Genomic DNA, 121,896 nt, shown 5'->3' on the forward strand with positions numbered 1-121,896 from the left:
GAGGAAGCAATAGAAAGGGTAGACAAGGGTAATGTAGTAGTTGTAATATATTTGGATTTTCAAAAGGCCTTCAATAAGGTACCACATTGCAGACTCATGGCTAGGGTCAGAGCATGTGAAGTCAGGGGACAAGTAGCAGAATGGATACCAAGCTGGCTACAAAACAGAAAGGTAGGAAGTGGTGTTCCACAAGGATCAGTGCTGGGATCACTGTTCACCATTTACATAAATGATTTGAACTCGGGAAATGATGTACAATTTCAAAATTTGCAGACGACACCAAATTGGGGCGTATAGTTAATACTGAGGAGGACTGCGACAAAATACAGAAAGACATTAATAAACTTGCAGAATGGGGGTGTAATTGCCAAATGAATTTCAATATAGATAAGTGTGAGGTGGTACATTTTGGTAGGAAGAATAAGGAGGCCACCTGCTCCTTGGAAAATAAGAGTCTAAATGGGGTAGGGGAGCAGAGGGATCTGGGGGTACAAGATACACAAATCACTAAAAGTAGTGATGCAGGTTAATAAGGCCATAATAAAAGCAAATCAAGCACTGGGGTTCATTTCTGGAGGGATAGAATTGAAAAGCGGGGCAGTTATGTTAATCTTGTATAGAACCTTGGTTAGACCATACTTGGAGTACTGTGAACAGTTCTGGTCTCCATATTATAAAAAGGATATAGAGGCACTGAAGAAGGTGCAAAGAAGATTTTCTAGGATGATACCAGAACTGAGAGGTGCAGGCTCCCTGTACACTCTCAGGGGTTGGACGAGGGAGTGGAGTAGCAGCAAGTTCGTAGCAGTCTCTAGCACCGTGCCTCCTTCCTCTGCTCCTCCTCCAGATGGTCCATGATAACCTATCAGGAAAGATTGAAGAGGCTGGGGCTCTTTTCTCTAGAAAGGAGAAAGCTGAGGGGTGATCTGCTAAGCGATCTTTAAAATTATGAAAGGGTTTGATAGAGTAGATATAGAGAAGATGTTTCCACATGCAGGGAGACCAGAATTAGGGGCCACAAATATAAGATCGTCACTAATAAATTCAAAAGGGAATTCAGAAGAAACTTCTTTACCCAGAGAGTGATCAGAATATGGAGCTCGCTACCACAATGAATAGTTGAGGCGACTAGCATAGATGCATTTAAGGAGAAGCTAGACAAACATGAGGGAGAAAGGAAAACAAGGATATGTTGATGGGGTTCGATGAAGACGGTTGGAGGAGGTTCGTGTGGAGCATAAACACCAGCATGGACCTGTTGGGCTGAATAGTCTGTTTCTGTGCTATACATTCTATGCAATTCTATGTTATGTAATTTCAGTCTAAAATTGTTGTAAAATGCTGTAAAAAAATAATTTCCAGTGTCTGCACATCCCCTTTTCCACAGAAGTGTTACAAGCGGTAGCAGAAAAAAGACGCAGAATTGTGGGTCCTCCTCGATGAGATGAAGCTGAGGTGAGACCGGCTACCGAGGACACTAAGTTGATCCAAGTGGGGTTGAGGGAGGTGGTCGGGACCCCAAGTGTCACATCAGTCAACCAGAAAAGTACAATGACCTGACCAGGGCAAGCAAGGTAAACATTCTTTGAGTTATCATCATTTTCAGAGCTCAGCGTTAAAAATAATAGAGAAGATAAGCAAAAATTGTCTGTTTCCATAACAGTTTTTTTAAAAGAAGAATCAACTCACCTAACCTTTGTTCTGTGTTCTCACCGAAGGACAAATTGGCGCATAACACACGAAAACGTACTAGGTCCAGTGTGAGAGCCCCATAACTGAAGAAGGTGAAAGAGGAGAGGGTCCTGCAACTGCAGGGATTACAGGGTGCTGTGCCTATGGCGCAAGCTGAGGTCAGACGATCTTTAGAGCCTCTTGCTTTGCTTTTTGTCAGAAATCCACTCCAGGATAAGACAAAGAGGAGGCCTGATAGAGGTTCGATGGGCTCAAGCACCATGCCTCCTCCCTCTGCTCCTCCTCCGGGTGGTCCATGATAACCAATAACTGAAAGCATTGCCTCCAGACACTAACAGATGGCCATTGATGTGCCATTACTATGGTTCCAGCAAATTCTGTCCCATTTAGGGAGAAATTGCTCCCTTTATGGGGCTCCTTAAGTGGCAGAGCCAATGGTGGTAGTTGGGGGGGGGGGGGGTTGTCAGGTGGTCATAATTCTCCCCCAATCACTTTGAAGTCAGCCAATTTAGTATTTCAGGACTTGGCCAAAATTGACTACAAATAAATTCCTCACTTAAATTCCCAATTGCGATCACGTTGCTGATTTGAGTCTGATGCAAATGGCAACGTGGCATTGGAGAACATCGCCGTGGCTGTGTTGTGCCCAGTTGACCAATCTGGACTTTGACCGCCCCCAAACATTCAACCTTAGCTCTGCCCCTGATTTTCAAGAGACCTTCCAGATGTATATCCAAATGGCAGTGGGGGACGAAGTCAATGCCAGGCACACAGCATCATGAACATGGATGCAGTGCAGGAAGAAGTTCAATGCTTTAACATGAGTGGTCAAGGTGAGTGAGGTCAACTGTCAAGTGGTGTCTCCTACAAACTGCACCACGCACTACACCCCCATGACCCACATACCAACAAACTCTTTCCATCAGTACTCAACTCTTCCAACCAGATGCTTCCTCTCACCCTTACACAGTACCACTGTTGCAAGCCGCCCACTCACAACTCTCAGACCACACACACCGGCAGCTATTCAACCATGACAGGCACATCACCCAGACACACATCCCGCTTTCTTGCAGGAGAAGGTGGCGCATATCAGGAGGCAGCAAGTGGCAGTGCCATTTAGCCCCTCGAGCCTGTTCCGCCATTCAGTGAGATCATGGTGGACCTGTGACCTAACTCCATATACCAGCCTTAGCCCCATATCCCTTAATACCCTTGGTACACAGAAATCTATCAATCTCAGATTTAGAATTCACAATTGAGTCAGCATCAACTGCCACTTGCAGAAGTGTTCCAAACATCTCCCACCCTTTGCGTGTAGAAGCATTTCCTAACTTCACTCCTGCACATCCTGGCTCTAAATGTTAGGCTTTGTCCCCTAGTCCTAGTATTCAAGTATAGGAGACCTCCAAATGTCTCAGCCGCCAGATGCAATAATCTAGCCACTAACCTGTAAATCCTGCATGATCCCTTTAAATAGCACTGATGGGGGTTGTCCAGACATGTTCAGATGGTCGGGGTTAAGACCGTGCGTTGAGTTATGCGTTATGTCACAAAATGATGTCTATCACTTTAAATCAGCGTTGCGCAGATTGTTTCCATTTTCTCCCTACCTTACATGCTTCTAGCATTCGTTATCTGCGCCTGCGCTAACTCCTATACCAAGATGGCATCTGGCGCAAGTCACACTGGATGCGTACGCAGCCAAAACGCCATCTTGAATGTCGGAGAGGCCGTGTAGTGCCGAAACAACGGGCCATACACGGGCCAATTTAGCACCCATAACATTTACACATGGCTTTTGTGCAATCCCAGAAACAGTTGTAAAATAGCGTATTTCACAGGTTTCAGCTGTGGTTCATACTCATGCCATTGTTTAATTGCTTCATGTCAGCATCTTGCTCATAACAAGCAATTCCAGTTGTTCCATTATTAGTGTGAAAGATTGTCATAGGATGTGGACTTTTGGCACTCCTGATAAAAACACTGTCCTTGAAAGAGATATCCATTGTTTAGCCTGCACTGATAGTTCTGTTTTATAGCTAATGATTAAAGGAGGATATTTCCAAAGAAAATGAAAAAGGTTGAGTTTATTCTTTGCAAAAATGTAGGTATGTGGGAATAGTATATTAATATGTAAAGCTTCCTAGAATCCTGCTCCTGAAGAACTACTGTTCAGGGCTCAGTAAATATTATATATTTCTCAGAAGGAGATTTTAACTCCCAGCAGATTTCCACTGGGAAACAGCAGGCATAAGTTCATTCCCCTTCCACCCACGGCAGAATGAGGCCACAATTATAACGGCCGGAACTCATTAACATGCTGCCAGCCGATTTCCTGCCCGAAATGGGTGTAAAGCGGCTGCCTTCCTGAGGAAAAGCATGTGGCCCTTGGCCACCCGCCTACACTCAGGTAAGTGTAGTTCTGGTGATTCATAGGGCTCGATTTTAGGGTCGGGTTTCCGGCGGGTTTCCAGCGGGGGGGCCCCGAAAATCCCGATCTCCGATCACGTGACCGGATTCGGACGAAATCCCGGCCACTTCCGGGTACCGCGCTGACGTGCGGGGCTGCGCGCGCAAGCCCCGCTGGTGGGAATCCCGCAGGCAATTAAAGCCAGCGGGGTTCCACTTGAGAGCACTTAACTTGCTCGTTGTGGTCAGTTAATGAGCTGAAGCAGCTGTCAAAAGAGGAAGTGTGGGATTTTACGGTCAAAGCAGTCAGTTTCCCACACTGGGGGAAACAGGACCCTTCAAACCAGGCGTGTTGCAGCCAGCAGCCTGTGCCAGGTGCCAAGGTGCGCTCCACGGGGGAGCGCCCTCACCCACGCAGGAGGCCACCGCGTCACATAGGGCAACCCCTGCCCTCCACCAACCCCCGCCAAGCCAGAGGACAGACCGACACGAAACCGCAGCCCCAGTCCGAGGACCCACCCACCTACCCTGCACAACCCCTCACACCAACACCTGCCAGATGGGTGGTGCGTTGACATCGTCGGAGGACGAACAGGATGACCAGCCCCAGCAGCCTCACAGTCCACGCCGTCCGCCTCGGAGAGGTGGGGCCCCCCAACACGGTGCTGCGGCACACCCACCTGCACAGCAGGAGGGAGGGCAACCGCAGAGAGAGATGCGTCGCAGGAGGCACTACCCTCCGCACAGGGTGTACAGAGCGAGGCTCAGCTTCATGGACCTCTCCGAGGAGCAGTGCATACGGAGGCTCAGAGTCTATCGCCAGGTAGTCGCCGACATCTGCAGCCTCCTTAACGACGAGCTGCTCCCTGATGGACCAAGCAGCATCTTCTTACCTGTCGCCGTCAAAGTCACCACTGCCCTCAACTTCTTCGCATCTGGTTCCTTCCAGGGTGCCACCGGGGACATCACCGGGGTCTGTCAGTCCTCTGCACACAAGTGCATAAGGCAGGTCACCGATGGGTTGTTCCGCAGGGCCTCCCACTACATCAACTTCGCCATGGACGAGCGCAGCCAGATGGAGAGGGCGGTTGGATTCCATGCCATGGCCGGCTTCCCACGGGTGCAGGGTGTAATCGACTGCACCCACATCGCAATACGGGCACCTCCGCATGAGCCAGGGCTGTTCATCAACAGGAAGGGGTATCACTCCATGAACGCCCAGCTCATCTGTGACCACCGCCAGAGATTCCTACACGTGTGCGCCAGATACCCCGGCAGCTGCCACGATGCCTTCGTCCTCAGGGAGTCCGCCGTCCCGCCCATCCTGCAGGCACCCAACGCCGGCAACGGCTGGCTCCTCGGCGACAAGGGGTATCCCCTCCACACGTGGCTCATGACACCTCTGAGGAACCCCATCACCGAGCCGGAGCGTCGGTACAATGACAGCCACACTGCTACCAGGTCTACAATTGAGCAGACCATAGGGCTTCTCAAGATGCGCTTCAGGTGCCTTGATCGTTCTGGGGGAGCGCTCCAATACACACCATTCAGAGTGGGACGAATCATAGTTGTCTGCTGTGCCCTGCACAACATGGCCCAACAGAGAGGGGTGCCGCTGGAGGAGGCCCCATCCACACCCGCCACCCACATTGAGGAAGGCGAGGGCGAGGAGGAGGAGGAGGAGGAGGAGGAGGAGGAGGAGGCGGAGGAGGAGGAGGAGGACGCGCCCGAGGATGTTGGACGACCCATGCGCCGAGCCGCGACTCACCGGGATGGTCGCCGGGCCAGGGACGCACTCATACGTCAACGGTTCTCCGAGAGTCAGACACTGCGAGGCGCTCGCATCTCCTCACCTGCACATGCGAGCGGCCATACCAGCCCCCTCCACTGAAGAGTGCTGCCAGTAATCCTGCACCCACAGCAGTGTGCCCAATGGGTGGCAGCAGGTGTTCGCCGTCATGATGGCCTCCACGGAACGCAACTACTGCACAAGCCGCGGAAGAATGGACGAGAGGTGGCAGGAGTGGTGAGAATAGACTATTTAATATGTGGAATGTGACATCATTTAAGAAACAAAGTACAAAATAATAAACACCCTGGTGTATTCCCTTTGTGATTATAAGGCCTTTGGAATTCTTCTCCGGGAACCCCTACGTGGTGCTACCCCTGTGGCTCCAGCAGAGGTAGTGGCAGGTTGCTCGTCTTCTTGCCTTGACCGGGTAGATGCTTTTGGCGGACGGCCCCTGGGTTTCGGTGCCCGTGAGGGCACCTCCACAGACTGCTCCTCCTGCACCGGGGCAGGGGCAGACTCGGCCACCTGGAGAGGAGGCACCATTGCGGGTGCTGGTTGAGAGGTGGGCGACGGGTGGGACGTGGGGACGCCTTGAGAGGCGTCCCCGCTTCCATGTCCCCGGTCACCATCATCCCTCTCTTGGCCTCGGCCCACATCACCCCTTCCACCCTGCTGGACGGCAGTTTGGATGGCATGTGTGAGGCCTTGCAAGGCCACCCCTAGTGTATCCCTCAGCCTGTTGGTGGCGTCGGAATGTTGCTCACCCTGAATCCGTACAGACGTTGTGAGGGCCTGCAAGGACTCGAAGTGGAGCTGTGCGTGACGCTCGAGGGAGGCCAGCCTGTCCTCCACCGCAGACAGTCCCGCACCTACCCGCGACACTGTGTCGCCGGTACCCTCCTGTGCCTGCGCCACCAATGCCCACATGCAGGAGGTGGACTCCTCCATCGCCTGCGCTATTGTGGACAATGCGCGCGGCACCTCTGCCAGCACCTCAGCAATTAGCTGGTGGCCCTCGACGACTCTCCTTTTCTCTGGTGGCCCCCTGGGTTCAGCATCTGGGTCCGGCTGAGCAGAGCCTGGAGATGAGTGCTCCCTCCGTCGCGGACCCTCCGCGGCTGCCCCTGCCACCAGGGTCTGCTCATGCTCACTCGTGCGCAGTGACTCACCAAGTGCTACCCCAACTAGTTGGCGAGGGGGACCCACCGAGGTGCGTGTCTCTGCGCTGGTGGATGGTTGGCTCTGATGTGACGATGCACCCTCAGAGACCGCCATGTCCTCTGAGGAATCGCCCTCCATGCTCGCTTGATCCAAAGACGCACCTGCAAGAGAACAGAGGGCACTTTGAGGCATGTGGACCAACTTGACAGTGCGCCTGATGGCAGGTGATGATACGGTCACTCGCGATCATGGGTGTTGAGTGTCAGCTTTCCCTTACCGCCCATTTCGGCAGCGACACACTCGCCATCGGCCACCGACAGGCAATGTCGCGTGCGGGCGAGGTCGAGCGCCTCCACCTCTGCGTCGGTGAGCTCCACCACTTGCGGCGGCCCACCTCCGGTGCGTGCCCTTTCGCGGTTGTTCTTGCTCCTCTTCTCCTGTGAAGGCAAAACACAGATGTGTGAGTGGGTGCGTCTTGCATCGTGAGACGCATCGAGCATCGGTGTGGTTGGGTTGAGCGTGGCGCGGAACGGATGGGAGGAAGTGTGGGCCACGTGCCCATCCCATTGCATGGGGATTGGGGTGTGTGGTAGTGTTCGGGTGGGGTCAGGGACGGTGGGTACTTGCGTGCACGGCGAGGATGGTGAATGAGTGGCTGTGAGGATTGCTGATGGAGCGCAGTGGTGGCTGTGCAGGAGGGGGTTGTGATCTGCTTGGCGTGATGGTGGGGACGGGATGTGGGAGGGTGCGTTGGTGTACTCACCTTGCCAGACCTAGTCAGGTCATTGAAGCGCTTGCGGCACTGCTCCCAAGTCCTTGGGGTGTTGCCCCTGCTGCTCACCTCCGCCGCCACCTCTGCCCATGCCTTCCTGGTTGCGGCGGCAGGGAACTTGCGCCCATCCTCAGGGAAGAGTGTTTCCCTCCTCCTCCTCACGCCCTCCAGCATCAGCTGCAGTGCCAGATCTGAAAAACGGGGCGCAGCCTTTCCCCTTGGTTGAGCCATTCTCCCAGACCTCTTGCTTGCAGCAGGAGGGGCTTTGGGAGACTGCCCCTTTAACTGGAGCTCCTACATCGCGTCGACGGTACTGCGCATGCGCAGCCGGCCGGCACGCAGCTGGGGAGCGCAGAACCCGGAAGCAGGCCTTAATGGGTCCAATTATCCCGCGATCGCGTGGGGGACGCGAACAATTACCCGTCCGCGTTTTCGACGCTCCCGGAGGACCACCCGCTGGGAACCCGCAGGCCTGCTAAATTCGAGCCCATAGTGTCATAGGATCATAGTAAGTACAGCACAGGAGGAGGCCTTTCAGCCCATCATGCCTGTGCTCGCTCGGTGAAAGGACTATCCAATAAGTACCAATCCCCTGCTCTTTCCCAATAGCCCTGTATTTTTTTCCCTTCAAGTATTTATCCAATTCCCTTTTGAAAGTTACTATTGAAGTTGCTTCCACCACCCTTTCGGGCAGTTCATTCCAAATTATTACAACTCGCTGCATAAAAAAATGTTTCCTCATGTCGCCTCTGGTTCTTTTGCAGATCACCTTAAATCTGTGTCCTCTGGTTACCAACCATTCTCCCACTGGAAACAGTTTATCCTTATTCACTCTATCAAAACCGTTCATGATTTTGAACACCTCTATCAAATCTCCTCTTAACCTTTTTTGTTCTAAGGAGAACAACTCCAGCTTCTCCAGTCTCTCTAAATAACTGAAGTCCCTCATCCCTGGTATCATTCTAGAAAATCTCTTCTGCACCTTCTCTAAGGCCTCGACATCCTTCCTAAAGTGTGGTGCCCAGAATTGAACAAAATACTTTAGCTGAGGCCTAACCAGTGTTTTATAAACATTTAGCATAACTTCCTTGCTTTTGTACTCTATGCCTCTATTAATAAAGCTCAGGATCCCACCTTCAAAGATTTGTGTACAGATACCCCCAAGACTCTCTGTTCCTGCACTCTCTTTGAAATTGTACCATTTAATTTATATTGACTCTCCTCATTCTTCCTACCAAAATGTATCACTTCACACTTCTCTACATTAAATTTCATCTGCCATGTGTCTGCCCATTTCACCAGTTTATCTATGTCCTCCTGAAGTCTGTTACTATCCTCCACATTGTTTAATACCTTTGAGTTTCGTGTCATCTGCAAACTTTGAAATTATACCCTCTATACCCAAGTCCAGGTCATTAATATATATCAAAAAGTGCAGTGGGTCCTAATACTGACACCTGGAGATCACCACTGTGTGCTTCCCTCCAGTCTGAAAAACAACCGTTCACCACTACACTCTGCTTTCTGTCCCTTAGCCAATTTTGTATCCACGTTACCACTGTGCCTTTAATCCTATGGGCTTTAATTTTGCTAACAAGTCTATTATGTGGTACTTTATCAAATGCCTTTTGAAAGTTCATATACACAACATAGGAACAGGAGTAGGCCATTCAGCCCCTCGTGCCGCACTACCCTCATCAACCCTCTCCGTTACTTTATCATCAAGTTAGTCAAACACGATTTTCGTTCAACAAATCCGTGCTTTCATTTATTAGCCCATACTTTTCCAAGTGCCAATTAATTTTGTCCCGGATTATTGTCTCTAAAAGTTTCCCTACCACCGATGCTAGGCTGACTGGCGTGTAATTGCCGGGTTTATCCCTCTCCCCTGGTTTGAATAGGGGTGTAACATTTGCTATCCTCCAGTCCTCTGGCACCACTCCCATATCTAAGGAGGTTTGGGAGATTGTGGCCAAAGCCTCCGCAATTTCCACCCTTACTTCCCTTAGTAACCAGGATGCATCCCATCTGGACCAGGTGACTTTTCTACTTTGAGTACTACCAATTTTTTAAGTACCTCCTCTTTATCTATTTTTTTCCTATGCAATATCGCTGCTACATCCTTTTCTCTAGTGAAGACCGATGAGAAGTATTCATTTAGTACTTCAGCTATGCCCTTTGCCTCCACAAGATCTCCTTTTTTGTCCCTAATCGGTCCCTCCCTTCCTTTGACCATCCGTTTACTATTTATATGTTTATAAAAGACTTTTCAATTCCCTTTTATGTTAGCCACTAATCTATTCTCCTATTCTATCTTTGCCCCTCTGATTCCCTTTTCTAGATCTCCTCTGCTCTTTCTGTATTCTGCCTGTATTATGAACTTATATTTGTCATAAGCTTCCTTTCTCGGTTTCATTTTAATCTCTATGGGGGTGAAATTGGTCTGTGTAGAGCCTGTTTTGTAGGCACTACATGGACATCCAAGACCCGAAAATCGCGTCTGAGATACACGCGCACATTTCCGATGTCAGGTGCGCAGGACTCCATCTTGGTAAAGCAGTTTGCGCGCATGCACCTAACGACCGCCAACAGCATGTCGTGTAGGGAGATTATGACTTGAATCTGTGTGCAACGCTGATTTAAAGGGACCGCTGCTACTTTTGAACTCCCCACTCCAGCCAACACACTGTCTTAACCTCGCACAGCTGAACAGGTCTTAAATGGCATGTAAGACACCCCCCCCACCAGTGCTATTTAAAGGGATCATGCAGGAGTAACAGGTTAGTTCCTGGATCATTTTTCTGGCTGCTGATGCATTTGTACGTGTTTTGGGAGTTTTCCCATTCTTGGATCAAGTTTCAATACTCTACAGAGAGTGGACTGACTAAATGACAGGCAACAGCAAGGGCACAGGCAGAGTGGTAGGGGTGGGAGCAGGAATATTGTTATCCTGAGAGAGAACAGCAGGTTCATGTTCCATGGAGCCACTGTCACTTGCTGCCTCCTGTTATGCGTCACCTTCCCCTGCAAGCAAGAAGGTAGTGTGTTAGTGAGTGTCCTGCAAGATGTTTGGGTGATGTGACTGCCATGATTGAATAGCTGCCAGTGTGTGTGACCTGTGAGTTGTACATGTGTGGCTTACAACAGTGGTAATGTGTGAGGGCAAGAGGAAGCATCTGATTGGAAGAGTTTGTTGGTAGGTGGGTGAGGGGAGTATAGTGCGTGGAGCAGTGGTTGAAGTTAGTGGTGCAGTCAGTACGATAAGCCACTTGACAATTGAACGCACTCACCTTGACCACTCATGTCAAACAACTGAACTTCTTCCTGCACTGCATCCATATTCTTGGCTCTACGAGCCTAGCATTGACCTCCGCCACTACTTCCTCCCACTGCCTCTTGAGCATATGTCTAGAGGGCCTCTTGCACCCCCCCATCTATACAGGATGCCGCTCCTTCTGTCCATCTCTTCCACCAAGGCCTCTAGTGCATCAACCGAGAACCTTGATGCACGCTCTCTCGCAGGCCAAGCCATTCTTCAATATATTGCAGCACAGATTCACTTCACAATTGACTTTCACAACTTCCTGCAGCCACGGTGCAACTCCCCTTTAAGAGGTGCAGTTTGCCTTTAAGCAGTGCTAGCCACTCCCGATATCGGGGCCTTCAGCTGATGTGTGCAGCCAGTCAGTGAAAGCAAACATGCAGGTGCAGCAAGCAGTTAGGAAGGCAAATGGTATGTTGGACTTCATTGCAAGAGGAATTTGAGTATAGGAGGAAGGATGTCTTACTGCAGTTAGACAGGGCCTTGGTGATTTTTTTTTATTATTCGTTCACGGGATGTGGGCGTCGCTGGCGAGGCCAGCATTTATTGCCCATCCCTAATTGCCCTCGAGAAGGTGGTGGTGAGCCGCCTTCTTGAACCGCTGCAGTCCATGTGAGACCACACCTGGAGTATTGTGTGCAGTTTTGGTCTCCTTACCGAAGAAAGGATATACTTGCCAAAGAGGGAGTGCAGCGAAGGTTCACCAGACTGATCCTTGGGATAGGCAGGACTGTCATATGAGGGGAGATTGGGTCGACTCGGCCCGTATTCACTCGAGGTTAGAATGAGAGGGGATGTCATTTTAACATATAAAATTCTGACAGGGCTAGACAGACTGGATGCAGGGAGGATATTTCCCCTGGCTGGGACGTCCAAAACGAGGGGTCACGTCTCGGGATACGGGGTAGGACATTTAGAACTAAGATGAGGAGAAATTTCTTCACTCAGAGGGTGGTGAACCTGTGGAATTCTCTACCACAGAAGGCTGTGGAGGCCAAGTCACTGAATATATTTAAGAAGGGGCTAGATAGATTTCTAGACACAAAAGGCATCCAGGGGTATGAGGAGAGAGCGGGAATATGGTATTGAGATAGAGGATCAGCCACGATCATATTGAATAGCGGAGCAGGCTCGAAAGGCCGAATGGCCTACTCTTGCTCCTATTTTTTATGTTTCTATCTTGAGCAGCCCTACAGCATGCTCAATTGTAGCCCTGGTGGCGAAGTGGCTGTCGTTATATCGATGCTGTTGCTCGGTGAGGGGTTCCTCAGAGGTGTCATGAGCCACGTGTGCAGGAGGTATCCCTTGTCCCCTTATCCCTTTCAGTAAGATATCCTTGCTCCTATAGTCAAATCCTCTTGCAATGAAGGCCAACATACCATTTGCCTTCCTAACTGCTTGCTACACCTGAATGTTTGCTTTCAGTGACTGGTGTACAAGGACACCCAGGTCCCAGATGCGATTTAGGTGCCTTGATCATTCTGGGGGAGCGCTTCAATATGCACTAGACAGAGTGGGACACATTATAGTCGTGTGTTGTGCCCTGCACAACATGGCACAACAGAGAGGGATGCCGCTTGAGGAGGCCGCATCCACATCTGCTACCCACATTGATATGTGAACAGTTCTTCTAACATCAGAAAGTATGAAGAGTCTAGTCCTCACACTGCCTGGATAGAGCAGTGCCCACACCAGCCCCCATACCCCTCCCTGCACAAAACAGTCCTGCAACTACACATACACCCACTGTAGAGTAACCCAGTGAGTGGCATCAAGTGTCGTTGTTCATAATGGACCTCATGAAAGGGCCCTATTACAGAAGCCAGTCAAGAATGGCCAAGGCGTGGCAGTAGTGGTGACAATAATAATATTTAATGTAAGTTTAACATAAAGCTAATATAAATAAAAAACATGACCAACCATCAAACACCCTTATGCATCCCCTTTGTACTTACAAAACCTTTGCCTTTCTCTTCCAACTACTTCTAGGTGGTGCATCCCTTGTGGCTGCAGCAGAGGTAGTGGCAGGTTGCTCTTGTTTATGCCCTGACTGATTAGATGCTTTGGGCCTACGCCCTCTGGGTTTTGGTGCCTGTGAGGGCCCATCCAAAGAGTGCTCCACCCGCACCTGTGCAGGGGTAGACTCCTGGAGAGGAGGCAGCATTGTGGGTACTGGTTGAGGGTGGGGGGGGGGGGGAGGGGGGTGCAACAGGTGAGACGTGGGAGCGCTTTTAATGGCATCCCCACTTCCATGTCACCATCATCCCTCCCCTGGGCCATCATCTTCACTCCTATCACTTTGCTGGACAACAGTTTGGAGGACACGTGTGAAGCCTTGTAAGGCCAGTGCTAGTGTGTCTGCCTGCCTGCTTAAGGCGGCAGAACGTTGTTCACTGAGTCCGAATGGCCGTTGTCAGGGCCTGAATGGACTCATTTGTGAGCCGTGCTTGAAACTCAATGGAGGCATTCCCGCACTTACCCGTGACACTATCTCAGAGTTGCTCACGTCCCTGTGACAGTATCTCAGAGATTCCCTCCCGTACCTGTGCCACCACTCCATTCATGCAGGAGTTGGACTCCACCATCCTCTGCGCTATTGTAGAGAGCGCGTGTAGCACCTGTTCCAGCACCTCGTGAACGTGCTGCTATCCCTCCATCATTCTCCTTTTAAAGGATGGCCCCCGGAGTCCAGCATCTGCGTCCAGCTGAGCAAAGTCTGGAGAGGAGTGCTCCCACAGATGCGGACTCTCCGAAGCTGCCCCTGCCACCAGTGTCTGCTCGTGTTCACGTGTGTGGTAACTCACCAGGTGCCAACCCAACTGAGGACTAGGACCCACCAAGGTGTGAGTATCTGCACTGGCGGATGGCTCACTCAGATGTGACGGTACACCCTCAGAGGCCGGCAGGTCCTCTGAGGAATCGCCCTCTGCCATCACAGCGGTCGACGAAGGCCCTGTAAGAGAACAGAAGGTAACATTAAGCACGATCACAGATGTGTCATGTTGCGATGAGCATACTGAGGTGCAGAAGATGGCAAGGCATGTTAACATCAATGTTAAAGCTGAATGTTAAAGTTGTCACCAGACATTTGTCGGGTGCCAGTCTCGGCGTCCCCGATGGACAGGCACTCAAGGGTTCGGCTGAGCTCCAGCACCGCGTCTGCGAGGACGACAATTTGTTGCGGCCCCCCTCTGGTCCTCGCCCTATCCCGTGCATTCTGGGCTCTCTTCTCCTATAAGGGCAGAAAGTACAGACGCGTGAGTGAGTGACTGTGATGTGGCCAACCGATGAATGCATTGGTTTGGGTCCAGCTGACCGTGAAAGAGATGCATCAGAAGATGAGTATGAAACAGAGCCATGACATTGTATGAGGATTGGATTGAGTGGTAGGGTGACTAATGGGGAGATGAGGAAGTGCAGGTAAGTTGAGAATGAGCCTTAAGTGGGTGTGGGGAGCAATGTGATAGAGTAGTTTTGGCAGTGCAGAATGAGTTGGTGGGGGGGAGGGGGCGGTGATGTAGAAGATGGAATGTAGGAGAATCAGTAAGTGTACTCACTTTGGCTGACCTAGTTAGGTCATTGAAGCACTTCCTGCACTGGACCTAGGTGCGGGAGATGTTGCTGCTGTTGGTGACCTCCTCTGCCACCTCGAGCCAGGCCTTCTTGGTGGCAGAGGCGGGCCACTTCCTCCCGTCCGCTGGGTAGAACACTTCCCTCCTCTTCCTCCTCATCCCATCCAGTAGCACCTGGAGTAAGGCATCGCTGAATCTTGGAGCAGCCGCTCCTGTGCTGCTCCATTGTGCTGTGTGGGTGTTTGCTCCAGAAGCAGCCATTGAAGGACTGCTCCTTTAAATAGAGCTCCTCCAGCTGACAGCCTGTGATGCGGGTGTGCAGTCCGCCCACTGTGCAGCTTTCGGATGGCATACCCGGAAGCCACGTTAAGTGGCTCCAATTAACTCGCAATCGCGTGCAAGACTGACATTTTTTATTGGGCTGGTTACCCATGCGCCCAATCACCCCCCTGCTACCATCCCACCTCCACGCTAATATCGGGGTCATTGTCTCTGTAACCTGCAGCAGGGTGGTGGGATGTGAGAGACTGGCTGAGATGCCCAAGTTTCTCCAGTCTTGTCTCATATCCATGACACTGAGGATCAGCTTGGTGGCTCTTCTCTGCACTACCTCCAGCACTTGAATGTCTATTTCTTAACAACCAGAACTGGATGTAGTATTCAAGTTTTGGTTTTACAAGAACAGTATAAAGTTTGCTCGTTACTTCCTCTAACTCATATTCTACAATTTTGGCTATATAGTTCAACATCCTGTTAGCTTTGTTGATTGCTGCTCTGCATTGGTTGGACATGTTTAGCGTTGAATCTATTAAGACTCCTCTTCTCTTTCAGCTTCATCCTTAGCAATTCTAACACCACTCATGCGCGTTGTTAGCGATGTGCACGTGTGCATGGTTGGAAACACGCTTGCGTGCTTTTGAAAACCGGCACTGTCAATCCCAACACTGTCTCCGAACCAGTTGTAGCAATTTTGTATATATCGTATGGAATTCTATGATATGGCTCCTACAGAATTGTTTACAAGAAATTGCTAAACTAATTACTTGGTCAGCAAATTAATTTCTTAGTCAGCTACCTCCTCTCACATCCCTGACAACAGTGTCTGAAGACTTCATGCCTCTTTCTACCAGGGGCTGGGAGGAAATTTCTTGTATCATTACATATACATAAAAAGTAGCCATGTAGTGGTCAAACAGATAAACGTATCTATCCGAAGGCTAGAATGGCACAAGGACTCATAATGCCTCCTAAGTAACAACAGTCTGTGGCAGCTCAGTCATGGGGCTTGGCATTTCAGGCTGTCATGTTGACATTTTCCAGAGATTGCTTGTTTTTGCAAATCTCTTGAGAAACTGTCGTAGACCACATAATGAGGATGAGGTACCCAGTACAAAATTAATTCAAATACAACTTCACATGGTGCAGTTTCTGCATCTAGTGAGCTGGGCTCAACAAATCTATGCAGGCCGCTTTGCCCATCACTAAAACAAACTGAGAGAAATTAAATATTTAACTCACCATTCCATATGACACGTTTGCTTCCTTTTCCCAATGCTTGGGTCTGTTTGATGTGTGGCCCATGTCCAGGAGTGCTTCTGGCAAAGCCTTCTGACAGTTATGGCACAGGTTTACTGGCCTTTGCTGTGGCATGCAGGACAGGTCGAAGTCCAGTTTAGAGACAAAGGCCTTGATTTTAACCCACGCCCCCGGTGACGGACGGGAAAGGGTCGGGCCGGGTGTGAAAATGTAGAATTTGAAAAATCCACCCTATGCTCCATCTAGGGGTTAATATCATGGCCAAAAATAATGGAGTGGGGGATGGAATGGGATGGGGCCGCTCACTGGGGAAGAAAAATACATGATCTTATGTGAATGGCAATCCCCACCACATTTTATTATCAAGATAAAATTGTTTTATTTTCTTTCACAACACAGATGAGTTTAAATTCAACATTTCTTTGAACTGAGAATGAAGGCACCTCAGCTATATTTTCCATGTATGGCATGACGGAGGCAATGGGTGTGGCGCAAGGCACATTTGCATCATTGGTCATGATGAGCAGCACTCACACAGAAATGTGTGGGGGATCCACTCCAGGTGGGAAGCAGCAAAGGTGAAAATACCAAGACCATCCACACTCTACCCATGAAATCATCGGCTCTGTGCTTCGATGGCCGGTGGGTCGTTCGTGTGGCACAAGTCGCAGAGTGCGTCATTTTTTCTCCTCGCTGTTTTTTCTTACTGAATGTTCTCCAGGCCTTCGAGATAATAGGAGGGAGTCCCGTGGTGGGATAAAGTTGGCTGTTCCTTCGGATGTTTTATCTCGTTGCTGTCTTCATGTTTAAGGATCGCGCCAAAACAATAGACATCTGCGCATGTGATGGTCACTTTGCAGAAGTGCGCATGTGCAAATTTGTGGCGAACATGGCGCATGCGCAATGGTGCGTCGGACGACTGCTTGTAGCGGGTCGTTGCCGAATTACGCATGCGCGAGCTCGATACTCCGCGGAGCTGCGTGTGCGTGACGCTGTTGCCGGCGCGACGCATGCGCAAGGCCGCGCTGTATTGTCTGTCGTCACTCCGTATTTTTAAAAGGGTTTGACAACCTTTATAATACAAACGGGTTGTATTGCTAATGCTTACAGAATATCAGATGGATAATGTTTTTCCCGTCAGCTGTCACATTGGAATAGCGTTTTTTTCAAGAGCTGCCTTTATTTTAAAATTCAGTAAATCTTTGGATCTCATCCAGTAAGATGACATAAAAGAGGGCGGCGCCTGTACAAGAACTACAAACAAACACTAAACTAATTGTTAGAGGAGCCAGATGCCTTGAACTTCAGGGAAATGCAGCCAACAACATTCTTTATGTCTCACTTACTGAATTCAAAGGCAGATATTTATTATTTTAATGTTTCAGAAAATACTAAACTATAAATAGTCATCTGGACCGGCATATAAGTTTGTGATTAAATATAGAATTTTAACCAAAGGCAATGACTCTGGTCTTCCAATTCTGATCTGCTATACATTCCTCCCTCTGTCTCATTCTACGATCAGTGACTGAACCTTCAACCATCTTGCCCCCACATTTTGGAATTCTGTCTCTAAACCCCTCTGCTTTCCTATATCTCTCCCCATCTTAAAGAATCTCCTTAAAACTTACCTCTTTGGCCACTTCTAACTTCCCTCCTACTCTTGATTGAGTCTGGCACCCAATTGTGAAACACATGCATCTCACTATTGTTAACTCTGGCTAAGCATCTTTGTAATTATAGCTAGGGACATTATGGTAATTAGAATTCAGTCCATGGTCCACATCCTAGAATATAAGGAAAGCCCTTCCTGTGAGAAGGTGTTAGTGGGACAGAAGGAGTACCTATGTAGGATATGGAAGAGCCATATTAGAGAAAGACACTATTAAAAAGTTAATGGGACTAAAGGTAGGAAATGTATAACTCTATGACTCTATATGGGATTAGATTAGACAGGGCTTGATGGCCGGCGCGGACACGATGGGCCGAAGGGCCTCGATCCGTGCTGTATAACTCTATGACTCTATGAAAGTCACTGGTTCCAAAATACTGAAGGAGGTTGGGGAAGAGATAGGTCCCACCAACAGCAAGGATCCACAAACAACAATGAGATAAATGGTGTTGTTGGTTGAGGCATAAATGTTGGCCAGGACACTGAGAGAACTCCCTGCTTTTCTTCAAATAATGCGATGGGATTATTTACGTCCACTTGAACCGGTAAATAGGACCTTGATTTAACATCTCATCAGAAAGACGAAATGTCAACCTAGATTTTGTGCTCAAGTACCTCGAGTGGAGCTTGAACTTATGACAGTCTGACTCAGAAGTGAGAGTGCTACCACTGTGCCAAGCTTTTTGATGATGTGTTACGTAAGTGACTTGTTGCGAAAATGAAGGCATACAGTATTGAAGTGAATGTAGTCATATGGATAGAGAGATGGTTAGGGGGCAGAAAGCAAAGAGTAGAGTAAATAGATGTTTTTGGGATTGGTGGGATGTGTACTCCAGGGATCTGTGCTGGGACCTGTTGTATTTTCTATTTATATATACATGATTTGGATACAGATATAAGAATGATATCAAAGTTTGCTGATGATACCAAGTTAGGGGGTATGGCAAACTGTGGAACAATGCAAGAGATTGCAGGAGAACATAGACAAGTTAGCAGAGCAGGCAGATAGAATCATAGAATGATACAGCACAGAAGGAGGCCATTAGGCCTATCGTGCTCGTGCCGGCTCTTTGAAAGAGCTATCCAATTAGTCCCATTTTCCTGCCCTTTCCCCATAGCCCTGCAAATTTTTACACTTCAAATATTTATCCAATTCCCTTTTGAAAGTTATTATTGAATCTGCTTCCACCACCCTTTCAGGCAGTGCATAACAACTTGCTGTGTAAAAAAAATTCTCCTCATCTCACCTATAGAAATCATAGAAAATTTACGGCACAGAAGAAGGCCATTTGGCCCATTGTGTCCGTGCTGGCTGCGAAATGAACCTCCCAGCCGAATCCCACTTTCCCACATTTGGTCCGTAGCCCTGCTGGTCACGGCTCTTCAGGTGCACATCCAGGTATTTTTAAATGAGTTTAGGGTTTCTGCCTCTACCACCCTCTCAGGCAGTGAGTTCCAGACCCCCACCACCCTCTGGGTAAAATTTTTTTTCTCATTTCCACTCTCATCCTTCTACCAATCACTTTAAATCTATGCCCCCTGGTTATTGACTCCTCCGCTAAGGGAAATAGGTCCTTCCTATTCACTCTATCGAGGCCCCTCATAATTTTGTACACCTCAATCAAATCACCCCTCAGCTTCCTCTGTTCCAAGGAAAACAACCCCAGCCTATCCAATCTGTCATCATAGCTAAAATTCTACAGTCCTGGCAACATCCTTGTAAATCTCCTCTGCACCCTCTCTAGTGCAATTACATCTTGTAATGTGGTGACCAGAACTGTGAGCAGTACTCAAACTGTGGCCTAACTAGTGTTTTATACATTCCCAGCACAACCTCCCTGCTTTTATATTCTATGCCTCTGCTAATAAAGGAAAGCATTCCATATGGCTTCTTAACCACCTTATCTACATGTCCTGCTACCTTCAGGGATCTGTGGTCATGTACTCCAAGGTCCCTCACTTCCTCTACACCTCTCAGTTTTCTTCCATTTATTGTGTACCCCCTTACCTTGTTTTCTCTCCCCAAATGCATTACCTCACACTTCTCCGGATTGAACTCCATTTGCCACTTTTCTGCCCATCTGGCCAGTCTATTGATATCTTCCTGCAGTCTACAGCTTTTCTCCTCACTATCAACCACACGGCCTATCTTTGTGTCACCCGCAAATTTCTTAATCATGCCCCCTACATTTAAGTCCAAATCGTTAATGTATACCATAAAAAGCAAAAGACCTAGTACCGAGCCCTGCGGCAACCCACTGGAAACAGCCTTCCAGTCGCAAAAACACCTGCCACTGAGCCAATTTTGGATCCAATTTGCCACATTACCTTGGATCCGATGGGCCTTTACTTTATTGACCAATCTGTCATGTGGGACCTTGTCAAAAGCCTTGCTAAAATCCATGTAGACGACATCAATTTCTCTACTACCTCCTCCTTTACTGTGACATTGGCAACATCCTCTTCCTTAGTGAAGACAGATGCAAAGTACTCATTTAGTACCTCAGCCATGCCCTCTGCATCCACAAGAAGATCACCTTTTTGGTCCTTAATCAGCCCCACCATTCCTTTCACTATTTATAAATTTATAAAAGACTTTTGGGTTCCCTTTTATGTTACCCGCTAATCTATTCTCATATACTCTTTTTGCCCTTCTTATTTCCTTTTACAGTTCTCCTCTGTACTTTTTGTATTCAACTTGGTTCTCTACTGTATTACAAGCCTGGCATTTATCATAAGCCTCCTTTTTCTGTTTCATTTTAATCTCTATATCTGTAGTCACCCATTGTGCTGTAGCTTTGGATGCCCTTCCTTTCCCCCATGTAGGAATGTGTCTGGCCTGTACCTGAACTATCTCTTCTTTGAAGGCCTCCCATTGCTCATTTACTATTTTACCAATCTTTGATTCCAGTCCCCCTGGCCAGATCTCCTTTCAAGTCACTGAAATTAACCCTCCTCAAGTTGAGTATTTTCATGTTTGGTTGTTCCTTGTCCTTTTCCTCATAACTACTCTAGGCCTAATGATATTATGGTCATTGTTTCCCAAATGCTCCCCCACTGAAACATGCTCCACTTGCCCCACTTCATTCCCCAGAACCAGATCCAGCACTGCTTCCTTACTCATTGGGCTGGAAACATACTGATCGAGAAAGTTCCCTTGTACACATTTCAGGGATTCCCCTCCCCTCCCCACTTTGCCCTTTACTCTGTTATTTTTCCAGTCTATATTAGGATAGTTGAAATCTCCCATTATCACTACTCTATAGTTCTTGCATCTTTCTGAAATTTGCATACAAATTTGCTCCTCGATCTCCTTCCCACTATTTGGTGGCCTGTAGTATACACCCAGCAGCATAATAGTTCCTCTATTATTCCTTAATTCTAATCAATAGGTGGCAGATTCAATGCACAGAAATGTGAAGTGGTAATTTTGGAGGGGTGGGGGGTGGGAAGTGATAGGTAATTTGGAGGGACTGAAAGATTCAGGAATGCAGATATGTAGGTCTTTGAAGGTGGAAGTGCAGATAGAAAAGGTCATAAAAAGGGAATTGGAGTTCTGCTTGTTATATATTCAATATAAGAGTAAGGAAGAGATCTTGAATTTTATAAGACATTGGTTTGGCTGTACTTGAAGCCATGGAACTGATGCAGTAAAGATTTAATACCAGGAATTAGTGGTTATAAGTTATGATGAAAGGCTCAAAACATTGGGGCTTTTTCATTGGAACAAAAAGGTTAAGGAGGATCCAGTAGGAGTTTTCCAAGTTATCAAAGGTTTGAAAGGATAATAGTGAAAGACTGTTTCTACTGGATGGTGAATCAGTAACAAGAGGCCATAGACTCAGGGTGATCATGAGAAGATTATGAAGGAGACATTTTCAAAACAGTGAGTTATTAGAACATGGAATGATTTATCACAAGTGGCTATTAAGGTAGAGACTATAACATCATTTAATAGGGATTGAATGACTACCAGAAAATGAAGAATATAAAAGGGCAGAAAAGGGCAGGGAAATGGGATTAGAATAGACAGCTCTAGTTGAAGACTTAGCACGAGCAGAGACATGATGAGCCAAATAGCCTCCTTCTGTACTGTAGTTTCTAATTTTTTGAAAAAAGGTCAAAGTCACCAGTTAATTAACTGCTAAGCCATTTTTCTCAGTAAGTTTAGGATAGGCTGCGATCTGCCCACCTAAGAATATTGAAACCTCCATTATATTGGCAACATCAGTACAGTACCCAATTTTCTATGGAGGGAGGGTGGAGTTTATGTGACACAGCTGCATCCATGTATGCTCAAAAATATGGATAGACTGTAATTCACGGCTCTCCTGTGCTCCTCTCCAACTGATTGAAAAAAGCAAACTAATGCAGTTTTATGCTTCACTTCTGAACCAGCACAATGGAAATGACAGCCTGGCATTGACCTCAAAAGAATAGGAGAACAAAAATGTTAGCGACTCCCGATTTTAAGGATAATTCTTCGGCCTCTACTGTTTACACCCTTACCATGTTTGACCTTTCTGTTCCTAACCAGGGAGCAAAAAAATCAGCGTGCGTTTCTATTCCATTGACATCCAGTAATCCCTGCTGAAAAGTACATGTGTGCATTCATCAGGTGAAGACAGGATCAGGCCAGGCTGTGAATATTCCATGATCAAAAGGCTCGGCAATACTCGCTGTCTGGGTTCACACATACGAACATACGAACAATAAGGGACAGGAAAAGGCCTTGCCATCCAGTCTGTCCCACACAATTGTGATACCAGTATCACAATATATACACTCCCCACCCCACCCAAAACCACGTGATCTCCTGGGAGAGGCGAAAAAACAGATTTAAAAACCCAGGCCAAGTTGGGGGAAAAAATCTGAGAAACTCCTCTCCGACCCCCTAGACAATCAAAACTAGTCCAGGAGATCACTCTGACCCTGATAATTGTACACAGTACCCACCTTTTGTAAGAGGTGATCTTCGCTCCAGCCAGAAACACTTTCAGCTCTCCCTTGAAGGAATTCAGTGATTCGGCGTCCACCGCACGAGCCGGCAGCCTGTTCCAGAGGTCCACTATTCTCTGGGAAAAGAACCACCTCCTGACATCCAACCTAGATCTGGCCTTATACAACTTAAAACTGTGACCCCTGGTCCTCCCTAATTTATTTAATTGGAACAAACTGTCAAGTGGAACACAATCTATTGCCCTCATCAAGAATGCTCACTCTGGTGAGGCACCAGAGAGTGACTAGTGCCCATAGCACTGCATTCTAGCATAAGTCAGCACCTTAAATAGAGGAGGAGAGAAAATTGGATGGAAAATATTATTTTTAAAAATCCTCATTAAGATTTTGTTAAATTACCTAAAGATAAGGCTTAAGGGTTATTTGGAAAGTTGGTGAGTGCTTATTCCATCTTTATTAGTATACTAGTCAATCTTCCATGGTATTGCATGCAGGGAGTCAAGACCAAGTGTCGTCTTCAGATGAAGAGGGATTAGAGACAGGGGATAATTAGATCATAATTCAGTCCCCATTTTAATGTCAGACATTCTGTCCTTATTTTTATATTTCCACTATAAACATCTGTGAGAACATTTATAATAGAAACTGTCTATGTAAACTTGTCACACAGTAATTATATCTTCCTGCCAGTGGTGGTGTTAAAGTGTCTCTACTGGGGGAGGATGTAATTACAGCATTACATGTTTACATAGGCAGTTGCTATTATGAATGTGAACATAGGAATTTATAATGGAAAAGGTTGAAAGTGTCCGCAGATGTACGATTTTTAATATATTATTGATAGTAGTGGGGATTTTTCACCTGTTACTTTGGTATTGGTGTTGACTAGCTGAATGCCAAGTTAACTGACTTCCTACAGTTATATTGCTGGAAAATGGAAATGAGTGATTGGGGATAATTTTCAGCTAACCGCTGGAGCATTATATAAATGGAAAGGAAAATCAGATGGTTTCTATATGGTTGCCCAACCCGCAACGTTGGTTTTATTCTCCAGTGGTAAGTTGAAAATGACCCCTAATGTGTTTAACTGAATTGTCTGAGATTTGCTGTCTCAGTCATTTCTTGTGCTGTAGGGTTGGCCATCTTTCCGATGTACTCAAGAAGCAAATAAGTTACCAGTGATATTGCCCAACTTTGTTTTTGGAATCGCTGCTATCTGTTATGTGTTGGGGTTTATAATGCTAGTTATTTCCTTGTGCTCACTGGTTGCATCCATAAGCTGACCTCATGTCCCCTATGAGTCAGAATGTGCCTATATCTGCCCGATATCTTAGGTAAATGTAGTGAGATTCAGAAGGTCGAACAGTGAACTTTTGTCACTATAGTCCAGCTATTGGAATATATCTCGTGTTACCATGTGTCCTGCTTGCCTTAGCTAGGCAGAAGAATGTACACACTATCAGACCATGATTCAGGCTATAAGCCACAAAACAAAATTACTAAATATAAAACAGGTAAAAGATCAGTACTTGGTACAAACAGCATGTTTACAGTAATTTCAAACTTCTACTAATTTCAAAATGTCAACAACAAAAACAAGTGAAGAAGGTTATCTAGGATTGCAACGGGATCTTGATAAATTGGGCCAGTGGGCCGATGAATGGCAGATGGAGTTTAATTTAGATAAATGTGAGTTGATGCATTTTGGTAGATCGAATCGGGCCAGGACCTACTCCGTTAATGGTAGGGCGTTGGGGAGAGTTATAGAACAAAGAGATCTAGGAGTACAGGTTCATAGCTCCTTGAAAGTGGAGTCACAGGTGGATAGGGCGGTGAAGAAGGCATTCAGCATGCTTGGTTTCATTGGTCAGAACATTGAATACAGGAGTTGGGATGTCTTGTTGAAGTTGTACAAGACATTAGTAAGGCCACACTTGGAATACTGTGTACAGTTCTGGTCACCCTATTATAGAAAGGATATTATTAAACTAGAAAGAGTGCAGAAAAGATTTACTAGGATGCGACCGGGACTTGATGGTTTGACTTATAGGGAGAGGTTGGATAGACTGAGACTTTTTTCCCTGGAGAGTAGGAGGTTGAGAGGTGATCTTATAGAAGTCTATAAAATAATGAGGGGCATAGATAAGGTAGATAGTCAAAATCTTTTCCCAAAGGTAGGGGAGTCTATAACGAGGGGGCATAGATTTAAGGTGAGAGGGGAGAGATACAAAAGGGTCCAGAGGGGCAATTTTTTCACTCAAACGGTGGTGAGTGTCTGGAACGAGCTGCCAGAGGCAGTAGTAGAGGCGGGTACAATTTTGTCTTTTAAAAAGCATTTGGACAGTTACATGGGTAAGATGGGTATAGAGGGATATGGGCCAAGTGCAGGCAATTGGGACTAGCTTAGTGGTATAAACTGGGTGACATGGACATGTTGGGCCGAAGGGCCTGTTTCCATGTTGTAAACTTCTATGATTCTATGATTCTATGATCTCCTGCACTAAACCCCAACATAAAACAGGTATGAAATACAGTCATTTATTTATTACGTGAATACTTGCTAGTCGGAGTCCTCTGATTGGACTCAAGTCTCTGATGGCTTCAGATTAACTGATCTCTGACTACAACTTAGCCAAAATATACCCCAAATTCCTTTGAAGATGAATCAAAAGAAAGAACATTAAAACTGTATTTCTCATAACTACGTGTTGATACTCAGACATTCACAGGATTCAAAACAGGGTTCTGCTGCCAAAAAAGCATTAACTTAAAAAAAAACCACAGGTCTTTGAATTGAGTGGCTTTACCCTGTGAATAAAGTATCCTGTCCCACCCAAAAGCTGCTGTAAAAATCCAATTAATACCTATAAGCAGCTACTTTGAACACAGTGGACCAGGCAATCAGGATAGGAATTCCAGTTTACAAATGTATGTCTGATATAGATATCAGGAAGACAATCATCTGGCTTTATCAATAAGCCTGTGTTATTTTTCTTTGATTGAACCTTAGTTTTGAGCCTGTGTGTAATTTGGCCAACATGATAGAATCCAATATATAATCCACCATAAACAAAAATGCTTCATTTTTGTTATATATCCAAACATAGTTTTGTGATGAAGGATCCCAGGCAAAATATTAGCCTATCTTTCCCTTTCAGATGCTGACTGATATGCTGTTTATTTCTATCACTTCTCCTTCTTTATTACAAATATACATTCTCAGACTATGTTCCACTTGGTCATTCCACTATTTTTTTTGTAGAAAATGCTCTAAAATCTATAGAGAAAAGTATTAAAAAAGGTAATAGAAGTTAGATCACTGAATCAGACTAGAAAGGAGCGTCCATGGAATCCAAAACCTTCCTCTCTGCATTTTAATCACATTACCTATTTCTCCTTGAATAGTCATCGAATCATAGAATAATAGAATGGTTACAGCACAGAAGGTGGCCCTTCAGCCCATCGAGCCCGTGCTGGCTGTTTGTAGGAGCAATCCAATTAGTCCCATTCCCCCGCTCTTTCCCCGTAGCCCTGCAAATTTTTTCCCTTCAAGTATTTATCCAATTCCTTTTTGAAAGCCATGATTTCTGCTTCCACCACCCTTTCAGGCAGCACATTCCAGATCATAACTACCTGCTGCGTAAAAAAAATTTCCTCATGTCGCCTTTGGTTCTTTTGCCAATCACCTTAAATCTGTGTCCTCTGGTTCTGGACTCTTGCAGCAGTGGAATCAGTTTCTCTTTATTTACTTTATCTAAACTCTTCATGATTTTGAACACTTCTTTCAAATCTCTTCTTAACCTTCCCTGCCCTAAGGAGAACAAACCCAGCATCTCCAGTCTATCCACGTAACTGAAGTCCCTCATCCCTGGAACCATTCTAATAAATCTTTTCTGCAACCTCTCTAAGGCCTTCACATTCTTCCTAAAGTGCGGTGCCCAGAATTGGACGCAATACTCCAGCTGTGGCTGAACCAGTAAAGGTTCATCATGATTTCCTCGCTTTTGTACAGTATGCCTCTATTTATAATGCCCAGAATCCCATATGCTTTTTTAACCGCTTTCTCAACCTGTCCGCCACCTTCAAAGATTTGTTCACATATACCCCCAGGTCTCTCTGTTCCTGCACCCGCTTTAGAATTCTACCATTTCGTTTATATTGCCTCTCCTCATCCTTCCTGCCAAAATGTGTCACTTAGCACTTCCCTGCATTAAATTTCATCTGCCATATGTCTGGCCATTCCACCAGCCTGTCTATGTCCTCTTGAAATCTATTACTAACCTCCTCACTGTTTACTGCACTTCCAAGTTTTGTGTCATCCGCAAATTTTGAAAATTTGTCCTGTACACCCAAGTCCAAGTCATTAATTTATATCAAAAAAAGCAATGGTCTTAGTACCAATCCCTGGGGGACACCACTGTATACCTGCCTCCAGTCTGAAAGACAACCGTTCACCACTACTCTCTGTTTCCTGTCACTTAGCCAATTTTGTATCCATGCTGCTACTGTCCCTTTTATTCCATGGGCTTCAATTTTGCTGACAAGCTTATTATCAAACGCCTTTTGAAAGTCCATATACACAACATCAACCGCATTGCCCTCATCAACCCTCTCTGTTACCTCATCAAAAAACTCAATCAAGTTAGTTAAACACGATTTGCCTTTAACAAATCCATGCTGGTTTTCCTTTATTAATTCACACTTGTCCAAGTGACTATTAATTTTGTCCTGGATTATCGTTTCTAAAAGCTTTCCCACCACCGAGGTTAAACTGATTAGTCACCCCATTGTAATGGGAAAGAATACACACAAGCACGCACGCACACATACACTTCTCAAGAGAGTTGAGAACCTTAATCTATACACACACAAACAATGCTCTCAGGATTTGAGACCCAAGTATTATTGGGCAGCTTGGTGAGTTTCTTTTTAAGACTCGATCAAGAAAAATACTTTTCACCATCCCTTGTAAACTCCTTAAATAAGCAAAAATTCTGATTTCTTATATTAAAAAAATACAGGGCAGATCTAACGCAGAGAGAATAAAAAATCTTCCATAGTTGCATGAATACGGCTACTCAGAAATATCAGCCAACAAAGAAGAAACCTTAATTTTTGACTGCAAGTGAATCCATCTCTTCAAGGAACACAAATCTCTCTATTTACCACAAAAAAGCTTTAAAGGTTCACTGTCTTCATGAAAACAAGCTTTATCTGTTTGGAAAAAGAGGGAACTCAAAAGAGAAATGTATCATTTTTGTAATGACATCGAATACAAGTACCCAATGTAATGAAATGAGAAAAAGTCTGCCAAATATTTCTTTCTACAAAGATAGTGCCATTTTAAAGAGCAATTTCTTTTTGAATTTTTGTTTTCCTTTTTCAGAATGTTACATTGGGTTACATATTAGTGCAGGTTTTGTGTATTTTACTTACGTGGTATTTGAAAGAGCATAAACTGATAAATGAACCTGGTGATACAGTTGTGTATCATAGTGGTACACACTTCAAGATTAGAGTGCTTTATTATCAGTGCCAATGGGAGAGGACGGTGGCTGGTCATAATGTATAGCAGCTCGATTACCTTTCCATTTCAAAAGAAATTGGCAATTTCCACAGATCGATGTAAATATCCAGTTTACAGCCTATGGTATCTACCGAGGCTCCAGGAGAGTAAGGTCAGTGAGTTCACACAGTCAAAGTCTCATACAAATCACTTTATTGCACATTTACTTTTTAAATTCATGCTTTGTCCCCATCTGCTTTGGTGCAATATAGATTCAAAATTGATAAGTTTACATATTGCTTTAGATTAGTTTCATCCTGTTATGATGATGTAATTTTGTTAGTTTATTTAGTCTTCCAGCTTATAAATAGTGAGCTTTACATTATATAGTTTGGTTTTTATTACTGTTGTGCTGAACTGAATGAACTTCCACAGACCACATGCGTTTCTAGAACATTGACTGAAGCCCCAGATAAGGCACTTCTGGTTTATGACATTCGTATTTGTAAGGGAATAATTATTCAGAATCTACATTTGATTCCTATAGGTCCCACACAACTCAGACATGCTAAGTTTATACATGTATCCACTTTATTAAAGCATGTAGGATAATATCCAATGACAGCTACACAATACATTTAATACTTTTATGTGCGATAGATGTTGTTTTTCTGCACAAAGTCACTCTGAAGACTGCTGTGGTATTTATGCAGGAAACAAGTTTTTGCTTTTTTCTTGCTCCGAAGAATATTAGAAAGAAGGAAGGAAGGAAGGAAAGAAAGAAAGAGAGAAAGAAAGAACATTAATAGTCATTTTCGCATCCTCAGAAATGTTTTAAAAGTCTTCAATTTATCTCTAAATATACTTTATAAATGTACTAAGTTATTGCATTAGTCTCTTGGCATTTCCACGGCTTCAATACAATGGCTTAGCATGACATTTAATTATTTAACACAGTGAAGCTTATTATTAGCATGACATTTAAATATTTAACATGGTAAAACTCACTATCTAATGCCTGAAAGACTGTGTTGTGGCACCACCACTGTACTGTGAGAGAGACTAAGGTCGGATTTAGCAGCCCAAAACTAGGCATCCATGAGATGCTGTGGGCCAACAACAGCACTAGCATTCTATATCACCATAATCTGTAACATCAGGGCCTGGCGTATCTCTCACTCCTCCATTTCCATCAAGCAGGAGACCAATACTGATTAAATAGGGCACATAGAAGGGCAATCCAGGAACTGCACTGAGTGTGAAGACATGAAAATAGCAACCAATACATGTAGCCCTACCACACCCAGTTGGGAATGGTGGTGGACAATGAGTCAGCTAACAGGTGAAGGAGGCTCCATGAACAACTTATCCTCAACCATGGTGGAGTCCAGCACGGGTACAAAAGACAAGGCTGAAGTGTTTGCAAACACATTAGTCAAAAGTGCCAAATGGACGGTCCTACTCAACCTTCTCCTGAGGTCCCCATTATGATAAATGCCAATATCCAGCAATTTTAGTTTACTCCACGTGACATTAAGAAGTAGCTGAGATATACTGGCTATCGACCCTGACAACATCCCGCTGTAATGCTAAAGAGCTGTGCTCCAGAACTAACTGCTCCTAGCCAAGTATTCCAATGCAGCTATGACACTGGCATCTACCTGACAACATATTCACAAAAAGCAGGACAAATCTAACCTGACCAATTACCACCCTCTCAACCTCCTCTAATCATCAGTAAAATGATGGAAGAAGTTATCAATAATGCCACCAAGCAACATCTACTTACCAATAACCTGAATGCTGACACTCAATTTGGGTTACACCAGAACCACACAGTTCCAGACCTTATCACAGCCTTGATCCAGACAGGGACATAAGATCTAAATGCAATAGGAGAGATGAGGAGAACTGCCCTCAACATCAAGGCAGGATTCAATCAAGTATGGCATCAAGACCCCTAGCAAAACTGAGGTCAGAGGTGAATCAAGGGCGAAATCCCTCTAGTGGCTAGAGTCATAACTAACAAACAGGAAGATGGTTGTGTTTGTCAGAGGCCAATCATTACAGTCCCAGGACATCACTGCAGGAGTTCCTCTGGGCTGAGTCCTCGTCCCAACCATCTTCAGTTGCTTCATCAATGACCTTCCTTTGACATAAGACCAGGATTGGGCTGATCATTCTACAGTGTTCACCCAGTCACAGCTCCTCCAATAATCAAACAGCCCATGCCAGCCTACAGCAAGACCAGGACATCATTGAGGTTTGGGTTGACAACTGGCAAATAACATCCGTGCCACATAAGTGCCCAGGCAATGACCATCTCCAATGAGAAAAGGCCCAGCCACCTCACCCTGACCTTCTACAGCGCTATAATCACTGAGTTCCTAACCATCAACATCTTGGGGTGTCACCATTGAACAGAACTTAACTGGACCATGCATATCAACACCATTGCTACAATAGCAGGACAGAGGCTGGATACTCAATGACGAGTGCCCAGACTAAGCTCCTCCACTCTCTACCCCCTCCTCCTCCTTTAAGACCCCCCTTAAAACCCATATTTTGACCAAGTTACCTCTCCTAATATCTCCTTCCTTGGCTAGATGTCCATTTATTTCTGAATATGCCTCTGTGAAGCACCTAGGGACGCTTTTCTATGTTAAAGGCACTATATAAATGCAAGTTGTTGTTATTATTGTTGTTATGAATGGCTCATATCTGACCCTTCCCCAAGCCTCCCCACCATCTATAAGGCTCAAGACAGAAGTGGAATATCTTCACTCACCTGAATGGGAGCAGTCACAACAAAACTTAAGAAGGTTGACATGATCCATAACAGAGCAGTCCACTTGATTGATACCCTGCCATTGAACGCAATATTCACTACGTCCATCACTGCTGTACTGTGGCTGCAGTATGTACAGGAGGTACTGCAGCAACTCATCAACCTTTTTTTGTCAGCACCTCTTGGGCCCACGATCACTACCACTGCGAAGGACAAGAGAAGCATGATCATGGGAACACCATCACCTCCAAGTTCTCCTTCATATTACACTTCATCTTAACTTGGACACATACCACCGATTCTTCATTGTCACTGGATCAAAAGCCTGGAATTGTCTCCCTAACACCACTGTGGGAGCAGCATCAGCACAAGGACTGCAGCAATTCAAGAAGAAGCTCAACCACAACCTTCTCAGGGCAACTAGGGATGTGCAATAAATACAGCCTTGCCAATTTGGACCACACCCTGAGAAAAAAAAATACAGTTATCAAACTTCTTGAAAACTGAAATGTAATAAGCACTTATTTCTTTGAACCTAATTAGTCTGATTTACTGCTTTCTGACCTCATTTATTCATCTGTTTGATGCCCCACCATACAATTTTTCCATTGTAATTTCTGCATCTATTATTTTCTTCTAATTATATTAGAAAAAAGCATGTAGCCAGAAGCAACTGTAATAAGGACAGATATGTCATGAATTGGGTTTTAGAGACTGCTGGGAGCACAGAAATGCTTGAAGAAATTGCACTGGGCAACTAATGACACAAAAAATTGGACAGACATATAACTGGCTAGATCTTTCAATAAATGAATTCACTTTCCTTATAAGAAAAGGATTCCATTCAATGAGAAAGCAGATGTGATGACTAGTTTTATATAATTTCTCTTCACAGCAGATTTTAGCCAAACAAGAGTTTACCTGTGAAACCAGAGCAATGTCCAAGTCCAGGCCTTTTTGTGTAGCAAAATTGTGCAGGGCAGAGCAGGCTACAGCTATGCGCCACACATGATCTGAACCATACTGCAAAGCCCCTCTGGACATACCTAGGTAGTTCAATTGTAAACAATTTTACAACACCAAGTTATAGTCCAGCAATTTTATTTGAAATTCACAAGCTTTCAGAGGTTTCCTCCTTCCTCAGGTGAATGCTGTGGAAATGAAATCCTCGAACCTCTCGCATTTATAAATCACAGAACAATACCTGGTGATTACAGACATTCTTTCCAACTGCCCGTTGCCAAGGCAACCAGTGTGCAGACAGACAGGTGTTACCTACAAGGTCTCCGAGTATACAAACCACCAAAAAAAACACAGAGATAGAGAGGCAGAAACATGGAAAAGACAGCAAATGACCCGTTATATTAAAGACAGATGCCATTTGTTCGCTGGTGGGGTAATGTGTAGCGTGACATGAACCCAAGATCCCGGTTGAGGCCGTCCTCATGGGTGCGGAACTTGGCTATTAATTTCTGCTCGACGATTTTGCGTTGTCGTGGGTCTCGAAGGCCGCCTTGGAGTACGCTTACCCGAAGGTCGGTGGCTGAATGTCCTTGACTGCAGAAGTGTTCCCCGACTGGGAGGGAACCCTCCTGCCTGGCGATTGTTGCGCGGTGTCCGTTCATCCGTTGTCGCAGCGTCTGCATGGTCTCGCCAATGTACCATGCTCTGGGGCATCCTTTCCTGCAACGTATGAGGTAGACAACGTTGGCCGAGTCACAGGAGTATGAACCATGCACCTGGTGGGTGGTGTCCTCTCGTGTGATGGTGGTATCTGTGTCGATGATCTGGCATGTCTTGCAGAGGTTACCGTGGCAGGGTTGTGTGGTGTCGTGGACGCTGTTCTCCTGAAAGCTGGGTAATTTGCTGCGAACGATGGTCTGTTTGAGGTTGGGTGGCTGTTTGAAGGTGAGTAGTGGAGGTGTGGGGATGGCCATAGCGAGGTGTTCGTCGTCATTGATGACATGTTGAAGGCTGCGGAGAACATGGCGTATTTTCTCCGCTCCGGGAAAGTACTGGACGACAAAGGGTACTCTGTTGGTTGCGTCCCGTGTTAGTCTCCTGAGGAGGTCTATACATAAGTCCAGATAATTTATAATTTATATATATTGAGAAGAACAATAATCCTAACATTGACCACTGGGAACATCACTGTTTATAGCCATCAAATCTGCAAAACATCCATTAACCACTATTCTGTTTTCTGTTCTTTAATCAATTTCCTACCCATGCTGCGATGCTACTTTTAATATTGCCGCTTGTGCGAGGTACCAGGACCTTTGGGTCCATAACCCCAGAGCATGTCAGGGCTTTCATGAGAGGAAAGGAAAAAAGACTGTGGGTGACCTATAGCAAGTGATGTGATGCATTCTATAGCAGAAATAGTAGCTCACAGTTTGACCTGTAGGATCCTCTACAAATACCATTTTCCAAGGGAGGGGTTCATTTTCCATCTAATACTATGGGGCAAATTTTAACCCCCAAGAACGGAGCCCGGCTCCAACCCGGCGACTTCTGGGTTTGACCCAGACGCATTTGGACGCGCGCGCGCTTCTGAAGTCCCGCCGACATTTAAAGCCAGTGGGACGATATTTAAAGGGCCAATTGAGTTACTTAAGGTAGTTAAGGAGGATAAATTTTTGTGTATTGACCGACACAAGCCATTTTAACTGTGTCTTCCGTGGCCTCTGAAACACACCATGGAAACAACAGACATCACCACCAGGTCTGTCACTGAACAAGCCATTGGACTGCCCAAGATGCACTTCAAATGCCTGGATTGATCTGGGGGATCCCATCAGTATTCATCAGCGAGGGTGTGCAGAATAATAGTCATGTGTTGCATTCTGCACAACATCGCTCAACAGACAGGATTGCAGGTGGAGAAGCTCCAATGTGCTCATGAAGCATCCTCATCTGCCGGCAACATTGAAGAAGACGAGGAGGAGGAGGAGGAGGAGGATGGAGATGGGCAAGCCATTGGCAGAGCAGTGACACACCTGGCTGCTCATGAAGCCAGGGAGTCACTCATATCTGATAGATTCTTATAAGGAGATCTACAAACTGAAGATAGTGAAGTACTCAGACCACCTGGAACAAACACCACCACCAAAACCAGCCCCCCTCCCCCACCCACCCCCCGACAGGTTGCACAAAACAGTCCTTCAATCACACATACACCCATTGTAAACGAGCCCAATGGGTGGCATCAAGTCTTGCCATTCATGATGAAGCACACGTAAGGGCGTTTTCACAAAAGGGACTCAAGAATGGACAAGACGTGGCAGTGATGGTAAGAATCATAACATTTAATGTGAATGTAACAAAAAGCAAATAGAAATGAAAAACATGGCATTTAGTCAGACAACCTTGTGCATTCCCTTGGTGATCACAAAATCTTCGCCTTCCTCTTCCTACTACTTCTATGGGCTACATCCTTTGTGGCTTCAGCAGTGGTAGTGGCAGGTTGCTTAGATCCCTGCCCTGACTGCTGAGATGCTCTCAGCCTACACACTCAGGGTTTTGGAGCCCGTGAGAGCCCCGCCCAAAGACTGCTCTACCTGCACCTGTGCAGGTGCAGATTCAGCCATCGGGGGAAGAGGCAGCATTGCGGATACTGGTTGAGCGGGGGGCAACTGGTGAGACATGGGAGCACTTTGAGTGGAGTCCCCACTTCATGTTCCCTTTCATCATCATCCCTCTCCACGGCAACGGCCACATCATTCATACCACTCTGCTGGACAACAGCTTGGAGGACATCTGTGACGTGTTGTAAGGCCATTGCTAAAGTATCTGTCTGCCTGTTTAAGGTAGTAGAATAGTTGGCATCCTGAGTCCGCATGGCCATTGTCAGGGCCTGAATGGACTCATTTGTGAGCCAGGCTTGAAGCTCAATGGAAGCTGCCATTCTATCCATCGCAGGCATTCCCGCACTTACCTGCATCACCAATCCACTAATGCTTGAATTGGACTCCTCCATCCTCTCCGCTATTGTGGAGAGTGTGCATGGCACATCTTCCAGTACCTAAAATCGTAGAAAGATTACAGCACGGAAGGAGGCCATCCGGCCCATCGAGTCCGCGCTGGCTCTATGCAAGAGCAATCCAGCTAGTCCCACTCCCCCGCCCTATCACCGTAGCCATGCAAATTTTTTCCTTTCAAGTACTTATCCAGTTCCCTTTTGAAGGCCATGATTGAATCTGCTTCCACCACCCCCTTGGGCAGTGCATTCCAGATCCTAACCACTCGCTGTGTAAAAATGTTTTTCCTCGTATCACCTTTGGTTCTTTTGCCAATCACCTTAAATCTATGTCCTCTGGTTCTTGACCCTTCGGCCAATGGGAACAATTTCTCTCTATCTACTCTGTCTAGACCCGTCATGATTTTGAATACCTCTATCAAATCTCCTCTCAACCTTCTCTGTTCCAGGGAGAACAACCCCAGCTTCTCCAGTCTATCCATGTAACTAAAGTTCCTCATCCCTGGAATCATTTTAGTAAATCTCTTCTGCACCCTCTCTAAGGCCTTCATATCTTTCCTAAAGTGCGGTGCCCAGAACTGGACACAATATTCCAGTTGTGGCCGGACTAGTGTTTTATAAAGGTTCATCGTGACTTCCATACTTTTGCACTCTATGCCTCTATTTATATAGCCCAGGATTCCGTATGCTTTTTTAACCACTTTCTCAACCTGCCCTGCCACCTTCAACGATTTGTGCACATATACCCCCAGATCTCTCTGTTCCTGTACCCCTTTTAGAGTTGTGCCCTCTAGTTTATATTGCCTCTCCTCGTTCTTCCTACCGAAATGTATCACTTCGCATTTTTCTGTGTTAAATTGCATCTGCCACGTGTCCGCTCATGCCACCAGCCTGTCTATATCCTCTTGAAGTCTATCACTATCCTCCTCACTGTTTAAAGCCCTTCCAAGTTTTGTGTCATCTGTAAATTTTGAAATTGTGCCCTGTACACCCAAGTCCAAGTCATTAATATATATCAAGAAAAGCAGTGGTCCCAGCACTGACCCCTGGGGAACACCACTGTACACCGCCCTCCAGTCCGAAAAACAACCGTTCACCGCTACTCTCTGTTTCCTGTCCCTTAGCCAATTCTGTATCCATGTTGTTACTGCCCCCTTTATTCCATGGGCCACAATCTTGATGATAAGCCTACCGTGCGGCACCAAATCAAATGCCTTTTGAAAGTCCATATTCACCACATCAACTGCATTGCCCTCATCTATCCTCTCTGATGTCTCTATCAGGTTAGTTAAACACAATTTGCCTTTAACAAATCCGTGCTGGCTTTCCCTAATCAATCCACACTCGTCCATGTGACTGTTAATTCTGTCTCGGATTATCGTTTCTAAAAGTTTCCCCACCACTGAAGTTAAACTGACTGGCCTATAATTGCTGGGTTTATTCTTGCACCCTTTTTGAACAAGGGTAACATTTGCAATTCTCCAGTCCTCTGGCACAACCCCTGTTTCTACGGAAGTTTGAAAGATTACGGCCAGTACCTCCACAATTTCCACCCTTACTTCCCTCACTAACCTAGGATGCATCTCATCCGGACCGGGTGACTTATCTACTTTAGAACAGCTAGCCTTTCAAATACCTCTTCTTTATCAATTTTTAGCCAATTCAGTATCTCAACTATATCTTCCTTTATTGAGACTCTGGCAGCATCTTCTTCCTTGGTAAAGGCAGATGCAAAGTACTCATTTAATACCTCGGCCATCTCCTCTGCCTCCATGAGTAGGTCTCCATTATGGTCCCTAATCAGCCCCAGCCTTCCTCTTATTACCCGTTTATTATTCACACGCCTGTAGAAGACTTCTGGATTCCCTTTTACGTTGGCCACCAATCTATTCTCATACTCTCTCTTTGCCCCTCTTGTTTCCTATTTCACTTCCCCTCTGAACTGTCTATATTCTGCCTGGTTCTCACTTGTGTTATCAACCTGCCATCTGTCATACACCACTTTTTTCTGTTTCATCTTACTCTCTATCTTTTTTGTCATCCAGGGAGTTCTGGCTTTAGTTGCCCTACCTTTCTGCCTCATGGGTATGTGTCCAGACTGTATCCGAACCATCTCCTCTTTAAAGACTACCTACCCACCGTTCAATTACAGTTTTGCCTGCCAGTCTTTGATCCCAATTTACCCGGGCAGATCTGTTCTCATCCCATTGAAACTGGCCCTCCTCCAATTGAGTATTTTTACTTTAGAGTGTCCGTGTCCTTTTCCACAGCTATTCTAAACATTATGATACTATGATCACTGCTCCCTAAATGCTCCCCCACTGACACTTGCTCCAATTGGCCCATCTCATTCCCTAGAACCAGGTCCAGCAATGCCTCCTTCCTCATTGGGTCAGAAACGTACTGGTTCAGAAAGTTATCCTGAACACATTTCAAAAATTCCTCCCCCTCTTTGCCCCTTATATTATTATTATCCCAATCTATATTAGGATAGTTGAAGTCCCCAGTTATCACTACTCTATAACTTTTGCATCTCTCTGTAATTTCCCTGCAAATTTGCACCTCTATATCCTTCCCACTATTTGGTGGCCTATAGAATACACCAGTAGTGTAATGGCACCTCTTTCATTTCTTAACTCTAACCAAATAGATTCTGTCCTTGACCTCTCCAGGACATCCTCTCTCTCCAGTACTGCAATATTCTCTTTAATCAATACTGCCACTCCCCCCCACTTTCTTTCCCTCACAAAGGTGCATCTGTGCCTCTATCATTCTCCTTCCCAAGGTTGGTCCCGGGGGTTCAATGTCTGCGTCCAGCTGAGCAGAGCTTGGCGAGGCGTGTGCCTCTGGACGTGGAATCTCCACCACTACCCCTGCCACCAGTGTCTGCTCATGTACACTTGTGAGTGGTGAATCATCAGGTGACAACCCAACGATCTGTCTAACAAGACTCATCAAGGTGTGAGTATCTGTGCTGGTGCATGGCTGGATATGATGTGACGGTGCACCTTCAGAAGCATGGAGCTCCTCTGAGGAATTGCCCTCGTCCAAGTCGTGTGCCTCTTCAGTTATTCTTGAAGGCCCTGGAGGAGAACATAAAGCAATATTAAGAATCATTGCAGACGTTATGTTGCGATAAGTAAACTGAGATGTGCAACAGGTCAATCATTGACAACATCAATTCATGATGTGTGTGAGGGATGTTAAAGTTCTGTCACCAGACATTTGCAGGGTGCCCGTCTCAGCATCTCCGACTGCCCGGCATTCGACTGTTCAGCTCAGTTCCAAGGCCTCCTTCTCCGCCTCCATCAGGGCCACTATTTGTGGTAGCCCTCCTCCAGTCCAACTCCTCTCACTTGCATTTTGTGCTCTCTTCTCCTACAAAGGGAGAAAGAACAGATGTGTGAGTGAGTGAAGGTGACACGGTCACCTGATGGATGCATTGCTTTGGGTGGGGCTGCCAATGAAAGAGATGCATCAGAGGGTGAGTATCAGAGAGATTCATCACATTGCATCAGGGTTTAGTTAAGTGGGCGTGGTGGGTTCACAAATGGGGAGGTGGGGAATGCGCAGATAGTGAAGGTAAGTTGATAATGAGCCTTAAGTGGGTGTGAGGAGTGATGTGATGGAGTAGGCTTGGCAGGACAGAGTGAGCGTGGGGTAATGTACACCACAGGATGCAGGTGAATCAGTAACTGTACTCACTTTTCCTGACCTGGTTAGGTCATTAGAGCGCTTCCTGCATTGCACCCATGCCCTTGAGACGATGGTCATGCTGGTCACCTCCTCTGCCACCTCGAACCAGGCTGGCTTGGTGGCAGAGGTAGTGTGCTTCCTCCTATCAGCTGGGTACAGTGTGTCCCTCTTGCTCCTCACACCGGCTAGTAGCAACTCCAGAGAAGAGTCACTGAACCGGGGTGCTGGCCTTGTCCTTTGTTGCTCCATTTGGTTCAATTACTCCTTTCTCCCTCAATGGCCATGGTTGCAATGGCCCTTTAAATACTCCAGCACGCCATTCGGGTGCGCAGTGCACCCGCTGTGCAACTTGGAGATGCCAAACCCGGAAGTCACGTTAAGTGCCTTCAATTGAGTCTCGATCACTCGAGAAAAGGCACAAAAAGTTTTGCCAGGTTTCCCATGCAAGTATTGAACCCCCCACCCCCACCCCCGCCCCCGCCCCTGCTGAGTTCCCACCGGTATGTTAAAATTTACCCATATGTCTCAAAATCATGAAGAAGGATTTCTATGTTTACAATGGTGTGGTTTGCTATGTGAAATGCAAGGTTTTCATCAGGATTATAAAGTGACTTTGCATAGTTCGTGTGTTCCATTGCCAAAGGCTGTTTAAGGTTGTTATTTCGAGTTGATTATCGAGTTTTGGGTTGCTACTAAAGACAGGTGATGAGAAGACATTGTAAGCCTGCACAATCCAACCTCCCCTCAGGTAATGACAGATGTGACATCTGTAGACTACATTCCTGCTATTCATCACAGTGAAGTTAAGAAGCAGGTGGATATAGATAACTTAAAGATAACTGAGCTAAACTGGCTAGAGAGTATGTGAAGTTGGTGTGGGCTCTTGCACTTTGTGCACCCTATTTAGACATGTGGGGTAGAAATTAGTTTGGACCCGTTTTTGGGCCTTTACTCGACACTTTGTGACCAGCGTGCCTACGAAACAAGAGGCCCAAAAATCAATAGTAATTGATCCTTGGGCCTCATCGGTTTACTCGGCGCAAACTACTGGCGTCTCCACAGGCACCGAGCGAAGACTTCAATTTCGGCCTGCCTGCCTCGCTGGCGGTGGCCCTCAGGCAATCCCGGGAGAGGGTGGTTGATTGCTGCTCCTGTGGAATCAGAGGAACATTTCTGCTCCACAGGAACACTTAAAAAAATTTAAAAGCCTACCTTTGGTTGGTGGTTGCTGGGGCCGCTGAAGATTCCTGAGCAGAGCCTAATGCCTACCCCACTCATCAGAGACAAATTTCTAAAAGGGGTCCGCAACCCAAACCCACGACCTCTACCACCTAGAAGGACAAGAGCAGCAGGTACATGGGAACAACACCACCTGCACGTTCCCCTCCAAGTCACACACCATCCCAACTTGGAAATATATCGCCGTTCCTTCATCATCGCTGGGTCAAAATCCTGGAACTCCCTTCCTAACACTGTGGGAGAACCTTCACCACACGGACTGCAGCGGTTCAAGAAGGCGGCTCAGCACCACCTTCTCAAGGGCAATTAGGGATGGGCAATAAATGCTGGCCTCGCCAGCGATGCCCACATCCCATGATCGAATTTTAAAAACTGGCATCATTTACATATTCAAGGAGCCTAATGCCTGTTTTAGGCGTCCACCCGAGACACCTAAAAAACTGGCCCCACAAATTTAGCAGTGGGATCAACACCTATGCAGATTGGGCGCAGGACATCCCACTGCTAAATTGGTATGCTCTGCGCCCTTTTTAAGCCCAAAAAGCAGGCACAATGCATACCAATTTCTACCCCGTGGACTGGAGTGCATAATCTTTTCCAATGAGTGCATAATCTTTATGCCAGAGTGCATAATCTTTTCCAATGGAATGGCATTAATGACATTTTGTCTTTCTTTCTATGACCTCAAAAGTACTCTTACCTTGTGAAACATGTGCTTACACTTTTACTAAATAAAATTGCTGTTTGAAATTGCACCTTCTCCCTATTTTGTTTGTGACACTTCCATGGTGATCCATTCCATTACTGGTCATGATTATTTCTGGAACTAATGTGAATGTGGCTGTAATGAGCCCTTTAACTGTTAAAACCAATTATCAGGTACTTAACCAGTGCTTAAGGGCTGAAATGGTTTCAATGGTTGAGAAGTGAGCAATACCTGTCAGCAAAGCAGCTGCTAGACAACAATGCAAAGTGTGGTTCATGGATTATACTTTGTGGGCACTGAAATCCTCAGTAATGCACCACAAAACAGATATTTTCCAATGATCGGCCAAATGACTAGACCACAGTGTAGATATCAAGGCCATCAGTGACAGTGTGTATGCTGTTGGTGCACGTAAATTGCGGCATGGGAGGGGTCCAAAACCTTGGGACAGAGTGGGAGCTCCAAAATTGCAGCAAGAGTATGCTACCCAATATTCTCTAACCAGACAGCGCTGGAGTACATAAGCTTCATTAAAGGTCACAAAAATATATAAATTAAGGTGGTGCTTCTCTCCCCCACCCAAATATTTTCTGGTGTTTTCACCTGAAACACAATATTGGGGTGGAAATTACCTTGAAAATAACAGTGATCCCAACAGCGCTCATCATTATTAGTGGCAAAATCGAAGAGCAAGTTCCAGCGACCTCACATGCGCAAACGCGGAAATCTGGAACTTGCTCTTCCTGGTTCGTCGGCAGTGTGTCAGCTTCACTTTAAAGGGACATCACAGGCTGCAATCAATGGAATCAATGGACCAGCGCCAATTTGCTCTCCTGCTCATCTGGAAACTAACTAATAACGACACAAAACAGGTACACTCAATTTTTTAAGTCTAAACTAAGTTTTAACAGTGTGGTAAATCTTAATGACTGCCAAACAACCTCTCTGGCAATAAAAATTAACTTTTAAAAATGTGGAGTCTCATTGTTCCTGATTTTAATAGTTTTTGGACATTTAAAAAAAATAAATTAAAAAATGTTACATTTTTATTTTTTCCTTTTGTCTCTTTTGTCTTAGTCTTTTAATCTCATCCTCTCTTTATTTTGCTTTCTCTATATCATTTTATAATACCTTATTGGGCACATCGGGTTTTTAGTCTGCGCTGTTTGTCTATGAACTGCACTTTCTGGTTCTCACAGCGTGGCTTGCTTCAAACTGATTGGCTGAGGGGCTTAGAGATCCTTTCTCCACTCATACAGCCCAGGAAAGAACGCTGATGTTATTTGAACTCGCAATTCAAGGACGTTGCGGCCAAAAAGAACGCGGTAACTTAGTGGGTGAATTTAAATCTAATGAGCGGCGACCACTGCTGGTTCACCACTCGGGGCAATTTACAGGCCAATATTGCTGTGTGTCAGCATTAAATGGACACGCTTGCAATCTGATTTCCTGGGCTTGGGTTCTTAAAGGTGTATGTTCCCTGGTTATGCAATTGCCAGTAAATTTGCAGGTGGGTTGCACAGACCTGTCATGCCTAAGTATGCTGGTCCACACACCCCATTAGAGCTGCTTGTCAGAGGAAATGCGCTTTTTCCACCTATGCTTCAAAAGGCAAACCTTTCTGTAAGTCACGTGTGCCTTGATGTGCCGTCTTGTTGTACAAGTGGTCTGGAGATACTGGAGGCACATGCACAAAGAAAAACACTTTCACAATCTGCACACAAACCTAGGTATGAGTAAGTGACTGTGAATCATGTAGCTAGGTTATTTAACAATGACTTGACTATGGCAATGTTATCAAATGAACGTTTCATCTGAAAAGTGTGTCCTATTGAATTATAGATATTCATGAAAGAGCTGGAAGTTTGTTCCAGGGCTTGGAATGGGCGAGCAGTAATTGTGAAACATGTGGGTAGGCAACACTTCGTGTCATGCAATCTTAGGCCATGTGTCCGATGTATGATACTGTAGGGTGGTCTTATCTTGCCAGATACTTTAAAGTATATCTGTTCCCAGATCCTGCAAGTAATGTACACAGCTTTGAATTAGAATTGTAAAGTTAGATAATAGTGAGATGGTAGGGTTGTTATTTTCCACAGAATTTAGCATCTTTCCACTCCTTTGGAATTAGAAAAAGCCAATTGCTAACTGTTGATCTGGATTTTGGTTCTTAGTAGAATTTTTGAATGGGGTATAATTTCTGCATGGTTTCCCAGTTATCTGGCTGTAACTTCAGTGGAAGATCGTCAGAAACCCCGGACAAACAGCATAAACAGTCGTTTACACCATTTCTCCAGGGCTTCCACTGATCTTCGGCCAAAGTTACACCCAGTTACTGGGAACCCCCGCAGGAATTACAGGCGTGTATCTTTTAGTTTCAAAGCAGAAGCTGTGATGTAGAAAAATACTTGGATTAACTTTGTGGAAACCTGGGGAACTTTCTTGGGTATAAAGAACTTGTATAGGAAGGATGGCCTGCAAACATAACCAAACAGTTATGCATACATTTCCCTACATCACAATAGTGACCATGCTTCAAAAGTAGGTAATTGGCTGTAAAGTGCTTTGGGACGTCCTGAGGTCGTGAAAGGCATTATATAAATACAAGTTCTTTCTTTCTTACAGGGTATTAAACTGTTGACTCAAAACACAAAAATGAGAACTGGGAGTGAATTAAACTAGATTTGGAGCAGCAGGGGCAAATAATAAGCATATTGTTATCACAGGCCAAGGGCCAGGAGGAAATAATGTTGTTCAGGGTTAAAAAAGCATATGAGAGGGCAGTGAAGGATAAGTGTAAATATTTTTACAGTAACCTATGAAGTAAAGGAAGAAGCGTTTGGAATTAGAGTTAGCTGTAGTTGGTGAATGTATTAATGTTAACAAGTATCAAGAAAGTAAATTGATTCGTTTACCATCAACTATGGGAAGAAAATTTTAAGTCCTTCACGGTGCATTCACACGCTAACAAACAAACTCAGATCACACCCCCATCTTCATATCCTATTCATCACCAAGACTCCTTTACCTAAAAATTTGATCATGCTGCACCTATTTTACAGGTGTAAAACAGGCACCTGAAGGTCCAATATCGCGCTAACAGGACTCTGCAGGAGCACTATTTAAAGGGTTCATTCACTCCATACAGGTTAATTGTTGTTTTATCCTCTTAGGCTGCTGGTTAATTTTAGTCCTTTACTGGACTATTTTCTGCTTTCCACGAGTGAATTCTGACTTCTGGGAACAACTTTGTGCCGGTGCTGCACTGCTTTTGCCTGCTTTGAAATGAGTTTTATTCCAGTCATGGGTGGTCTGCCTTTGGGGCTGGAGGACGAGGGAGAGCAGCGAAAAGGACAGGAGAGAGCAGGAGCAGCTGAGACAAGATGGAGGAGGAGACCATATCCACAGCAAGTCTTCAGGGAGTACTTCTCATTCCTCAAACTTCACTGAGGAGCAATGTGTGAGGCTCCTGCACTTCACCAAGGAGACTGTAACTGAGCTCTGTCACCTGCTGCAGCCACAACTGGAGCCTCAAACAAGGGCATGGACAGCACTGCCTATGGCTGTGAAGGTTGTGGTGGCCCTTAACTTTTATACCATGAGATTGTTCCAGGTTGCGTCAGGTGACATCAGCGACATCTCCCAGTGTGCTGTGCACCGCTCTATCAGAGAGGTCACCGAGGATCTCTATGCCAGGATGAACAGCTACATCTCTTTCCAAGTGGACAGAGTGAAGCAGGACAAGCGAGCACTAGGCTTTGCCCACATTGCAGGATTCCCTAGGGTCCAATGTGCAACATTACCATGCGTGCTCCCCATCACCAGCCTGGCATCTTTCTCAATAGAAAGTGATACCACTCCGTGAATGTCCAGCTTGTTCACGATCATAGGCAGCGCATTATGCAGGTCTATGCCCAGTTTCCTGGCAGCAGTCATGATTTGTTCATCCTGCGGCAGTCCTCTATGCTGACTACTTGGTGACAAGGGATAATCCCTCCAGACACGGCTCATGAATCTTGCCAGGAATCCAGGCACAGACACACATCTGGCCTACGAGAGTCATGCAGCCACCAGAAATCTGATCCATAACCTTGCTATACTGAGGGACCAGCCCTCACCACCACCTGGGAAACAAGAAGTAGAGGAGGAAGAGCAGGAGGAGGAGGAAATGCAGACTACAGCATCTCAGTGTGGACCTGGGAAATCTGGCCCAGCTGGCTGTGTGGCACTAACAGGGCACTGGTGGAGTTGTGTGGCAGCGGTGCAGGCATACTGATGTTCTGAGAGAGGACAGTAAGTGTGTCTCCCATGGAACCAAGGCCACTCTCCTGGGACTGCACCTCAGCACTCCTACTGCTGTACGCGAGAACAGAGTATAGGAATGATGTGACACTTTGGAAACCCCTGTCAATGCTAGCCCCCGGAGCCAAGATGGCAGCCATCTGAGCTGCCATGGAAGCTGTGATAGTTGTCAAGAGAGGCTCCAGCATGATGGACATCACTGTCATGTTCATGGAGCTGATAACTCGCTCCATGTTGGACAGAATGGTCACCATGCTCTGCGCCAAGCCATGACACAGGTTGAAGCTGGACTCCTCCATGCTCTGAGCCATGGTGCACAAGCTCGCCAGCAGGCTGCCCAGTGCTCCTAGCATTTCCTTGTATATGCCCATCAGCCTTCTTCGGTAGTCTGAGCCCTCAAAGTCTGCATTTAAGTCCTCTGCAGCAGAGCTAGTATATAATCTCACCCTCCGGCCAGTTGGCATCTGTGGCATCCTATTCCCCTGTCCTAGCTCCTGCACACTTGTGCCTGGTGATTCATCACATGAAAATCCCTCCTCTAACCTACCTTCTAAAGTATGCGTGGTGCCACTCTCTGAGTTGGTGCTTGCTATGGTTGGATCAAGTGACACTGCATCTTCAGGAAGGCTGGCCTCCTCTTCCTGAAGTGGTACAAGGACCTCAACATTTTCAGCACCTGAAATGAAAAAGGGGGACAAGGGTTAGCTTTTAGTGCAAAGTGCATTTTGACCTGCCTACTCCGTCTAGCTGGCTATTTCTGCCTGTTTTGGGTGGGTAACTGGCTAGCAGAGTGTAATTGAGGCAGGATAGTTAAAATAGTCCAGGCCTCAAACTGTTGCTGTCCAGTGGGTTTGACACCCACTCTACCTGAAATCTGCTCCCAGTTAAAATTCCTCCCTTCATTTCTTAGCAGCAGTTTGAAACATGTCTGGGGACATCCCTGGGCTACTCAAGGAATCCCACCAGATATTCTGCTGATCAGCCAAGCGGAACCTACGTCTGTGAGGAGCAGGTGTAGGTTCCGCTTTGGCCCAAAAGTTAAAAAAGTAAACAGCAATTGATCCCAGAAAACAGGGGCCTTATGTCACAACAAAGCACTTCTTCAAAAATTGTGCTCCGTTCCATCTTTGGCCCAAGTCCCTGCCTCTTCCCCTCGAAGCAGCAGGGTACCGCTCTGAGATTGCACTGGCTCCATAGGGTGGCTGCCTGTACCTATTCCTATTATTTAAATGGCCCCATCCCCAGGATTTAGGTTGGAGCCACAGTGGAGTGAAAGCAGCAGCTCAAAGTTCTAACCTGCTGCACTTCCAGAAGCAAAATATCATCAGTGGAATTTCTAGGCTATGGTGTTTGATTCTCATAAGTTTTTTTTGCATACTGGAACAAGTTTAAGTGTCTTCCTTCCAAAAATGTTTTTTTTGTTTTGTTGATTAATTTTCACTGGATAATAATCAGGGGTCTTGGTTAATTCCCCCCACCATGACCCCCCCCCCACCAACCCGCCCAGTTATACAGACTCCACAATTGTTCAATCACCAAAAACAAGCACAGAGCAGATTACAATCTGCCTTAAGTCTCTTTTAGTGCAGCAAGTAACACCTGAGACGATGTTGGTTTATATGGCTCAGTACCATCCACACGTATGTTTTTACCCACCAAAAGATATTGGGCTCAATTTTAAAACAGAAGTCCGGGTGCATTGGATGCGGTGGGCAGTGGGGGGGGGGGCAAAGAAAATCGGGATCTTCTGAAGAACACGCAAGACCCAGAGTCATCTGGGTGTGTGCGCCGTTCCCGAACCCGAAAGTCCTGTCGGCAATTAAAGCTGACGGGACGATATTTAAACCAACATTTCAAGTGTTGGTTTAATTATGTAATTAATTATGCCGGCAAGCGATTTCAACGCTGCCACAGCGTGTTTCCCGTGCTGTGTGAAACACACCACGGTGAAGGAGTCGTGTTTCAGCCGGCAGCCATCTGGACATTTAAATCCCTGTTTGACAGATGGGGATAAAGGGTGAGTTATTGCAGCAGGGCACTCAGTTCTCTCAGACAAACTTTTGGCTGGGAGATCTTTGTGTTTAGACTGAGAATTCTTGGTTTCCACTCAGAATTGTTCTGTTTACACATATTTACCAACTTTTTGGATCCCCTCAAACTGACACCATCAGGATAGGGGCCGCGATGGCTGCATTCACCACTACGTCCGAGGACGAGCAACATCACCATCCTCGCCAGGCACGGCGTGCACTTCCACCACTTGCAGCTCCATAACACAGTGCTGCGCCACAGGCACCTGCACAAGAGCACAAAGGGGAACAACAGAGGGAGCAACGTCACAGGAGGCACTACCCTCGTCAAAAGGTCTATAGACCGATGCTCAGTTTCCTGAACCTCTCTGAGGAGCAAAGCACACGGAGACTGAGAGTGAGTCGTCAGGTGGTCGCAGACATCTGCAGCCTCCTTCATGCCGAGCTGCTCCCGGCTGGGTCTGGTGACATCTCATTACCTGTCGCAGTTAAAGTCAACACTGCCCTCAACTTCTTCGCCTCCGGATCATTCCAGGGTGCCACCGGTGACATCGCCAGGGCCTCTCAGTCGTCTGCACACAAGTGCATAAGGCAGGTCACTGATGGCTTGTTTCACAAAGCCTTGCAATACGTCAACTTCCCCATGGATGACCTCAGCCAGATGGAGAGGGCAGTGGGATTCCACTCTGTGGCTGGCTTCCCACATGTACAGGATGCAATCGACTGCACCCATATAGCAATCTGAGCACCTCCACACGAGCCAGGACTGTTCATCAACAGAAAGGGGTACCACTCCATCAATGCTTAGCTTGTTTGTGAGCACCGCAAAAGATTTCTTTACGTGTGCATCAGGTTCCCTGGCAGCTGCCACGATTCGTTCATTCTGAGGGAACCCAACATTCTGGCCCTCTTCCACACACCAATCACCCTTAAGGGCTGGCTCCTCGGGGACAGGGGATACCCCTGCACACATGGCTCAAGACACCTCTGAGGAACCCCATCAGTGAGCAACAGCATTGATACAATGACAGCCGCATCACCACCAGGTTTATAATTGAACATGCGATAGGGTTGCTGAAGATATGATTTCGATGGGGAATGCTTCAATACGCACCAGCGGGAGTGGGTCACATTATAGTAGTGTGTTGTGTCTTGCACAACATGGTGCAACAGATAGTGCTACTGGTTGAGGAGGCCCCATCCCCTCATCCACCATCCACATCTGCCATCCACATTGAATCAGATCATGGCTGATCTTTGACCTCAACTCCACTTTCCCACCTGATCCCCATATCCCTTGATTCCCCTGGAGTTCAAAATCTATCTATCTCAGCCTTGAATATATTCAATGACTCAGCATCTACAGCCCTCTGGGGTAGAGAATTCCAAGGATTCACAATTCTCTGAGTGAAGAAATTCCTCCTCATCTCAGTCTTGAATGGCCGACCCCTTATCCTGCGACTATGCCCCCTAGTTCTAGACTCTCTAGCCAGGGGAAACAATCTCTCAGCATCTATCCTGTCAAGCCCCCTCATAATCTTGTATGTTTCAATGAGATTACCTCTCATTCTTCTAAACTCCAGAGAGTATAGGCCCATTCTACTCAACCTCTCTTCATAGGACAACCCTCCCATCCCAGGAATTAATCTAGTGAAACTTCGCTGCACCACCTCCAAGGCAAGTATATCCTTCCTTAGATAAGGAGACCAAAATTGTACACAGTAAGCCAGGTGAGGTCTCACTAAAGCCCTGTTCAGCTGTAGTAAGACTGCCTTACTCTTGTACTCCAACCCTCTTGCAAAAAGGCCAACATGCCACGTACTTTCCTAATTGCTTGCTGTACCTGCATGCTAACTTTTTGTGTTTCTTGTACGAGGACACCCAAATCACTTTGAACACCAACATTTAATAGTTTCTCATCATTTAAAAAATATTCTGTTTTTCTATTCTTCCTCCCAAAGTAAATAACCTCACATTTCCCCACATTATACTCCATCTGCCACCTTCTTGCCCACTCACTTAATCTGTCTATATCCCCTTGCAGACTCTTTGTGTCCTCCTCACAGCTTACTTTCCCACCTTGCTTTGTATCGTCAGCAAACTTGGATATATTACACTCAGTCCCTTCATCCAAATTATTAATATAGATTGTAAATAGCTGAGGCCCAAGTGCCGATCCTTGCGGCACCCCAATAGTTACAGCCTGCCAACCTGAGAATGACCTATTTATCCTTGCTGTCTGTTTTCTGTCCTTTAACCAATTCTCTATCCATACTAACATATCACCCCCAACCTCATGAACCCTTACGTTGTGTAACAGCCTTTTATGTGGCACCTTATTGAATGCCTTTTGGAAATCCAAATACACTACATCCACTGGTTCCCCTTTTTCTACCTTGTTAGTTATATCCTCAAAAATCTCTAATAAATTTGTCAAACATGATTTCCCTTTCATAAAACCATGTTGACTCTGCCTAATCATATTATGATTTTCTAAGTGCTCTGTTACCACTTCCTTAATAATGGATTCCAGCATTTTTCCGACGACCAATGTCAGGCTAACTGGCGTGTCGTTCCCTATTTTCTCTCTCCCTCCCTTCTTGAATAGTGGGGTAACATTTGCTACCTTCCAGTCCACTGGGACCGTTCCAGAATCTAGAGAATTTTGAAAGATCATAACCAATGCATCCACTATCTCTGCAGCCACCTCTTTTAGAACCCTCGGATGTAGGCCATCAGGTCCAGGGGATTTGTTGGCTTTTAGTCCTATTAGTTTGTCCAGTACTTTTTCTCTAGTGATATTAATTGTTTTAAGTTCCTCACTCTCATTTACCCCTTGGTTCCCCACTATTTTTGGTCTGCTTTTTGTGTCTTCTACTGTGAAGACAGATACAAAATATTTTTTTTAATGCATTGGCTATTTCCTGATTCCCCGTTATAATTTGTCCTGTCTCAGCCTCTAAGGGACCAATGTTTACTGTTGCTACTCTCTTCCTTTTTACATACTTGTAGAAGCTCTTACAATCTGTTTTTATATTTCTTGCTAGTTTACTTTCATATTCTGTTTTCTCCCTTTTCATCAATTTTTTGGTTGTCTTTTGTTGGTTTCTAAAACTCTCCCAATCCCCAGGCTTATTACTCTTATTGGCAACATTTTAGGCCTCTTCTTTCAATCTAATACTCTCCTTAACTTCTTTAGTTAGCCACAGGTGGATCACTTTTCCTGTGGACTTTTTATTTCTCAATGGAATGTATACTTGTTGAGAATATTGAAATATTTCTTTCAATGTTTGCCATTGCTTTTCAACTGTCAAACCCTTTCATTTAATTTCCCAATCTACCTTTGACAACTTGCACCTCATACCAATGTAATTGGATTTGTTTAAGTTTAAGATTCTAGTTTCTGACTTAAGCACGTTACTTTCAAACTCAATGTAAAATTCAATCATGTTATGATCACTCTTCCCCAGAGGTTCTTTTACTGTGCGATTACTAATTAACCCTATGTCATTACATTATACAAGATCTAAAATAGCCTGTTCCCTGTTTGGTTCCATGACATTTTGCTCTAAGAAACTGTCTCGAATACATTCCATGAACTTGTCTTCCAAACTATCTTTGCCAATTTGATTTGCCCTGTCTATATGCAGAATGAAGTCCCCCGTGATGACTGCATTTCCTTTGTTACAAGCTCCCATTATTTCATGATTAATATTCTGTCCAACAGTATTGTTACTATTAGGGGCCTATAAACCACTTCCACCAGTGTTTTCTGCCCCTTGTTATTTCTAATTTCCACCCATATTGATTCTACTTCCTGATCTTCTGAGCCATGATCCTTTCTCACCACTGTCCTTATATCATCCTTTATTATTAGGGCTGCACCCCCTCCTTTTCCATTCTGCCAGTCTTTTCTAAATGTCATGTACCCTGGAATATTTAGTTCCCAACCTTGGTAATATTTCAGGTTAACTTTTTCTATACCCTTTAACAATGTTGTATACCTCTATAAGATCACTTCTCCGATGCCTGAAAAGCCCAAGTCTCTCCAGGCTTTCCTCATAACTCAGACACCCGTTGCTGGGGATCAGCCTGCAGGCTTTTTTCTGCACCGCCTCCAGCGCTTGAATGGCTCTGTTCTTTCTTGGTGACCAGACTGAATGCAGAATTTTAGGTATGGTCTGACCAGAGCTCACAGTTTGATCACTATCAGCTCTGCTTGTTTTCTACTGTTCTGACTATGTAGTCCAACATCGTATTGGCTTTGACGATTGCTGCCTCGCATTGAATTGACATGCTGAGAGTTAAGTCTACTAAGAATCCTAGGTCTTGTTCAGCTTCATCCTCAGATATTCCATTCATTTCTATATGTATCACTTTACATTTGTCTGCATTAAATTTCACCTGCCATTGTTCTGCCTGCTTACATATCTTGTCCAACTCATTCTGTAATTTCTGAGCTGCCTCTTCCAATTTCACTGCCTATTCTAGTTTGGTATCATCTGCAAATGTGACCATTTTGTATTGAGTTTCTGAACCCAGGTAATTTATGTAAATTAGAAACAGCACTGGTCCCACCATTGCGCCTGAAGCACCCGATACTTCGTCCACTCTGACAAAACTCCTCTAATGAGTACTTGTTGTTTCCTACCCATCGTCCAGTTTCTTATCCACTCCCAGGGTTTGCCCAAGATCCCACAGCTATGAATTTAATTCATCATGCGGAACTTACTCAAAATCCTTTTGGAAGTTGAGGCACAGCACATCATAGGGTTTACCACAGTCCACTTGGGTTGTCACTTCCTCAAAGATGCCAAGGAAGTTGGTCAGGCAAGATCTTCTTCCCCTTCTGAATTGATACTGACTGCTGTTAACTCAGTTATTGTTGTACTGATGATTCTCACGTTTACTCTTGATAATCGATTCCATTATTTTACATGGAATAGAAATAAAACTAAAGTGTCTGTAGTTGCCTATCTGTTTTGTCATCCTTTGTGAATATGGGCACCACATTAGCTGGTTTCCAATCTACTACTACCTCCCCAGTGTCCGTTGACTCACTGATAATTATTGTCAGTGCCTCACAAAGCTCCTCCCTAGTCCCTATCAGTGTTCTGGGCTAAATACCATCTATCCATGGGGATTTATTTGTTTTTAGCCCATTTAGTCTGTCTTGGACTTCTATTTCATTTGTAATGAAGTCATTAGTTTTACTTGGGATATCAGAATTATTTACTGTTACGCTTAACCTGCGCTACTATGCCATTTTCAAGGTTTTTATTTGCCATTCTGATCACCCTTTTAACATGTTTCTGCATTTTCTTGTATTGAGCCCCTTCTCCTTTGTTCCTGCAGGATTTGTATAGGCTATTTTCTTCTTTATCTCACTTTTAATTTGTTTGTTCATCCATTTAGGGACACATTTGTTTAGTATGAGGTTGTTGATTTGGGAATGTATTTATCCTGCACATTCAGCATTGCATCTTTAAAAGTGTCCACTTGCCTTCTACTGAAATATTATTGAATAATCTCACCCAAATTATTTGCTTTAATTGTTCCCTAGTCAATCAGATTTGGCCCATTTAAGGTTATATACCTGGCTCCTGGTCTTGGGTATATTTGACTCCCAGATTACGTCAACATTATCATTCTGTGGCCACTGTCCCCCAGGGGTGTTACAGCTTCAATTTCCTGTTCATTTTCTGGGTCATTAATGAGCACCAGATCAAGATGAGCATTTCCTTTTGTGGCTTCCTTGACACCTTGGGTCAAGAAGCTGTCGTACACTACATCTATCACTGATTCTAAACCACTTGAGTTTTCCCAGTTTATATTAGGTTGATTGAAGTCTCCCATTAAAATAATTTTCCAGTTTTCACATGACCTTCATATCTCTTCATAGATCAAGTTGTCCTTTTTATTCTGACCAGGTGGTCGATAGCGTACCCTTGGTGTTGGGTTGGACTTTTTAAGATTAGAGATGTTGAACCAGTGTGATTCATTTTATAGCCTTTAATCTCCCACAGGATCAATTTCTTTTTGACATATAAAGCTACACCATCTCCTTTTTTTTTATTCACTCTGTCCTCTCTAACAACTCTGCACTTTTGACTGTTGTATTCATTTCCATCCTCTGGATTTAGCCATGTTTCTGATATTCCCACCACATCGTAGTTCACTACTGCCACAACAGCCTGCAGTTCCAGCATCATATTTCCAATGTTTCTAGTGGGTATCTGTGTCCATACCTGCTTGCTCACTACCCTACGATCTGTCTCATCTGAGATCCTGTTACCTCCCTGCCCTCCCCTCCACCACCTGTTTAGTTTAAATGATTTTCTGTTGTTGCCTCAATGTTCCTCGTAAGACTCTTTGTGCCAACTTAGTTTAAATATAGTCCACTTTTTCTGTAGCAGTTCTTTTTATTCTGGAAGAATTCAGTTATTTAAGCTGCATACTCCAACAATTTATTTTACAAGGATTAATATAACGAAGCTGAAATCATTAATGGAAAAAGGCTGAAAAAATATTGTTTGTGATTACAGCTTGTTTGCTACACAATCAGAAAGCTCCATCAGGTCTAATTAATCCCTCCCACATCAGTCTCCTCATGAAAAGCACAATGAAAGTAAACAGTTTATCTGTATCTGTATGTTGTGCACTGCTATTATTTTTGCAGCTTCTGAAATTCCTTGTAGCAGGACAGATCATAGGCAGAGGTGGAAAGCTGCTTGGGATCGTGCTCTGCCATGTCCTCACTTTCCCACCAATTTACAGGGGCCAGTCCCGTTGGGGCACAATGTGCTCGCCCTATGGTAACTACATACAAATGAGGAAAACATTACTTCAACAACAACAACATCTTGCATTTATATAGCATCTAATATAATGTTGTAGAATGTCCCAAGGCGTTTCACAGGAACATAATTAGACTTCTGCCATGTTTCCTACCATTTGCACACTTAGGCCCAGTGTCTAGCGTTCAGAGATTGGTGGAGGGCACCTTGGATCAAAAAGTGAAGAGGGGCCTGTGCAAGGGCTCTCAGAGCATGTCTGTGCACAGAGCCTATTATCCTAATAAAAGTTTTCCTGGACTAAAACAAATTTTGTACAGACAACTCATTGGCTGGCTCTTTCTTCCACTGCGGGGCAGACCAGTGGGAGGAAGGACTGAAGGCTAGCACAGCGAGTCTCGGTCCACAGATTGGTGTAAGTACTCAGCTGTCTTCCCACATGTAAATGATCCTGGGGCTAGAAATACGGCCAAACTCACAGCAATTTGAGAAGCGGAGATGTAGAGCTGGTCACAGCATAGGAAATGCTCAGTAGATGTTGAAGAGCTGGGAGATGCAAAACTGAGGCACTACAGTGCCATTACTGGTGGATGGGTATAAATACAGTGTGAAAATTTTATAGGAAGAGCCTGCATTTATATAGCGTCTTTCATGTCCTCAGGATGTCCCAAAGCACTTTGCAACCGAGGAATTAATTTTGAAGTGTTGTTATGTAGGCAAACACGGTAGCCAATTGTCACACAGCAAAGTCCAATGATCATCAATGAGATAAATGAGCAGTTAATCGGTTTTAGTAGTGTTGGTTGAGGGTAAATGTTGACCAGGGTGCCAAGAGAACAATCCTGCTTCTCTTCAAATAGTGCAATGGGATCTTTTACATCCATCTGAGCGGATAGACAGGACCTTGATTTAACCTCTCATCTGAAAGATGGCAACTCCAATAATGAAGTACTCCCTCGGTACTGCACTGAAGTGTTAGTGTTAACCTGGAGTGGGGATTGAACCCGCAAATTTCTGAGTCAGCGATAAGAGCCCCTCTCACAGCGTGTCTCAACTCTCTTTCTCTGTGCCTGATCTCTCTCTAACTCTGTGTTTGAACTTCTGTCTCTCTCTAACTGTATCTGAACTTTTCTGTCCCTCTAGCCTAGATTTTCCAATTGGCATTGAAGGAAGGGAGAAAGGAAGGAAGCATGGGAGGAGGGAAGGAAGGGAAGGGAGGGAGGAAGGGAGAAAGGGAGGAAAAATATGCGCATGCACGCACACACACACACACACACACACTTCCCTGTTCTTCTTCGAATAGTGCCCTGCGGTCTTTTACGTCCACCTGATTTAACGACTCATCCGAAATGCAGCATCTACGACAGTGCAGCACTCCTTCAGTACTGCACTGGAGTGTCAGCCTAGATTTTGTGCTCAAGTCTGTGGAGCAGGACTTCAACCCACAACCTTCTGACTCAGAGGCAAGAGTGCTACCTTAACCCCTAAAATAAATATTGTTAATACCAGCATTAAAATAATGCTGATCAGAAAATCTAGGCTTTTCTGTCTGGATCTCACTCTCTCACACACACACACACACACACACACACCTGGGTGCAGCAAGCCAGCATCATTCTCTATCCAACTTGGCACAGAGTGCAGAGGATTAGGATGAACTCAAAGAAATGACAGAATGCAAAGGTGCTAGACACCAGCTGAACAGCTGCCAGTCAGCTTACTTTTCCCCACAAAGGAATATAAACATTTATCTAATGTTGGTGAAAGACCTCTGGAGATTAAGTGAAGTTATGTTGAAGAATTTATACAACAATTTATAACAATTTAAGGATAATCAGTTTAATGAAGAGACAGGTGGGCCATCCAATTTGGCCTTGTGCAGTAAGGGGATAAGTTTCAGCACAATCGTTTTCTCAATCTGCCATGAGGGTTACCAACTCTGGTTGGATGTATTCCTGGAGGTTTCATCACATGACCTCCTGCCTCCAACTGCCCCACCTAGTAAAATAGCCTTTTCCCCCATCTCAAGTACTTTTATAATTAATAAATGAAAACGTTGAAAGAAATTGACACAAACATTTTTTTTTATGCCTCTACGAATTTGCTCCTGGATTGCTCTCAGCAATGTATAGGAGATTAACCTTCAATTCCTGGAGACTCTGGGGCAATCCTGGAGGGTTGGCAACACCAAGATGCCAATGCTAAGTTATTGCACCTCCTTTGCGTGCCGTTTAAATGGAGATCATTCAAATAGAAACCTGCATGCATACTGAAGAGACATAATAAAGGGCAAAGATTTGGAGGAGATTATTACCTATTCACAGAACTGTGAAACACAGTCAATGTGAAACTAGGGTGCAACTCAGGGACATTTAAATGTTAACAGGTTGTTTCATTCAGGATGTACAACCCCCATTTAGAATACTGTGTGTAATTTCCCTTACAGTAAAAAGCACATCAACACATTAGATGGGGCTCATTTATGTAGCACCTCTAATGCAGTAAAATGTCCCAAGGCACTTATCAACCAGAGTGATTCTGAATATATGGATATATAGAACCATAATTACAAATAGAGTCTAAGAGAAGTGAATGTGCTTTCAATGCAGGAAAGATGGTTGATGAGAGCTATGAATTAAATGTTTGAAATGCTGAAAGAGATGGATAATTTAAACAGACTATTTAATTTTAATTGTGACTGAATTGGAGAACACACATAGAAAATTAACAAGCCTTGAGTGGCTAGAGATTAGAAGAATTTATATTCCTACAGAAAAATGGATATGCACAATAGACTTCCAGTACAAGCGGATAATGATTTATCAAATATCCCCTTAAAAGGAGGCAGATCATTATCTAAAAAGGGAATTGAAGAGTATAGGCTAAGAAGGGACAGGGATTGTACAAAGCATGGGGCCAAATCTTACTGGAGGGGGCATCTCGCAGCATACGCCGTTAGACTTTTTCCTGCACCCTTCAGCTCAATGATTTTTTGCGCTATAACTTGCTGGAAGTGCAAGCTGTTAACAGTACGGCAAGGACAACGGGGCATCTGGGGCCTTAGTGAACGATGGGACCAACAGTGTATCTCCTTAACCAATAAGATTTAAGAATTGAGAAAGAAACCGAGGAACGACAGAGGAGGGTGAATTAGAATCAAATCAGGCAGAGAAAGAGAAATAAAGAGAGGGAAAGATTGGATCGAGAGAAAAAAGAAAAAAAATTTAAATTTGACTTTTAAAAAAATCTCTAAGCACAATTTACTACATGCAGGAAGGAGACCCTTTCTGGGCCAGAGAGATTGATTGGCATTGCATTAACAATTATCACATCGTTAAAAGGATCCTTACGTTATTAATTATGAGATCTAACTTTCTGCGGCAAGTTTAATGGGCAAATGCAGCAAGTTTTTAAAAATAATGGGGAGGTTAAGGGCGAGTTGCCGTTTATGCAAGGCAAACGGCGGAGCAGCGTAAATCGACCAGCAAGATTTACAACTCACGGATTGTCTCTTAATCCCTTGAATTTGCTGGCCGATTTGTGCATTTAACAGCCACGATGTTTTTTTTGCACAGGCAGTGTCATTTGTGAAATGAATTGAGTTGAAAAACTGGATTACTGTTCTGCAGTTTCACTCCATTACTTTGAGAGTTAAAGAGAAATTTCACATAATTTTAACTTCTTGAAGGTTTTGCCTGACATTGGCCTCGTTCCTGCACCTTAGAACAAAACGTGCAGAATCTATGCGGGCCTCCCGTTTGCTGACTGCTTTTTCCTTGCTACAAATACTTCCTTGAAATCCAAGTGCGAATATGTGAACAACTGAACAAGACGGACAACCAGGAACCCATGGATTGGTACCAGGAGTCCGGGGAAGTATTTCAGCGCGGCAGGGCGTTTCCTAGCAACTAACAAACATTAGGAAAGTATGGCCGCGGAAAGAGATGTGAAACGAGCTTTTACTTTTAGGCATCTGAGTAACAAGAAGATTAACTTCATGGAAGACAGTAAAATCAGAGATCTGTTTGTGAAATGGTAAAACCTGCGGTAATGGGGGCAGCCCCACGGGAGAGAGGCTCGGGCTGGGGATCAGAGTGTCCATTAAGCAGAAATATAAAGTGGACAGGGGTGTGTTAGGAGAAAACGAGTTCGCAATTACCGTCTGATTCATTTAATTAATGCTCTCATTTATTTATCATTATTACTATTTACAGTCATCAGGCGACCAGGGAGTAGCCTCTGGATTAAGGGCTTTTAAAGAATTTGCAGTGTGACTGTACTTTTAAAATAAAATCACTAGCATTAATGTTTATTGGTTAAAAAAATGACCGATTTCGTCTTTTAAAAACTAATGCTGAAATAGTATTAATGACACGTGTACGAATAAAGTTTTCCCCCTCCTTTTATTTTTGCATTTTCCGTCCTGTTAGGTCAACGCATGGAAGGATCACAGTACAGGTTTTCAATTTTGATGAATACTTTCAGGCTTATGATAAGGATGATTTTGTACTAGTAAGTGCTGTTATATTCTCGCGTTTTTTTCATAAATTATTAAACTACATATTTGGCCAACGGTATGTTTGGTGCTACGATAATGCTTGTAATTTTGTTTCAGATGTCCTGCAACAGAATCTGGTTCAGCAATCATATAATTTTGAAGTGCCTTCTTTGATTTATAGATCATGTATCTAATACTTGTTTTGGGCTCATCCATATCTAACAGTTTTTGTTTCTCAGATCTCAACCCAAAATTGCTGTAAAATGATCCTTTTAAATATATATCCAGTTGCAGATAAAGTAATCTCCTCCTGAATGTTCTTACCAATATCAAAATATTATGAATGAGCTGTTACTATGATTAGGGCAAATTATTTATAACTGCTCAGATCTGTTCAGAAACGGGCATTTTCACTGCCTTTGGCAGTATTAATGCAAAATTGTAATAGGCCAGCAAATCACACCGCATGCTGTGTGCAGAAATTCATGGGATGTTACACTGCTCTAGTTCACTTGTCCGAACCATGGTAATGCTTTTATATCCTAGAAATTTTTGTGTACAAAATGACTTTATTAGTTTCAGCTGGTAGCCTTTTACAGAGTGTCCTACTGACCATTTATGATTTTCAAACTTATAGTTCTTTGCCAAGAGCTAAATGAACTTTCGAGACAAGCATGATCTAAATGAGTGTTTCAATGCTACTGTTCCCTGATGTAAACTTTTGGAGAATAACTAGATGGGCAGTTTGTGTTTAAGTCAATAGAGTAGGACAACAGCATATTCTACACAGTGGAAAGATCATTAAAAGAAAGAAAGACTTGCATTTATATAGAGCCTTTTATGACCTCAGGACATCTCAAAGCGCTTTACAGCCAATAACGTCCTTTTGAAGCGGAGTCACTGTTGTAAATTAGGAAACATGGCAGCCAATTTATGCACAGTAACGTCCCACAAACAGCAATGAGATAATGACCAGATAATCTGTTTTAGCGATGTTGGTTGAGGGATAAATATTGGTCAGAACACTGGTGTGAACTCCCTTCCTCTTCTTTGAAATAATGCATTGGGATTGTTTACGTCTACCTGAGAGGACAGACAGAACCTCAGTTTTAACACCTCATCTGAAAGATAGCACCTCTGACCATGCAGCCCTCAGTACTGCATTGGAGTATCAGCCTAGATTTTGTGCTCAAAGTCTCTGGAGTGGGACTTGAACCCACAACCTTCTGACTCAGAGGTGAGAGTGCTTCTATTGAGCCACCGCTGACATTAATCTATTTATTGGCACTGATAGCAAAACAAAACGTGTATTTATATAGCTCCTTATTACATCACCATGGATCCAAAGCACTTCACAGCCAATTAATTACTTTTAAACTGCATGATGTGGAGATGCCGGTGATGGACTGGGGTGGACAAATGTAAGGAATCTTACAACACCAGGTTATAGTCCAACAGTTTTATTTGAAAACCACAAGCTTTCGGAGGCATTGTTCTCTGACTATATATGCGGTAACCTTCAAGGAATCCCACACTCACCTGACGAAGGAGAAAGCCTCCGAAAGCTTGTGATTTTCAAATAAAACTGTTGGACTATAACCTGGTGTTGTAAGATTCCTTACATTTTAAACTGCAGTCACTGTTATGTAGGCATATGTTTAGAAATATATATGAGAAACACATTTAACAAATATTTACTATATCTGTTTATTGTATTTATTCATTTTATGTGTTTTAACCCCATAGGCTTTTTTCCAAGATCCTAACGTTGTGACTAATCTGAAAGTAGTCTCACCTTTATCTTGTCAATGGAAAACACTTGGTATGAATTGCATTGTATGTTACTACTGTTAAAGCTCCTGTAGGGAATAATTCCAATCAACACCAATTGGTTCTTTTAAATTTGATTTGTTTTGATTTAAATAGTAGTCTGAATTGAATACCAAATTGCTGCAAACTATGCATGAATTAAAATTTTATCTCAATTTTAAAATCCTGTATTTTTTTTCCTCTTGCAATGTAATATGGCAAAGTTGGGAGTAGGAAGCATGGTCCTAGGTTTTGCCATTTCCACTGTTGAACAGCTGTTGAAAGTGCTGAAACATAGAAAATAGCACTTTGACCTTCATGTGTTTTGGTTTCTCTACTTTCTATCCTATTTGGAAATCACCCAAGCCGCATTCAGCACCTCCCCTGCTATTTACTGGGCAGGAAATCACGCGCACAAACTGTTCTATCTCTCATACAGCATAGGATTGAGATAAAATGGGAGTTATAGAAATTCCTAAGTGACAGTGAAGGTCTTCATGATATAGAATGTAGGTAATTAAGTTTTCCCTTCATTTTCTCAGATTTGAACATGAGGGTCCTGAAATTGGGGTAAGAGATATGAATGTTTGAGGTGATAATCCACTTAAAATAGTTTTTTTCTCAATTATAAATTTACAATATCTATTTCATTTTATATGAAAGGATGTCAATGTCAGAATTAAAGTTTCACTCATTTAAGTACCCAGAGCTCAGATTCTGGCTCTGCAAACAGTTTTGTTTCTATTAATGCTACCAGATGTGCTCAAATAAAATACAGTAGGCAAAGTATTATCATTTGTATTTGGAGAGGCACTTCAGTATGCAGCAAAGGATTGCAATTACAAAGCTAAGCACCATCAGAAAGAAAGAAAATACTGCAATCCAAGAGATTTGTTTTAAATAATTTGAGAAGACAACTGAAGCTTTGCCTTTACATAGCAGCCCAATGATATCTGTCACAAGTAACTTTGTGATGTATTTCAACCTAGAAATCATGTACACTATAGAAATAAGCATTGTGATGCAAACAGATATCGTTTCTCGAGCAAAATGGGAGCTGAGATATCTTTATACTCCAAAGGCACTTTTATATTTAGCGTTCCTGTAGTTTGGATCACCGAAGACGGGCACCCAGTTGCTTTTTTCCCATGTTTATTTTGATAAAACTTGCTCCCTTATCTTTCCTGTGTAAACATGGGATGCTGGCAGATGGACAACCTGTCTCCCTGATCTGAACTACAGAACTTCTCAAAGTGCTTGATATGAAGCTGGTTTGCCTTTATTCAATACTACCATGTAAAATTAATAAAAAGCACTCTTCTATATCTGTTAATGATTTTTTTTTCACTTTGAGTATAACAAAATAACACTACATTCTTAATGATTCTGTTGCTGTTTTTGTTGAATAGTGAGTTCAGTTTGAATATCCTAGAAAGAACTTGCAGTAAAGATTGGAGAGATACTAAATCAAAAGCAAAATATTGCAGATGCTGGAAATCTGAAATAAAAGCAGAAAATGCTGGAGAAACTCAGCAAGTCAGGCAGCATCTGTGGAGAAAGAAACAGAGTTAACGTTTCAGGTCGAAGACCTTTCGTCAGAACTGGAAGATGTTAAAAGAATTAAAGTTTTTGAGCAAGTACAGAGCCGGGGGGAGGAAAGAACAAAAGGGAAGGTCTGTGATAGGGTGGTTAAATGACAAAAGGGATGATGGTGCAAGGCAAGGAAGGTGGTAATGGGACAGGTTAAGAAACAAAAGATTGACCAGGAGTAGCTGTAAATGGCAGCAGCAAAACCATTACCAGCACTAGGTGACTGAAAAAATGGGAGCAGTGGTTATGATTAACGTTGATTTCAATAACCTCAGATCATAACCACTGCTCCCATTTTTTCGGTCACCTAGTGCTGGTAATGGTTTTGCTGCTGCCATTTACAGCTACTCCTGATCAATCTTTTGTTTCTTAACCTGTCCCATTACCACTTTCCTTCTCTCGCACCATCATCCCTTTTGTCATTTAACCACCCTATCCCAGACCTTCCCTTTTGTTCTTTCCTCCCCTCCCCTTCTTCTCCCCCCTCCCCTCCCTTTCCCTGGCTCTATACTTGCTCAAAAACTTTAACTCTTTTAACATCTTCCAGTTCTAACTAAAGGTCTTCGACCTGAAACGTTAACTCCGTTTCTTTCTCCGCAGATGCTGCCTGACATGCTGAGCTTCTCCAGCATTTTCTGTTTTTATTTGGAGAGATACTTGTGCTTTGATAATTTACTAATTGAACGTTATGAGGGACTGGATAGCACTGTCAGTTAGACAATGACCTTTCGCTTCTGGGATCTGCATTCATAACCAGTTCAGACTTGTGCGCTAAAAGACTTCTCTGGCTTTGGCTGAGAGCAGTAAGAATTGTGCATGAAGTTAATTTATGCAGTCATTGAACTAGTTCTTATTGTACTTGAATGCACAACGCAAAACTAGCAGTCTCATAACATAATGAACAGATAAGGAAGGCTATTTTGCCCATCTCAGCTCATCCATTCAGAGATCCTAAGGTCCACTCATTGCAGCATCCAATTGATTCTTAAATGATTCCAGGATTTTTGCTTGTACTACTGTATCTGGGAGTCCATTCCATGTGTTGATCACTCTTTGTGTGAAGGAGAACTTCCTGATAACAAACCTAAATTTATCTTTTACTATTTTAAAAGTAGTGGAAATTTGGTATTCTCTTCCCCCAAAAAACTGTTGAGGCTAGGTCAATTGAAAATTTCAAAACTGAGATTGATAGATTTTTGCTTGGCAAGGGCATTAAGGGTTACAGAACCAAGGCGGGTAGATGGAGTTAAGATACAGATCAGCCATGATCTAATTGAATGGTGGAACAGGCTCGAGGGGCTGAATGGCCTACTCCTGATCCTATGTTAAACCTGTGATCCCTCGTTCTGCTCTCACAATTTAATTTAAAGTAATTTTTTGAAGTACCCTTTTTCCACATTGTTAACAATCTTGTATACCTTGATAAGATCATCTCTCAGACAGCTCCTTTCAAGGCTGAAGAGCCCAAGTTTCTCCAATATTTCCTCATATTTAGATCTCTGAGGTCTGTTTTGTTACCCAGACTGGACACAGTACTCAAGGTGTGGTCTGACAGTTTGGTCATGACTTCCTATGATATGTATTCTACTATTTTGGCTATATAGTTCAATATTCTGTTGGCTTTGCTGATTGCTGCTTTGCATTGGTTGGACATTTTGAGCACCAAGCCCACTAAGACTCCTAGATCTTCTTTAACTTCATCCTTATCAATTGAAATATCATTCATGGAGTATGTGTGTTGCTCATTTTTCCTTTCAATGTGTATTACTTTGCATTTGTCGGTATTATACTTTATCTACCATTGTTCTGCCTCCTTACATACTTTCTCCAGGTTATTCTGTAATTTTTGAGCTGTCTCTTCCAATTCCTCTAACCCTTCTAGTTTGGTATATTGGCACATTTGACTAATTTGCATTGGGTTTCTGAGTCCATATCATTTGTGTAAATTAGAAACAGTAGTGGTGCCAAAATCAATCCCTGGGGCACCCCACTTGATAGTTCCCCCCCCCCCCATCTCCAACCTGATGGAAGTCCTTTAACAAGTACTTATTCTTTTATACCCTACGGCCGATTTCTTACCCTGAATTTACCCTGAATCCCCACAGCTTTAAATTAACTAAGAGTCTTTCGTGTGGAACTTTTTCAAATGCCTTCTGGAAATCTAGGTACAGCATGCCATAGAGCTTACCCCCCACCCACACAGTACATTCAAATGTTATTTTCTTAAAGAAGTCAAGGACTCTTCTGAATCCATGTTGACTGATGTTAATTAAGTTACTATTATACAGATAAATTTCAAGTTTACACTTGATAATCAATTCCATTATTTTACACAGGAATGAAGTAAGACTAATGGGTTTGAGGTTGCCTGAGTCCGATTTGCCACTTTGGCCTACTTCCACTCTATTGGTACCTCCCCATTGTCTAGTGACACCTTATAATGATTTGTCAATGCCTTATAAATCTCTTCCTGGTCTCCTTTAGCACTAAGATCGATTCTATCTATCCCTGGGGATTTATTGTTTTTTAACCCTTTTAGCTAGTGTAGGACTTCCATCACATTTATATTGAAGTAATTAATTTGCCTGAGATAATTCTGTTTAGGGAGGACATGATACTTCCCTTGTTAATACTTGGAAGATGTGGTCAATCAGAATGTTTACTATCCTGTGCTCATCCTCTCTTTCGTGCACATTTGCATTTATTATAGATCTACTCTAACTGCCCTCTTACTATTGGAATACTGCAAGGATTTCTTACTGTTATACTTTGTATCTGCAGCTATGCCTTTTTTGGGTCTTTCATTTCCTCTCTGATCACTTTTTTTAACAATTTTCTATATGTTCTTATATTCATCCTGGTGAACTCCATTCCTTTCTCACTGCAGGATTTGTAGTCATTTTTTGTCTTTAGTCACAAGATTTAAAAAGTATCAGGACCAGGGTTTTCCACTTCTGTGCTTGCCAGCCTGCGATTTCTGCTCATTATTGTTAATGGAAGGAAAGTCACGCTCTGGGGAGCGCAGAAGTGGAAAACCCCAGCCCTGATGTTTATTCAACCATATCTGACAGTAAAGATAGCCTATATACTTCAGTGGTTAACTGCAAATCAGGCAAATGGCTGCTGCCTGTGTTGCTGACTATATAGCCACACTGAATCTGCTTCAGCTCAGAGGTGAGATCAGTAATACTTAGGCAGTTTGGCCAAGTAACTATGGTGTTGTGATGCAAACCACATGTGACTTGGGTGAAATATGTACAGTAATACTTTGTAACATTTTTTGTGCACTCTGTGCACATTATAATTTTTGTCCATTGTTTATGGCAATACCTGCACTATCCTTACAGAGCCTCCTTGAAAATATACTTTTCATTTTGCATAAGGCACTTGATAATCAAATCATAGTATAGTATAATAGTATGGTACAACACAGAGGGCGGCCATTTGGCCCATCGTGCCTGTGCCGGCTGTTTGAAAGAGCTTTCCAATTAGCCCCATTCCCTGCTCTTTCCCCATAGCCCTGTAAATTTTTTCCTTTCAAGTATTTATCCAATTCCCTTTTGAAAGTTACTATTGAATCTGATTCTACTCTCCATTCAGGCAGTGCATTCCAGATCATTACAACTCGCTGCGTTAAAAAAGTGTTTCCTCATGTTGCCTCTGGGTCTTTTGCCAATTACCTTAAATTTGTGTCCTCCGGTTACTGACCCTTCTGCCACTGGAAACAGTTTTTCCTTATTCACTCGATCAAAACCGTTTATGATTTTGAACACCTCTGTCAATCTCCTCTTAAAGTTCTCTGCTCTAAGGAGATCAACTCCAGCTTCTCTAGAGTCTCCACATACCTGAAGTCCTTCATCCCCAGTACCATTCTAGTAAATCTCCTCTGCACCCTCTCTAAGGCCTTGACATCCTTCCTAAAGTGTGGTGCCCAGAATTGGACACACTACTCCATCTGAGGTCTAACCAGTGATTTATAAAGGTTTAGCATAACTTGCTTGCTTTTGTACTCTATGCCTCTATTAACAAAGTCCAGGTTCCCGAATGTTTTTTTAACAGCCTTCTCAACTTGCCCTGCCACCTTCAAAGATTTGAGTACATACAACCGCAGGTCTCTCTGTTCCTGCACTCCCTTTAAAATTGTACCATTTTAGTTTATATTGCCTCTGCTCATTCTTACTATCAAAATGTATCACTTCACACTTCTCTACGTTAAATTTCATCTGCCACGTGTCTGCCCATTTCACCAGTCTGTCTATGTCCTCCTGAAGTCTGTTACTATCCTTCTCACTGTTTACTACATTTCTGAGTTTCGTATCACCTGCAAACTTTGAAATTATACCCTGCATGCCCAAGTCCAGGTCATTAATATATATCAAAAAGAGCAGTGGTCTTAATACCGACCCCTGGGGAACACTGCTGTATACTTCCCTCCAGTCTGAAAAGAAAACGTTCACCACTACTCTCTGCTTTCTGTCCCTTAGCCAACTTTGCATCCACGCTGCCACTGTCCCTTTAATCGCATGGGCTTTAATTTTGCTAACAAGCTATTATGTGGTACTTTATCAAGTCCATATACACATCAACTGCACTACCCTCAACAGCCTGCTCTGTTCCTTCATCAAAGAACTCAATCAAGTTGGTCAAACGTGATTTTCCTGTAACAAATCCATGCTGACTTTCATTAATTATCCCCCATACTTGCCCCAAGTGCCAATTAATTTTGTCCCGGATTAATGTCTCTAAAAGTTCCCCCACCACTGACATTAGGCTGACTGGTTTATCCCTCTTCCCTTTTTTGAACAGGGGTGTAACATTTGCAATTTGTCCTCGGGCACCACCCCCATATCTAAGGAGGATTGGAAGATTGTGGCCAGAGCCTCCTCAGTTTCCTCCCATACTTCTCTCAGTAACCTAGGATGCATCCCATCTGGACCGGGTGACTTTTCTACTTTGAGTACTGCCAACTTTTTAAGTACCTCCACTTTATCTATTTTTATCCTCTCCAGTATCGCTAATACCGCCTTGTTTGCTGCTAGATTGGCAGCTTCCTCTTTTCTCTAGTGAAGACCAATGCGAAGTATTCATTTAGTGCCTCAGCCATACCCTCTGCCTCCACAAGAAGATCTCCTTTTTGTCCTTAATCGGCCCCACCCTTCCTTTTGACTACATTTTTACTATTTATGTTTATAAAAAAAACATTTGGGTTCCCTTTTATCTTAGCCACTAATCTATTCTCATACTCTCTTTGCCCCTCTTATTTCCTTTTTTCCTTTTTTAGACCTCCTCTGTACTTTCTGTATTCAGCTTGGTTCTCTACTATATTATGAATCTTGCATTTATCATAAGCCTCCTTTTTCTGTTTTATTTTAATCTCTATACCTTTAGTCATACATGGAGATCTAGCTTTGGATGCCCTTCCTTTCCCTACTTTCTACCCAAACTGCCTCCTTCTTGAAGGCCTCCCATTGTTCAATTACTGTTTTGCCTAACAATTTCTGATTCCAATCCACTTGGGCAAGATCCCTTTTTAACTCGCTGAAATTAGCCCTCCTCAAGTTAAGTATTTTTACGCTCGATTGTTCCTTGTCTTTTTCCATAACCATTCTAAACCGAATGATATTATGATCACTGTTCCCCAAATGCTTCCCCACTGGAATATGCTCCACTTACCCCACTTCATTCCCCAGAACTAGATCCAGCACTGCTCCCTTCTTCGTTGGTCTGGAAACACACTGATCAACAAAGTTCTCTTGTACACATTTCAGGAATTCCTCCCCCTCTTTGCCCTCCTCTTTAAATGTAAATAAATTAATTTTCGTTCCCAATTTTTCCCCACTTTTTAATTTTCTTCCGCACCAAATATGCTCCCTCCCCAACTGAAAGTGGGCAGCTTATGCGGTGGCGTGCCTCTGGCATAATCTAAACTGGAAATTTGCTGTGTGGGCAATTGCAGGTGTAAGCCTGCATACCATCGCTTCATGGCACAGTGCGTTGGAGCATCAATGGTGCTCGGTATGTTCTGTAGTTTACTTGCAGGTTAAAGTCATTGTTCACTATGAAATCTAACAAATAATTTGGTACCCTTTATATAAATCTGGGAAATGTATAACTTGGGTTTATGCTATAATGTGATATAATGTTTCCATTTATCTTTAATTCTGTCTTAGTAGGAACGGAAGTTAAGAAAATAGAGGCTGAAGAGGTTCCCTGCACGCAGCTTTCAATGTTACTCTTTGACCGTTTGTACACTGAAGAGATTGTACGAGAAACGGGGCACATTGCCAAGTGTTTGGATGAATTCTATGAGGATTTTACTATCTCTGATCAGCTTCGACAGGTAAGACGTTCATGGAACAGAAAATGTCATTTAGGGATGGTGGCATCAGTGTACAAAATAAATTAATTTTATTAATGTACGTGGATGTATTGCTTGCTTCACAAACAAAATATTGCTGGTTTGAGTCCCAGCACTTGAATTTGCCCACCACAGCTGAGATTAATTTTCACCTCTTAACTTGACTGCAAGATGGGGAGCTTTGCAGAAGCAGTGTGCTCGTCAGGCGAGAGGAAGTATCGATATTGATTTTAAAGAAGCATGCTTCTTCCGGTCCAGACGTATAATACTGTTGCCAGCAGTTACATAATTATACAGCTTGTAGTGCTTACTGTTTGGACAGAGAATGTTGCATAGCAAAGACAAGGAGATTGAACAGGAAAGTAATTTATTGAAGTGCGAGTCTGCATGACTACTAAACTAATTGTGTTGTAACAGTGTGTTCTTTGTTTGTTAACACTAATTGATGCTAAGGTAATCTTGAAAGCTTCCTCTTTGAATTCTCTGAATTTAATTTTTATGTATTAAACTTATGCACTGAGGTAATAGTTCGTCAGATGAGATATTAGGATTGAAATGCCAGTTGGGCGCAATTCGGGCTGGTTTGGTGCAATTCCAGAGATCCCACAGACTTTTTTTGAACAGCCATTCCTCCCTAAAATTTGGTATTTGTATGTTTTCTTATGAGCAGTGAGCCTCCACCCAAACAGTGGGCTGCCTGTCTGAGCAAGTCATGAATTTTGAAGTGCTCCATACAACTACTTTAAAGTGCTGCATTCTGCATTGAGAAACCTTTGAGGTGATGTTTCATGAAGTGAAACAAAGGAGGATTGCCATGATTGGCACTCAAGGGCACCCTCCCCAGAAGAGAGTCGTGAAAAATGCTTAGCAACAAATAGCCCATGTCACAAAGAGGACCTGGCAGCAAATGGGGACAAGGCTACTCAACAGATTCCCAATACAAGTATACACACCACAAAGTGGTTCATCTGAACCTGTTCCACTTTCATTGCTCCCCTACGTAAAGCACTCAAGACAATTGAAGAGAGGGGGGGGGGGGAAAGTAATTGTATGCATTTGGACAGTACATGCAAGCACATGTACAGATACTAAAAAATATAAAAAAGCTTCATTTTATTTTTGGTTGAAATACCTTGCTTGGAGCAATAAGGCAACTTAAGTAAGGGGAAAATTGCTGTGAGTGAGGGCTAGAATAGCTTTGGCAACATTAATCATGTGGTTGAGATGCTGCCTAGATGTTTTTCCTTGCTAGGATTGCCGCCAGAAATGTTGCAGAGTGGGACTTCCGCCCAACCAAATGAACCAGTGCTTACCCCAGTGAACCTTCCTTGGTCAACTGCAGTTAAATAGTTTAGGTAGGCTCCCAGATGTAATTCTGATTAGGGCTCACCTGTTGAGGGGGTAGGGGGAGGAAAGAAGTGGTCTGCTACTTATAGCAGCTTAAAGGGCCATGCACACTGAAAACCAGCTTTGGGCAGAGGAAGGAGGCCCTGTTTGGGAAAAACCGCTGAAGACCCCTAAAATGATCTGCTCAGGCCTATAGATGTGATTGTGCAATTGGCAGTTGCTGTCAGAGCAGTGAGTGCCAACTACGGGTACGGTAGCATGTGGTTATGTTACTGGACTAGTAATCCAGAGGCCTGGACTAATAATCCAGAGTCATGAGTTCAAATCCCGCCATGGCAGCTGGGGAATTTAAATTCAATTAATTAAATAAAATCTGGAATTAAAATACTAGTATCAGTAATGGTGGCCATGAAACTATCGGATTGTTGTAAAAACCCATCTGGTTCACTAATGTCCTTGAGGGAAGGAAAGCTGCCGATATGTGACTCCAGACCCACAGCAATGTGGTTGATTCTTAATTGCCCTCTGAAATGGCTTAGCAAGCCACTCAGTTGTAAAATCTCGCTAAAAAAAGTCATAATAAGAATAAAACCGGACGGACCACCCGGCATCAGACCACTAGGCACCGGACACGACAAAGGCAAACCAAGCCCAATCGACCCTGCAAAGTCCTCCTCACTAACATCTGGGGACTTGTGCCAAAATTGGGAGAGCTGTCCCACAGACTTGTCAAGCAACAGCCTGACATAGCCATACTCACAGAATCCTACCTTTCAGCCAACGTCCCAGACGATTCCATCACCATCCCTGGGTATGTCCTATCCCACCGGCAGGACAGACCGACCAGAGGTGGCGGTACAGTGATATACAGTCAGGAGGGAGTGGCCCTGGGAGTCCTCAACATTGACTCTGGACCTCATGAAATCTCATGGCATCAGGTCAAACATGGGCAAGGAAACCTCCTGCTGGTTACCACCTACCGCCTTCCCTCAGCTGATGAATCAGTCCTCCTCCATGTTGAGCACCACTTGGAGGAAGCACTGAGGGTAGCAAGGGCACAGAATGTACTCTGGGTGGGGGACTTCAATGTCCATCACCAAGAGTGGCTCGGGAGCACCACAACTGACTGAGCTGGCCAAGTCCTGAAGGACATAGCTGCTAGACTGGGCCTGCGGCAGGTGGTGAGCGAACCAACACGAGGGATAAACTTACTTGACCTCGTCCTCACCAACCTACCTGTCGCACATGCATCTGTCCATGACAGTATTGGTAGGAGTGACCACCGCACAGTCCTTGTGTTGTGTGGCACTACCACCGTGCTAAATGGGATAGATTCAGAACAGATCTCGCAGCTCAAAACTGGGCATCCATGAGGCGCTGTGGGCCATCAGCAGCAGCAGAATTGTATTCCAGCACAATCTGTAACCTCATGGCCCGGCATATTCCTCGCTTTACCATTACCAACCAGCCAGGGGATCAACCCTCATTCAATGTGGAGTGCAGCACCAGGTGTACCTAAAAATAAGGTGCCAACCTGATGAAGTTCCAACTCAGGACTACATGCATGCTAAACAGCGGAAGCAACATGCTATAGACAGAGCTAAGCGATTCCACAACCAACGGATCAGATCAAAGCTCTGCAGTCCTGCTACATCCAGTCGTGAATGGTGGTGGACAATTAAACAACTAACGGGAGGAGGAGGCTCTGTAAACATCCCCATCCTCAATGATGGCGGAGTCCAGCACGTGAGTGCAAAAGACAAGGCTGAAGCGTTTGCAACCATCTTTAGCCAGAAATGCCGAGTGGATGATCCATCTCGGCCTCCTCCCAATATCCCCACCATCACAGAAGCCAGTCTTCAGCCAATTCGATTCACTCCACATGATATCAAGAAACGGCTGAGTGCACCAGATACAGCAAAGGCTATGGGCCCCGACAACATCCCGGCTGTAGTGCTGAAGACTTGTGTTCCAGAACTAGCTGCGCCTCTAGCCAAGCTGTTCCAGTACAGCTACAACACTGGCATCTACCCGACAATGTGGAAAATTGCCCAGGTATGTCCTGGCCACAAAAAGCAGGACAAATCCAATCTGACCAATTACCGCCCCATCAGTCTACTCCCAATCATCAGCAAAGATGTTGTCGACAGTGCTATCAAGTGGCACTTGCTCGCCAGTAACCTGCTCACCGATGCTCAGTTTGGGTTCCGCCAGGACCACTCAGCGCCAGACCTCATTACAGCCTTGGTCCAAATATGGATAAAAGAGCTGAATTCCACAGGTGAGGTGAGAGTGACTGCCCTTGACATCAAGGCAGCATTTGACCGAGTGTGGCACCAAGGAGCCCTAGTAAAATTGAAGTCAATGGGAATCGGGGAAAACTTTCCAGTGGCTGGAGTCATACCTAGCACAAAGGAAGATGGTAGTGGTTGTTAGAGGCCAATCATCTCAGCCCCAGGGCATTGCTGCAGGAGTTCCTCAGGGCAGTGTCCTAGGCCCAACCATCTTCAACTGCTTCATCAATGACCTTCCCTCCATCATAAGGTTAGAAATGGGGATGTTCGCTGATGATTGCACAGTGTTCAGTTCCATTCGCGACCCCTCAGATAATGAAGCAGTCCGAGCCCGCATGCAGCAAGACCTGGACAACATCCAGGCTTGGGCTCATAAGTGACAAGTAACATTCGCGCCGGACAAGTGCCAGGCAATGACCATCTCCAACAAAAGAGAGTCTAACCACCTCCCCTTAACATTCAACGGCATTACCATCGCCGAATCCCCCACCATCATCACCCTGGGGGTCACCATTGACCAGAAACTTAACTGGACCAGCCACATAAATACTGTGGCTACAAGTGCAGGTCAGAGGCTGGGTATTCTGCGGCGAGTGACTCACCTCCTAACTCCCCAAAGCCTTTCCACCATCTACAAGGCACAAGTCAGGAGTATGATGGAATACTCTCCACTTGCCTGGATGAGTGCAGCTCCAACAACACTCAAGAAACTTGACACCATCCAGGACAAAGCAGCCCGCTTGATTGGCACCCCATCCACCACCCTAAACATTCACTCCCTTCACCACCAGCACATTGTTGCTGCAGTGTGTACCATCCACAGGATGCACTGCAGCAACTCGCCAAGGCTTCTTCAACAGCACCTCCCAAACCCGCGACCTCTACCACCTAGAAGGACAAGAGCAGCAGACACATGGGAACAACACCACTTGCACATTCCCCTCCAAGTCACACACCATCCCGACTTGGAAATATATCGCCGTTCCTTCATCGTGGCTGGGTCAAAATCCTGGAACTCCCTTCCTAACAGCACTGTGGGAGAACCTTCGCCACACGGATTGCAGCGGTTCAAGAAGGCGGCTCACCACCACCTTCTCGAGGGCAATTAGGGATGGGCAATAAATGGCAGCCTCGCCAGCGACGCCCTCATGCCATGAACGAATAAAAAAAAACATAGGAACATACGAACAATGACGGACAGAAAAAGACCCTCTGGTCCATCCAGCCTTTCCCACACAATCGTGATACGTTGAAGCCAAGTTCCATGTGTGAAGGTGCAGTGTATTTATCTACTTTAGGAATCTCTTTCTATTCCTCCCCCTGACCACATGCACAAAGTTTGGAAGCATGTGTGTTTTGTTCTGATACTGTGGCCAATTGTTTTTCCTTCAAATGTTAAGAGAGAGATGTACTCCAAGCGATACTCTAGTTTTTGTCACCCCAACACGTCCGCTGAATCGTTAATTGAAATGGAAGATATGCAGGACTCGAGAGTAGCCCTGTATGCGGGATGATTTAAAAAGAAATAAATTGATCCATCCGAAAACTAACTGACAGGGATTCATCTGAGGGTCAGTACTTACTCTTTCCAGTATGTACCATCTGCACTTCAGTTTCCCTTTTAGTACTTGAAAGCAATGTGCCCTGTACAAGACTGGATTTAAGAACACACTTATTTCGCTACTGCTTAAGATATATGCTTTTGCAGTAAAGCATATCCTAATGGTTATGAGTCTTAAACACTCCTTCACTGTTGCAAGTAATGGATTTTTCCCACTTATCAAATAACTTAGTCATTAGTGAAGTAATGTACATTGAGAGCTACTGGGATTTTCTTGAACTATACTTTAATACATCAACCTGTGATTTGCTTTATCTTGACAATATTACAATTTTATTTTTCAACAAAATCATGCTGTTTTATAATTTGTTACAAGAAAAATGTAATTCCATATTAAAATTGTGTTGTTACAAATTAATTTCATTAATTATTTTACAACTACTTGGAAATTAGGGGGGGAAATGCAGCTTTTATTTCATGATACTGGGTCATTTAAGGAGAGTTGCCAAATTTGTCATTGAACGAGCGAGCCAACCCTGTAAAAGAAATGAAGAGCCAAAATCAGATACTTTATTTTTAGCTTTAAATTACTGAAAAAGATAATGCACAAATGGAAAAATGCTATTTGAGAAATGTGCTGAATGATATCATGAGTCCACCACCTTTAATCATGTTGGCAAGTGATTGAGATTTTGTTCATTCCTAATTTTCCTTTTAGCTTCACTAATGAGTATTCTATATTTAATTTAGGTATTACTGTTGGAAGACTCTGACAATTATCAAATATTCAGTGAGGCGGAACGTGACGAATTTGTCTTCCGCATCTTCAAACATCTCTGCTTGGGTGGAGCACTCTGTCAATTTGAAGATACGATTGATCCTTATCTGGAAACCACTAAGGCAGTATACAAGGAATTAGTCAGGTCCGTATGATGTGCTGTCAGATTCTTTTCTTTTAACGCCACAGTATGAAGTTTTCAAGACCTCACATTGCCTGTTGAAATTTGAATGGTTCTTTACCTTTCGGCTCTATGGAGACAGCCTGAAATGCTCTTGGATACATCCTGTATCCTAACAAAAGTGTTAGTATCTTTTAATTCTTTCTCATTTAATAATTCTGGTATTTTATTGTTGTTCCCTATGCAATATATGATGTACACTATAACAGCAAAATATATAGGAAAGGCAAACTTCACTTTAATTTCTTTGTTTTTAACGACTGATTCAGGGAGATTCAGGAAGCTGTAAACTTACAAGTGAAAATAAATCTGCTGCACTAGAGAGGAGGAGAGCAGGAAACCTTCAGCCAAGCCTGCTGCATGTATTTTTGCTGCTGCTGCTTTCGCTGCCTGAGCTGCCACCATTTATAGTGGGCTTCCAGGAAAGTTGCACACTTTCTGAACCATTAATTTTGCTCTTTGGCTTATATAAGTGCAGTATTAGCATTGCACCACATAGTGGAGTTTTAGGAATTGAACAGGAAATTTAACGGTGATTTAACTGAACATTAACTTTCCATAAGAATACTGTCCCTAAAGTTCTTTGGGATGTGCCGGGATCATGCTGGCCAATGCCCTCCAGTGACCCCAGACCCCAGTGGGACGGCATATAATTTGCATGGAGGGGTGGATTCCGCTCCATTATTTGCAAAGTACAAAGATGTGAGGAATAATTTACAAAGCTGTAACGCAATTGAGAAATCTGATAAACTGCAACAGTGGACCTTGAGCAATTTGAAGTCATCAGAGGATCTTGAAGTTATGTTACAACCCATAGCATACTCTCACTTTTTTTATTTTATGTAATATATATCTGAATGATTTTTTCTGTGGCCAATGTGTGTATTATTGCCATCTATCAATTATATATTGATGAGTAATGCTTCAGAAAAACTTATTTTTATTCACAATCTTGGTTTGTTTTTGTATGAAAAAAAGAGGTGGTGGGGGTGGGAAGGCTATACAGCAGCAATGATGAAAGTACTCCTGATATCAAGACCCAGTGAAGGAAAGTGAAGATTTTATTAGAAAATAATTCACTGTGCCTCACTGAGATTTTGTATACGTTGTACACGTTAGGAAATACTCCAAAAATAAAAGGTCATTAAAACATTTCAACTTCTCAGTTTTTTAATGTTTTTACATTATGTGCAAAACTTTATAGGGATATAATAAATTACTGGGTAGTGCTCGGCAACATTGACTAAATTGGGAAAAGTACCCAAATGCTTTTTTGTTCTGTTTCCTGTTTACAAATTATATTTATTATATATTAAATTCAGTACATGGGGCACACGTTTCATTGAAAACTCATTGTAAGTACCTGCAATACCTGTTTACCCTGTAAGAGGCATTGTGATAGGTACTATCATAGGGTACGTGAGGTGTGCGTTTCATTGAAATCTCATAAGTGCTTCCAGTATCTGGTACAGTTAATAAAGGTCAATGCTAACCGCATACACCTTTAAACAAAACTCAAATTGAATTTTGAAAGCAAACAAAGCTTCTTTGAGGGTAACAGATAGAAAGGGAAGTGGCAGGGAAGGGGGGAAACTGGTTGAGGGTGAGGAGGCTTCTGGCCTCTCAGGACCCACCCTTGGAGGGAGAGTGGGTGGAAGGTTATGGGTGAGGTGAGTGACAGTGGAACAGAGAGGGGGAAGGATATAGGGGTTAAGTGGGTCATTCTAAGGGGAAGAGGTAGGTGTAGTGATTGGAGTGAGGGGTGGTGGGAAGGGGAATCGGTAATGGGAAGGTGAAGGTGTAGGAGATATGAGGGGAGACCACAAGTGATTGGAGAGAGGATTGGAAGGGAGTACTGAGGGACATATTTCCACACAATGCCCATCCCAAATGCAGCCTGCAGCCATTAGTGGCTCCTTTACCTGACTGTTCACGCAATCAGCAACGCAAACATCAGAGACAGGTCAGCATGTGAAGTAAAAACAGAAAATGCTGGAAACACTCAGCAGGTTAGGCAGCATGTGGCAAGAGAAACAGAGTTAACATTTCAGGTCAATGACCTTTCATCAAAACTGGAAGAAGTTAGAGATTAACAGTTTTTAAGCAGGTTCAGAGCCAGGGAAAAGATGGGGGAGGGGAGGAAAGAACAAAGGCGAAGGTCTGTGATAGGGTAGAGATGAGTCCACAGGAAGTGTAAATGGTTACAGCAGAACTATTACCAGCAACTGCTGACAAATAAAATGGGAGCGGTGGTTATAATCTAAAGTTGTTGAAATCAGTGTTGAGGCCGGAAGGCTGTAAAGTGCCTAATGGAAAGATGAGGTGCTGTTTCTTGAGCTTGCATTGAGCTTCATTGGAACAGTGTAGAACGCCAAGGACAGAGAGATCAGAGTGGGAGTGGGATGGAGAATTAAAGTAGCGATTGACCAGAAGCTCAGGGTCACGCTTGTGGACCGAACAGAGGTGCTCAGTAAAGCGATCACCCAGTCTGCATTTGATCTCCCCAATATGGAGGAGGCTGCATCGTGAGTAGTGAATACAATATAATAAGTAGCACAAATAAATCGCTGTTTCACCTGAAAGGAGTGTTAGGGACCCTGGATGGTGGGAAGGGAGGAAGTGAAAGGGCAGCTGTTGTGTCTCCTGTGCTTGCAAGAGTGTGCAATGCCATGGGAGATCAACTAGTTAACTTTGAATATTGAATAGGATTAATTGGCTAAGCTTTTGTATACTCCAGAGGAAGACAGTAGTGGTTGTTGGAGGCCAATCATCTCAGCCCCAGGACATTGCTGCAGGAGTTCCTCAGGGCAGTGTCCTAGGCCCAACCATCTTCAGCTGCTTCATCAATGACCTTCCCTCCATCATAAGGTTAGAAATGGGGATGTTCGCTGATGATTGCACAGTGTTCAGTTCCATTCGCGACCCCTCAGATAATGAAGCAGTCCGAGCCCGCATGCAGCACGACCTGGACAACATCCAGGCTTGGGCTGATATGTGGCAAGTAACATTCGCGCCGGACAAGTGCCAGGCAATGACCATCTCCAACAAGGGAGAGTCTAACCACCACCCCTTGACATTCAACGGCATTACCATCGCTGAATCCCCCACCATCAACATCCTGGGGGTCACCATTGACCAGAAACTTAACTGGACCAGCCATATAAATACGGTGGCTACAAGAGCAGGTCAGAGGCTGGGTATTCTGTGGCGAGTGACTCACCTCCTGACTCCCCAAAGCCTTTCCACCATCTACAAGGCACAAGTCAGGAGTATGATGGAATACTCTCCACTTGCCTGGATGAGTGCAGCTCCAACAACACTCAAGAAGCTCGACACCATCCAGGACAAAGCAGCCCGCTTGATTGGCACCACTCCATCCACCACCCTAAACATTCACTCCCTTCACCACCGGCACACAGTGGCTGCAGTGTGTACCATCCACAGGATGCACTGCAGCAACTCGCCAAGGCTTCTTCAACAGCACCTCCCAAACCCACGACCTCTACCACCTAGAAGGACAAGAGCAGCAGGCACATGGGAACAACACCACCTGCACCTTCCCCTCCAAGTCACACATCATCCCGACTTGGAAATATATCGCCGTTCCTTCATCATCGCTGGGTCAAAATCCTGGAACTCCCTTCCTAACAGCACTGTGGGAGAACGTTCACCACACGGACTGCAGAGGTTCAAGAAGGCGGCTCATCACCACCTTCTCAAGGGGAATTAGGGATGAGCAATAAATGCTGGCCTTGCCAGCGATGCCCACATCCCATGAACGAATAAAAAAAAAGATCATGTAAATCTTTTGCCTTTTACTAGAATTATTGAACACTTGTTCACATGATAATGGTTATGATTTTGATTCAACTCCTTAATATGTCTCTTGAGCAAAGGAAGTAAGAAGTCCACCCTACTCAGTCAAAAGGTATTTTTGTGCATCCAAGGAGACTATCAGAACGCAGGTCTTTGTGCTTTGTATTGTATAACACTTGTTTTGGTATGGTGTACTAGATTGGATTTTGCCAGTGTTTTACAGTTGTCATTGAGGAGAGATGTATCCTTATGAGGTCCTTGCCACCTTTGTTTATCAACATGATTATAGGTACTCAAAGTGTCCAGGAGTATGTTTTCTTTTCTTTTAATTCTTTACACATATGTCATGAGCACTGTGATTTACTTATAGTTACTCTGGCTGTTCTCTCTGACTTTCTGTTCTGTTTTCACCACCCAAGTTCTAGTCTATAACTGTGGTCTGAACAGTTCGGTTTGTGTTAATTGGGATAGAGTAGTGAAAGGAGAGGGATGGTGAGTAGTTTGTGTGTGAAGGAAGTAATGGCACAGATTATTTATTGAGACTGGAGTAGTGAGGAGTTGGGATATGCAGACAGGGATACTTAAAAGACTGCTGCAATTTAAAGGATCAGAAGGCAACCAGCTATTAAAGAGGCAGAGACAGAGCAAATACACATTGAAAAGAAAATGGCAAAAGGTGGGCTAGCATCAGGGGTTGCCAATATGACCAAGGCCCCAAGATTCTTGGAAGCTTCTGTGGGGGTATTGATGGCATTAATGACGGGGAAGCTCTAAAACTCCTGGGTAGACACACAGGGGAAGCGGTGGGAGATGGCAAAATTGAACGAAGGTCTGTCAGGTTTAGTTCGGTAATGCGATGGCTCACTTGCAGCACTGTAAATGGTTGCAATCTTCAAATATTCTGACCTCCTGTCATTGTTCAGTCACTCCTTCTGAATCACAAGTGAGAGTATACCCTCCTAAAATGAATGACTTGTGTTCCTTTAAAGAAAGAAGGATGTGATGAGCAACCTGGTAGCTCCAGGGAGCCGGTTTCTACTGAGTCTGATTCTCTGACTCAGTCATGGTACTTACTTATTTAAGAACCAGCCCAGATGTTCCCACTTGGGAGGATATAACTAGTGATACAGAAGGGATATCACAGGGTGAAACACAGAACACCAGTTAGCAGGAGGAGTTGGGAGGAAGTGATGAGGAACCAATTGACTTTTCGCAAGGGGACGGAAATAACTGGCATCAGTTGAGGAGTCCAGGGACCCAGATCTCGGGGCCCAGTCTTCAAAATAAGTATGATTCAGGAGATAGAACTCATGCAGGTAGTAGATGGTCTCCTTTTCGTGTGTTGCTGGTAGTGAATAAGTTGGATGAGTCTATTTGCAACACAATGAAGGAGGTATGTCTTGGCATACAGAACACTCTGGTGAATGTCACAGTCCAGGAGCCTTCTGTGGCATGTCGTTGGGAGGAGGTTCTGTGGGCAATCGTTGCTCATGGAGTGGCAACCACTGCTGTTCCTATAGATTGTATGAAGCACCTTAGCTCAGGGCTTTCGGGACGTAATTGGGACTATTTAATCTGTTGTCATTCAGATCATTAGCCCAACTGAGCCTGTGTTCGGCATAGTGGATAGCGAGGAATGGTCTCTGATGTCGCCATTTTTCATGATAATGACAATGTGGCTGCATCATTCCACCCTCCTCCAATGCTAGCACAGGATGGAACTTCTAGCCTGGACCAATTAGGCATTGAACGCATAAGTGACGTGACATTGGATGCAGGTCCTGCAAGGACATCAGTATCACTGAGGTGAGTGCCACCTCAGTCCTTGAGAGCTCAAATGATACAATCTCCTAACACTGAGGTAGCACCATGTAGAAGTAAGAGATTCAGTTCATGTGTGAAGAGATTTAGGCATAAGCGGTAGGCACAGTGATAAGAAATAATAATTAGACATAATGAAGAAGCAATGAGTAAATTTGAAAATCTTTGACTTATTGGTGTGTTTGTGGATTACTTTTATAGGGGTCTTTGGTTCTCTTTATTTGTTTATGAAGAGTTGCAAGTGTCCTTTCCTTGAAAGGAAGGGAAGTGCATTGCAGATTGCAGTTCTGGTTATTTCTGAGCATTGCAAATTAGGCAATGGCATTATGGGCTCTGGAGATGGTGTACATCTACTGCAAAAAGTTATTGATAATTTCTTGTCGAATGTAATGTGCTGCTGGCAACGAGTTTACCATCTCCTCCACTCTTCTAAGCACCCTTGTCATGATGGGATTGATGACCTGCACCTTCTTTCCCCATCATCTGAAGATGGAAGGTCAAATCCCTTCCTAAGTGCACTATAATTTCATTGCCCTTCCTGTACGGTAGGGTTCCTCTTAACCTTTCCGAGCAATGGAAGCAGTACTTCAGGATACCAGTTCAATAATTATGTGGGTAGCACTCAAGGCTTCATTGAATCTATAGTCACTCTCAGTCCTATAATGTCAGTGATTTAGACAGCCATTGTTGAAGTGGGTAACCCTGGTCTGCAATCAACCATCCTGACACATTGCTGTAACTGAACAATGCAGGTATTTTGATTTGTCAGAGAACAAAAGAATCATGGCAGCTTTCAGGATAACATTCGGGTCGAATTTCTGCAGGGGTTGTCCCTCTGATCCTCTAACTTCAGTAGAAGAGCCGGGGAAACCCTAGAAAAATATGGATTTATGCAGCTCTTCCATCAAAGTTATGTAGATGAATAGGTGAACCCGCACAGAAATTCTCCCATTTTCATTCACATGCTGCACATTCAAAGAATGAAAACTCTTCCTGTTGATGAAATTTAGGGTGTCAGCAGTTAGGGCCTTTAATGCCATATGGGTGGCATCAATGGCATCCTGTACTTGAGGCAATCCTGTCACTCGATAAAATGCCAGTGTTTGCGGCATCTGCTCTGGTGAATCAATGGGAAAGGATATAAAATTTCACCAAAGGCTGCCTGGAAACATCAGGTGCCTTAAACATTTAAAACTCCTATTACCTTTACAGCCACTGTCGAGGCTATGCTCTGGTGGTAGAGGCTTCAGGTGTGGTGCCAAAAGCTGGCATAATTCACTGATTATTTCTGGAGGAAATCGCAGCCTTCTTACACTCTCTCTGTGGGAGAATTCCATATTCCTTGGTCTGTAGATCATCTTGTGTGCATACCTACGTTTCAGGTGTGCCTACTTGCAGGATGCCAGATTCTCAGGGCTTCCTTACTCTCCTCCCTGTTCTCATCACGTTCTTCCCCAAAGCATAGGAACAATGGAATTCCAAGAGGGAAATCCATTATTTTTGTACACGGTTATGCTGCCTTTGAATTACTTGGAAATAGCAGCAACTACCTTAATATCCTGATAACTTAGTATTGTAGTATCATGGAAATCACTTCCAGTCTTAATTCTCCTGCAGGAACTCTGCACTGACGTCTGCTCTTCATGGTCCTTTCACGCCTCTAGGATACTGTCGTGTTCACAGCACCGCCCCCTTTATACAAGCATTAGTTTCTGGGGCAAGAACTCAGCACAAAGACAAGAAAATATCAGGGAGTACTCAGCCACGCCCCTTAACGTTCATCTACATGCAGCGGGGTGGACTTAGGGTGGGCAGAGCCGAGTTGTGTTGGAGTCAGCAGAGGGGTCATTTTTAGGGACGGGGGATCAGTGGAACTCCCCACCCCACCTCCCTTGCCAGACAGCCCAAAATCGGGCGGGTTTTCACAGGAAAATCCAGACCTTACTCTGGGAATGTGAGGTGTTCAATATTACTAATTTCCCGCAGCCATTGTTAGTTGAACAGGAGCCATGGATGGAATAATAGATTAAAGTTGTATTTTCAAAATGGTCAGGTTACAGCCATAAGAACTCGGCACCACCCTCTTTTTATTTTCCCCCATGGAGCTCCACATTTTCTCGTGATGAACTCTTTTCTTAAGTGATTTGGTCATAGAGCCAGTTATACCAGTGACTCAGCTAGGGAGCAATTTCACATGTGCTAGCAGCCCTCTGACATTGAGCCCAAGGAGCCATTTTTCATGTTTGATCATAGACTGTGAGTGTTGAAAGGCTATTTTACATACAGTAGCCATCACAGCCAGACCTGATCCTGTCCTCAGGTGCACTTCTAGTGAAAGTGATTGGATAGCCTGTTCTTCTCTAATCCAGAGTGCTGAAGACAAACTGGAAAACCTTTTTGCCATCTCATGTAACTCACCACACCTCAGTACTGAACCTTGGGGCCCACTACACTACTTGGTGCTCTTGCCCTCTGAGCCATCAGGGAAGATGCCATCATTGTTTTCAGCAAGAACACACCGGAAAATCTGTTCATAACATTTTGGTGGTTCTTCCAAGGTGTACAATGGAACAGATATTGCTTGTGTTTTTCTGCACCTTTTTATGAAATTGATGCTTATATTGTTAACTGTAAATTTCCATCTATTCACATAAAGAAAATCACTGTACAGCAGTCTAATATTAGGAAATGAACTTTCCTCTGATATTAAAAGTTAATCACCTGAAGGAAGTGACTTATTACAGTTAAAACTTCCAAGAAAGTAAAACTTCCCAGCCCATAAAGTTATCAAGGGAAAAACTTCAAGGTATCAATTTACGAACATACGAACATACGAATTAAGAGCAGGAGTAGGCCATTCGGCCCCTTGAGCCTGCTCTGCCATTTGATAAGATCATGGCTGATCTGATTGTGACCTCAACACTACTTTCCCGTCTACCTACTATAACCTTTGACTCCCTTGTTAATCAGGAATCTATCTAACTCAGCCTTAAAAATATTCAATGACCCAGCCTCCACGGCTCTCTGGGGAAGGGAGTTCCACAGACTCAAGACCCTCTGAGAGAATAAAATTCTCCTCATCTCCATCTTAAATGGGAGACCCCTTATTTTTAAATTCTGTCCCCTAGTTCTAGTCTCTCCCACAAGGGGAAACATCCTCTCAGCATCTACCCCTTCAAGTCCCCTCAGGATCTTATGTTTCAATAAGATCACCTCATTCTTCTAAACTCCAATGTTTACAGGCCCAACTTGTTCAGCCTTTCCTCATAAGATAACCCCCTCATCCCAGGAATCAGTTGAGTGAACCTTCTCTGAACCGCCTCTAAAGCAATTATGTCCTTTCTTAAATAAGGAGACCAAAACTGCACACAATATTCTAGATGTGGTCTCACTAATGCCCTGTACAACTGTAGCAAAACATCTCTACTTTTGTATTCCATTCCCCTTGCAATAAATGACAACATTCCATTTGGCTTCCTAATCACTTGTATCTGCATACTAACTTTTTGTGATTCATGTACTAGATCACCCAGATCCCTCTGTACCTCAGAGTTTTGCAATCCCTCTCCATTTAAATAATATACTGCTTTTCTATTCCTCCTGCCAAAGTGAACAAGTGCACATTTTCCCACATTATACTCCACCTGCCAAATTTTTGCCCACTCACTTAACCTATCTATATCCCTTTGCAGACTCCCTGGGCTCAGTTTTAAACTTAAATTGCAGGTGCGTTGGGGGCACGAGGGCTGCGAAAATTGCAGAAATGCAGAGCGGGTTTGGAAGCCGGCTCGAACCCGCCAACTTCCAAGCTTCCCACAGACGCACCTATGTGCATGCGGGCATTCCGAGTCCGGAAGTCCTGTCGGCAATTAAAGCCGGCGGGATGATAGTTAAAGAACCAAATGTACTCGTTGAGGTACTTAAGGCACTTGTGACATTTTAGGTAGTTAGAACGATTTTTTAACTTACCTGGGCGGCTTTCCCATGGCTTCTGCCGGATCAGGCAAAAAGAAACTAAATAAATTAAATAACAAACCATTGTACAAAGTTAAAACACAAAATCAACCTGCCTTTCCATCCTGCTCTGATGTCCGATGTCCTCCCAATCTTCCCCTCTTCCCCCCCCACCCCCGATCTTCCACTTTTCTTTCCCCCCACCCCCCCCCCCCCCCCTGACCCTGATCTTCCATTCTGACGCCAAATAATGTCTCGCTCTCTCTCTTTCTCTCTTACCCCCCACCTCGGCATTGCAGCTCCTGTCGGCAGCCAGCCTGTCAATCAGGCTGGCTGCTGGGCGCGAAACCCGGAAAGAACTTTAATCACCATCAATTACATTGCGATCGTGTCGGAAACGGTAAGTTTTTTTTATTCGGGTTTGCCATCCGCACCTTCACCCCCGCCAACCCGCCACCGTTTCAAAATTGAGCCCCTAATGTCCTCTTCACAACTTAGCATTGTATACAACAATATTTATTGGCTGTTTTGCGTGAATAGTTTCCCATAGTTGCTGTTCCATATAGTATTTTATCATTTATGTTTATACTTGACTCGTAACCTTCGATCCATTTCCTCAAATCTCTGGTCTTTATTAAGAATAGCAATTTTATACTCATGTTTGAGTCAATTAGCTAGTGAAAAAGAGCCCAAGCACCAAACTGCCCATAAGTTGTCAGCAGACATAGCTGATGTTGGAAATAGAAATGTCACAGTAAGGTGTGGAGAAAAGGATATTCTGTGGCTGGAGTTAAAGGATAATGTTACTGTGGTGCAAGAATTACTTGTAGTACAAGTTACTTTGTCCCCAGAAAGAGTGGTTGGAAAGCTTTTTTTAATATCTTTAACTTGAAAGGAGATATTTCAACTGAAGTAGATCCAAAAGCAATTTCAGGATGTAGCTTCTCCTGAATGAAAGACTACCGTGACATATTTGACTCTTCCCTCACTGGGTGGTTGCCATTGCGATGAGCGGGATTCAGTATTTTCCCTCCTTTTGCACACCAATCGTGGCAATCGAACCTAAGTTAAAGGCTCAGTACTGGTCAGTTTTGTTAGTTGCTGAGAGCTGTATTTTCATTGGTATGCAGCTGATTGGAGCCTTCCTTTATCTCTACCCTTCTGTATATAGTGCACTTCCTGCCTCATGCCTTTTTGTCACAATACCAATTACTTGAACATTTTTTGCAGCCCTTTTTTTGTACTTAAGCTCTGGTTCATTCTGCCCTGTGACCAAGCCTCTGCTTAGTTCTCCATCTCCTAAGGCTGTTCAGAAAACTTAGCTCTCAACAACTAACAAAACTAACTGAAACACTCCAAAGGTATTTTTTTAATCCAATCTAATGTTTTAATATGAATTAAGCATCTATTTCTTTATTTGATTTGTATTTTTTGTGATTAATTAGTCAATTCATTAATTTATTGGTCCTACACCCAACCAGACCAGAAACCCATCCCTGCACAGAAACAGAGTAATAAGGACATCTTTTAAAAGTCTCTTCCAAAAAATAATGATTCCATGTTTATCAATTTTTTTTTATTCGTTCATGGGATGTGGCGAGGCCAGCATTTATTGCCCATTCCTAATTGCCCTTGAGAAGGTGGTGGTGAGCCACCTTCTTAAACCGCTGCAGTCCGTGTGGTGAAGGTTCTCCCACAGTACTGTCAGGAAGGGAGTTCCAGGATTTTGACCCAGCGACGATGAAAGAACGGCGATATATTTCCAAGTCGGGATGGTGTGTGACTTGGAGGGGAATGTGCAGGTGGTGTTATTCCTATGTGCCTGCTGCTCTTGTCCTTCTAAGTGGTAGAGGTCGCTGCTTTGTTTATTTGACACAAATATAATTTGCATATTGTGTTTTATATTTGTTTAATTCCTTCCACTGCTGATGGGAAGCTTGGCTGCTTACATATTTTATTTCCTTAATTAATTGGAATTGAAACCTTTCTTTAAAAGTGTTTATTCCACAAAATAAACTGCTTTTAAAATTATTTCACTGGGGAAAAAGTCAAAAATGAAGAACCACGCAGCAAAACCAACTAATACATGGGGCAAACTGCAGCAGTAAAATAAAAAAAGTTTGCCTGGAACAGAAATCACCATCTGGTTTCAATAAGGCCCATTTGAGAAGACCAGGGGTTCGATATTAGCAGGGCGGCGGGTTCTCAGCAGGGGGGGGGGGTCGATTGGGCGCGTGGGTAACGCGCCCGGTGAAATCAGTGTGCTCTGCACGGAATCGCAGGCTAATCGGAGCCACTTATCTGTGCTTCCGGGTTTCCCGCTGGTAAGCTGCGCGGCGGGCGGACTGCGCATGCGCAGCAAGGTCTGTCAGCTGGAGGAGCCCTATTTAAACGGGCAGTCCACCAATGCTCTTCCTGCAGCAAACAACCAATGCTGAACCATGGAGCAGGTCAGAGGGAAGGCTGCCCCAAGATTTTCGGACTCCTCACTTCAGGTGCTGCTGGATGGGGTGAGGAGGAGGAGGGAAATCCGTTTCCCGTCTGATGGAGGAAGTGCCCTCCTTCCACCACAAAGAAGGCCTGGCTGGAGGTGACCGAGGAGTCACCAGCAGCGGCAATGTGCCACGAACCTGGGTCCAGTGCAGGAAGAGATTTAATGACCTAAACAGGTCAGCCAAAGTGAGTATACTTACGCATTCTCCCACACTCCATCTTCCACATCACCTCCACCACTACACAACCCCTTCTGCACTGCCACCACAACGCTCTCGCATCACTCCTCACATCTACTCAACTATCATCCTCACCTTGCCTGCATGTACTCACCGCCCCAGTTCCCATTCGAACACTACCACGCAACCCAATCCTCATACAATCTCATGGCTATGTTGCACACGCACCCTCCCATGCATCTCCCTCACGCTCAACCCCACCCACACCAATGCATGCAGCAGCTCACCATGCAACCATCACTCAATCACGCCTCTGTGTTTTGCCTTGATAGGAGAAGAAATACCAGAACGCCCGGCAGAGGGCGTGGACTGGAGGGGGCCCGCCACACCAGGTGGTACTAACAGACGCAGAGCAGCAGGCATTGGAGATCAGCCGAACGCTGGAGTGCCTGTCCGTGGCAGAAAGCTAACACTCAGTACTCATGATAGCGAATGATCTTAGCATCACTTGGCATCTGCAGCACCTCAACATCTGTCCACATGCCTAATATTGCTTTCTGTTCTCTTGCATGGCCATCTGCGTGCGCCGTGATAGTGGAGGGCGATTCCTCAGAGGACCTGCCGGCCTCTGAGGGTCGATCGTCACATCTGAGCCATGCATCCACCAGCGCAGATACACACACCTCGGTGGATCCCTGTCCTCCCTTAGTTGGGCTTGCACATGGTGAGTCACCACGCACATGTGAGCACGAGCAGACCTTGGTGGCAGGGGCAGCCGTGGAGAGTCTGCGTCGGTGGGAGCACTCTTCTCCAGGCTCTGCTCAGCTGGACCCAGTTGCTGAACCCTGGGGGCCAGCCGTGAAAAGGAGAGTCGTCGAGGGGCAGCAGCACATTGCCGAGGCACTGGAACAGGTGCCACGCGCACACTCCACAATCGTGCAAAGGATGGAGGAGTCAAACTCCTGCATGAGGGGAATGGTGGCACAGGTACAAGAGGGTATCTCCGAGATAGTGTCGCGGGGACGTGAAGGCCTCTCTTAGATAGTGTCGCAGGTAGGTGCAGGAATGTCTGCAATGGAGGAAAAGCTAACCTCCCTCGAGCGTCAAGCACAGCTCAACAATGAGTCCATTCAGGCCCTGACAACGGCCTTTGGTATTCAGGGTGAGCAAAATTCTGCCGCCTTGAACAGGCTGACCAATACTTTACAAGTGGCCTTCCAAGGCCTCACACAAGTCCTCCAAACTGCCGTCCAGCAGGGTGGAAGGAGTGATGTGGGCCTGAGCCACGAGAGGGATGATGGTGAAAGGGGACATGGAAGTGGGGACGCCACTCAAACCGCTCCCACGTCTCACCCGTTGCCCCCTCTCAACCCGTACCCGCAATGCTGCCCCCTCTCCAGGTGGCCGAGTCTGCCCCTGCACAGGTGCAGGTGGAGCAGTCTTTGGAGAGCCCTCAGGGGCACCCAAACGCAGAGGGTGTCAGCCCAAAGCATCTCATCAGTCAGGGCATGGACAAGAGCAACCTGCCACTACCTCTGCTGAAGCCACAGGGGTAGCACCACGTAGGGGTTCCCGTAAACGCAAGGCAAAGGTTTTGTGAGCACAAAGAGAATGCACAAGGGTGTCTGACGATTTGTCATGTTTTTTATTTATATTTGTTTTCTTTCATATGCACAATAAATATTATTATTATCACCACTACTGCCACGTCTTGCCCATTCTTGACTGGCTTGTGGAATAGGTCCCTTTCATGGGGTTCACCATGAACATGCACACTTGATGCCACCCATTGTGTCACTGCAGAGTGGGCGTAGGTGTATTTGCAGGGCTCTTTTGTGCAGACGACGGAGAGACGTTGGCGATATCCCCGATGGCACCCTGGAAGGATGCAGAGGAGAAGCTGTTGAGGGCAGTGGTGACTTTGACAGCGACAGGTAAGAAGATGGTGTTCGGGCCAGCCGGGAGCAGCTCGGCATGAAGGAGGCTGCAGATGTCCACGACTACATGTCGAGTGACTCTGAGCCTCCATGTGCACTGCTGCTCAGAGAGGTCCAGGAAGCTAAGCCTCGGTCTGTAGACCCTGTGGCGAGGGTAGCGCCCTCTGTGACTCATCTCTCTCTGCGGTTGCCCTCCCTCCTGCTGTGCAGGTGGATGTGTCACAGTACTGTGTTGTGGAACTCCAGGTGTCAGAGGTGGCCGGCGAGGCTGGTGATGTTGTTCGCCCTCCGAGGAGGTCATGACTGCAGCTACGGCGGCCCCCATCCGGAAGATGTACATTTGAGGGGGTCTGCAAGGTAGGTAAATGTGTCTGGACACCGGGGTAAGTGTGCAAGTTTGTGAATTTTATTGTTAGGAGGAGGGTGGTAGAGGCCAAACTTTGTCCAAAGTGACAGAGTGGCCTCCTGCAATGAGTGAGGGTCTCCCCACCCCCACCTGTCAAATGGACCTTTGCAGCTGCCACAAGCTGATGGCTGCAACACGTCCATTTAAACTGGGAATGTTTCCCCCAGTACGGGAAACAGTCTCAGTTACTTTCAAAATCCCACCCCTCCTAAAATATCAGGTCAATCAGGTCCGTAAACGACCTGAAGTACCTGTTTAAGTACTTTCAGTGGCACCCTGCCGGCTTTAATTGCCGGTTGGAGTCCCACATGCAGGGGCTGCGTGCGCATGTCAGCGCATCACTGGGAAACCCAGAAGTGGGCAGGTTGGAGCCGGGCTCTGGACCCGTCCCAGGAATCCCCAATTTTCCCAACCCCCCTGTCACGAATGCACCCGATCGTGGGTGCGAAAATCGAGCCCCAGGTGCCGGAACTCCCCAGCGCTTCCTTTTTATGGGTGCGGCACCCTGTAGCAAGAGTCTCACCTGAATACATGAAATTCATTAATTGACCATTAATGAAGTGACTTTACTATTAAAATGAGGCCACACGTGTCAGTAGTGGAGCCTCACTTTTTGTCCTGAAATGCCCATTGGAAAATCATTTGCACGATTCTCTGACCTAAGCCTGCAGCTTGCAAGGCCGTGCTACAGGTGAGGCCTTGCAAAATCAAGGCCTACTAGTAATCATAGCATCAACTTTCATATGAATGCTAACCCCCAGTGTCACCTCTCCAACACCTCAACTCCACGACTATTGCCATGTTGTCCAACTATCTGTTTGACATTAAGTTGTAGATAAGTCTGAACTTTCTCCAGCTCAATATTTACAAGAGTGAATCTTATTTGACTCCTGCAGGAAACTTTACATCTTAGCTCCTGATTTCATCTCCCTTCCTGACTGCTCACACAGGCTGAACCCAATTGTAAGCAACCTCAAGTCCTGTTTGACCCCGATCTGAGTTTCTAATCCACTCCTCCCCGCCATTTCTGAATCATCACCAAGACCATTTATTTATGCCAGTATCACGCTGCCTGGCTCTACCCCTACTACATCCCACTGCCGCTGAATCCCTCATCCATACCGATCTCACCTCCAAATTCAACTTTTCCATGCTCTCCTTGTCAGTCAATGGCAACTTATCTGAAACTCCACCCACATTGTATTCAATACAAAGACCTGCTCACCCATCAATATTTCCATTAGCTCCAAATTCTCCAGTGTGTTCATTTCAAAATTGTCAACTTCAATTACAAATTCTTGAACGTGATTGCTCCACCTTACCTCTGCAACATCATCCAGCCTTGCATCTCAGCTTGCACCCTCCACTCTTCTGACTCTGTTTTAAGTTCTTCTGCTTTGATGCGTTTTACCTGCCTTCAAAAACCCTCCTGAGAACCTACCTTTCTGACTATACCTTCAGTCACATACTGTAACTCTTTTCCCAATTTTTGCTCAGAGTCCAGTCTCCTCCTGTGAAATCCCTTGGGATGTTTCACACTAAAGATGGTATATCAGTGCAAATTGTTGATCTGTCTGAGAGTCCTCTCAGACTTCAGAATGAAATCAGGTCAGGTTGGGTTCTGTTGAGAGCAGAATTGGGTTGAATCAGGACAGGTTCTGCCCGAGAGCAGAGTTAAGTCAAGTTGGATTCTGCCTGACACTTGGGTTGAATCGAATTCTGTCTGACAGAGGGGTTGGGTTGGGAATGCATTTTTAGTACATTTTAAGTGCAGGTTAATCAGCTCTGAGACTCTGTTCTACTTGCAGATAGGACAGGACATGCCTCAGTGACTTGCGCTTAAAACAATTTCCCTACCTTCACCCCCAAAATAATGACATTAGCATGTGAGTATATATGATGGTCCTGAAATTAAACGTGGACTATTAGAGTGCAAACACTCTGAAATACTCTCTCCATTATTTTGGCAGAGCTATTAACCTGTTTAAAATAGATGGGTTAATGCCTCCACTAAAATAACCAAGAAAAGAATTTCTGACATGCATTAAGCATTTGTACAGTGTCAAATGGCTAATTTCAGGGCTGGTATGTATTCTGAGTTAGATTTTTTAAATGATGTTTTACACTGCCTTGAAGAATTTCATTGACACAACTTTTTTTTACTTAATGTTTTTGCCTGCTGACCTTTTTTTGCAGATTAACTTTCATCCTTTTAAGTTATATGTATTTTTATTTTAAACTTGTAACTTTAATATCTATTATTGCATGCTTCCTTTCTGAAACACTTTTTCTGTCATGCAATTTCATTAACACTATTTCTGTAATATTAGAACTTATCTATTCATTTTGCTTGAGTCCTCCCACACCCTTCTTTGAGGTAGGTGGCGTTGTGGTGCCATATGCAGTCCTTCTGATCTCCAAGGTGGGTGGTGGTGTGTGTACAGGACCACCCCACCTGAGGCTGACTACATTTTAATCTTTTCCTCTTGATGTTGCACCAGTTCCCGAGAACCCAGTTGTAAGTTTTTTTTAAATAGCTTGAACGATTAATAATCATCAATATTTTCTAAGCGCTTAAGAAACTTTAAAGCCAGGTTCCCACTCACAGCAGGAACTGGCTTTTGGTAGAATGAAGAGGGTGAAGATTCATTACAGGAGACCTGTGTTATTTACACAGCATTGTTTGCTGTTTAAATAATACAGGGATTTTCAGAGTTGGAAAGTCCTACAGATTTTTTAATTCTGGGGCTGAAAGGGGAAGAATGTCCTTCACCCCAACCCCTAGCTCTGTCCTACATCTGCCCACAACATGCACTAATACCTTCCCCCCCGCCCACTCAACTCCATCCTATTGCTTCTCATCGCCTCATCTTGAGTGCCCATGATTTCCTCTGTCCCCACTCCTTCCTACTACCTGTTGCTGCTCTGTGCCCTACTGAGCAGCCAAGTCTTCTTACCCTTCCTCCTACTGGTTCTCACAGTACTGGGTACTCTTGCCTTTTCCCACTTCCTTGTCACACTTCCCACCCCAAGCACCTGATCGTTTTCCTCCTCACCACTCCACACTTTCTGCTGCTACCTCTCACCCTTCCTGCACAAAGCACCCATACCATTCCCCCCCACTGCCAATCCATCCATGATTTAAATATCCCTATCACCATGCTACTCCCCCCACATACTAGTACTCCTTACTCCCCCACCCCCCACCTTCGCCGGCTTCATGCTCCCAGACCCTGACACCCCACTATCAGTTCTACTGCACATGGCTACCCTTCTCCTAAGTGCTGCTGCCAGATCCTGCAAACCACCACTCAGTTCTCCAATACCTTCACATCGAACTCAATGCTTCCAGACCCCAACCTTTTCAGCACTCCCACACGTCAGGATCCCCTGCTAGTACTCCCAGATCCAAACATTACACCCTAGCACCAGCCTCTCAGCACAATGTCGACAGTTCATGCTTTAGCATAAACCAGTAGTTGAGTTTGAGTGAAATGCTTTATGAATGGCTGATACTGCCATTTGGTTTGCGTGGATATAAGTAGGAATCTGTTCAGCACTCACAATGTAAAACATAAAGAAATCAGCTGAATATGGACAATTGTACAATCAAGCTTGGAAGCCTTGTGTGATTATCATAATTAGTCACAATACCATGAATAACATCACTCAGCTGCTTTGTGTATATGCATTGGACACAGTGCCTGGTTGTCATGTCACTGCTTTTGAAGCTGGCCTACCCTTGACAGTAGATTTTCTTCCTTTCCCCACGTAGTGCTCATACATAGTGTCTTGCCAAATCTAGTTAGGGACAAAGCTAATTGTTTCTTTCCTTTATATTGTTACATTAATATCTACCTGGAAAGAATAATTCAAGGTTATGAAACCAGTATCTTTTTCACAGGAATGGGAATACTACAGATGACATACTGGAAGTGATGTATAGTTTTTATGTAAGACCAGAAAGACTAACATGAGCTTCAAACTCTGAGATAAAGTAGTGTTTAGCATGAGCCAAGTGGCTCTCCACCTTCATTTATTACAACATTACCCTTAAGAGTGAAGGTTTTCCCATGTTATAACATGTTGTATGTGAATACCATAAAACCTTTCAGGGCTTGATTTTTCACCCATTCTTAGTCAATGAGTGAAAAAGCTATCCCAAATTGTCATGTGAAAAAGTTGTGATCCAAGGTCCAGGAGGCTCATGATGTGGAGATGCCGGTGATGGACTGGGGTGGACAAATGTAAGGAATCTTACAACACCAGGTTATAGTCCAACAGTTTTATTTGAAAATCACAAGCTTTCGGAGGCTTTCTCCTTCATCACCCAACGAAGGAGAAAGCCTCTGAAAGCTTGTGATTTTCAAATAAAACTGTTGGACTATAACCTGGTGTTGTAAGATTCCTTACAGGAGGCTCATAGCAGAGACAAGCATAGGTGCTATGTTGGGACCTTTACCACTAAAAATCATTAATATTACAGGCCAATGCTAATATTATTCAGCTGCATGCAAAATGTGCAGTGTTTTTATTTTTCCTCATGTATAGTGAGACAAGATTTTTTTCTACACAGTGTTGTGGAAGTGATAGGAATTTTATTAAAACAGCCTTGAAGAACACAGAATGCCTCTGTGCCATGCCAACATTACCAGAAACCTGCTTTAATTAGTTTATTAATATTGGGTCAGTGGCATTATTCTAATTTTGTGTTACCAAATATATTTTTGTGCATAATTTATTGACATCACAAAGGCAAACATCACTTATAAAATGTAGCCCTTATAGTGAGGATAAAGAAATCTTGCAGCTTTAGTGTAGGCTATTTTCTTTGCCACTAGGTGGCAGATGAGCAGAACAGTGGGCAGGAGTTTTTATCTGTTAAGGGTAAAGTGAGGTTTACGTGCGTTTCCCGGGGAGTGCTCAATGATGACATCAGGTACCCAATATGGAAAATGTTCCCTTTACAAGAATTGAAATCTCTCAGCTTGACCCACAAACACCCATACATTTTCCTCCAAGATGCTCCCTTATATTATTGCTCTTAATACAAGTAAGGCTTACACGTCTATAATTTGATGGTTCATCCTTTGCCCCTTTTTTGAAGATGGGAGTCACATTTGCTATTTTTCAAACCTCTATATTTGGCTTGAGTCCAATGAACTCTGAAAAAGAGGATTCTCAATCATTTGAGCTAATTCCTTCAGGACCCTGGGATGAAAATTGTCAGAGTCAGGAGCCTTATCTATCTTGAGCTCCAACAACCTCCCGAATATGTCCTTTCTTATGATTTAAAAAAAATTCAGTCTACATTCACCTTTAAACTATAACCCCATTTCTGGCATTTCTCCCCCCATTTCTTTTGTGAACACCGTTGATAAATAACAGTTAAGTACTTCAGCAATATCTCAATCTTCAGACACCACTTCCCCATTGTCAATTTTTAGTGGGCCAACCGCTCTTTGCACCCATTGTTTATTCCTGACATACTTGAACATACTGCTCTGCTTTATGTTTCCAACTATGTTTTCCTCGTGATCTTTCTTTGCAGCCCTCATCAGTTTTTTGGCATTCCTCAGCCTATCTTTATAGCGCTCCCTATCCTGTTCCTTTCCTGAACATTTTAAAATTTTGTATGCTTCCTTTTTCTCCCTAATGCTTTTCACAACTTCGTTAGTAAGTCAAACTGGTGTTACTCTTATATTCTGTCCCTGTTCTATTTCAGGGATATTGCCATGTAAGTAATATTTAAAGGAATGTCATCATGAAGCCAAAGCACCAAGCAACACTCACCCCATTTGTTGTAAACACCAACATAGTTACATCCATCAAGGGGATTTAGGCAATAAGCTTGAAAAGTGAGCACTGGGTAGAGCACTGAGCACAAGTGAGTAGGAGCAAATTTTGGTGGCAGTAGAGGAGCAGGAACCTGCTGGCAAGAGGGCCAGCACCCATTCTTCCTCAGATGCATAGTGTAGGAAATTTGACCTATAGGGGCCTGCTTATAAAAGAATGTTACTATCTGAGCACAAAGTCTTTTGGCATCATTTGAAGCTGACCAAAGCACCCTGCAAGATATGGCACTGAGCATGGAGGCGTCCACTAGCCATATTTGTGCAGTTGTGGAGGAAGGCTTATCTATTGCTAATGCTGTTCCATGAGCATCTGCAGTGGAGGGCCAGAAGTTTAAGAACAATGGGGGCATGACACTCAGACTCCTGTTATCGGGGCCTTGGGCCCCAACATACAAGAAACAACAAAAACTTGCACTTATATAACACATTTAATGTAAAGAAATATCTCACTGACCACCTGGATGTTGGAGTGGAAGTCCTTGCAATTCATGAATATTTTGGGGCTTAAATGTCCACATGGTTCCATCAATAATGCCCTAGACTTTTGGAAATCTTGCAGTGTGGAAAAATTGCGATGCCCTATTATTCCATTGTTGTTTTCCCTGGGGAAAGTGATGAAGGTGTTTGCCCTAGTAAACAAAGCAACATTAGGGGTAATTTTAAACTAACTTGCCTGGTGGGGAAACTGATGCATTCAGATCGGCCGCTCGTTTAACATAACGCCCAAGTTTACACTCCATTGACTTCAATAGAAAGTGAAATTGGGCAGGGTGCAAGATGGACGGCTGATCTGATCGTGTCAGTTTCTTGCCAGGCGGGTTAGGTTAAAACTACCTCCACTGTTTTATTGATCAACGTTGTAGATATTCCCTGTAGCAGTCCGGAGGCACAGCAATGAAAGGTATTGACCTTGACTCCACTGGCAGCACACTCCTTCTGGTTGAGGTTGGCTGCAGCTTTGCTTACAGCAGAAGACATAACTGTATCACTGCCGCACTGGTGAACCATAGTCTTTGAACGTAGGTCTCTTCTAGAATTCCCATGCAGTTGTACCTAAATCTATAAACTCAGCTTAGTGGGTAATACTAGGTACAGGCAGACCACCTCCTGTGCAGATTAACCTCAGTAGCACGACTTCATTCAATCTCTTCTTTGGACTCCAATGTAATACACCTATTTTGACAATTTTGGTTGCAGCAATCAAAATTTTGAGAAGCCACTTTCTGAAAACGATGAACATGACTAGCCTTTAATGCTCATAGGGCATCCCAGGAGATTCATTTGTTTTGAGCCTATTTAGTCTGTCTACAATTTCCATTTCATATATGGTGAAGTCATTGATTATACTTGGGATATCTTTGTTTAAAGAGGGTGTGTTGCTCATGTCTTCCCTTGCGAATACTTGGAGGAAGTAGTCATTCAGAATATTTACTATTTTGTGCTCATGCTTCATTTTGAGTCAATTTGCATCTTTTATGGTTTCCACCTTTTCTCTGACCTCTTGTGATGTGGCACTGAAAGAATTTTTTACTCGTATTCTTAACCTCAACTGCTGTGCTTTTTTCCAGATCCCTCTTTGCCCCTCTGATCATCCTTGCATGTTCTTGTATTCATACCAATGAGCCCCTTCTCATTTCTCTCTGCAGGATTTGTATAAGCCATTTTTCCTCTTTATCCCACTTTCCTTTGTTTGTTAATCCATTTAGAGTCACATTTGCTTGTTGGTTTTGGTTTTGCTCAGCATTTTATCTTTAAAGGTGTTCTACCTGCCTTCTACTTAAGTGTTGTTGAACAATCTTCCCCAATTTATTTGTTTTAGTTGTTCCCTCATTTTATTGAATGTAGCCGTTTTAAAGTTATGTACTTGTTTTGAGTATTTCTGACTCCCAAATCATGTTAAATATTATAATTCTGTGGTCATTGTCCACCGGGGGTGCATACATTTTTTGCATGATTACTGAATACTAGATCAAGGTGAGTATTGCTTGGATTTTTTAGTGTTAGAGATTCATTTTGTACCTTTCTGTCTCCCACAAGATCAATTTATTCTAATCCCCAGCTGCCGCTGAGATATAGGGCGACATCACCTTTTTTGTCTATGTCTTTCCTAAACACCCCTGAATGTTGTATTAATTTCCATCCTCTGGATTTAGCCGTGTTACTGATATTACCACCAGATCGTAGTTGCCTACTGCCACAACAGGCCCCAGTTTCTGCATCTTATTTCTAGCGCTCATGTATATACATCATATATATTTGTCTGCTATCACATTCCCCAGTATCTGCATATTCCTGGTCTCTACAATCTGTGATCCTGTTTCATTTCTGCCCACCCCTCCCCCACACCTGTCTGCGTTAAATTTGCTGCCTTGATGTTCCTCACAAGTCTTGGTTTAAGTGTAGTCCGATTCTGCTGTACCAGTCCTTTTTATTCCGGAAGGCTACTTAGTTATTTATGAAGGTAACATTGTTGTTCTCACACCTTGCTGCCATTCACTCGTTTACCTCCTCAATTCTTATGCTAAACCTCCTTTCCCAAATACTGGAAGCATACCAGAAAATATTACTTTGCATCCTCTACCCAATCCTGATATATGTGGCCTTTAAGGCCCCGATATATGTTCCTATGTTATTTAATCCTAGTGGATTATCACCACTGGGTCTCAACCTGAATTCTTCAGTATCCATTCTAATCTTTCCACAATATGTACTGTTCTGACTCCAGATAGACAGCTGTACAACATACATGACCATCCACTTTCCTGAACAAAGAAACACCTACGACTCTGTGACCTGTAAACTATAACCCTGATTTTAACCTAACTCAACAGCAGGAACAGGGCGGGTTCGGGTCAGATGTCCGCTTTACATCTGCTCCGATTTTATTCTCCATTGAAGTCAAAAGGGAGTAAAATCGGGTGGGGTGTAAAATGGATGTCTGACCCAAATGCACCCCATTCCCACCATGCGGGTTAGGTTAAAATCAGGGCTTATGTCCTTTTCCAGACTATCCTCTCTGGCTTTCAAGTTACCCTTTTCTTCTAAGATCTGATTACCTTCTGCAATGTTGGACAGTGCCTGGTATCTGTTAGTTAAAATAATCTCTTGGGTAGTTATGCAATGGTTCCTACATTTCTTGTTTCTTTTATCAACCTTAATCCAGTCAGTTCCCCATGACCTTGCCTTCTTTCAGCACTTGTCCCCCTGTCAGGACTGATTGTTCTACTCTTCGGCTCCATCCCAGAAAGTTCATTGTTGACGTCTGATGCTAACCTGACAATATCACTGACATTATCACTTATCAGTTACTGAGTCTAATACTATCCAATCAACTTCAAAAATCTTCCCACTTTTGTCTGCCCTTGTAAGTTCCTGTACCTTAACCTCTTAGGCCATAACTCTTTCCTTAACCTTACTGATTAACAGACAGCTTTTGCATCTCTTCACCCCCTCTATAGTATCTGACTTTGTCATTTGTGACCATCTCACAACAAACACCTCGGGCTTGATTTTTGGACGTCCGAGCGGGTGGGTTCGTGGCGGGGGGGCTCCATAAATCGGGGATTCCCGGGGTGGGTCCGGAGCCCGGCTCCAACCTGCCCACTTCCGGGTTCCCCAATGACGTGCTTAGATGCAATTAAAGCCGGCGGGATCCCACTTAAACCAATTAATTTGATAGTTCAGGTTGTTAGCAGACCTGATTTGTAGGATATTTTAGGAGGGGTGGGATTTTCATCTGAACCGAGAGTGTTTCCCCTACTGGGGGAAACATTCCCAGTTGAAATGGACGTGTTGCAGCCACCAGCCTGTGGCAGCTGCAAAGGTTCATTTGCCAGGTGGTGGGGGAGACCCTCACTCATTGCAGGAGGCCACTCTGTCACTTTGGACAAAGTTTGGCCTGCACCACCCTCCTCCTAACACTAAAATTCACAAACTTGCAACCTCAACCCCGGTGTGCAGACACATTTACCTAGCTTGCAGACCCCCTCAAACGTACATTTTCCGGATGGGGGCCGCCGTAGCTGCAGTCATGACCTCCTCGTAGGACGAACAGCATCACCAGCCTCGCCGGCCACACTGTCCACCTCTGACACGTGGAGCTTCACAACGCAGTACTGTGACACATCCACCTGCACAGCAGGACGGAGGGCAACCGCAGAGAGAGATGTGTCGCAGAAGGCACTACCCTCGCCACAGGGTCTACAGACTGAGGCTCAGCTTCCTGGACCTCTCTGAGCAGCAGTGCACACGGAGGCTCAGAGTCACTCGACATGTAGTTGCACACATCTGCAGCCTCCTTGATGCCGAGCTGCTCCCTGCTGGCCCGAGCACCATCTTCTTGCCTGTCGCTGTCAGTCACCACTGCCCTCAACAACTCCTCCACATCCTTTCAGTGTGCCATCGGGGACATCGCCGGCATCTCTCAGTCGTCTGCACAAAAGAGCCCTGCAAATACACCTATACCCACACTGCATTGACACTGGGTGGCATCAGTTGTGGGTCTTCATGGTGATCCTCTGGAAAGGGCATTATTGCACAAACCAGACAAGATTTTCAAAGACGTGGCAGTAGTGGTGATAACAATCTTTCATGATTTTTTGCAAAACAAACAAAAATAAATCAAAAACATGACATTTTGTCTTTGTATTACACCCTTGTGCATCCCCTTTGTGCTCACAAAACCTTCGCCTTACGTTTACGGGAACCCCTACGTGGTGCTACCCCTGCGGCTTCAGCAGAGGTAGTGGTAGGTTGCTCTTGTCCATGCCCTGACTGATGAGATGCTTTGTGCGGCCTCCCTCTGGGATTCGGTGCCTGTGAGGGCCCCTCCAAAGACTGCTCGACCTGCACCTGTGCAGGGGCAGACTCGGCCACCTGGAAAGGGGGCAGCATTGCAGGTACTGGTTGAAAGGAGGACAACGGGTGAGACGTGGGAGCACTTTGAGTGGCGTCCCCACTTCCATGTCCCCTTTCACCATCATCCCTCTCGTGGCCCAGGCCCACATCACTCCTTCCACCCTGCTGGACGACAATTTGGAGGACTTGTGTGAAGCCTTGGAAAGCCAGTTGTAAGGTATCTGTCTTCCTGTTCAAGGCGACAGAATGGTGCTCACCCTGAATCCGAACGGCCGTTGTCAGGGCCTGAATGGACTCATTGTTGAGCCGTGCTTGACGCTCGTTGGAGGCTAGCCTTTACTCCATCGCAGACATTCCCGCACCTACCCGTGACACTATTTCAGAGATGAACTTCACGTCCCTGTGACAGTATTCCACTCATGCAGGAGTTGGACTCCTCCATCCTCTGTGCAATTGTGGAGAGTGCGCGTGGCAACTGTTCCAGTACCTTGGCAATGTGCTGCTGCCCCTCGATGACTCCTTTTCATGGCTGGCCCCCAGGGTTCAGCATCTGGGTCCACCTGAGCAGAGCATGGAGAAGAGTGCTCCCACCGACACGGACTCTCCACGGCTGCCCCTGCCACCAGGGTCTGTTCGTGCTCACGTGTGCTTGGTGACTCACCATGTGCAAGCCCAACTAAGTGAGGATGGGGACCCACCGAGGTGTGTGTATCTGCGCTGGTAGATGGCTGGCTCAGATGTGACTTTGCACCCTCATAGGTCAGCAGGTCCTCTGAGGAATAGCCCTCCGCTGTCACGGTGCTCGCAGATGGCCCTGCAAGAGAACAGAAAGCAATATTAAGCATGTGGACAGATGTTGAGGTGCTGCAGATGCCAAGTGATGCTAAGATCATTCGCTATCATGAGTGCTGAGTGTTAGATTTCTTTCACCAGCCGCTTGTGCAATCCCAGCCTCGGCGTCTGCCACGGACAGGCACTCGAGCGTCCGGCTTATTTCGAGTGCCTGCTGCTCCGCATCTGTTAAGGCCGCCTGGTGTGGCGGGCCCCCTCCGGTCCTTGCCCTCTCCCAGGCATTCTGGCATCTCTTCTCCTATCAAGGCAAAAAACGGAGGCGTGATTGAGTGATGGTTGCAAGGTGACCCGCTGCATGCATTGGTGTGGGTGGGGGTGACCGTGAGGAAGATGCATGGGAGGGTGCGTGTGAGACATAGCCATGAGATTGTATGAGGATTGGGTTGCGTGGTAGTGTTCGAATGGGAACTGGGGCGGTGAGTACGTGCAGGCAAGGTGAGGATGATAGTTGAGTGATGCGAGAGCGTCAGTGCAGGAGTTGTGTGGTGGTGGAGGTGATGTGGAAGAGTGTGGGAGAATGCGTAAGTATACTCACTTTGGCTGACCTGGTTAGGTCATTAAATCTCTTCCTGCACTACACCCAGGTTCGGGACACATTGCTGCTGCTGGTGACCTCCTCGGCCACCTCCAGCCAGGCCTTCTTGTTGGTGGAGGGAGGACACTTCCTCCCATCCGATGAGAAAAAAATTTCCCTCCTCCTCCTCACCCCATCGAGCAGCACCTGGAGTGAGGAGTCAGAGAACCTTGGAGCAGCCTTGCCTCTGGCCTGCTTCATGATCCTAAATTGGTTCTTTGCTGCAGGAGGAGCATTGGAGGACTGCCCCTTTAAATAGTGCTCCTCCTGCTGACAGCCTGTGATGCGGGTGCGCAGTGCGCCCGCTGCACAGGTCTAGAACGGGAAACCCGGAAGCCAAGGTAAGTGCCTTCAATTAGGCTGCGATCGCGTGCGGAGCACACCGAATTCAATGGGCACGTTACCCACGCGCCCAGTCGACCCCCAGCTACCAACCCGCCTCCCTCCTAATATTGAGCCCCTCATTTTAGTTATACTTTTCTCAGCTGTTTCCCTTTCTTGTTGTATTTCTCCTTTTGCCTCCTTTCAGTTTAACTTTTTTTATATCCCAGGTTTTCCCTTTTGATTTTACTTCACTCTGGTATCCTTATTTATTTTGGCTTGTTTCGGGTGATCCCCTATGTTATTTAATTCATACAAGTGTTCTTTTTCACCTTAATTCATCTCCCCTGCACCCCTTTAATCTTAACTTCTCAAGTACTCTCTTTTTAAATCTACTTCTGCCTATGCTTCTGTTTAAGAAAAGACATGGAGTTATTGATCTGTTTTTCTTACCCTCTCCCTTGTTATATTACCTAACAGCTAAAGTCATGTATTTGTGGGAGGATTGCAAGAGTCCTCCTGGAGTGGAGCTGTTCCATTATACCATAATTATTTATATTCTTAGCAATATTCACAGTTCCAGATGGAATCTATGGTCCTCTTGATGTATTTCTGCCAGTATTTTATTCTTTGCAATCTGTGCACCCCGATGTTTGGTGACGTTTTTGAAAGTCATCAAATTCCATTCATGTTAGAGCATTGTGCACCCGTTAAAGGTCCCTGGGAAATCGTGTGATGCATGCATTAAAAAGGGAGCTGGTGAAATGTGTTTCTGCATCATTTCTTGGTCCCCACGTGCCTGAAACCTATTGGCGGGAATACTCACTCCGGGTAGAAATTTTAGCCTTTAATATCTTCCGTCATAAGGTTTCTTTATGCACCTAGGGTGATGACCAGAACACAGAATTTAGTCATGCATCAGTTATCGAATCAGCCTCTCATAGAAACAAAAGTCATATTTCGTAGGGAAGCTCTGGATTGCCTCTACAATATACATCAAGTTTAAAAAATAAATTGTGATAATGAAGACCCTCTGCATCCCATGATAATGTTTATCTGAAATTAGGTTTATTGTAATATTCCCAATGGACACTACAACATTTTTGAAAAGGTTGCACATTCATTTATCAACCAGACATTCTCACTTGTGATGTTAGGTTTTTGATTACCTATGAGTTTAGTGATTTGATAGGTAATTAACTACCTAGAAAATATATTGTTAAAAAAGCACTCCAGTTACTGTAGCTAAATTATGTTAGATCTGGAAATTTGCCAGGGCTGCCATTTTCCAGTTCAGTGGGGAGGGGTCAGGCTTGCACATAGGAGGTAATTTTAACCCCCAAGGATGGGGGTTGGGGGAAGGTAAAAATTGTAAAAATGTAAAACCCGACCCTAACTCGCCTTCAACCCACCCACTTCCGGTTTTAATGGCGGTGGATCAGGTGACCATTCCCCTCTCAGGAGGTGGGTCGGTCACTGAAATCTTTTAAGGGGGCTGCGTGCCTCCATTTTAATAACTTATATTTTTGACTCATGGGGACGGGATTCCCAGGGCTCGTGATTCTCACCAGGTAGGAGGTGAGAAGGGCCGGATCATCAGGTGAGTGCCTTTATTGCACTGCTTGTGGGCCAGGAGGTGCAGGAGTGTTTCCTCCAGGCACAACAAAAATTTCCTGTAGCGATCATACCCCCACGAATGGCCGACCCCCCCCCTCCCTATGTCCGACCCCCCGATGGCTCCGACCCTCCCCCTCCCTCCGATCTATCCACGGCCCCCCACACAGGCTCAATTTTCCCGGGAAATTACAGCTGCATTGGGGACGGGTGGGCTCCAAAAATCGGGGAAATCCCGTTCGGGTTCAGAGACTTCCGGGTTCCCCAGTGACGCATCTGGGTGGGCGCGCGCCTCCCGAGTGCGGAAGTCCCACCAGCAATTTAAGCCGGTGGGATGATACGTTACACAGTTGTTGAGATAGTTTAAGTAGTTGAACTACTTAATTTCTCCACATTTTGGCAGTGGTGCGATTTTGAAGCATCCTCAGCGTGTTTCCCGTGCTGTGGGAAACACTCCTTGTTGCAACAGATGTGTTTCAGCCAGCAGCCAGTGAGACATTCAAATGCTTATTTGACAGATGGGGAGAAAGGGTCACTTATTGCAGCAGGTACTCTGTTTGGTACTCTGTTATTTCAGACAACGTTTTGGCTGCAAGACCTTTGTGTTTTCACTGAAAATTCTTACTTTCCACTCAAAATTCTGCTGTTCACACATATTTAACTACTTGGCGGACCCCCTCAAACTCACATCGTCAGGATAGGGGGCGCCATGGCAGCATTCACCACTACATCCAAGGACAAGCAACATTACCAGCCTCGCCAGGCACGGCGTCCACCTCTGCCACTTGAAGCTCCACAACATAGTGCACCTGCATAAGAGCACAGAGGGCAACAACAGAGAGAGCGACACCACAAGATGCACTACCCTCACACGGGGTCGACAGACCCAGGCTCAGCTTCCTGGACCATATGGAGGCTCAGAGTCAGTCGCCAGGTAGTCGCAGACATCTGCAGCCTCCTTCATGATGAGCTGCTCCCGCTTGGGCCGAGCAGCATCTCCTTACCTGTTGCTGTCAAAGTCACCACTGCCCTCAACTTCTTCACCTCCGAATCGTTCCAGGGTGCCACCGGGGACATCGCCGGGGTCTCTCAGTCATCCACACACAAGTGCATAAGGCAGGTCACCGATGGCTTGCTTCGCAGGGCCTCGAGGTACGTCAACTTCCCCGTGGACGACCTCAGCCTGACGGAGAGGGCAGTGGGATTCCTCTCCGTGGCTAGCTTCCCACGGGTGCAGGATGCAATCGATTGCATCCATATAGCAATACGAGTACCTCCACATGAGCCAGGACTGTTCATCAACAGAAAGGGGTATCATTCCATCAACACTCAGCTCAAGCGTGACCACCGCAAAAGATCCCTTCACATGTGTGCCAGATTCCCTGGCAGCTGCCACGATTCCTTCATCCTCCAGGAATCCAACTTCCGCCCCTCTCCCATGCACCGAATACCCTAAAGGCCGGCTCCTTGGGGACAAGGGATAGCCCCTGCTCACGTGGCTCATGACACCTCTGAGGCACCCCATCACCGAACAACCGCGTTGATATAATGACAGCCGCATTGCCATCACGTCTACAATTGAGTTTCCTATAGGGCTGTTCAAGATGCGATTTAGGAGCCTTGATCGTTCTGGGGGAGCGCTTCGATATGCACCAGACAGAGTGGGACGCATTATAGCAGTGTGTTGTGCCGTGCACACATGGCACAACAGAGAGGGGTGCCGCTGGAGGAGGCCTCATCCACATCTGCCAGCCACATTGAGGAGGTGGAGGAGGAGGAGCAACCCACGGGCAGAGCAGCGGCTCACCTGGCTGCTTGTTAGACCAGGGAGTCACTGATATGTGAATGGTTCTCCTAACATCAGACAGTGTGAAGAGCCCAGTCCTCACACCACCTGGATAGAGCAGCACCCACACCAACCACCCCCCACCCGTCCCTGCACAAAACAGTCCTGCAACTACACATACACTTACTATAAAGTGACCCAATGGGTGGCATCAAGTGTCACCGTTCATGGTGAACCTCATGAAAGGGCCCTATTAGAAAAGCCAGTCAAGAATGGCTAAGACGTGGCACTAGTGGTGACAATAATAATATTTAATGTGAGTTTAACAAAAAGCAAATATAAATAAAAAACATGACCAACCATCAAACACCCTTGAGCATCCCCTTCGTGCTTACAAAACCTTTGCCTTTCTCTTCTGACTACTTCTACGTGGTTCATCCCCTGTGGCTGCAGCAGAGGTAGTGGCAGGTTGCTCTTGTTCATGCCTTGACCACTTAGATGCTTTGGGCCTATGCCCTCTGGGTTTTGGTGCCTGTGAGGGCCCCTCCAAAGACTGCTTCACCTGCACCTGTGCAGGGGCAGACTCGACCACCTGGAGAGGAGGCAGCATTGCGGGTACTGGTTGAGAGGGGGGCAATGGGTGAGATTGGGAGCGCTTTCAGTGGCGTCCCCACTTCCATGGTCCCTTTCGCCATCATCCCTCCCCTGGGACAGGCCCACATCACTCCTACCACTCTGCTGGACAACAGTTTGGAGGACATGTGTGAAGCCTTGCAAGGCCAGTGCTATTGTATCTGCTTGCCTGTTTAAGGCGGCACAATGTTGTTCACTGTGAATCCAAACAGCCGTTGTCAGGGCCTGAATGGACTCATTTGTGAGCCGTGCTCGAAGCTCAAGGGAGGCTAGCCTTCTCTCCATCGCAGACATTCCCGCACTTACCCATGACAGTATCTCAGAGATGCCCTCAAGACCCTGTGACACTATCTCAGAGATTCCCTCCCATAACTGTGCAATCATTCCACTCATGCAGGAGTTGGACTCCTCCAACCTCTGCGCTATTGTAGAGAGTGCGCATGGCATCTGTTCCAGCACCTCGCAAATGTGTTTCTGTCCCTCGATCATTCTCCTTTTAAAGGATAGCCCCCAGGGTTCAGCATCTGTGTTCAACTGAGCAGAGCCTGGAGAGGAGAGGTCCCACCAACGCGGACTCTCCGTAGCTGCCCCTGCCACCAGTGTCTGCTCGTGCTCACGTGTGTGGTAACTCACCAGGTGCCAACCCAACTAACTGACGACGAGGACCCACCAAAGTGTGAGCATCTGCGCTGGTGGATGGCTCACTTAGATGTGATGATGCACCCTCAGAGACCGGCAGGTCCTTTGAGCAATCGCCCTCTGCCATCACAGCGGTCGCTGAAGGCCCTGTAAGGGAACAGAAGGCAATATTCAGCATTATTACAGATGTGTCATGTTGCGATGAACATACTGAGGTGTTGAAGGTGGCAAGGCATGTTAACATCAATTCATATTGTGTGTGCTGAATGTTGAAGTTATGTCACCCGACGTTTGTCGGGTGCCAGTCTCGGTGTCCCGACGGACAGGCATTCAAGGGTTTGGCTGAGCTGCAGCGCCTCCTGCTTCTCAATTGTTGTGGCCCCTTTCCGATCCTCGCCCTCTGCTATGCATTGTGAGCTCTCTTCTATAAGGGGAGAAAGTACAGAAGCGTGAGTGAGTGACTGCGACGTGGCCAACCGATGAATGCATTGGTTTGGGTGCGGCTGACCGTGAAAGAGATGCATCAGAGGGTGAGTATGAGACAGAGCCATGACATTGTATGAGGATTGGGTTGAGTGGTAGTGGTGGGGTGACCAATGGGGAGGTGAGGAAGTGCAGGTAAGTTGAGGATGAGCCTTAAGCGGTTGTGGGGAGTGACGTGATAGAGTAGTGTTGGCAGTGCAGAATGAGTTGGGAGGGGGGGTGGTGGTGGTGTGGTGGAAGACGGAATGTAGGAGAATGAGTAAGTGTACTCACTATGGCTGACCTAGTTAGGTCATTGAAGTGCATCCTGAACTGGATCCAGGTGTGGGAGATGTTGCTGTTGCTGGCGACCTCCTCTTCCACCTCGATCCAGGCCTTCTTGGTGGCAGATGCAGGCCACTTCCATCTGCCGGGTAAAAGAGATCCCTCCTCCTCACCCCATCCAGTAGCACCTGGAGTGAGGCATTGTTGAATCTTAGGGCAGCCTTGCCCCTGTGCTGCTCCATTGTGGCGTGTGGGTGTTTGCTCCAGGAGAAGCCATTAGAGGACTGCCCCTTTAAATAGAGCTCCTCCAACTCACAGCCTGTGATGCGGGTGCGCGGTCTACCCACTGCACAGCTCTCGGACGGCAAACTCGGAAGCCACTTTAAGTGGCTCCAATTGACTTGCGATCACATGCAAAATGGACATTTTTTATTGGGCGGGTTACCCACGCACCCAATCAGCACCCCCCCTCCAGCTGCCATCCCATCACCACTCTAATGGGCCCCTGTCTCCGGCCCCTGATGTCTCCAACCCCCTGATATCTGACCATACCCACGATGACTGAGCCCCCTTCCCAATGTCCGACTTACCTGGCATCCACTCCCCGGGAGCTTTCCCGCCCAACTGGCAGTCAGACTGTCAATCTGGCTGGCTGTCGCACCGGAAACCTACTGAAAAAATTTAAAAGACGTCAATGTCAAAATCGTCAGGACGTCCGGAAAACCCATACTTCTGGTTTCCCGTCCAGGGATCATCGCCCCCGCTCTCTCCGTGGCTCGGAGTAAAAATCTAGGCCATAGTGTCACTTTTACTGCTCTCTCAAATAGTTTTGAGTTTTGATTCCTAGCCCACTGCATAGATGAACTTCAGAGATTTGAATTAACTGTTTTACTTTTTGTGTACTAAAAAAATTAATCTTATGCAGCTGGAATGGTGCTAAAAAATGACTGAGAGTAGCAACAGGAAGCAAGAAACTTCAAAGGGGAAAAGGTCCAACGAAGAATACAGATTAAAATAAGAAGAAAGTAGGACATTTGAAAAATAATAAAGAGCCAGTTGTCCCAACAACTCTGCCTCTTTTTGGTTGATCTCGTTCCCATTATCCCACCTTCTAGCCACATCCCTCAAAACTCTTCTTCACCAGAAATGTATTTAGTTGTCTCTTGAATCCATTTGCACTATTTACTTGAATATTCATTCCTAATAACTTATTCCATATATTTTTTTGTACTTTTGTGGAATAATTCTGCCTGAATCTTTATTTTCTTGCACTCTTTTCGATTTGAATCCTTTCTCAGTATGAGCAATGTATCTGGATCAACTTTTATCAACCCCTTTCATAATTTTGAAAAGTTCTATTAGACCATCTCCCAATGAAGCCTCCCAATGTAGTGTATATTCCTCCCCTCCTCCAACCTTTGCCGCACCACTGTCGGCCGTGCTTTCAGCCGCCTCAGTTCCACTCTCCAGATTTCCTTCCTAAGCCACTCTACTTTGCCTCCTTCTCCTCCTTTAAGACCCCCTTAAAACTCACCTCCTTGACCAAACTGTTGGTCACCTCTCCTAATCTCTCATTCTTTTTCTTGACGTCCACTTTCAATACACCTTTGTGAAGCACCTTGGGATGTTTTTCTGTACTAAAGGTGCTACATAAATGTAAGTTGTTTCAGAACTGTATTGGAAGGAATCTGGGGATAGGTTGCCCACTTGCCCCTTTAACCGCATGTTCTGAATGGTATGGATGAAAGGATGAAGTGGCAAATTCCTTAAAAAGGGGGAAGTAATCTTAATCCCAAAAATACTGAAATTAGAAAACCTGAATTAAGAACAAAAGAAAGCATGGAACAATTAGTAATCATTCAATCCATCAAACCATGCATAATTAGTTCTATCATGGACTCTACCCAATTTATTTAGTCTCCCGATGAACAATCTACAGAGTTTCTCTCTGCCTGTCAAATTAAATGGTAGACTATCTATCCAGACTTACAACCTATGTTATTCGGGATAGAACTTTACACCAATAATATCAGCACAATCCGGGCGGAATCAGCCGAACCAGCACAATAGATCGGGGAATTTTAAACAGAAGTGAGTTACGCCCAAAACCACTTACATTTGTGTTTCCTGCAATCTTTTACCCTGGTTCAAGATTCAATTTGCCGGAATCAGGCCCCGCCCAAAAAACTGGCCATGCTCCTAGTTCAAAATTGCGAGTTTCCGCCGATTACACTGGTTCGGGACGGCTCTTCAAATTACGCTCATTTTCTCAGGCGCACAGACACTAGTAGGCACATTTTAAAAGTTTTTTCATATCAAAAAATATTTAATTTACTGAGAAACTGACTAGTGTACACCAAGGAAACTATTAATGGTTTAGTATATTTTTTTAAAGTCATTTTCAGTGATTTTAAATCAAGTTATTCACAGATGGAGGACTGGACACTCTTATTAAAAATGCTTATTTTTGGTGGTAAACCCATTTTCAGCTGTATTAATAAAACTGAACCAGGTTACCACTCTTAAATACATAAATTTTAATGGAAAGAAAAAAAAAGAAACGATTACGTTCTATTACGCTGCCCAATTGCACTGGTTCATTGAAGATTTTACATGTGTGATTATGCAAATAAATTTATCGGAAACTTGAACGGTAACCTAACCAGAGTAATTTCAAGCCCATTTTGGGCGCAATTTCCCGATTATGCTCAAAGCGAAAACTCTACCCCACAAACATTGCCATACAGTGGAATCTATTTAAGTGAATACCCGATGGATGAAAAGTCTATTTAAGTGAATAAAATAAATCCTCTTATAACTCCCCATGTTTTCCAGATCATTTAAGTTAATTAAAATATTACCATTTATAGCTGAGCTGCAGCATGAAACTCTGCCTGGAATCTACAGTCTCTATAGTACTTAGAAGAAGATTTCAACATCACAGTTAACTAAACAGTGAATCACTCACCATGATCACTCACTTCATTGCGTGCTCTTTTTCCAAGATCATCCCAAGTGTAGCAAATTCATCCCATTTCGTATTTTCTTTTTTTAGCCCCCAAATCACTTTCCTGGCCTGAGCCCTATGTTTTAAAATTTCTTTCAGTGTGCATTTGTCTCAGCCAGCCCAGCTGTGATGTTAAAAATTGATGCACTAGCTTAAAATGCCAAGGGCAACAGAAGCAATTGGAAAATGGCTAGATTGTTTAATAGAATCACCCAGAAAAGTGAAAAAGTTTTGTTGGCAAACAGCCTATTAATTTAAAAGGGCCCGAGCTCCAGCATCTCAGGAACAGATGCCACATACAGCTAATGCTGATATCTGTACTGTAAAATACTGAACTATAACTATTTTATTGTAGTGTACAGAAAGATCCTGATACAAAAGGTATACGTGTCATCTCTACAGTGTTCAAGGTTACTGCGTATGTAAGTATCAGTTAAAAACAAGAACTGTATTTGAATTTCCTTGAGATTATGTTGACTGTTGACTTAAAGACAGATGCCTAGAAATCACATTTGGCAATATTAGAGGATGAACACTTAATATGAACATTCAAGATTCCTGTCCGCTACTTTAATGGAAGCATTAACCCATTTAAAATAAGAACATTAACATCTGGGTTAACATAGCACACAAAAGAATGTCATACAGCTGTGTTAAGCTTTTGTCCACTATTATTACCAACCAGTAATTTCTCACCGATTATCAAATCAAACCATTGAAAATAATTTGTGATGTAAGTTCTCAAATGGCCCTGGTGAATAAATGCACCATCCAATATGTTACTAGAATTACATAGAATGTTCAGCACAGAAACAGGCCATCAAAAGCAAAATACTGCGGATGCTGGAAATCGGAAATAAAAACACAAAATGCTGGAGAAGCTCAGCAAGTGAGGCAGCATCTGTAGAGAAAGAAACAGAGTTAACGTTTCAGGTTGAAGACCTTTCCTCAGAACTGGAAGATGTTAAAAGAGTTAAAGTTTTTAAGCAAGTACAGAGCCAGGGAAAGGGGGGAAGGAAAGAACAAAAGGGAAGGTCTGTAATAGGACAGAGGGCACGAGTGATTAAATGACAAAAGGGATGATGGTGCAAGGCGAGGAAAGGTGGTAACCTCGTGGCCCGGCATATTCCTCACTCTATCATCACCAACGAGCCTGGGGATTAACTCTGGTTCAATGAGGAGTGTAGAAGAGCATGCCAGGAACAGCACCAGGAGTACCTAAAAATGAGGTGCCAACCTGGTGAAGTTACAACACAGGACTACATGCATGCTAAACAGTGGAAGCAACATGCTCTAGATAGAGCTAAGCGATTCCACAACCAACGGATCTGATAAAAGCTCTGCAGTCCTGCCACATCCAGTCGTGAATGGTGGTGGACAGTTAAACAACTAACAGAAGGAGGAGGCTCTGTAAACATCCCCATCCTCAATGATGGCAGAGTCCAGCACGTAAGTGCAAAAGACAAGGCTGAAGCGTTTGCAACCAACTTCAGCCAGAAGTGCCGAGTAGATGATCCATCTCAGCCTCCTCCCGATATCCCCACCATCACAGTAGCCAGTCTTCAGCCAATTCGATTCACTCCACGTGATATCAAGAAACGGCTGAGTGCACTGGATATACCAAAGGCTATGGACCCCGACAACATCTCGGCTGTAGTGCTGAAGACTTGTGCTCCAGAACTAGCCGCGCCTCTAGCCAAACTGTTCCAGTACAGCTACAACACTGGCATGTACCTGACAATGTGGAAAATTGCCCAGGTATGTCCTGTCCACAAAAAGCAGGACAAATCCAATCCGGCCAATTACCACCCCATCAGTCTACTCTCAATCATCAGCAAAGTGATGGAAGATGTCGTTGACAGTGCTATCAAGCGGCACTTACTCACCAATAACCTGCTCACCGATGCTCAGTTTGGGTTCCGCCAGGACCACTTGGCTTCAGACCTCATTACAGCCTTGGTCCAAACATGGACAAAAGAGCTGAATTCCAGAGGTGAGGTGAGAGTGATTGCCCTTGACATCAAGGCAGCATTTGACAGAGTGTGGCACCAAGGAGTCCTAGTAAAATTGAAGTCAATGGGAATCAGGGGGAAAACTCTCCAGTGGCTGAAGTCATACCTAGCACAAAGGAAGATGGTAGTGGTTGTTAGAGGCCAATCATCTCAGCCCCAGGACATTGCTGCAGGAGTTCCTCAGGGCAGTGTCCTAGGCCCAACCATCTTCAGCTGCTTCATTAATGACCTTCCCTCCATCATATGGTCAGAAATGGGGATGTTCGCTGATGATTGCACAGTGTTCAGTTCCATTCGCAACCCCTCAGATAATGAAGCAGTCCGTGCCCGCACGCAGTAAGACCTGGACAACATCCAGACTTGGACTGATAAGTGACAACATTCGCGCCAGATAAGTGCCAGGCAATGACCATCTCCAACAAGAGAGAGTCTAACCACCTCCCCTTGACATTCAATGGCATTACCATCGCCGAATCCCCCACCATCAACGTCCTCGGGATCACCATTGACCAGAAACTTAACTGGACCAGCCATATAAATACTGTGGCTACAAGAGTAGGTCAGAGACTGGGTATTCTGCCGTGAGTGACTCACCTCCTGACTCCCCAAAGCCTTTCCACCATCTACAAGGCACAAATCAGGTGTGTGATGGAAGACTCTCCACTTGCCTGGATGAGTGCAGCTCCAACGACACTCAAGAAGCTCGACACCATCCAGGACAAAGCAGCCCACTTGATTGGCACCCCATCCACCACCCTAAACATTCACTCCCTTCACCACCGGCGCACTGTGGTTGCAGTGTGTACCATCCACAGGGTGCACTGCAGCAACTCGCCAAGGCTTCTTCGACAGCACCTCCCAAACCCACGACCTCTACCACCTAGAAGGACAAGGGCAGCGGGCACATGGGAACAACACCACCTGCACGTTCCCCTCCAAGTCACACACCATCCTGACTTGGAAATATATCGCCATTCCTTCATCGTCGCTGGGTCAAAATCCTGGAACTCCCTACCTAACAGCACTGTGGGAGAACTTTCACCACACGGACTGCAGCGGTTCAAGAAGATGGCTCACCACCACCTTCTCAAGGGCAATTAGGGATGGGCAATAAATGTTGGCCTTGCCAGCGACGCCCACATCCCAAGAACGAATTTTAAAAAAAGATTAAGAAACAAAAGATTGATCAGGAATAACTGTAAATGGCAGCAGCCGAACCATTACCAGCACTAAGTGATTGAAAAAATGGGAGCAGTGGTTATGAAGTTATTGAAATCAATGTTGAGTTTGGAAGATTGTAAAGTGCTTAAACGAAAGATGAGGTGCTGTTTCTCGAGCTTACGTTGAGCTTCATTGGAACAGTGTAAGAGGCCGAGGACAGAGAGGTCAGAGTAGGAGTGGGAAGGGGAATTAAAATGGCAAGCGAACGGCAGGTCAGGGTCACGCTTGTGGACTGAGCGGAGATGTTCAGCAAAGAGATCACCCAGTCTGTGTTTGGTCTCCCCAATGTAGAGGAGACCGCATTGTGTGCAGCGGATACAGTATACTAAATCGAAAGAAGTACAAGTAAACCGCTGTTTCACCTGGAAGGAGTGTTTGGGCCCTGGATAGTGGGAAGGGAGGAGGTGAAGGGGCAGCTGTTGCATCTCCTGCGCTCGCACAGGAAGGTGCCGTGGGGCGGAGAACAGGTGTTAGGATGATGGAAGAGTGGACTAGGGTGTCGTGGAGGGAGCGGTCCCTTCAGAATGCTGAAAGGGGAGGGGAGGGGAAGATGTATTTGGTGGTGGGATCATGCTGGAGGTAGCGGAAATGGCGGAGGATGATACGTTGAACGTGGAGGCTGGTGGGGTGGAAGGTGAGGACAAGGGGGTCCTTATCGTGGTTCTGGGAGGGAAGGGAAGGGGTGAGGGCAGAGTGCGGGAAATAGGACGGACATGGTCGAGGGCCCTGTCAACTATAGTGGAGGGGAATCCTTGGTTGAGGAAAAAGGAAGACATATCGGAAGCACTGGTGCAGAAGGTAGTATCGACAGAACAGATGCAACAGAGACAAAGAAACTGGGAAAAAGGAATAGAGTCTTTACAGGAAGCGGGGTGGGAGGAAGTGTAATCAAAGTAGCTGTGGGAGTCAGTGGGCTTAGAATAGACATTGGCTGACAGCCTATCTCCAGAAATGGAGATAGAGAAGTCGAGGAAGGGAAGAGTCGGAGATGGACCATGTGAAGGCGAGGGAAGGGTGGAAATTGGAAGCAAAGTTGATGAAATTTTCCAGTTCGGGGCAAGAGCAGGAAACAGCACCGATACAGTCATCAATGTACCGGAAAAAGGTGAGGGAGGGGACCTGAGGAAGACTGGAACAAGGAATATTCCATGTATCCCACAAAAAGGCCGGAATAGCTGGGATCCGTACGGGTTGCCATAGCGACACCTTCTATTTGGAGGAAGTGAATGGAGTCAAAGGAGAAGTTGTTCAACGTAAGAAACAGAAACAGGCCATTTAGCCCAACTGGTCTATGCCGGTGTTTATGCTCCACACAAATCTCCTCCCTCCCTACTTTATCTAACCCTATCAGCATATCCTTCTATTCCTTTCTCCCTCTTGGCTTTATCTAGCTTCACCTTAAGTGCATCTATGCTCGTCACCTCAACTACTCCTTGTGGTAGGGAGTTCCACATTCTAACCACTCTCTGAATAAAGAAGTTTCTCCTGAATTCTTTATTGGATTTATTAGTGACTATCTTTTATTTATGGTCCCTAGTTCTGGTCTCTCCCACAAGTGGAAACATCTTCTATACGCCCACCCTATCAAGCCCTTTCATAATCTTAAAGACCTCTATCATGTCACCCCTCAGTCTTTTTTCTAGAGAAAAGAGCCCCAGCCTGCTCAATCTTTCCTGATCGGTATAACCTCTCAGTTCTGGTATCACCCTAATAAATCTTTTTTGCACCGACTGACCCATAGTAAGTTGCGTAGATGGGAGCAGGAAGTTGCAAAGGGACATAGATAGATTAAGTGGATGGTCAAAACTGTGGCAGATGGAGTTCAATGGGAGGAAGTGTGAGGTCATCCACTTTGGATCCAAAAAAGACAAATCAGAATATTTTCTTAGTGGTGAGAGTCTAGGAACTGTGGAGGAGCAAAGAGATTTAGGTGTCCAGGTACACAAATGACTTAAAAGCTGGTGCATAGGTACAAAAGGTAATCAAAAAGACTAATAGAATGTATTCCTTTATTTAAAGGGTGCTGGAATATAAGGGGTTATGCTTCAGTTGCACAGAGCCTTGGTCAGACCTCATCTGGACTACTGTGTTCAGTTTTGGGCACCGTACCTCAGGAAGGACATATTGGCCTTGCAATGAGTACAAGGGAAGATAAAAGTTCCTTGAGCCTGTTTCGCCATTCAATTAGATTATGACTGTTCTGTACCTCAATCCATTTGAACTCTATCCCTTAATACCCCTACTTAATAAAAATCTGCTGATCTCAGCCTTGAAATTTTCAATTGACCCAGTATATACAGCCTTTTGGGGGGAGAAATTCCAGTTTTCCACTACCCTTTACGTGAAAGTTGATTTCACTCCGGAATGGCCTAGCTCTAATCTTAAGATTGCGCATCCTTGTTCAGGATTCCCCCACCAGAAGAAATAGCTTCTCTGTCTCTCTCCAGTCGAATCCTTTTATAATTTTAAACACCTCAATTAATTACCCCTCAATTTTTGAAACTCAATGGATTACAACTGAAGTTTATGCAATCTGTCCTCATAATTTAACCCTTTAAGCTCTGGTATCATCCTAGTGAATCTGCTGAGTGGTCTATTCCTGTTCCTATGTTGATCCATGCAGAACAGGAAGGTCCTGGGTTTGATCCTTGGTTTGTGCTGAATTCGCTGATTCTGCCTATAAATACTATAATTGATCTAAATGTACCTAGACTAGTGAAGAATAAAATCCATTAGGGCCTCTGGTTCTGATCTCTAAACCTGCCTGGGCCAGTGATCCCAAACATTTGAGGGGCTCATCCTCTTTTCTTTTATCTTCCCTTGTGAAACGAATACAGATAGCTGTGACAGCTTGTCACTATGCCTTTGGCATTTGCTGTAATTGCATAGGATATGCAGAGCAGACTGTAGGAGATCAGTGATCTGACTGAAGCCCTACCCATTCGGTCTCCCAGCCTGTCCAAGGCAGGGGAGGTGGTTGAGGCCAGAGCCTGCAATGATCCCACTATGAGCATTCCTGAGAGATGCTATTGCTGGTAACATAGACTCCTCCAGAAAGTGTTCAGCTGCAGTATCCATTGAGGTGACTAGTTTTTTTTTCTACATAGCAGGAATCCAGGCTAAGTTTTTTTTCCTCTCTCGCCCACTGGTGCTAATACCAGTTGTGCCCACTTACTACCGCAGCTGAGATCAGCTACTCAGCACAGACCTCCTGGTCTGTATGACCGTGCTGTGCCAGGCGGTGCCTTTACTCATTAGGCCATTGGGGAAATATCTTTTTTTTTGTCTAATAAAACCTTAAATATAAACTATTTTAAGAATGATAATGACACTGCCATTTATTTGGATATTAGCATGATTATTTACAGTAAGTATTTCAGGACTAATATATAACAAAATGTTTTCCAAAATTAAGTTGCTTTGTTATTTTCATTGGTGCAAATGTGACAAATTAGGATACTAATTGCTTACAACTGTAATTTTTAACTAGGATGATTATGGTACATGTTACCCTTCTACTAAGAAGCATGAGCAGACTTTTGCCTATCTGATTGTGGATCCCCTAAAACGTCATGTGCATGTACTATACCATTGCTTTGGAGGAGGATTATTCTGCAATTAATATTTATTTACGATCACCGTGTCTTTGCTGGAACACTAGTACTAGTGGATTATTCAACTGAAGATGTCCTGTGGTGAAAACATGGTATGTTATAAGGAGCAACACAAAGTATTATCTGTTCCAATATTTGAGACTTGCCTTCTTTTTATAGCTCAGTAATTAATTAGAATTTGCAGTAAAATGAAGATGAAATGTAGGCAACGTCACAGAATCCTCCAAGTACAGCTGTTTAAATTGTTCACTTTGCTAAATACATAAGTTTGTTAGTGACTCTCTTTTATCACCCATGTTTTGTTCTAAGATAATTTATAAAGTATTACTTCTGGAATTTCTCAATCTTAGTAATTATGTTACTAAGTACTTACAGATATGCTGTAACTTACTTTTTTGTTGTATTTGCTAAATTACATGGATGTAACTCAGTTTTACTTATTTAAAAACTTTCAAAAGAGTTTAGATCTTTTGCATATGTTTTTGATCACTTCAGTTTCTTAATTGTGAGTTAATAAAAATTAGTATGAAATATAAACTGTACATGCTTGCACTAGATTTGAAATTTTTGCAGCTTATTTTAACAATTTTGCTTTATGTACACAAAGTGAATTGGCAAGTTTACACAAACTGTTTTTGTTATGGTAGCTAATCAATGTTCAGTTTATTATATCAGCAGTTTTAAACCTAAAAACAAAAATGTTCTTTTGATTTCTTGACCAGTTGTGCAATAGTATTTTTGGAATTCCAGTTCTATTTGCACTTACAACAGGTAACATCATGAATAATTGCTGTTCTCATGACCACTGCCACCATGACTTAGTAGTCAAGTGTATGGTGTGGCACTGAACCATACAGACCAAAAAGACCCCACAGTTTGATGCCTGGTCCGTGCTGAATTAGCCAAATTCAGTCAGGATTGCAGTGGGCCTGTCACTGGACTAGGGGAGATGAAACAGATCAGGATTTCCACTTCTGATTACTATCCTTCTGAATGCATGCATGGATGGGCATTGTAGAGAGCAGATTTGGGTTCTGCTGTAATAGTGGGGGAGGGGGGACCAGTGATACATATGAAGAGTGCCACTAAAAGATAATGGAGAACTGGTGGCAGACATGGAACTGAATAACCACCTTAAAGAGAAGACAGGTAATGGGAAAAGTGCTGGATGTTTCCATCATCATAAGTTGGAATGAATAAATGAATAACTTCAGTGAAACAATTTTAAAACTAACCTTTTATAGTTAATGCCAGTTTACAAATTTAGTGGAGGCAAATCATTTATAACGAGACTTTTCTGTAGGTTAGTGGGGACAATCATTTATAAGGGAACTTTTCTGAGGGGAATGTTTTTTCCCCCTCCCACAACTAGAAGAGGTGATTTATGGTATTGTGTTGTCTGTTCACGAGAGCTAACTTACAACCCTCAAAATAGTACAAAATCATCATACAAAATCATCATTGACTAAACGTAAAAGTAAAATTTCCTTGTCCAATTTGAGTTTTCTTTTGGAAACACACATAGGAGAAATTTTCCTCTGTGTGCTATGTGTAACAAAATCATAAATCTGTACTTTATAAATGGGTTTATTATTTAATTAGGCAAAGCACAATGAAGAAATCTTTTCCCCCATAGTAGAAACTATCCACGAAGCCCACCTGTACATCTATAAAAAATGATTGCTGCGAATTTGGTCTCCTCCCACCCAGTTATCACTGATTTTACAACAGGCCTGATTTTTTTTAGGGGATGTGATACCTGGCAGCCAGAGATCTCATCTGAAACAGGCAGGAGACTCATGAATATATTTGAATCGTGGTCAAGTGACATTGTTACAATGCCGAAGCCATTTTCTGACCTTATCACCTGACTAATGTCACTTCCTGCTCCCATCCACCAACTATGGGCAATACAAGTCCTGATGCTGCTATTTCAAATGTTATTTAAAGAGGGTCTCAGCTGTTCTTGGGTAAAGCTGTATAGAGTTTTTGGGGACATTTTTCTTGCAGTAGCTTGTGGGCATTTGGACCTTGTAGGATTTCCAAGTCACGATTATAGGTTCTGAATTGTTACAGTGTTTTGGCATTGTAGCTGTTTCTTGATATGGGTCCTTATTGATATCCCAGGCTTGGAAGAGCAGGAGGAAGAAGCAAACAGAACTGCAACTAGTGGAAGAGCAAATCGAAGTAGATGTTCTCGAAGGACTCTTTACCCTTCCAATAGAGCAGCCCTTCCCCTCTCCTCCTGCTTCTCTCTTGCCTCACAGCAAATTCCACCATTATGACATTAAGTAGTCATAATTTTGTCCAAGTATGAAAAAAATCTTGGTAAGACACACAGTGAAGTAATTTGAGAGAAATGAAAGCATGAAGCACTGCTGCTGTCCTACCTGCCTTTCCCCCAAAATGCTGCTGAAAAGCACAGGCTGAACAGTGCTTTTAAAAAGCTGCACAGAAGTTTCCTGGAAGTTCAGCTGCTAATCCCCATTTTACACGGATTTCACACCAATACTTACGAAAATGGATATGCAAATAAGCTTGCCCAGGAAACTTTGTGTAATTCCCTCTGCTGGCCATCAGCAGACACAACGGCCCCGATATTAGAGTAGAGGAGGGATGGCAGTGGGGGGAGAGGTGTGAATGGGTGTGCAGCAAACTTCACCATCACTCACTCACATGTCTGTTCTTTCTCATCTTCTAGAAGAGAGCGCAAAATGCAAGGGAGAGGGCGAGGACTGGAGGTGGGCTGCAACAAATCGTCGTCCTCACAGATGCGGAGCAGGAGGTGCCTGTCCGTCAGGGATGCCGAGACTGGCACCCAACAAATGTCTTGTGACACAACTTTAACATTCAGCACACACAATATGAATTGATGTTAACATGCCTTGCCACCTTCAGCACCTGAGTATGCTCATCGCAATATGACACAACTGTGATGATGCTTAATATTGCCTTCTATTCTCTTATAGGGCCTTCAGCGATCGCTGTGATGGCAGAGGGTGATTCCTCAGAGGACCCGCCGGCCTCTGAGGGTGCACCGTCCCATCTTAGCAAGCCATCCACCAGCACAGATATTCACACCTCGGTAGGTCCTAGTCCTCAGTTAGTTGTGTTGACACCTGGTGAGTTACCACACACATGTGAGCACGAGCAGACAATGGTGGCAGGGGCAGCTGCGGAGAGTCCCCGTTGGTGGGAGCACTCCTCTCCAGACTTTGCTCAGCTGGACACAGATGCCGAACCCTGGGGGCCATCCTTTAAAAGGAGAATGATCGAGGGACAGCAGCATATTTGCGAGGTACTGGAACAGGTGCCACGTGCACCCTCACTTGCAGAGGAAGGAGGAGTCCAACTCCTGCATGACTGGAATGGTGGTACGACATGGAATCTCTGAGATACTGTCACAGGAATGTGAGGGAATCTCTGAGATAGTGTCACAAGGACGTGAGCAACTCTCCGAGATACTGTCACAGCTAAGTGCGGGAATGTCTGCGATGGAGAGAAGGCTAGACTCCATTGAGTTTCAAGCACGGCTCACAAATGAGTCCATTCAGGCCCTGACAATGGCCGTTTGTACTCAGGCTGAACAACATTCTGCTGCCTTAAACAGGCAGGCAGATACACTAGTACTGGCCTTACATGGCATCACACATGTCCTCCAAACTGTTGTCCAGCAAAGTGGTATGAATGATGTGCGCCTGGCCCAGGGGAGGGATGATGGCGAAAGGGGACGTGGAAGTGGGGACGCCACTCAAAGCGCTCCCACATCTCACCCGTTGCCCCCCTCTCAACCAGTACCCACAATGCTGCCTCCTCTCCAGGTGGCCGAGTCTGCCGCTGCACAGGTGCAGGTGGAGTAGTCTTTGGAGGGGCCCTCCCGTGCTCCAAAACCCAGAGGGCACAGGCCCAAAGCATCTAAGCAGTCAGTGCATGAACATGAGCAACCTGCCACTACATCTGCTGCAACCACAGTGGATGCACCACGGAGAAGTAGTCGTAAGAGAAAAGTGAAGGTTTTGTGAGCACGAAGGGTATGCATAAGGGTGTTTGACAATCTGTCATGTTTTCAGTTATATTTAGTTTTTGTTAAAGCGACATTAAATTTCATGATTGTCACCACTGCTGCCACATCTTGCCCATTCTTGACTGGCTTTTGTGATAGGGCCCTTGAACGGCGACACTTGATGCCACTCATTTGGTCACTTTACAGTGGGGAACAGATAGGCGTTTCTGTGGCCGCAAACGTGACTGCAGGATGGTATGTTGCCTGCCTGGTGCTAAGGTCAAGGATGTCGCGGAGCGGCTGCAGGACATTCTGGAGGGGGTGGGTGAACAGCCAGTAGTCATGGTCCATATCGGTACCAACGACATAAGTAAAAAAACGGATGAGGTCCTGCAAGGTGAATTTAAGGATATATGAGATAAATTAAAAAGCAGGACTTCAAAGGTAGTCATCTCAGGATTACTACCAGTGCCACGTGCTAGTGAGTATAGGAACAAGAGAATAGACCGGATGAATGCATGGCTGCAGGGATGGTGTAGGAGGGAGGGATTTAGATTCTTGGGACATTGTGACCGGTTCTGGGGAAGGTGGGACCTGTACAAGCGGGACGAGTTACACCCGAGCAGGTCCGGGACCAATGTCCTCGCGGGGGTGTTTACCAGTGCTGTTGGGGAAGGTTTAAACTAGAGTGGCAGGGGGATGGGAGCCTGAGCGGGGAGTCAGAAGGGAGCAAAGTTGAGAGCAGCATGAGAGGGGAAGACCCAGGGGAAATTTACAATACAAATAGTACAAACAGTTGTTCAAGAACAAGTGAAAGGAAAAAGCGTAGAGCAGCAGAAAGAAAGTGTACTTTAGGCACTACAGATAAAGTGAAAACTAGAAGGCGTAAGGCGATTAACCCAGCATCAAAGCTGAAGGTCAGGCTAGGGTGTGTGGCCCAACTAAGAGTTCTATATACAAATGCACGGAGTATAAGGAATAAATTAAATGAACTACAGGTTCAAATTCAAATTGGAGGGTATGACATGATAGCTATTACTGAGACATGGCTGCAGGATGGTCAGGATTGGGAACTAAATATACCGGGTTATAAGGTCTACAGGAGAGGTAGGGAAAATGGAAGAGGGGGAGGAGCAGCCTTAGTGATTAGAGATGAAATCACTTCAATGATAAAGGAGGATATAACGAGAGGTAAGCAGCCAACAGAGA

The 121,896-nt window shown here is 44.8% G+C and overlaps 1 protein-coding gene across 2 annotated transcripts; it reads left to right on the top strand.

The window, feature by feature from the left end:
- Positions 1 to 57,846: 57,846 nt before the first annotated feature.
- cfap300 (cilia and flagella associated protein 300) lies at positions 57,847 to 117,163 on the top strand. 2 transcript variants are annotated; one of them, XM_067985463.1, is made up of 7 exons: positions 57,847 to 57,965; positions 58,361 to 58,442; positions 60,175 to 60,250; positions 67,998 to 68,167; positions 74,138 to 74,310; positions 110,193 to 110,259; positions 116,561 to 117,163. In XM_067985463.1, exons 1-7 carry the CDS (start codon positions 57,859 to 57,861, stop codon positions 116,690 to 116,692), a joined length of 807 nt encoding a protein of 268 aa, XP_067841564.1. In that variant the 5' UTR covers positions 57,847 to 57,858; the 3' UTR covers positions 116,693 to 117,163. The 2 variants fall into 2 exon arrangements, with proteins under 2 accessions (XP_067841564.1, XP_067841565.1); XM_067985464.1 differs by having other exon boundaries at positions 68,001 to 68,167; positions 116,561 to 117,162.
- Positions 117,164 to 121,896: the final 4,733 nt, after the last annotated feature.

The sequence above is a fragment of the Heptranchias perlo genome, chromosome 6 (genome assembly GCF_035084215.1).
Source record: "Heptranchias perlo isolate sHepPer1 chromosome 6, sHepPer1.hap1, whole genome shotgun sequence".
NCBI classification, from domain to species: Eukaryota; Metazoa; Chordata; class Chondrichthyes; order Hexanchiformes; family Hexanchidae; genus Heptranchias; species Heptranchias perlo.

What these genes read in the sequence shown, in the direction of transcription:
- cfap300 (XM_067985463.1), top strand. Translation starts at nt 57,859, where the DNA reads ATGGCCGCGGAAAGAGATGTGAAACGAGCTTTTACTTTTAGGCATCTG. An exon ending in ATAAGGATGATTTTGTACTA is followed by an intron (nt 58,443 to 60,174) that starts GTAAGTGCTGTT and finishes TTAACCCCATAG; the next exon opens with GCTTTTTTCCAAGATCCTAA. An exon ending in TGTTCAAGGTTACTGCGTAT is followed by an intron (nt 110,260 to 116,560) that starts GTAAGTATCAGT and finishes ATTTTTAACTAG; the next exon opens with GATGATTATGGTACATGTTA.